Source organism: Equus asinus, chromosome 13, assembly GCF_041296235.1.
Source record: "Equus asinus isolate D_3611 breed Donkey chromosome 13, EquAss-T2T_v2, whole genome shotgun sequence".
In the NCBI taxonomy this organism is placed as follows: Eukaryota; Metazoa; Chordata; class Mammalia; order Perissodactyla; family Equidae; genus Equus; species Equus asinus.
The window spans coordinates 3,400,151-3,538,484 of record NC_091802.1 but is presented as its reverse complement, the minus strand read 5'-3'; the positions used below and the strand labels follow the sequence as shown (position 1 = coordinate 3,538,484).

The 138,334-nt window shown below is 47.7% G+C and overlaps 3 protein-coding genes and 1 long non-coding RNA gene across 10 annotated transcripts; 2 read left to right on the top strand and 2 right to left on the bottom strand.

The window, feature by feature from the left end:
- Positions 1–7,428: 7,428 nt before the first annotated feature.
- On the top strand, positions 7,429–45,736 carry LOC106838852 (aldehyde dehydrogenase, dimeric NADP-preferring). Of its 3 annotated transcripts, none has more exons than XM_070482140.1 (12): positions 7,429–7,546; positions 9,789–10,075; positions 39,042–39,208; positions 40,845–41,076; positions 41,658–41,743; positions 41,973–42,181; positions 42,823–42,940; positions 43,430–43,571; positions 44,209–44,375; positions 44,796–44,895; positions 45,316–45,446; positions 45,530–45,736. In XM_070482140.1, the coding sequence occupies exons 2-12, from the start codon at positions 9,961–9,963 to the stop codon at positions 45,542–45,544; spliced, it is 1,482 nt and encodes a 493-aa protein (XP_070338241.1). In that variant the 5' UTR covers positions 7,429–7,546; positions 9,789–9,960; the 3' UTR covers positions 45,545–45,736. The 3 variants fall into 3 exon arrangements, with proteins under 3 accessions (XP_070338241.1, XP_070338240.1, XP_014708651.2); XM_070482139.1 differs by lacking the exon at positions 7,429–7,546 and adding an exon at positions 7,661–8,038; XM_014853165.3 differs by lacking the exons at positions 7,429–7,546; positions 9,789–10,075 and adding an exon at positions 36,244–36,278.
- A 22,451-nt stretch (positions 45,737–68,187) lies between these two features.
- Positions 68,188–89,300, top strand: SLC47A2 (solute carrier family 47 member 2). 2 transcript variants are annotated; one of them, XM_014853163.3, is made up of 16 exons: positions 68,188–68,407; positions 69,380–69,481; positions 69,756–69,824; positions 70,611–70,759; positions 71,470–71,512; positions 74,167–74,211; positions 74,452–74,549; positions 75,029–75,126; positions 77,074–77,141; positions 78,118–78,226; positions 79,087–79,162; positions 79,598–79,667; positions 85,477–85,609; positions 85,687–85,781; positions 86,444–86,546; positions 87,467–89,300. In XM_014853163.3, exons 1-16 carry the CDS (start codon positions 68,285–68,287, stop codon positions 87,685–87,687), a joined length of 1,602 nt encoding a protein of 533 aa, XP_014708649.1. In that variant the 5' UTR covers positions 68,188–68,284; the 3' UTR covers positions 87,688–89,300. The 2 variants fall into 2 exon arrangements, with proteins under 2 accessions (XP_014708649.1, XP_044601728.1); XM_044745793.2 differs by having other exon boundaries at positions 68,223–68,407; positions 78,118–78,211; positions 87,467–88,055.
- A 470-nt stretch (positions 89,301–89,770) lies between these two features.
- On the bottom strand, positions 89,771–117,256 carry ALDH3A2 (aldehyde dehydrogenase 3 family member A2). 4 transcript variants are annotated; one of them, XM_070482295.1, is made up of 11 exons: positions 116,933–117,188; positions 115,287–115,518; positions 114,719–114,814; positions 114,444–114,529; positions 112,328–112,536; positions 109,665–109,782; positions 101,310–101,451; positions 99,055–99,221; positions 97,276–97,375; positions 94,241–94,476; positions 89,771–91,371 (listed from the first exon to the last, which is right to left on the bottom strand). In XM_070482295.1, the coding sequence occupies exons 4-11, from the start codon at positions 114,513–114,515 to the stop codon at positions 91,357–91,359; spliced, it is 1,059 nt and encodes a 352-aa protein (XP_070338396.1). In that variant the 5' UTR covers positions 114,516–114,529; positions 114,719–114,814; positions 115,287–115,518; positions 116,933–117,188; the 3' UTR covers positions 89,771–91,356. The 4 variants fall into 4 exon arrangements, with proteins under 4 accessions (XP_070338396.1, XP_044600775.2, XP_070338394.1 ...); XM_070482293.1 differs by lacking the exon at positions 89,771–91,371 and adding an exon at positions 93,019–93,317 and having other exon boundaries at positions 116,933–117,179; XM_044744840.2 differs by lacking the exon at positions 114,719–114,814 and having other exon boundaries at positions 116,933–117,256.
- Positions 117,257–122,396: 5,140 nt separating this feature from the next.
- On the bottom strand, positions 122,397–134,800 carry LOC139040005 (uncharacterized). The gene is made up of 2 exons (XR_011493546.1): positions 122,975–134,800; positions 122,397–122,874 (listed from the first exon to the last, which is right to left on the bottom strand). It is a non-coding gene; the product is annotated as an uncharacterized lncRNA (long non-coding RNA).
- Positions 134,801–138,334: the final 3,534 nt, after the last annotated feature.

Genomic DNA, 138,334 nt, shown 5'->3' with positions numbered 1-138,334 from the left:
TTACAGTTTCTAGTGGAAACCCAGAATATTTTGGGCATGAGTTTTTTCTTTTTAATCCCTTTTACTGTGAAGAGAAAACAGCAGTCCCACACACCTGTACCCTAGGTAGGACTTTTCTAAACCTAAATATGATGAAAAAACTTAGAAAAGAGAAGATCTGAATACATTTGAAGTGTCTATGAGATGATAAAGATGCATATCTGTGGCTGTCCCACGGGATAACATTCTCCTTCCCTGAAAAGTAGAGATTGTTGTAGGGGATGGAGGAACCTCATGTTTAACTTTATAGTCCATGATGTTGGTAGTTTTAAACGTGAGCTTAGATAATTATGTAATTTTTTAAACAAGATTTTTTAGGTATAGGAAAAAAAGCTCTAAAAGGCAAATAAGCAACTAGGAAAGGTATTTGCAATAAATAGAACATATGAAGGGAAGTTAAGGTGGGGGGAGATGTGAGGAGAAAATAAGGAAATTCCCTTTGCTTCTGACCCCCTCCCCCCCCATCACTGGTCAAAGCCTAGTGGTGAGCAGCAGAATAAATAAGCCCCCAGCATGGACGGGCCAACGGGCCCGAGAATAACCCTCTGAGTCACCCAGCTCAGGATAGAGAAGTGGATTCAAGAGGCCTTGGTGTCCCTGTCTTCCCTGGCCACATGTCCCCGTGTCACCATCCCATGTGTACTGACTTTGTGACGTGGGTAAGATGCTGAGCTTCTCCGGGCTTCACTTTCCTTGTCTGTAAAATGGAGACCGTGATTGAACTTGCCTCTCAGGTTTCTTCTGAGGATTAAATGAAACAGTCCATGGAAAGTGCTTACACAAGTTCTTGACACGTGCTGAGCCCTGAATAGACACTGGTGGTGTGACTGGTGGTCGTCATGGCGGCCATGGGGTGAGGCTGAGGTCTGAGGGACCTGGGTGCATCCTTTCTTCTCCACTGACGACAAAGACTGGTCAGAAGCGACTTCTGGTTCTTCCTTTCATCAGTCACATGCTGCGTTCTCTTTGTCGCATTTGGTTTTTGGAGATGTGAACCCGCCTTTCTGCTGAGAATGTGCAAAAATAACATTTCTTAGACAAGTTGCTCTCAAGCACATACCAACATTTATTAACTCGCTAACAAAGGAGCTAGCAGTGTGACGAAAGCATGTCAGTTCAGAAAGGATATGAAAACAAGTATATTTGGGAAACGGTGCTTATTACGTAAGCAGTTTTTTGGTAAAAATCAGTTTCCTTTCACGTGGTCACAAAAACATCATATGTTCCTCATAACATTATGTTGCAGAGAAAATCTGGGACAGGACAGTCCAAGATAGCAGGTGTTTGCAAACTTTTTCTGTTCAGGACCAAATAGTATTTTCGGACTTGAGGACCGTCTGGTCTCTGTTGCAGCTAGTCAGCTCTGCTGTTGGACAGTGAAAAGCAGCCCTGACAGCACGCAAAGGAACATGGCTGTGTTCCAATAAAACTTCATTTACAGACATTGGAATTGAGTTTCATATGATTTTCAGGTGTCACAAAATACTTTTTTACTTTTTCTATCCATTTAGAAATATAAAAACTATTGTTAATTTGTACGGCAGTTTCCCAGCCCCCGGCACAAGATTACTAGCAGAAGAGACAGGCCTCCAGAGGCAAGTGAGAATGACAGGGATGCGTCCACGGTACCCTCTTGGTGGCGGTTTTCCCTGCCTATCCATGGTGTCCAGTGGGTCCCGTCAACATGCATGTGAAGTGTCAGTGGGTCAGAAGCAGAGTACTGGGTGACAGTTCTGCTTTTAAACAATTCATTAAACTGTTAGCAAATATACATGGTGCAAAATTTGCACAATCCTTAGTTTTGGAACAATTTTGTTTTTCTGGTTCTTTGACAAGTGAGGTACTCTACTTTTTACTCTTGCTGTGTGGCCTTAGGCAAGTCACCTCACCTTCCTGAGCCTCTTTTTTTTTTCATTCATTAAGGGAAAGCAAAGTAGTACCTTCTAATTCAATTTTTTTGGGGAAAATACCCTCGGCATAATCATTGGCACTTACCAAATGTTCAATCAGTGGTGATAGTTTTGCTTTTAATACTGAAAATCTGCACTGCTCTCCTCTCTCGGGCTGGACTGGGTGCCCTGTTCTTGGAGACAGCTGCCTGGAGTTGCCCTGACTGCTACGGTGAGCATCTGTTCCAGACGCGGCCGGGAGCCTGTCCTCAGGCCCTGCCTCGTCTCAGCAGGGCCGCGTGGGTGCACTGACTTTGCAGAACGCAGCTCCAGTGCCTTGCTGTGGGGCGCATCCTCCATAAACATCTTAGCTCTATTTTCTTGATGCATTTAAAACATGAAGTAAATGTATATTTTAGCCCTGGTGTGTATGTAAATTGAAACAACAATTTCCTTTGACAGCATATGTCTCTGGATCCCCACAGCCACACACTGTCAGCAGCAGGCCACACCTCGGCAGCTTCTCAGGTCTTGGAGAAGGAGCTTGTGCCAGACCCAGACGACCTTCGCCCACTGGTCCCTACAGCAGCCCTCTGCGGGTGCCCACCTCCCCTGTCCCGGGGCTGAGAGCAGGACCAGATCCCACTGGGGGAGTCTAGTCCTCGGCTGACAGAGGGCGCCCACCCTCAGGAATGAGGCTTCCTTGGCACCCGTGGGGTCCTGGGGTGGGTCTGGCTTCCTGCACTGCCCCCCAAGAGGGGAACAAAGTCTTGGTGAGGGTGAGGGGAGCCCGGCAGGTGAAGTGGACAGTAAGGCGACGGCTTTGGTCACTGTCAGGGCCCCTTGATAGCCCAGGGAAACCTCAGAGACTGCGTGAGCCCGAGGCGCCGTGCGGGAACTGCCTTGGTGCCCGCGTCACCTGGCTCCCCAGAAGCCCAGCTCCCTTCCTAAGGGAAGTGGTGAGGTGAGGCCCCAGCGCCCCCTTCCCTCAAGGAAACTCACCCCACAGTTTCCCCCAATCTCCTCCTGGGCTGATTCCGTTGAGAAGCGGGTAGCGAGTCGGGCTGGTCCCGAAGGAGGGAACGGAGGGTCCCCCAGGGAGAGGGCTGCCCTGACATCTCCCTCTGCCTTCTGCCTCCAAGGACCTTCATCTCTTCAGTCAGGCAGGGGATGCTCTTGCGTTGAGGACAAAACAAAGCCCTGGGGGGACTTTCCTAGGGGAGAAAGGCAAGGCCTCCAGCCAACTAGGGTGTAGAAGGAGAAACCCCAAGTTGCTCTATGACTGAATTTAGAAGTGAAGGCCTAGAATTTAGGGAAGAGGGGTCTGGTGGGAGGCAGGGTCTAGGGAAGGAGTTCCTCCCCTGTGAGATGTTTCCTATGCCAGAGGCTGATGGATAAATTTCAAGGAACTGTAATGTTTGGCTTCAAATCTGGACTTTTCTCCTGCTTCATTCATGCATTTGAAACTGTTTGTTAAGCCCCTACTGGGCCGTTGATACTGTGCTAACCACTGGAGATATAGCAGTGAACAAAAGAGGATTGGCTCTCCCCTCACAGGGTGCGTACTTTAGATAAGACTGATAACATGACAATTGTGATTTATGCCACAAAAGAGAGATGGATGATGTTATTGTTATGGAAGCTTGTGTTGGGGGCTCGAGACAGTCAGGAAAAGATAAGTAGGGGTTAACCAGGTTAAGAAAGGAGGGGAGAGTGTTTTAAGAGAGGGACTAGCATGTGCAAAGGCCCTGTGGCAGGGGAAACATACAACAATGAAGATTATAAAGCTATAATAGAGTCATTCTCTATCCCAGCACTCTGGTGCTTTTTAAAGCACAGTAATCTGTTTTTGAAATTATCTTGTTTATATTTTTACTTGTTTATTATTCTACTCACCTCACTAAAATGTAAGCTCTCTAAAGCCAGGAATCTTATTAATTAGGACTAAGTCTTGTTAACTGTGTCACCAGCTCCTAGGATCGTGCCTGGTAAATACTAGGTGCTCAGTGAATATTCCAGGCCCTCACACCCAGCCCAGCACAAATAAAGCTGATGACTGCTTACATGCGTACACTGTTTCAGGCATATCTGTGCACACGTCTGTGCATGTGTGAGCAAGGAGGGGGTTCTATCCATGAGGGAATGTTGCTCTCAGGCACCACCACTGTGTGACTGAGGGTCAGAGTGGGTGGAAAGTGAGAGGGAGAGGTATGTTGAGGCAGGTCATCTTGCAGCCATTAAAAGGCTTTGAGCAGAAGGTGGAGCTGGATTAAATTGGCGGGTGGAGCTGACAGTAAGGTTGGAGTAAAGATTGGAGGGGACACACGTGGAGGCAGGGGCAGCAGCTGAAATTTACTCAAATGAGGAAAATGAATGGTTTCAAGAGAGAATGAAGAGTTAAAATCAATGTGACCTGGAGAGGAATAGGATGTGGGAGTGTATCAGATTGGGTTCTCCATTGCTAGAGGTGGTGTATGAGTTAGTTTTTGCTGTGTAACAAACCACTCCAAAATTTAATGGCTCATAATTCTGTGGTGGGGTTTGGTAGTTCTTCTGGTCTGGCTCAGTGTGGCTGGTGCTCAGTGGTCTGGGATGGCCTCATTTGTGTTTGTAGGTTTGCTTGATGTTTAGCTGGGGCGTCAAGGATGACTTGGTCACCTGTCTGTTATCATCTGGCAGGCTAGCCTAGCCTCGTTTACGTGGTGATGTTCCAGGGGATAAGAGAGCAAGCCACAGCATGCCAGCACTCTTCAAGCCCCTGCTGAGTCATATTTGCTAATGACCCATTGGCCAAATCCAGATTCAAGGAGTGGAAGAATAGATTCCATCTCTTGGTGGGAAGTGTGGCAATGATACATTGCAAAACTGTGTGCACACAGCGATGGGAGCAAGTCCTGCAGCCATTTTTGCAGTTGACCACAAATAGAAACTACTGGCTGATTTAAGCAGAAAGGAATTGGTAAAAAAATATTTGGGGGAGGCCTGGGGAACTGGGAACAAAAGCAGAGATTGGGCCACAGAACTGCCATCGGAAGGACATCATCGTGTTGCTGTACCCTGCATCCACAGCGGCTCTGGGAGTTTGATCTGTGGCAACGACTGCTGGTGCCAGTGAGGAAGACCCCTGAGGTCCCCACTTCTTTGCTTCTCCTTTAAGGTCCAGTGTGGTTCTGTGACAGGGTCACAGGTAAGACCCTGTTTGCAGGGTGGGCAGAGCTTCGAGCAGCGTGCCTGGTCATTGTCTCTGTATATAGAGAGAAGAGGTCTGAGGTAAGGGCCCGCACAGACACATGGACAGTGGTGAATGGCTTTACTGAGTGGTCAGAGGCCTTAGAAGAAGCAGGACTGGAAAACTGGAGTCAAGGAGATCTGGAGAAGGGGGATATGGATGACCCAGGAAGTGGGCGCGAAGAATTGTATTTCATGTCAGTGGCCACCAGAGGGGGCAGTAACCAAACCAGTAGAGAGTCCGGTGCAGGTCAACCAGCCTCTGTCCTTGGCCTGCCTGGTGCTTGCACCATCAGCCCATAACAAGCTGGTGGTGGTATCCATGGGCCAGCAGGCCGATTTTGCTACTGCTCAGCCTGCTAGCAGCAGGGACCACCGCTGACCTCAGTGTGCCACCACCCCTTGAGGAGGCCAGCCAGGCTGGTCCTGATGCATTTCAAGAAGAGTGGTCTTCAGATGGTCCCACAGAGACCAGCAGCCAGGATCAAGTGGTCACCAACTCAGCAACTCGTCCTTCGGTCGGCTCTCCTCCTTCCCTGACTCACTGGCCCGCCCTCCCCCTGGCATCATGGTCCGCAGTGAAGTCGCTGCCCATGAGCCTTTATCTCAGGTTCCTTTGGAGGGAGCTTCGGCCAAGACTGCTTTGAGTACCTGTCACAGATGGAGGCCCGAGGGCTGCTCGCACCCCTGTCCAGCAGGACCTGTGGGGGACCTGTGTATCTTCTGAAGCTTGGGGGACATGCTAGTGTCTGACACCTGAGCAATCAAATGGCCAGGAGTTCATAACGTGGCCAGCTGCTCTGAAATACTTCGTATGGCCAAAGGCTGCATGGGCGTGTCACGCGGAGATATGTGGGCTGTGGGCCTGATGGGAAGAGCTGGGATCCTGTCTGGGTTGGTGTAAGGGGTCCTTGGCAGATAAAATGGAGGCATTCCGTCGGAGGCTAAGGGCAGGGGGAGGAGTAGAGCCATCTGCCAGAGAGATGGAGTCTCCTCCGTCAAGGGAAAGGGGAGCAGTGGTCCCCGGGAGAGGGGGTCAGGGAGCACTCCAAATCTGCCACTTGAGAGAAAGCAAGCTTTTGACATCTGCCAGAGGAAAGCCCCTCAGACCGTGCAGACAAGAAAGCTTCTCCCTGACTCCTTGCTTGTCTTCACTCTGCAATCCTGGTGGGGCCGGAGGTCAGCAGGGTGTGGAGGAGGAGGGGAAGGAGCGAGCTGGGATGCCTGAGAAGCCCACCCGGCCCCCTTCCGCACACCAGTATCTGCGGCTGAGGTGGGCCCACGCTGTGCAAGGGAATGGCTGTCACAACCACCAACAACGGAGGGCCAACGGATTACCTGACCTGGCATTTTCCCACCCAACTGAAATGGGGTAGTCATTCATGGTCAGAGTAACCACGAACGTCACGGGACTTGCCCCAGGAAGAACCAGCTCCCCAGGGTGGTGGGGAAAGGAGAGGAGAGTCGGTTTTCAATAGCTTGAGCCCCACCGGTCCACTGTAATGAGTGAATCATCTGCTTGAAAACAAGTGTTTGTGAGAATGTGAGAAGTTGGAACCCCGAGGCGCTGCTGGTGGGGATGTGAAACAGGGCAGCCCCTGTGGGAAACAGTATGGAGGTTCCTCAAAAAGTTTAACTCAGAGCTACCATACGATCCGGCAAGTCTGGCTCTGGGGGTGTACCCCAAACAATTGAAAGTGGGGACTCGAACAGGTATTTGTACGCCCATGTTCATGGCAGCCTTATTCACAGTAGCTAAAACATGGAAGCAACCCAAGTGTCCATCAACAGATGAACAAGTAAAATGTGGTGTATGTATACACTGGAATATTATTCAGCCTTAAAAAGGAAGGAATCCTGACACATGGATGAACCTCAAGGACATTATGCTGAGTGAGTAAAGCCAGACCCAAAAGGACAAACAATGTATGATTCACTTATAGGAGGTGTTTAGAGTCGTCAATTCATAGAGACAGAAGGAAGAGGGCTGGGGGCCAGGGGCTGGCGGGGTGCGAGGGGAGTTCTCTAATGGGGACAGAGTTTCAGTCAGGGAAGGAGGAAAGAGTTCTGGAGACGGATTGGTGGTGATGGTTGGACAATGATGTGAATATACTTAACAGCACTGAACAGTACCTTTCAAATGGTTGCGATGGTAAATTTTATGTTGTGTGCTTTACCCACACAGGCACACACAGTGGGTATACATGGAAAAACAGGGTGCTTGTTTCCCAGTGTTGGTCCCTTGGCTCCAGCCTGGTCCCAGATAGGCATCATCAGTTATGAGAGAACAAAACGTATCTTTTCTTTTTATCCTAGTTTTCACAGTAAAAAGAGAAACGTTCTAAAGTAGGACTGTGATAGTGAGAGGCGAAGATGGAATGGAGGAACAGGTCAGTGCATGCAATGAAAGAACCGAGAAGCCCTAGGGTGGAGATGGAAGCCGCCACAGCGCCCAGGGGCTGGCTGGAGCCCCCGCGGTGCGCAGCCCCGGAGCCCAGACGGCCGACCCTGGGAGGAAGAGGGAGGGAAGGCTGCTGCCCAGGAGCTGGGGTTGTGAGGGAGAAGAGCACTAACCCAGGTTTGGAGCACGGGAGGAGCCAGGAGGAGGAGCCCCACCCTCCCCCGCGGCAAGGGTGCGAGGGCTGCAGGGGATGTGTTCTTTGCCTTGGGGGCAAACTGGATTTCCGGTTCAGACATGGAGCAGGGGGCCCGTGCTCTCCAGAGAGCCCAGGAGAGAGGTTTGGGCGGCTGGGCTGGGCAGGGGGCTGGCAGCGCTGAGCAGGTGGGTGCGGGTGCAGGGTAGTGGATGAGCTGGGGCTCCAAGGATACTTGGCCATGAGGAGGTGAACAGCTCAAGTGGTGTCTGAGTCCTCATTTGGACGGTAAGAGGGCCTCAGGGCAAGTGGCCCTGTGTGTGTGCTCTGTGTCTATGTGTTGTGTTGTGTGTGTGTATATTGTGGGTGTTGGTGTGTGGGTATTGGGTGTGGGTATCTGGTGTGTGTCTATGTGTGTTTGTGTGTGTCTCTGTTGTGTGTGGGCATCTGTGTGAGTGTGGGTCTGTGTGTGTGGTGTGCGAGTGAGTTTGTGCACGGGTCTGCGTGTGTGTGTTGTGTGTGTCTCTGTGTGTGGTATGTGTGTCTATGGATCTGTTTGGGTTATGTGTGTGTGTCTGTTGGTGTGTGTCTATGTGTGTATAGTGTGTATGTCTGTCTGTGTATGGTGTGTGTGGGTGTGTGTGGGTGGTGTATGAGTGTGATATGTGTGATGTGTGCATGAGTGGTCTGAGTGTGGGTGTGCATGTGTATGCATCTGTGTGTGTGTGCGTGGTGTGGGGGGGTGTGTGTGGTGTGTGCACGTCTTTGTGTGTCTACGTGTGTGGTGTGTGTGTCTTTGGGTCTGTGTGAGTGTGTGTCTGCGTGTGTGGCGTGTGTCTGGGGCGTGCTGTCTTGAGAACGGGTAGGGGAGGTCAGTGGCTGGTGTCCCCCTCGAGCCGCGGAGGAGGGAGGAGGGAAGTGCGGCGCGCGGGGCGCGGACAGGCCGAGCCGCCGGCTGGAGAGGGAGGGAGGGCAGCGCGCCCGCGGCGTCAGGCCGCCGGGTCCCCGCGCCCCCCGACGGCGCCCCAGCAGGTGTGGCCAGCGGCCTCGCCCCCGCTTCTTGCCCGGAGGTGCCCTCGTTGCCCAGGCCCCTTTCCCGCCGCCCCCAGCCCCAAGCCTCCCGGCCCCTGCGGCTCTGCGCTCGGCGTCTCCACCCCAGGCTGCCCGCGGGCCCCGCCTCGCCCGCGCCGCCCGGCCCCTCCTCCGCAGATCGCCGCTTCTTGACCGGCCTGCCCGCCTCCGTGGGGCTTGTGCAGAGCTGACCGGTCCGCTCTGCCAGGACCCGGCGCGTCGTGAGGGCCCGGGAGACGGGCGCTGGCTGGCGGGGTGCACAGCGCCGCTCCACCCCGGGCCCCCTTTCTCTCAGCGTCCCGGGAATTGACAGCGGGAACCCTCGGGGGCCTGCTTCCACCTGGAAGGCTCTCCTCCTCCCCTTTCTCCTCCTCCTCCGTTTTCCATTTCTAAGCACTTTGTGTTCCTTGCAGAAACCTTTGCAAGTACAAATAAGCAAAAAGAGAAGAAACTTCCCATAATCTCAGAGATTGTATTAACATTTTAGTTCATCTTGCCCACATTATTTTTCCCCTGTGGGAAACATTTTTACAAAAATGGCATCATAGAAAATATGCTACTTTAAAGCCTGCTTCTCTTACGAATGAACATACTGTGAACAACACCTGCCCTTTCTAAGGGTCTGAAGGCTTCGTCAGTGGCTGTATCTCATTTATTTAAGGACCCGTCCTCTCCTGCCCGAGGGCTTCTCCAGTTTTGTGTTTAGCATAAGTGATGCCCCAGCGAGGCTGCTGGTGCCTAAATGGGTCTTCTCTCACTTCCTGGGTTCCATCCGATAAATCACCGCAGGCTTGGTCTGCTGAAGGCGCTCTCCCCACGGCCTCTGTGCACCTGCCTCTGTGCACCCTCTCTGGGCTTGGTTGACCTGGCCCACCAGTAGATTTCCAGCCCGTTGACACCCCGGCCCTGGGAATTTTTCTCTCCCTGGCTTTTGTAATTCTGTTCTGTTTTCTTTTCTGGCTCTCAGGCTGCCCCACCTTGGCTTCACTCCGCAGTGCAGACCATGTCTCTGCTCTCATGCTGGGGCTCTGACTCAGCTCACACTTCAGTGACCGTGTCCGGACATTTAGACTTGGACATCCTGCACACACCTTAAAACCTCCCTTTTTCTTCTTTCGGGTGTGAAAATACTCTGTGTGATGTTTATAACGGCGGATACATGTCATTATACATTTGTCAAAACCCACAAAATGTGCACACCAAGAGCGAATGCTAATGTCAGCTACGGACTCCGGGTGATGACAGCGTGTCCAGGTGGGTTCATCAGCTGTAATAAATGCCCGGCTCTGGGGGGGATGTTGATAACGGGGGAGGCTGTGCATGCGTGGGGGCAGGAGGTACATGGGAAATCTCTATACCTTCCCCTCAATTTTGCTGTGCCTAAAACTGCTCTAAAATTAATCTTAATTATAAAACATGAAATGTTTCGGGCGTACGACTATGTATAAAAAATATTTGACAAACACCTGTGTTCCCTCCACCCAGCTTTAGAAATTAAATACATTGAAAGCCCTCTGTGCGTCCCCCTGGTCTGTTCGCTCCCTGCCCCTGAGGTTCCCACTGTCCTGGCTGTATCATTCTCCACGCGTGTCTTTGGCGAGTCCAGCCTTGCACCCTTAACGCTGGAGTTGGGTTGCACCTGGATATGTGCTGGGCCACTTCCTTGACTCTGGTGCATCTCTCCAGTCTTGGGTTTCTGTATTAGGCATGCTGGCGGTGTGGTGCTGGTCCTCCGGCCCTTCCCTGGGTGACTCTGCACTTCTTGGCACACCCACCTCTGCCTTCCCTGCTGGGTGGCACGTTCGTGAGGGCAGGGGCCACCTCTGCCCTGTTTTCCACTGTAGCTTGAGCAGCAGGCACCCAGCGGGAGCTCAGTGAATGGTGTTGACGGATTCACTGCGTTACTGGGTCCATGTGGATGGGATTAAAAAAAAATTTTTTTTTTAATTTTTATTTCACAACATAAAATTTACCATCTTAACCATTTTAACATGTGCAGTTTAGTGGCATTAAGCACAGTCATGCTGTTGTCCTACCATCGGCTCCACCTGTTCACAGAGCTCTTTTCATCTTCCCAAACCGAAATTCTATCCTCATTAAACGCCAACTCCCCATTGCCTCCCCCTGGCCCTGGCCCCCACCCTTCTACTTTCTGTCTCTGTGAATCTGACGACTCTAGGTGCCTCATATAAGCGAATCATACAGTATTTGTCCCTTTGTGACTGGCTTATTTCATTAGCAGAGTGTTCTCAAGGTTCAAATGTTGCAGCATGTGTCAGAATTTCCTTCCTTTTTAAGGCTGAGTAATATTCCGTTGTGTGTATATTGTGCGCATGGTTTGGAATGGGCCATGTGCTCTGGAGGTGTCTCAGTGGTCCCGCAAGCAGCTGCCGGCTCCTCAGACACAGGAGAAAATGGCATATGCTCCAGGCTGGGAGTCACCTGCGGGACTCACCAGCTCTCCAGCCCCAACCAAGGGTCCCAGGGCCTGCAATGCCCCATCCTCTTGGGCTCCATCCTTCCTTTATGAGCTCTGGGCCCTCTTCCCTGTGGAGACCTTTCCCAAGGGTGAGAGAGCAGGTCTGGCTCCCTCCATCTCCAGCATCTCTCTGCCGTGCAAACAGAAAACTAGACATTGGAGCGTTTGTAAGAGTTGAGGGAATCACGAGGCTAAGGGGAGGGTGCTGTGGCCTTTTTCCTTCCTCCCCAGCCCTCCCTCAACAGATGGATTTGCCACCCCTCCCGGCCAACTGAGGGGGCTCCAAGAGAGTCCCTGATAGAGATCGGGGTGCCTACAAGAAGGGGAGTGGCGTTGCATTGCCTGCTGGGATGTCTCCTCATGCAGGAGACTTGCTGAGCTCCCCTCTGTGTCTTTTAGCTAGGAAAAAAGTACCGAAGAGACATGGCTGGGCAAGGAGAGGTGCCGGCCCTTGCTGGGGCTGACTGTCCTCCTGATCCTGGGGAGCTGCTGGCCAGACGAGGGGACGCCAGTGGATGGGACTGTGAAGCGTGGAAAGCTCTCTCCCTTTCGTGGGAACTGTGCAGTGGGCAAGAGCTGCAGGGGCTCCTGCGAGCCCGGGGACGTCCACCTGCACAGGCCATCAGGAGCACCGGTGAAGTGAGAAGACTTGGCCCCTGTCCACTTTCCTCCTGCCAGCCCCGGTGGCCTGGGGGAGAGGGAGACTGGGGAGGCATGGTGTGAGGAGGGGATGTGAGACCCTGACCCCGTCCTTGGGGCCACAGGCCAGACCTAAGCTAGGTGGACGAGCATTTGCTGGGATTAGTGTTAAATTAGTCTGGACTGAGCTTTTTGATACCGGAAATTGACCAGGAAGTGATGGGAGCTGCTTGGAATATTTGAAGGGATGGAAAATAAAGATTTGATGAGGCACAGTTGGAGGCAGTAATTGAAAACAAATTTTTGAAACTCATTTTGTATTCATACTTCACTTGGTCCAAATACTCATCTAGAATTAAAAATACGAAACTCTCCAAGGGGAGATGAGAAACCAAAGGTACAGATGTGGGGTTGGGGAGCAGTAATGTCATGACCCTGGCCTGGGGTGGGGAGAGGAGGAGGCAGGGAGGGGATCCTAGAGCCCTCTCTTGGGTCGGGGGAGGCACAGGGCAGCCGAGCGGGGAAACAGTTGGTATTTTGCTTTCACGTAATTGTAGAAAAGTGAGCATCTGATTTTGAGAGCAGGACAGGGGAGGGAACCATCTGTGCCATAGGAAAGTGGAGAATAGCTTCCAAATTAACAAGGGGAACGGAAATGAGTGGTACCCATCTGAGAGAAGAGAACAATGTAAGTAGTAAAGATGAAGAAAACAGAAAGAATCGTATCAAGTATGTCAGTCATTCCACTGAAAGGGAGAGCCTGTCAGAATGGCGGATGAAACAAACCTGAGCTCTAAGCTGTTTACAAGAAATGCATGCAAAGCAGCAGGATGAAGAAAGGCTGGAAGTAATTAGGTGTGCAGACAGAAGCAAACAGAAATCAGGTGGGGCCAGTAGCGTTAACATCAGATAAGGCGGACATGTGAACATGAAAAGCAAAAGTTGTAAAGATCAGTCTAAACCTGTATGAACTAAGCAAAATGTGGTTAAACACACAAAACAAAAGTACTAGAATTGTACAGAGAGTTGGACAAAAATGTTTACAGTGAGATATTTCAATACACATTTCTCAGCATTAGACCAAGTCAATAAAAAGGAACGATATGCAGGAATGGTCACTAAATTAGATTTAATAGGTGGGGATTCTTTCCTCTATGAAGAGAAAACAGACACCCTATTCATAGGTCCCTGGACCTGCTACAAACGTTATCTGTTTGACCACAAAGAAAACCCGAACCAATACAGAAAAGTAAAGAAAAAGACCATATTTTTATCATAATCTTATAAAATTGGTAATAGATAATAAAGATGTGAATATAATATTAACTGCTTTGACATTAGGAAACATACCTCTAGAAAACACGTAGAGAGGACAGTAAGAGGGAAATTAATTGAAAACTGTTGGAAAGCAATGAAAATAAGAACGCTTCATTCCCAAACCTCTGGGATACAGCAAAACCACATTCAGTGGAAAATTAAAGACTTAAATGCCTTTGGTATTAAAACAGGACACAAATAAAAAGACCTACTTACTCAGTTTAAGTACGAAAAGAAAGTAAGGAGATGGAATTGATAAAGATAAAAACAGAAATTAATGAATTAGAAAACCAAATTCAAGTTTACATTCATCTTTCTGTTAGAAAGGCTGAGCGTGGACTGGGCTTTGCAAATGTGATAAACAGGAAAACCCGAGCTCATCGTGACTTGCACTTTTCTTGGTAAAGGGAAAACGAGATAGCGGGAGCATACAAGGTTAGCAATGAGAAGCAGACATAATTGCAGATTCAGGAGAGATTAAAAGAATTTTGAGGAAACTATTCAACGCTATGGCAACAAGTTAGAAAAGCCGGAGGAAATGGAGGAGGCAGAAGCGTTTGAGCCTCCCAAAGGGGCACGCTGAAGTCAGATGCCTTGGGTCAAACCTGGCTCTATCACCGACGAGCTGTGTGGCCTTAGGCCAATTACTTAGCCTCTCTGTGCTTCAGTTTCCTCCTCCATACCATGGAGATAATAACAGTTCCCACCTCTTGGGTGGTTGTGCGGATTAGAAGAACGAATGCCTGGAAGGTGCACGGCATGAAGGCTCAGTGAGCACTGTCCTTACTGTTGGTGGCAGTGTTTTTATTAAACAGTGTTGGCAGAACAGGTTATCCATCTAAAAGAAGATAAACGTGGATTTCCATCTTGCTTTGCATGTAAAACAATTTCTCGATGAGCTCGGAGTAAATAATAAAATGATGCAAGTCTTACCAGGCCATCTAGAGATGGGAGGAACAGCCTAGGACTGCAGAGGGCCCTCCTTGCCCAAACTAGGGTCGGAGAGTTCTGTGTGACTCTCTACAGCGCGCGGAGCCACAGACACAGTCTGGGGACAAATGACAGAGTAAGGAAAATACCAGTAACTCAGAGGGCTATAGTCCGAAGAGCTCTTAAACACTGGCGAGGACAGCACAGAGCACCCAGAGGATAGCACAGAGCACCCAGAGGATAGCACAGAGCACCCAGAGGATGCGGGCCAGCCGGGCGTCTCGGCACGAAGGCACGTGTGGGACGGCTCGGCTCGCCCAGGGCGGGGAAACCCCGGCCAGGGAACAGGGAGCACGTGGCACCCGGCGGGCTGACCGGGCCTCCGTGGGCCCTGACGGCCTTGCGGGCCCCGAAGAGGGGTGCTCTCCTGGGAGGCCATCTGGCAGCACCTGTGAAATTAAAAAGCCAATTTCCCTGTGAATCTATTACAAAGAAATAAAAACCGGTAAGCTCAAGGCAGTTGATGGAGCATTGGTGAAAAACCCGAAGCAAAGTGTTTTCCCATCAGCAGAGACTGTTACGGCCATGTGCTTATTAAACACTATTAGTACTAATATTAAACAGCCGCCAGAATGGGTGGAATGGATTCCCGCTGTCCAGCGGCCTTGGAGAGATTGTGCCCACACCACTGAACGGGAAGAGAAGGCGCAGAAGCGTGAGTTTGATCAGACTCTATTTTTGAAAAGAATGACAACCCCAATGGGTCGTATATTTTAATTTTATCATCGTACATTATAGGAGCATTGAGAAAAACTCAGGGAAAACATACTAGAATTTTACCGGGCACTGACATTGAGGAGGAGGCAGCTGAGCATGGAAAAGAAAGGCTGCTCTAAAAAACATTCATCACATTTATGCACGTTTGTAGAACTATATTTGTGCGATTATTGTGCAGAAATAAAATGGGAAGATTCTTGCCATTTTTAGAGTGAATATACTTCAAGTGTGATGGGGTCGTACTTGATAGGTTTGCTGTGAGTTGGTGTGGTTCCCAAACTCGGGGAGGGCAGGAGAGCAGTGGCCGGCGGGCCTCGGAGTGCCCTCCGCGTGCCCAGCTGTCTCCCTTCTTGGCGGTGGGGTGGTTGGCGGGGGGCTCCGCGGCTGGGTCCGGACCAGGCGGTGACTTGGGTGGGTTGCTGCCAGGCTGCCAGTGCCCAGCTCACCGTGACTTGCACTTTGCTGGTGTCCTGCCCAGCCCAGCCTCCGCCAGGAAGCCCTGGCACTGCCTCCCCAGCTGGTGCGCCAGCACCCGTGGCCCTTTGTCCTGACTCCGCCCTGGCTTCCTGGGCGCTGCCTGGGAGTGGGCATGGAAGGAAGGCCAGGGGGTCAGAGGGAGAGCTGGGACCTTTGCCGCATCCTTGGGGGAGGTTCCCTCTCACTCCCGCTGATGCCCTGGGCGGTAAACCTGCAGCTTCTCCGACCCAAGGCGCAGTGATGAGCGAGGAGCAGCAGAAGAGAGATGAAGAGACCCTGGGCATCCTTCCCCGCGTCTACCCTGGAGGGGCAGCTGCAGCTGGGGCAGGTGCTGGGACAGGGCCAGCTCTGCTCACTCTATTCCTCTCCAAGGAGAGGCTCTGTAGACAGTTGACTGACTGGGGAAAACTAGTGTCCTCTTGTGGCTCACCGTTGGGCAGTTAAGAGTTGCAGGCCAGGACCCTGCCTGCCAACTGCAGGGATTGGAGGGGACCCAGGACGGGGGTGCTCCTAGGTCAGAAATGACGTGCAGCTGGGTGAAGCCAAGTTCAGCCCACCCCAGCCCATCCCTCACCATCCTCACTCCAGCAAGCCCTGGCCGTCAGCCTGGGGCAGCAAGCCCACCACTGGTGCCTCGTCCAGAAGTTGATATGCGAAGGCCCCCCGACCAGCTGGAGGGTGCAACAGCTGGCTTCCAGTGAGGATGTGGGGAGAGCAGACTGCAGGGGAAGCCACCGCAGGTCCTGAGAGGGAAGGCTGTGTGTATGGACGGCAAGGAGGAAAGAGAAAGGCAGCCTGCCTGGAGGTGGCTGGAGGCATAGGCCCGCTGAATGTACTAACTTAGGGAAACAAGCGTGTTTTTGTAGCTCACCGAAGCTAAGCCTCTTTCAGTGGATTATTTTGGAAGGAATTTCACTTCCCAAAGTTCTTTCCTGCAGTTTGCTTCATTAGGATCCTGCAACAACTGCTTGAGATTTTGACATAACTGTTTTAACTGATGATGGGGAAATCAGGTCCAGAGGGGGTGAATATCTTTCCTAGTTCACACAGCTAGAGAGCCGTGAAGCTAGATGCTACATGCTGCCTCCAAATGAGTTTTTTAACTAAACTTTCTGCTTTAGAATTGTTTCAGATTTACAGAAAATTGCAAAGACCGTTACAGTGAGTTCCTGTGTAGCCTGCACGCGGATCCCCCTATTGTTAATATCTTTCATCAGTGTGATTCGTTTGTCACCATTACTGAACTGGTCATTATTATTAACTACAGTCCATGCTTTATTTGGATTTCTTTAGTTTTCACCTAACGTCCTGTTTCTGGCCCAGGACCCCATCCAGGAGACCACCTTATGTTTCTTGCCACGTCTCCTTAGGCTCCCCTTGGCTCAGACTTTCCTCATTTGTGATGACCGTGACAGTATTGAGGAGTACTGGGCAGGTGTCTTGTGGACTGTCCCACGATTCGGGTTTGTCTGATTTTTTCCTCCTGGTTAGACTGAGGTTGTAAGTTTGGGGAGGACCACAGAACAATGCCATCCTCCTCACGTCCCTTCCAGGGAACATGCTGCCGCCATGGCTTTCACTGATAGTGTCGACCTCGATCGCCCGGCTGAGGTCGTGTTCGTCAGGTTTCTCCTGCGTAGACTTACTCCTCTGACCTGTCCACACCGTCCTCTTTGGAATGAAGTCACTACACGCATCCCACCCTTAAGGAGATGGGCTGTGCTCTGCTTCCCTCAGGGGGCGTTATCTACGTAAACTATTTTGTAGTTTACGGAGATAGTATGTAATTTTTTATAGTAAAGTGCGTAAACTATCTATGTAAACTATTCTTCTATAAGGGAGATTCTAAAAGTACTTTCAATTTATTTTCCTATTTTCTTAGAGTGAAGAGACTGAATGTAATATAAATAGTTTAATGGCTTTATGGAGATATAATTCAACACCATATTATTCACCCATTTAAGTGCACAATTTAACGTTTTTAGTTATTTGTGCAACCATCACCACATTCTAGTCTTGAACGTTTTTGGCCCCCCTGAAAAAAACCCCATTCCCATTAGCAGTCAGTTCCCACTTCCCGCTCCAGTCCGCTGCCTCAGCCCTAGGCAGCCCCTAGTCTACTTTCCGTCTATAAATTTGCCTTTCCTGGACATTTCATATGAACGGAATCACATACAGTGTACTCGCGTGTGACTGGCTCCTTTCACCTGGCATACTGTTTACCGGATGCATCCACATTGCAGTGTGTATCGGAACTTCATTCCTTTTTACGGCTGAATACCATTCCGTTGTAAGGATGGACCGCATTTTGTTTATCTGTTCATCAGTTGATGGACATTTGGCTTGTTTCCGCTTTTTGGCTATTATGGATAATGCTGCTGTAAACACCCACACGTAAATTTTTATGTGGACATATGTTTTCACTTCTCTTGGGTACACACCTAGGAATAGGATTGCTGGGTCATACGTAACTCTATGTTTAACTCTTTTGGGAACTGCCAGGCTGTTTTCCAAACCAGCTGCAGCATTTCCCATTCCCACCAGCAATGTAGGATTCCAATTTCTCCACATCCTCAATAACATTTTTTGTCTGTCTTTTAAAAAAATATATATCTGTCCTAGTGGATGTGAAGTGGGATTTCATTGTAGTTTTATTTGTCATTTCCCTAACGACTGATGATGGCAAGCATCTTTTCATGTGTTTATGGGTTATTTGTTTATCTTCTTTGGAGAAATGTCTGTTCAAATCCTTTGCCCATTTTTAAATTGGGTTATTTGTCTTTGTGTTATTGAGTTGTAATAGTCCTTTATATATTGTGATACAAGTCCCTTATCAGGCATGTGATTTGCAAATACATTCTCCCATTCTGTGGCTTTTCTTTTCATTTTCATTTTCTTTTTTTTCCAAGTAATTTTATCAGGATTATAATGGCTTATAACATTGTGTAGTTTCGGGTGTACATTATTGTTTATCAGTTCCTAGATACACTTCATCATGCTCACCCCCAGTAGTCTATAATTTTTATCCATCACCATATGTATCTGCCCCTTTATCCCTTTCACCCATCTGCAACCCTCTTCTCCTCTGGTAACTGCTAATCTGTTCTCTTTATCCATGTGTTTATCTTCCACATAGGGGTGAAATCATGCAGTATCTGTCTTTCTCTGTCTGGCTTATTTCCCTCAACATCACACCCTCCGGTTCTATCCCAGTTGTGGATATGAGACAAATGGGACAGTTTTCTTTTGTTACGGCTGAGTAGTATTCCATTGTGTGTACACACCACGTCTTCTTTATCCATTCATCTATAGATGGGCACTTGGGTTGTTTTCACATCCTGGCTATTGTGAATAATGCTGTAATGAACATAGGGCTGCATAAATCTCTTTGGATCATTGATTTCAAGTTGTTCGGATAAATACTGAGTAGTGGGATGGCTGGGTCGTATGGTATTTCTATTTTTAATGTTTTGAGAAATCTCCATACAGTTTTCCATAGTGGCTGCACCAGTTTGCATTCCCACCAGCAGAGTATGAGGGTTCCCTTTTCTCCACATCCTCTCCAACATTTGTTGGTTTTTGTCTTGGTAATTATAGCCATTCTGACTGGTATAAGGTGATATCTCGTTGTAGTTTTCATTTGCATTTCCCTGATAATTAGTGATGTTGAGCATCTTTTCATGTGTCTGTTGCCCATCTGTATATTGTCCTTGTAAAAATGTCTGTTCACATCCTCTGCCCACTTTTTGATTCGGTTGTTTGGTTTTTCTTAGTTGAGTTGTATGAGTTCTTTATATAGTTTGGAGATCAACCCCTTGTCTGACAAATGATTTGCAAATATTTTCTCCCAGTTGGTGGGTTGTCTTTCCATTTTCTTCATGGTTTCCTTTGCTTTGCAGAAACTTTTTAGTCTGGTGTAGTCCCATTCGTTAACTTTCTCTTTTGTTTTCCTTGCCTGAGTAGACATGGTATTCAAAAAGATGTGGCTAAGACCAAAGTCAAAGAGTGTACAGCCTATATTTTCTTCTAGAAGTTTTATGGTTTCAGATCTTACATTCAAATCTTTAATCCATTTAGAGTTAATTTTTGTGTATGGTGCAAGATAATGGTCTATTTTCATTCTTTTGCCTGTAGCTGTCCAGTTTTCCCAGCACCATTTATTGAGGAGACTTTTCTCTCTCCATTGTATGTTCTTGGCTCCTTCATCAAAGGTTAACTGTCCATAGATATGTGGCTTTATTTCTGGGCTTTCAATTCTGATCCATTGACCTGTGTCTCTGTTTTTGTACCAGTACCATTTTGTTTTGATTACTGTAGCTTTGTAGTATATTTTGAAGTTGGGGATTGTGATGCCTCCAGCTTTGTTCCTTTTTCTCAGGATCGCTTTGGCTATTTGGGGTCTTTTGTTGTTCCATATACCCTTTTGGATTCTTTGTTCTATTTCTGTGAAGATTGTCATTGGGATTCTGATTGGGATTGCATTGAATCTGTAGACTAGTTTAGGAAGTATGGACATTTTAACTATGTTTGTTCTTCCAACCTATGAACGTGGAATATCTTTCCATTTCTTTGTGTCTTCTTCAATTTCTTTCAGTAATGTCTTATAGTTTTCAGTGTACAAGTCTTTCACCTCATTGGCTAAGTTTATTCCTAGGTATTTTATTCTTTTTGTTGCAATTGTAAATGGGATTGTATTCTTGATATCTCTTTCTGCTAGGTTATTGTTAGCATATAGGAATGCAATTGATTTTTTAAAATTAATTTGGACCCTGAAACTTTGCCATAGTTGTTAATTATTTCTAATGGTTTTCTGATAGTTTTATGGTGGATTCTTTAGGGTTTTCTATATATAGAATTGTATCATCTGCAAATAGCCAAAGTTTCACTTCTTCCTTTCCAATTTGGATTCCTTTTCTTTCTTTTTCTTGCCTAATCGCTCTGGCCAATACCTCCAGTACTTTGTTGAATAGGAGTGGCAAGAGTGGGCACCCTTGAGACTTGTTCCTGTTCTCAGAGGGATGCCTTTCAGTTTTTCCCCATTAAGTATGATGTTGGCTGTTGGTTTGTCATATATGGCCTTTATTATGTTGAGGCACTTTCCTTCCATACCCATCTTCTTGAGAGTTTTTATCAAGAATGGATGTTGGATCTTGTCAAATGCTTTCTCTGCAACTATGGAGATTATCATGTGGTTTTTGTTTCTCATTTTGTTAATGTGGTGTGTCACATTGATTGATTTGTAGATGTTGCACCATCCCTGTGTCCCTGGTATGAATCACCCTTGATTATGGTATATGACCCTTTTAATGTATTGCTGTATTTGGTTTGCCAATATTTTGTTGAGGATTTTTGCATTTATGTTCATCAGCGATATTGGCCTGTAATTTTCCTTCTTTGTGTCATCCTTATCTGGCTTTGGTATCAGGGTGATGTTGGCCTCGTAGAATGTGTGAGGAATATTTCCATTTTCCTCAATTTTTCAGAATAGTTTGAAAAGAATAGGCACTACATCTTTGAATGTTTGGTAGAATTCTCGAGAGAAGCCATCTGGTCCTGGACTTTTGTTTTTTGGGAGGTTTTTGATTACTGTTTCAACCTCTGTACTTGTGATTGGTCTGTTCAGATTCTCTGTTTCTTCTTGATTCAGTTTTGGGAGGTTGTATGAGTGTAGGAATTCATCTATTTCTTCCAGGTTATCAAATTTGTGGGCATATAGTTTTTCATAGTATTCTCTTATAATCCTTTGTATTTCTGTAGTATTACTTTTGATGCTTTCTTAATCCTTTCTCTATTAAGTTGTAATTGAGTCTTTCCTCCATATTCTGGTAGAGAGCTGCAGGTTTTGGATCATGTCTTTGTATTTATCTCTGCTCAGAGCTTTGTAGACCTTTGCCTTTTTGCTGCTGGTGTGATGGCGTCTTTGATTATTTCTTGTAGGGGAGGTCTAGTGGCGATGAACTCTCTCAGCTTTTGTTTATCTGGGAAAGCTTTTTTTAAAAAATTTGAGTTCATAATAGTTTACATCATTGTGAAATTTCAGTTGTACATTATTTCTTGTCTGTCACCACATAGGTGCTTCCCTTCACCCCCTGTGCCCACCCCACCCCCCTTCCCCTGGTAACCACTGAACTGTTTTCTTCATCCATGTGCTTGTTTATATTCCACATATGAATGAAATCATCTGGTGTCTGTCTTTCTCAGTCTGGCTTCTTTCTTTTTTTAAAAAAAAGATTTTATTTTTTCCCAAACCACCCCGGTACCTAGTTGTATATGTTTTAGTTGTGGGTCCTTCTAGTTGTGGCATGTGGGATGCCACTTCAGCATGGCTTGATAAGTGGTGCCATGTTCACACCCAGGATCTGAACCAGTGAAGCCCTGGGCCGCCAAAGCAGAGCACTTGAACTTAACCACTCAGCCACAGGGCTGGCCCCAACAGTCTGGCTTATTTTGCCAAGCATAATTCCCTCCGGGTCATTCCAAGTTGGTGCAAATGGGATGAATTTGTCTTTTTTTCTGACTGAGTAGTATTCCATTGTGTGTATATATATGCCACATCTTCTTTATCCAATCATCAGTCGATGGGCACTTGGATAGTTTCCATGTTTTGGCTATTGTGAATAGTGCTGCAATGAACATAGGGGTACATATGTTACTTTGGATTGTTGATTTCAAGTTGTTTGGGTAGATACCCAGTACTAGAATAGCTGGGTCATATGGTAGTTCTATTTTTAGTTTTTTGAGGAATCGCCATACTGTTTTCCATAGTGGCTGCACCAGTTTGCATTCCCACCAGCAGTGTATGAGGGTTCCCTTTTCTCCACACCCTCTCCAACATTTATTATTTTTAGTCTTAGTGATTATAGCCATTTTAACAGGTGTAAGGTGGTATCTTAGTGTAGTTTTGATTTGCATTTCCCTGATGATTAGTGATGTTGAACCTCTTTTCTTGTGTCTGTTGGCCATCTGTATATCTTCTTTGGAAAAATCTCTTCATATCCTCTGCCCATTTTTTGATTGGGCTGTTTGTTTTTTTGTTGCTCAGTTGTGTGAGTTCCTTGTATATTATGGAGATTAACCCCTTATCAGATATATGATTTGCAAAAATTTTCTCCCAATTGGTTGATTGTCTTTTGGTTTTGATCATAGTTTCTTTTGCCTTGCAGAAGCTCTTTAGTCTGATGAAGTCCCACTTGTTTATTTTTTCTTTTGTTTCCCTTGTCTGAGAAGACATGGTATTCAAAAAGATCCTTTTAAAATCAATGTCTGAGTGTACTACCTATATCATCTTCCAGGAGTTTTATGGTTTCAGGACTTATCTTTAAGCCTTTGATCCATTTTGAGTTTATTTTTATGTACGGCATGAGATAATGGTCTACTTTCACTCTTTTTTGCATGTAGCAGTCCAGTTTTCCCAACACCATTTATTGAAGAGACTGTCTTTTCTCCACTGTATGTTCTTGGCACCTTTGTCGAAGATTAGCTGTCCGTATATGTGTGGTTTTATTTCTGGGCTTTCAGTTCTGATCCATTGACCTGTGTGTCTGTTTTTGTACCAGTACCATGCTGTTTTGATCACTATGGCTTTGTAGTACATTTTGAAGTCAGGGATTGTGATGCCTCCAGCTTTGTTCTTTTTTCTCAGGATTGCTTTAGTAATTTGGGGTCTTTGGTTGCCCCATGTGAATTTTAGGATTCTTTGTTCTATTTCTCTGAAGAATGTCATTGGGATTCTGATTGGGATTGCACTGAATCTGTAGATTGCCTTGGGTAGTATGGACATTTTAACTATATTTATTCTTCCAATCCATGTGCATGGGATCTCTTTCTATCTCTTTATGTCACTATCTATTCCTTTCAATAATGTCTTATGGTTTTCATTGTATAAATCTTTTGCCTCCTTAGTTAAATTTATTCCTAGGTGCTTTATTCATTTTTTTTGCAAGTATAAATGGAATTGTATTCTTGAGTTCTCTTTCTGTAAGTTCATTAGAGTACAGAAATGCAATTGATTTTTGTAAGTTGATTTTGTACCCTGCAACTTTACTGTCGCTGTTAATTATTTCTAATAGTTTTCCAATGGACCCTTCAGGGTTTTCTATATATAAGATCATGTCGTCTGCGAACAGTGAGAGTTTCGTTTCACTTCTTCACTCCGTATTTGGATTCCTTTTATTCCTTTCTCTTGCCGAATTGCTCTGGCCAAAACCTGCAGTACTGTGTTGAATAAGAGTGGTGATGGTGGGCATCTTTGTCTTGTTCCTGTTCTCAGAGGGATGACTTTCAGTTTTTCCCTATTGAGTATGATGTTGGCTGTGGGTCTGTCATATATGGCCTCTGTTATGTTGAGGTAATATCCTTGTATACCCATTTTGTTCAGAGTTTTTATCATAAACGGATGTTGGGTCTTGTCAAACGGTTTCTCTACATCTATTGAGATGATCATATGGTTTTTATTCCTCATTTTGTTGATGTGGTGTATCACATTGATTGATTTGCGGATGTCGAACCATCCCTGTGTCCCTGGAATAAATCCCACTTGATCACAATCTATGATCCTTTTGATGTATTGCTGTGTTCGGGTTGCCAACATCTTGTTGAGGATTTTTGCATCTATGTTCATGAGTGATATTGGCGTGTAGTTTTCCTTTTTTGTGTTGTCCTTGTCAGGCTTTGGTATCAGAGTGATGTTGTCCTGTAGAAGGTGTTAGGAAGCATTCCATCTTCCCTAATTTTTTGGAATAGCTTGAGAAGGATAGGTATTAAATCCTCTCTGAAAGTTTGGTAGAATTCTCCAGGGAAGCCATCTTGTCCTGGGCTTTTATTCCTTGGGATGCTTTTGATTACCGTTTCAATCTCTTTACCTGGATTGATCTATTTAGATTCTCTATTTCTTCTTGATTCAGCTTTGGGAGGTTGTAAGAGTCTAAGAATTTATCCGTTTCTTCTGGATTGTCCATTTTGTTGGCATATAGTTTTTTGTAGTATTCGCTTATAATCTGTTATATTTCTATGGCATCCATTGTTATTTATCCTCTTTCATTTCTAATTTTACTTATCTGAGCTTTCTCTCTTTTTTTCTTTGTAAATCTGGCTAGGGGTTTGTCAATTTTATTTATCTTCTCAAAGAACCAGGTATTTGTTTCATTGATCCTTTCTACTACCTTTTTTGTTTCAATAGCATTAATTTCTGCTCTGATTTTTATTATTTCTCTCCTTCTGCTGATTTTGGGCTTTGTCTGTTCTTCTTTTTCTAATTCAATTAAGTGTAGTTTGAGATTATTTATTTGGGGTTTTTCTTGTTTGTTAAGGTGAGCCTGTATTGTGGTGAATTTCCCTCTTAATACAGCTCTTGCGGCATCCCATATGAGTTGGCATGGTATGTTTTCATTTTCATTTGTCTCCAGATATTTTTTGATTTCTCCTTTAATTTCTTCAACAATCCATTGCCTGTTCAATAGCATGTTGTTTAGTCTCCACATCTTTGTCCTTTTCTCAGCTCTTTTCTTGTGATTAATTTCCAGCTTCAATAGCATTGTGATCAGAAAAGATGCTTGTTATTATTTCAGTCTTCTTAAATTTATTGAGGCTTGCTTTGTTTGCCAACATATGGTCCATTCTTGAGAATGTTCCGTGCGCACTTGAGAAGAATGTGTGTTCTGCTGTTTTTGGATGGAGTGTTCTGTATATGTCTATTAAGTCCATCTGGTCTAGCTTTTCATTTAATTCCACTGTTTCCTTGTTGATTTTCTGTCTGGATGATCTGTCCATTGATGTATGTGGAGTGTTGAGGTCCCCTACTATTACTGTGTTATTATTAATGTCTTCTTCTGGGTTTGTTAATAGTTGCTTTATGAACTTTGGTGCTCCCGTGTTGAGTGCATAGATATTTATAAGTGTTATTTCCTCTTGATGGAATGTCCCTTTGATCATTAAATACTGCCCCTCTTTGTCTCTCTTTACTTGTCTTATCTTGAAGTCTACTTTGTCTGATATAAGTATTGCAACACTTGTTTTCGTTTGCCATTAGCTTGGAGTATCACCTTCCATCCCTTCGCTCTGAGCCTGTGTTTGTCGTTGGAGCTGAAATGTGTTTTCTGGAGGCAGCATATTGTTGGGTCTTGTTCTTTGATCCAGCTCGCCACTCTGTGTCTTTTTATTGGAGAATTCAATCCATTTACGCTTAGGGTGATTATCGATATTTGAGGGCTTAATGCTGCCATTTATCACTCGTTTTCTGGTTCTCCTGCATTTCCTTTGTTTCTCGTCCTGTGTATTTTGGTCTACCAAGCAAGTTATGTACTTTTCTATGTTGTGTTTCTTTATTTTCTCCTTATTTATTATTTGTGTCTCTGTTCTGCTTTTTTGCTTAGTGGTTACCCTGGGGTTTGTATTCACGATCTCGTGGATAAGATAGTCCCCTATCTGATGACCTCTAATTTCCTTAGACTAAACCAATTCAGTCCCCTTCCTCTTCCCCTCCTAAGTTGTTTTCTCACATCTTATTCAATCTTGTGTTATGAGTCTGTGGTTAAAATGACAAGATTGTCTTTGTTTTTGGTGTTTTCCTTCCCTTTGTCTTTAATGCTGTAGTTGAGTATTTGCTATCCTGCTCTGAGTCTGTCTACCTATTTAACTCCTTACTCCGTGTTTTGTAACCCTTTTCTCCCCCTTTTGTTTTTCAGGTATGAGGGCCTTCTTGAGGGTTTCTTGTAGTGGGGGTCTCATGGCTATTAACTCCCTTAGTTTATGCTTGTCTGGGAAAATTTTTATTTCTCCATCATATCTGAAGGACATTTTTGCTGGATAGAGAATTCTTGGCTGAATGTTTTTGTCCTTCAATGATTTGAATATGTCATTCCATTCTCTCCTAGCCTGTAAGGTTTCTGCAGAGAAATCTGCTGAAAGCCTGATGGGAGTTCCTTTGTAGGTTATTTTCCTCTGCCTTGCTGCCCTTAGTATTTTTTCATTGTCATTCAGTTTTGCCAGTTCACTACTATATGCCTTGCAGTAGGTCTTTTTACATTGACATATTTAGGAGATCTGGCAGCTTCTTCCACATGGATTTCCTTCCCTAGGTTTGGGAAGTTCTCAGCTATTATTTCTTTGAACACACTTCCTGCTCCATTCTCCTTCTCTTCTCCTTCTTGAATACCTATAATTTTTATGTTGCATTTCCTAATTGAGTTGGACATTTCTTGGAGACTTTCTTCATTTTTTTCTAGTCTTAGTTCTCTCACCTCCTCTATCTGGAGCATTTTAATACGTGTATCTTCAGTTATGCTGATATGCTCCTCTTCATCTCCTGCAAAAGCTTTTGCCTCAGTAGAGGGCTTCCCTCTAGGCTGCAAGGGTCCTAGGGAGTCCTTGATGTTCCCACAAATGAACGTCCCCTCCCCTATTCCTTCCCTCTAGGAAGCCTCCTGTGGTTGTGGATCGCAGTCTTTAGGGGAGGGAGTGAAGATTTCTCTTACCCTATTCCACCTCTGAGCGGGGCTCCAGCCTCTCCGCCCTCCGTCACATGGCTGCATGGATCTCTCCGATGATTTTTGTGTTGGGTTTGGATGTCCTCTGTTGGAGTATGGGGTTTTTTCATTGTATGTTGGAGGGGGAAGATTTATGCAAGATCTCACTCCACCATGATGCTGATGTCACCTGGGAAAGCTTTTATTTCTCCATTGTATCTGAAGGAAAGTTGTGCTGGATAGAGTATTCTTGGCTGAAAGTTTTTGTCTTTCAGTATTTTGAATATATCATTCCATTCTCTCCTAGCCTGTAGGGTTTCTGCCAAGAAATCTGCTGAAAGCCTGATAGGGGTTTCCTTTGTAGGTTATTTTCTTCTGCCTTTCTGCTCCTACTACTTTTTCGTTATCATTAACTTTGCCATCTTTACTATTATATGCCTTGGAGAAGGCCTTTTAGCATTGGTGAAATTAGACATTCTATTAGCTTCATTTATTTGTAAATCTGGAACCATCCCTAGGTTTTGGAAGTTCTCAGCAATTGTTTCTTTGAACAAGCTCTCTGCTCCTTTCTCCCGCCCTTCTCCCTCTGGAATACCTATAATCCGATGTTGCTTTTCCTAATTGAGTCAGATATTTCTTGAAGAATTCCTTCATTTAAAAAAACTTAGCTCTGTCTCCTCCTTCACGTGTAGAATTTCTACATTTTTATCCTCTAGAAAACTAATTCTTTCCTCCGTAAGATCAATTATATTTCTTAATGATTCTAGATTACATTTTATTTAATTAATTGTGTTTTTCATATCCAGAATTTCTGCTTGATTTTTTTTTTTCAGTTTCAATCTCTTTGAAGAGATCCGTTTTCTTCCTGAGCTCCTTGAATTGTCCTTCCATGTTTTCTTGTAAGTTGTCGAATTTTCTTATGACGGCTATTTTGAATTCTCTGTCTTTTAGGTTGTAAACTTCTGTGTCTTAAGGGTTGGTTCCTGAAGAATTGTCATTTTCCTTCTGGTCTGAATTGTTGCATGATGTTTGATGAGCTAATCTTTTGTGAGGGCATTTGTGGTATTCTTAGGATGCAGATTCCACCTGTCAACGCTAGGGGGAAGCAGGAGCAGAGTTTCTGGCCCCACTCCATCTGCTGGAAGTTGTCGGGGTACTAACAGGTGCTTGCCCCAGCCTGGGGTGCATTCAGGCAATTGTGTGGACCATCCTTGGCAAGCAGGCCTTTCTTTCTGATCTGAGCCAGGGACACTCTTTGGCACATCAGGGGCACTCCCCCTCCCTGCCAGGAAGGTGATCACTGGAGGCCTAAAAGCTGCCTCTGCCTCTTCCCACAGCTGCCCAGACATGTTCCCTCTTTGGGGGCTCAGCAGCACTATGAGTGCCTGTGCACGGGCCTGTGCTGTGTTTGCTCCAGTGTGTAGATCTGCTGCAGTTTCTGCTTGAGGTCCACAGGGCTGCTGTGCTTGGTGGGAGGGGCTTCCTCACTGGGACCCGAGCTAAGGCTACTCCTTGGCTGCACAGGGGCATGGTGGTCTCCCCCTCCCCACCAGGAAAGTGAACATGAGCCAGCTCAAAGCTGATGCCACCTTTCCCCACAGCTGCCCAGGACATGTTCCCTCTTTCGGGGCTCAGCAGCACTATGAGTGTTCACGCGGGCCTGGGGTGTGCTTGCCCCAGCGCATAGATCAGCTGCGTTCTCTGTTTACAGTTTGTGGGGCCACTATGCTTGGTGGGCATACCTCATTGGACCAAGCTAGGGTAGCACCTTGGAGGCACAGGGACATGGTGGGCTCCTCATCCCCCCTGGGAGAGCGATTGTGAGTGAAGGCTAAGGGTTACCACTGCCTCCTCCTACGGTCACCCTGGTGCATGTTCCCACTTTCCAGGCACCCGCACCAGGCTGGAAAGAGTTCGTGTGCATGCACAGGGCTGCGGGCAGTCAGCAGGGCTGCTCACCTAGCTCTGAGCCTTCCTGCGGTGCCAATCCATCCACCCTCAGGTGTATAGCTGCATGTGTCTCTCAGGCGTCCTGTGGTGCTATTGGGGCTTCCTCCACTGTTCAGTGAATGTCCATTTAGTTGTAGTTTAAAAGGGGGACAGACAAAGGGAACAGCTCACTCTGCCATGTTGCTGACGTCACTCTCCTTCTTTTCATTTTCTTGGTGGTATAATTTGCAGCACCAAAGCTTTTAATTTTGATGTGTCCAATTATTTATTTTCTTTTGTCATTTGTGCTTTTAGTGTTGCATCTGAGAAATCATTGCCTAATCCAAGACTGTGAAGATTTACTCCTATGTTTTCTTGTAGTAGTTTTATAGTTTTACTCTTACATTTAGGTCTATGATCCATTTTGAGTTAATTTTTGCTTACAGTGGTAAGGGTCCAACTTCATTCTTTTGCATGTGGATATCCAGTCATCTCAGCAACAATTGTTGGAAAGACTATTCTTTCCTCAGTGGATTGTCTTGGCATCCTTGTCAAAAATCAACCGACCACAACGTAGGGGTTTATTTCTGGACTCTCAGTTCTAGTCTATAGATCTTCATGTCTGCCTTTATGCCAGCATCACAATCTTGATTATATGGCTTTGTTGTAAGTATTGGAATTGAGCACTCCGGGTTTGTTCCTCTTTTTCAAGATTGTTTGGCCATTCTGGGTCCCTTACATTTACATACAAATTTTAAGATCAGCTTTTGCAATCCTGCAAAATCCCAGCTGGGATTTTAACAGGAATTGCACTGAATCTGTAAATCAATTTGGGGAGTATTGTCATTTTAACAATATCGCGTCTTGCAATCCATGGCTGTGAGGTCTCTTTCCATTTATTTAGATCTTCCTTAGTTTTTAACAATCTGTTGCAGTTTTCAGTGTACAGTCTTGCACTTCTTTTGTTAAATTTTGTTAAATTTATTTTTAAATTCATTTCTTCTTTTGGGTGCTATTGTGAGTTGGGTTGTTTCTTCTAATCAGCGTCTGTCCTTGCTGCTGTCCACCACAGTTCTCTCCCTCATCCTACCTCTTTCCATCTACATGTCTAAACAGCCCTGGCCTGAGAACCCAGATCCCCAGCTTGGTTAGAACACTCTGTGTAATGAGATTCAGGACGTTTGGGAGGGGGCTCTGCTGTGAGGAACGGCCATGGACTATGTTGCTTCCTGTTGGGTAGCTTTGGTGTGCCTTTCACTTCTCAGGGAGATGGTATCAACTGGGTGACTGAGCCTGCACTTTGGTGCCTGCCAAGCATGGGTTCAAGTCCTGGTTCTGCCACCTATGAACTGCGAGAGCCCGGACAAAAGTTCTTACAAGCCTCCATTCTCTCTTCGGTGAAATAGGTGTGATATCTTCTTTCTTGCTTAGGATTATGATGAAAGGGTCCATGCCTCCAGTTTACTCTGAGTGCTCAATAAATGGTGGCCATGATGATTAAAAGCAGCCCCAGGCATGACACGACACTTGCCATTATCTGATAACTTCATGTTTGTCCCTAAAAACATTTTATTAGCCCCTTGGAACAATTTCGTATAAGGTTTTATGCTATCAGCCTAGCTCTTTGGCTACTTGAAAAATGTGAGCTGAATTCTGTGCCACATATCAGCCTAGCTCTTTGGCTACTTGAAAAATGTGAGCTGAATTCTGTGCCACATACCAAGATAAAATCTCTTCCATTCACATCATTGCCACGAATCTTCCCAGCTTTATTGAATTACAAAATATAATTTTGTAAATATATATATTTATAATAAATATATTTATAATAAATATATATATTTATAATAAATATATTTATAACATGTAGCAGATGTTAAAGAGTAAATAACATGATTTTCTTACAGCAGTTTCTTAAAGGAATAAACACGGATCAAATGGAGCTCCTCCTAGTGAACTGCTATCAGTAACCGCTTAAATCAGTGGTTCTCCAACTTCTCCTGGAGGACTTTTTACACCACCAATTGCTGGGCCTCCTCTGAGAGTTTCTGACTTAGTTGAGTGGCCAGGGCCTGGGAATCTGCATCTCTAACGGGTTCCCAGGTGATGCTGCTGCTGCTGGTCCAGGGGCCACACTTTGAGGAACACCGACTTAGTCTTCTTGTACTTTTTAAGTAGATGATGTTGTTACTGAAATTTCTGTCTCTGAACCCGATGCCAAGCCAAATAATGGGAACAGAGTCTTGAGTGAAAAAAGAAAGGCTTTATTTTCTTTGCTGGGCAAAGGGCTCATGCCTCAAAAGTTGCTCGCTCCCCATTGAGAAATGGGTAGGGGTTTTTATCTGGGGTTTTAGGTAGGAGAAGGGGCCATGGCCTTCTTGGTCAGCATTTTCCCATCGGCCTGTGTCTGGGGCTGCTTCCAGCAGAGGAGACAAAGGATTTCTCAGATGAGTGTCATTGGCTGTTTATCTCCACGGTGGAAGGTAGACTCTGTCGTCAGGAAGCCGAGGAGCTGGGCCTGGGAAGCTTAGGTTTCTTGATATTCTCTGGACATTCGTTTCTCTGTAAAAGAACTTCAAGGTCCTGTGATCAGGCACAACTTTAGTGGGAGCCCAGTTTGAGGTCATCTGGACTTTAACCATTGGTAACTTCTATTTGGCTATAAGGCTCAGGGGGTCAGAGGTTAAAGAAACAAACACTTACATGTGAGTGTAACTAAAGACCCAGGGAACTGGGAACGTGTGCCTTTAGTTTCAACCCATATATGGGGGGTTCATTGTAGGGGAACTGATATCAGGGCTGGTATTAAGAGCCGAGCCTGTAACAATGCTAAGGCCTGGGGTTATCAGATAGGTTCCTATGAGGGGGCGTTTGTCTTAATCACTTCACTGTGGACTGGGGTCTGGTCCTCACAGCCGTGCGGGCCCAGTAATCTGCCTGAGTCAGCAGGACGAGAGCTGAATCCACCTTGTGGGGCAAGGTAGACGTTCCCTGAGCTCATAGAGATAAACGAAGAGGCCAATGCGTGTATTCACAAGTGAGACCTCGTCTACTAGATGAGTCAGCCTGACGGCCGTTCTGCCTATGTGGACAACCCACGGGGCAGCCAAATGATGATCAGAAATGACAGCTTGTCAGTTTACAATAACAAGAATAACTGCCTAGTCAACCATACCAGAACACCCTCTTCCTGTTTGCAAATGGCCGGGAGCCAGGGTTTTGGAAGCTAGATTGGTGGACACGGGATGGGAACCGAGGCCCGCTGTCAGTCTGCAGAAGCCTGGGCACCTCTCCGCCAGTGGGGGTGCCTTGCCAGGCAGCTGTCTGCTTAGCCAGTGCTCCACTCTCCTGACCCGGGCTGTGAGGGGCTCTGCCAAAGCTGGCCTCGTGTGGGCTCACAGCCCCCTCTGGTCACGTGGTCTTCCTCCAAACTAGTGCTTGATTAAGTTTCCACTTATTAGGCTCATCTGCCAGGCCTGCATTCAGAGTTCCATTTTGGCTGGAGTTCTGGGTGTTCCCGAATGTTCCATCTCTCACTCACAGACAGTCTCTGTCTCCTGACAACAGGAGTTTCCTGACAACTTGCCGTTTCAAGTTTCTGGAGGGCGCCTCAGCATCTTCTCACAGAATCTTTATTTCAAGATTCTAATTCAAGGGGCTTTTCCAATTCTCCTCAAAGTTCACTTCTGACACTTGGATGTATCGCCTCGGTGCAGCTAGGTGTCAGAACCCCCTTCTGAGAGTTTGTTCTCCTCGGTGACCTCAGCTGCATGTGGACCCTCTTGCGGCTAGCTGGCTGTCTGGCCCTGGCCCCTCAGCTCAGGAGCAAGGCCAGGGCCGTCCCCTCCACAGTCTGTGCACAAGCACTCCGGCACCCTCCGGTGTCCGAGTCTTTCCCGCCTCCCTCTGTCTAGTGAAAAGGAGAGAGAACAATCATGCAGATTCACTGCCTAATGTTTTCCCTTCTGCTGTTAAAAAGATAGTAATTTTCCTCTCCCAATAGCTATTTCTAACCTAAGTATTCCTTGAAATTTAAGCAAAGTAACTTTTAAGCCAATTTTTTCATTCATTCAAACATTGTTTGCTAGCTTTAGGTGTATTTGCTGAAAAACATATTGCTAAACGATTGATCATTTCGGTCTCAGCTTAGCCCGTGCCCAGCCCTGTCTGTGGGATGATCTGGTGCATCGGCCTGTTTCCACCACCTTCTGAGGTCAGGCGCCGTGCTACATGCTGCGGATCTGGCATTGGACAAACTTGAGATCACTGCCTTCACGGAGATTCCAGCCTGTGAGGGGACAAGGAGTGAAGAAAAACAATCAACAAATAGTCACACAAACAAATACACGTGTGCAAGTGGTGAGAGGCTCCTGGAAGTAAGGAAGGTATTATTTTGGGGGCAGAGGTCAGAGAAGCTGAGATCTGAACAGGAGTAAGAGTGACCCTGGAGCAGAGTGGAGGGGAAGTGTTCCGGGGAGAGAGTAGCATATGCAAAGCCCTAGGGTAGGAAACCACCTGGCCCATTCAAGGAATGCCAGCAGACTGGGATGCAGGGAAAATGTGGGAAAATGGTAGCAAATGCGGCTGGCGAGGCAGCCGTGAGTCAGCCCATGCAGGGCCTCAAAGGCCACGGGCAGTTTTTCCACGAGCAGCAGGAAGCCACTGAAGGATGTTAACGTGGGAGAGACATGCTCAGGTCTTCATTGCCCAAAGGCCCCTCTGGCAGCTGTTTGGAGGAGGTATTGTGGAGAAGTGAGCATGGACCCAGGGAGAGCAGGCAGGCGGCCATGACGGTGGCCTTGGAGAAAGAGCGTGGCAACTGTGGCAGCATGGGCCCCCACAAGGCGTGGGGCATGGAACATTAGGGCTGGCAAACATTAAAATCTAAAAAGCATGTACCACTTTCTATGACAACCCAAGCTTATGCTAGAACTGAAACTCTCAACCAAAAAAAAAAAAAAAGAAAATCTAAAGATTTTATCCTCCGTAGATTTAAACGAGTTTCAAGGCTCCTTGCTCTGATAGGACCAGGACTAGAGCTGTTCCTTCGAACAACGGCAGCAGCACCTAACATTCCCACAAAGCCTGCTGTATACCAGGCACTGTCCTGATCACTTTAATCGTTGTTGCCTTTGCTTGTTTTCGCCGGGTGTCTCCATGGTTCTCCTTCGGGAGGTCGACTTCATGCTGAAAGATGAGGGAGATGAGACGGAGGAAGGTGCCTTAGAAGCAATGAAACCTGCAGAGGAGCCTCCTGGAAGCGGGGGTGGGGGTGAGGCTGGGGCTGCGGTGGGGCCCAAGACCAGGGAAGCCTGGGGCTCTGGGGGCTCCTCTCCCAGCTTCTTTCCTCCGTACCCTTTTTCACATGAGGAAGCTGAAGCCTAGAGAAATTGAATAACTTGTCTAAGGACACACAGCTGGTAGTGTTCAGCGGTTGGGTGAACACTTCTGCTGAATTGAAGAGGGAGCTGAAGAGTCAGACCTGGGCAGGGTGGGGTTCAGGGCTGTCCAGGAAGCCAGCAAGAGGACGAGCAGGCTGTCTCCCCAGGAGCTGCTGCCGCGAGTCAGCTCCAGTGGCCTTGGGCCTAGCATCCTGCTTTCCACTCAAGACCCAAGTCCCTGGGTGAGTCTGGGCGGCCTTGTGGGGTCCACGCCACCCTGGCCAGGCTGCAGCAGGGCCCCTGGCTGGCGCCTCGCTGAGTTTACAAGCAGAGGGGAAGGGCCATCCCCAAAGAGGATTAGGTGCCACCACCAGAAAAGGGGGAGGGTTCCAGGTTGGCACGAGAGGCCTGGTCCTCCCCAGCTCCAAGGATGCCCTACCTTCTGCCCACACCTGGCCCAGGCATGACAGGCACCAGGTCCCACCAAGGTTCCCTTCTGCTATTTCTGGGATGTTTCCCATTCTGTCTAGTTTGGGGTCTTGTCACTGCTTGTCTGCATTCCTGGCAGCTGCCGCTTTCAGACTGGACCTCTTTAAGGCTATGCCCTATCCAGAGGGAATCTCTAAAAATGAAATTATCAGACACAGGTCTCTACGATAAGCTCCTTCATACCCCCCCACCCCCAGTCTGGCCCAGTCCACAGGCCTCCATGAGTCCCCTGCCTCGGGAGCCTCATCCACACCACTTTCTCTCCTGCCTCTGTGCTTTTGCTTTTGCTGTTCCAAGCCCCTGTGCTGTTCCTTGCCTGAACACCTCTCACTCAGTTCAGATGCCATTTCCCTTTATGGGACCCTCATCTGAGTCCCTGTAGCCTCCTGTACATATTCAGGTCACCACAGGTTTCACAGTATTTTGAAGTGTTCTGTTTATCCATCACTCAACAGGTATATATTGAGCACCTATCATGTGCCAGGCAGTGTTCTAGGTGCTGAAGGTACAGCAGTGAGCAAACCAAATCCTGGCTGGCATTGTGTGTGTGCTGTGACAGCCAGCAAATAAAATGAGCAGACAAACAGTGTGTCAGAGAGTGATAAATGCTCTGGAGAAACGGAAAGTGGAAGAAGAGGACATTCAGTGACTATGAGGGGCTGGGGCTGCGTACAGCTCATTGCACAGAGCCATGCGGGGGAAATGAGGGGGAGGGCAAGAACACATCCTCAGGGGCTCGTGGGCACCACGGGACCTCGTGTTTTCCTCCTGCAGCCTGCAGGTGGGTAAGGGTGGTGGGAGGCACCTGGCAGGAGGAGGCCAGAGTCCATGGTAGCAGGGTGGGTGTGAGGAGTGACCGGATGTGTCTTTCCTTCCCAAGAACCCCTGGTTTCCGGGGTGACCACAGGGAGGGAGGCTCCTGGTATTCTTATCGGTTCTTGCCCCTCTTCTCTGACATTCAACAGAAGGCCCCACCTGTGTCAGTGGGGCCGCGTGTGGAAAGCCCCCGGCCTGGGGCTCCCCAGGGTTGGAGATCTCTGCCTCGATGGGGCCCTGGCACCTGTGCACTTGGGGCAGCAGATGAGGGGGACAAGAATGTGCCTGTGCAGTGGCGTGTTTAAGGGGAGCTGAGTGCACACTCACTGTGACTCACCTTCCACACACTGCTGACCTTACGTAAGCCGGGAATGGAGAACAGCATCTGGCAGCTGCACTGTGGAAATGTGGGAGAGGTCCCTGCCAGGCCGGATCAGTCAGCGGCCCCCATGCCCGGGGCAAACGCATAGGTTCCCTTTGAAGATTAGATGTGAGCCCCACCCCAGCCCTCACAGACACATTCTTGCATTTCAGAAGAGAACAAAAACAGACAACCCGAGGCTGAATCCTCGAGGTGGGGCTGGCAGAGGTCTGGACTGTGCTACACCCTCATTAGAATACTGTTTTTGTTCTTCTTGCACAAACTTCCTGGGCAGGGACTCCCAGGTCCACGTGGGCGGGAAGAAACATCCTTAAATGTGTCCCCTCTAGGCTGATGCTCATTCCAGGAGCTCCAGCCACCAGGAGGGGCTGTATCAAAGGTAATCCTCTTCCCTCAGTTCTTTTTTTTTCTCCTCAGGTAGGAATGTCTGTCTGGATTCTGCACTGGGGCAGGTCCATCTCTGTGGCTGGTCCTTCCCACCCTCCAGGGCAGCTTCTCCTGAGAATCCCCAGGTTGGGTGCCCTGAGGATGCAAAGCCCCCTCTGGCAGCTCTGCCATCCCCTGGCACCGGGAGGTGGAGGCCCCAGGGCCCCGTGGAGCAGGGGCACCAAGGGGATGGTAGGTGAGAAGCCTTGATTCACTCACCCAGAAGACAGCACAGCCCAGTAGTTATGGCCGTGAGCAGCGGATAGAGACAGAAACAGTTCAAATCCTGACTTTGCCATTCGCTAACTGTGAGACCAAAGACAGAGCACTCCCTCATCCGCCAAATGGACTCCTAACTTGTCTTCTTCCTGGGCACACCCATGCTGATGCTGTGAGGATCAAAGGGGATGATGGGGGGGAGCAGGCCACGGGATGCCCGGGGGCAACATCGGCAGAGGTGCGGTGGGCGGCACACAGGGGTGCGGGAAGGCCGACTGGTCCTGGGAGAGGATTTCCAGCTGCTCCCCCCGGGGTGCCAGGCACAGTGTGAGATATTTCAGCCTCCATTAATCTTCGCAGTAACTGAGGCCGCAGCTGTCATTAACGCTGTCCTCAGAGGAGGCCCTGCAGGCTCCTTCCCAGAGGCCACGCAGTCTCAGTGCTGGGCTGGGGGCCAGCCTGCTTGGCTTCACTCACGCCAGGCTCTTCTGCCCTGAGCCGCCTGGTGTTGGTGGCTGGTGGCCAGAGGCTGCTGCCCTGGTGTGACCACACAAGGCTGAGAAGGGGAACAGGACCTTCCTGCAGGGCTGTGTGGCTGGAGTTGTGGTCAGCAGGGGCACCCAAGGGTCCCCTGGGTCCCAGTGAGGACGCTTCCTCCAGCCTCCCGCCAGACCTGGGGTGGGAATGGCACCCCTCCGCTCTGTGCAGAAAGCCTGGGGTGGGGCTCAGCACTCTGCAGAGGTGGGCAGTGGAAGGAATCAGAAACACTTACTGGAATTCAAGCAGGATTTTACATATATATATATATATGGTTATTTATTATAAAATTATATATAAAATGTATATACATATATAATATATATAAAATGTATGTATATTATATATGTATATACATATATAATATATAAAATGGATATATGTAAAATGTAAAAATGCATAAATGTATATATGTAAAACATATAAATATATATATGCAAAAAATTATACCATATATAATAATATATATACATATATACACCATATATTATATATACCATTTATATTATATCATATATACATGTATTTATATACATATATAGCATGTATATATACATATATATTATGTATGGTATGTATAATTTTTTTGCAAAATGCAAATAGCTGTGTGGTTCTTCGTGACGTTGGAGGTTCCGTGGTGCCGGAAGGTGGGGAGCGGTCTCTGGAGGGCAGTGAGGAAGCGCTGAGGGAGAAGGGAGACTGACTTTCCCCTTTTGTATCTTTAGAACATGTATTACCTATGCAAAAAGTTCGCCAACATTTTAAAAAATGCAAGCTCATGGCGAAAAAGCCAAACAGTCCAGAAGATGAAAACAAAGACCACCACTAATTCGGCCCCCAATTGTTACTGTGTTGGGGCTGTCCTTCTGGTCTTCTCTTGCGCACGCACGCATGCACACACGCAGACACGGGCACGTCTTGTGTGCCTGTTGTTCTGTAGCTTGTCTTCTTTCCTATCCCTCATGCCTGGGACGCATCTGGCTAAAAGACCAAGTTCCTCAGACTCGTCTGTCACACAGGTGCAGCGGGGCTCAGTTAAATGTCTGATGGACATTTAGGATGTCTCCAGCATTTCTGTTGTATGCAAACTTGATGAGCTTTGTTATTCATGAATGTTTAGGAATGCTGTCATTTCTATAAGCTCCTGAATGTGGACATACAATGTCACAGAGAAATATGTTTTAAAGGCTTTTGCTAGATGTAGCCAAACGGCCCCCAGAACGGCCATCCCAATTTGCCAGTATGGTTTCTTGCACTGGTAGCAGGAATCCCCTCCACACTTGTGTGCCGACATCTGACGCTCTGTGAGGCTCCGCTGGCAGTAGCTCTGTCTCTCCCAGGTGTCCTGGGCACGCAGTGCTTTGAACACCGAGCCTGGTTCTGTGTGGGAAGGAACCAGTGCTTTGAGAACAATCCCTCAGCCAGAACGGCGGGCGGTGCGGGAGTTTTGACGCTGGGTTTTCTAGGCTGAGCTGGGGTGTGGGACACAGCCTGGGTCTCGGGTCTGCTCTAAAAGGCGGCCTGCTGGGTGCGCACAGATGTTGGAGTGTTTGCCTGGGAGTGTCACCAGCTGCGCAAGCAGGTAGAGGCGGGGGTGGGACCTGAGAGAGGCCAGGCGGGCCCACCCCAGCACACTGCTAAGAAGCCACCATCAGGAATTATGTTTAGCACTGCTTGTCACCGCTTCCCGGCCCTCACTGCCGATGTTTGCCATCTGCCCAGGCGGGTATCGAGAGAGCCAGGAAGATCCAGACATCTGGCTTAGAGAGCTGAAAGGCAAAAGAAGGCCATTTTCCCAGTGCTCCCAGGCAGATCTTCCTCTTTCTATAAAATTAACGTAGCGGAAGAGCAGGAAGGGTGCTGCCCTTGAGGCCCCCAGGTCCCAGTGACAGTGCCGCAAGCCAGGACGCAGCCCCGGGCCGGCCGCGCCGGTCCTCCTTGGAGTGCTGTCTCTCCCCAGGCACCATGAGCAAAATCAGCGAGGTCGTGCAGCGGGCCAGAGCCGCCTTCAACTCGGGCAAGACTCGCCCCCTGCAGTTCCGGATCCAGCAGCTGGAGGGGCTGCGGCGCATGATCAAGGAGCGCGAGAAGGACATCGCGGGCGCGCTGACCGCCGACCTCCACAAGGTGCTCCCTCCCACCGAGGGCGGTGGCCCTCCCAGGAGGAGCCACAGCTGCCGTGGGACAGCGGGACTTCCCGGCGTCACAGCACGGGGGCAAAGATGGAACCGTAATAGGAACCATTTACTGCCTGAGTTTAGGACACCTGCTGCACACCTGGTGCTCTGTGTGCCCAGCTCTTTGCATAGCATGGCCCTTAGTCCTCAAACGCTCTGTGACTGTCAAGACCCTTTAATAGAGGGCAAAGTGCAGCCCAGGCCCATCTGCCACTGAGGCGGGTCCCACGGGCCTCTCCTTCGCCTCGTTCCAAGAGCAGAGGCTGGCACAGAGGCTGGCTGCTCCTTTTCCCCATCTGTCTGCCATTCCCTCCTGGCTTCACTTCCTTCTCCATCCGGCCTGGAGTATGAGGCTACCCATTTTAACCATCTCCTGCCGACGTGGCATCCTGAACTTCTGGTCTCCTCATTCCTCCAGCCTCAGCCCCGTGTTTTCCACTCCAGGGAACCGCATAGCTGGGCACCCCATAGGGCACCCCACTCTAATGGCGTCCTCTCTTCCTCCCGCCCCGACATGAGCTGCTTCATCCCTCAGCCTGTGCAAAATCAGACACCCCAATTCTCAAACCCTTCACCTTGCTGCCCCCCAACTCATCTGGACCTGCTTCCACCCTTCCATCTTGACTTGGAGAAGAGACGGGGGGCTTTGGTGCTGTCACCCTACATTTCAGGCCTCTGTGCTGCTGTATTTTTTTAATCTCTCAAGATTTCTCATCTTAAAACAAAAAACAAAGATGACAAGAAAACCCACTCTGTTGACTTCACAACTTCTGTTTTGTTCTTTGCAGCCAAAGTTCATGAAAGAGCTGTATATTCTGCTGTCTGCTTCTCCTCTCTCCTCACCCCTGCACACCGGCTGGCTTCCTCCCCACCACTCCAGGAGGATCCCAGCAGCCCCAGGGCCCACTGCCCGCCCCCTCCCTCCTCTGGCTGAGCTTCTCCTGCATTTTTTCCTTACTCTGTTTGGTGGCCTCTTTCCTGTGTCTTCAAGGTAGTCTTCCTAGCGCTCCATCTTGGTTCAAGTCTCATTTTAATCTGTAAGTGTTCCCAGACACTCATCAGCTTGGTCCTCCCCCCCCCACACACACACTAATGACGCTCAGACCTAAACCCACTGCCCAGGCGTGGCTCCATCATTTGCCGGCCCTCCACCCTGGGGGCCTCTCCAGTGCCTCAAACTTGACATGTCCAAACCTACCTGGGGCCCAGCACTGGCAGAAAGCAGCCCTTGCAGACTCACCACCCCCCAATGGCTGATCCTCAGCCCTGCCCCCCGTTTGCCTCCTCTGGCCCAACCCCAGGCCTGGGGAGTCCACAGTGAACAGCCCCCATAACCCTGGAGTTGACCATCCCAGGCTCTGTCCAACATGCCCACCCACAGCCCTCCGAGGTACAGATCATGCTCCTAGTTTGTAGATTGGGAGTCTGAGGTTAGGAGAGGTGAGGCAGCTCATTCAGGGTCACAAAGCTAGGGAGCAGTGAGACAGGCACCACAGCCATCCCTGGTGACTTCCCACACTCAGAGCCTGGGCCGGATGGCACTCGCTCTGAGGCCAGCGAGCTCACACACAGATCTCTCACCATAGAACGAATGGAACGCCTACTATGAGGAGGTGGTGTATGTCCTGGAGGAGATTGAGTATATGATCAAGAAGCTCCCCGAGTGGGCTGCAGACGAGCCCATGGAAAGGACTGCCCAGACCCAGCTGGATGAGTCCTACATCCACTGGGAGCCCCTGGGCGTGGTCCTCATCATCAGTGCCTGGAACAACCCCTTCAACCTCGCCATCCAGCCTATGGTGGGAGCCATAGCTGCAGGTACCGTGGGCTCCGTTCTGGGAGGGGGAGTCATGAGGGATCACCAGCCCCCACTGCAGAGCGGGGCAGGGGGGCTCAGGCCTGTGAGAAGAGGGAGCCTGGTGTCAGGTATTAGTGATGGGTCTGTCTTTCACAGGAGGCTGTGGGGCCAAACTATTTAGCCAGGCCTCCTGGAGGCCCAGCCAGGCTCAGATGTCCACATGGCCTGCCCCTCCCTGCCTGTGTGTGGACGGCTGGGCTGCTCTCGGCTAAGATGTATCAGGGCTTTCTTACCAGCCAGAGCCAGCTCTGCTCTCCAACCAGGCCCTGAGCACTTCTCTCCCCCATCCTCCCACATCTCAGCAACTGTAGAGGGGTAGGTGGTGTAGCTCCCGCGGCATGTGCCGTGTGCATGATGTGTGCACTCCTGCAGCGTATGCCAGGTGCGTGATGTGCGTGCCCCTGTGGGCTGTGCCCGCAGTTATTCTGTCCACTCTTCCAAAGACACAGAAGATGGAGGGAGGCTCTAGGCGTGTCACTGACAGGGCAGATCATTGGGGCAGGGCCATCCAGGTGTAACCCTGAGTCTGTGGGCTCTGCAGGGAATGCAGTGGTCATCAAGCCCTCGGAGCTAAGTGAGAACATGGCGAACCTGCTGGCCACCATCATCCCTCAGTACGTGGACAAGGTGAGGTTCTCTGCAGGGCTCAAGGAGAACTGTGGGGGGCCAGGACCTTGGGGGATTGACACATAGTGAATTCTTGCAGCAAGGGGCCAAGCTCTGGGTAGGGGTGGGAGCAGCTGGCCTCTCCCATTGGGGTGAACGGAGCCCCTGAGCCACTTGGCAGTGGCTGCTTGGGCAGCGTGAGGAGGGGCTGTGGTCTTTTCTGAGCCTTGCCTCTCTCCTCGCGTGGAAGGATCTGTACGCCGTCATCAATGGGGGCATCTCTGAGACCACAGAGGTGCTCAAAGAGAGATTCGACCACATCCTGTACACGGGAAGCACAGGTGTGGGGAAGATCATCATGATGGCCGCGGCCAAGCACCTGACCCCCATCACCCTGGAGCTGGGGGGAAAGAACCCCTGCTACGTGGACAAGGACTGTGATCTGGACATTGCCTGCAGGTGAGGAGGCTGGGGACTGTCTGCGCAGGAGTGGCCCTTCTGGCTGCCTCCTAACTCACGCGGACTGCAGTTCTGCTCCGAGTGGCACAGACATTGTCCTCGCCCTCACGGAGCCTGCAGCCCTGGGCAGGAGCTGGGGGGCTGGGTACCGCGTTCACAGAAGGGGTGCGGGCAGTCGGGGAAGGCTTCCTGCAGAGGAGAGGTCTAGCCAGAGCTCTCCTGCCTTCCATTTCCCACGCTCATGGCCTCTGAGGTGTGGGGGCCTGAGTAGGGGTGACATCTGGCCCTGCAGGGCCCAAGGGCGTGAATGGAGATTCACAAAGGCTGCGCAGACATCCTCCAGAAATCCCCCACCGGTCACTGATGATGTTAGGACACGTGGTGCCACAGGCCCCCATATGTATTCAGGGACACAGGTCAGCTCAGCCTGGAGTATAGACGTGAGTGGGAGGCTGAGGGAGCCCTGGGGGAGAGCTCACAGCTTCCGGCTCCTGCCGACCGCGAGCTCTCCTGCCGACAACTGCGAGCTTTCCTCCCTTGCTCGGCCCGTTGGGCCTTGGCCTCGAGTGAAGGGAGTAAGAGGCTTGCTCCCCGGGAGCTCCCCGCCTCTCGGGATGCCGTCTAATCTGGGATGTTTGCAGACGCATCGCCTGGGGGAAGTTCATGAACAGCGGCCAGACCTGCGTGGGTCCTGACTACATCCTCTGTGACCCCTCCATCCAGAACCAAATCGTGGAGAAGCTCAAGAAGTCCCTGAAAGTGAGTGTCGGCCTGGGGTGGGGGGAGTGAGAGGCTGGGTGGCAGTGAGGAGGGCATGGACTTCAGAAAATACTAAACCTTTTTTTAAAATAGTACACACTCACTGTAGATAATTTGGTAGAGGTTAAAAAGCATGAAGAAGGGGAAAAAATGCCACCCAGAATCCTGTCACCCAAACATAGTCACTGCTAGCTTGTTGGTTTTCCTTTCTGTGAATACACACGTTTTTCCTAACGTAATGTCCAGACAGCCGTGTGTATGTTCCTTCCACCCACGTGGTTCCATAGCACTTCACACGCCCACAGAGCTGGGCAGCGCCCCGGGTGTCACGGCAGCCTGGGAGTCCTTGGTGTCACAGAGCCACCGCCCACTGCACTGGCCAGGCAGTGCCCACGTGTGCTCCCAGGGCTGGGTCGCTGGCCACCCCGCAGCCTTTGGCCACGATGAGTGTCCACGTCCTTCCTGAAGCCTGCCACCTCTTCTCCACAGGAGTTCTACGGGGAGGATGCCAAGAAGTCCCGTGACTACGGAAGAATCATTAACTCCCACCACTTCCAGAGGGTGATGGGCCTGATGGAGGGCCAGAAGGTCGCCTATGGAGGCACTGGGGATGCGGCCACCAGATACATAGGTGTGTGTGCTCGCCTGTCAGAAGAGCACCGCCTGCCCATCCGAGCTGCCAGGGTCCCCGCAAGTTGGTGGCAAGTGGGCACAGATACTTGAAGAATAGATGCAACCCCGTTGTAGGTATAAATTGCTTTGGCCAGTGGGCCTGGGGCAGGTGGGGCTCTTGGCAGGCAGGGCTGCGTGCAGTCCTGGGAAGCCCCCCTCCCCACAAGGCCCAGAGAGTGGCTTCATCTCATCCCCACTCTGCAGCGTTTGCAGGGGAAGAGAACAGCAGAGGCCACAGAGCCCCGGGGTGCCGAGCTGGAGGGGCCCCCAGTGCCTAGGCTGGCGGTCACAGATGGAGCCTCTGATGTGCTGGGACACTGAAGAGCTCTGGAGGAGCTCAGGTGGCCAGCAGAGCACGGGGCCTGCCCCCTCAAGGTGTGGACCCTGGGCTCCCCCGTGCAGGCTAATCCACGTCCTGCCTGTGGTCCGCCAGCCTGCAGCCCGGGTGGGCGGGGCCTCGTCCCTGCCCTCTCTAAGTCTCTAAGCACCGCAGCCTCATCTGTAAAGGAGTCGAAGGAGGAGCTAGATGCCTGGCTGTGTGGGCGGGCGGGCGGGGGTCTCGGTGCTGGCTGACTCTGGCTTGATTCCTGCCTCAGCCCCCACCATCCTCACGGACGTGGACCCCCAGTCCCAGGTGATGCAGGAGGAGATCTTCGGGCCCATATTGCCCATCGTGTGTGTGCGCAGCCTGGAGGAGGCCATCGAGTTCATCAGCCAGCGCGAGAAGCCCCTGGCTCTCTATGTGTTCTCCCTAAATGACAAGGTGGGCCCGGGGTGCCCCTCCCAGGGTGCTGGGCTCTAGGGCACAGCACTCACGTAAACAAGATCTAGAGGGCCACAGACCTGGGTGCAAATCCAGCTGCACCTCTCACTACTTGGGCAAGTCACTTAAGCTTTCTGAGTCCCTTTCTTCTCAGCTTTGAAGTAAGGACAGTGGCGTCCACCTCAGAGCACTGAATGAGATGCTCATCAACACTGTGCCCTGAGTGCAGTCCCAGGAACTCTTTCCCCACAAAATACGTGATATGTGGGGAGGGGGGAGACCCCAACTGGGGCTCAAGGGGACCAGACCGCAGCGGGGCTCTCCCTCCACCAGCTCGCATCCTTGAGGCTCCAGGACTCGTCCAGACAGGGCGGGGAGTCCTGGGGCAGGACGCTGAGGCTGGGGCTGCTGCTGTTGCAGGTGATTAAGAAGATGATCGCAGAGACATCGAGCGGCGGGGTGACGGCCAACGACGTCTTCGTCCACGTCACCCTGCACTCTCTGCCCTACGGGGGCGTGGGTGAGTCTGGGGCTGAGCTCACTGCCTCCCTGGCCCCTGCAGGTGTCCCCTCCCACCCCTGGGCTGGGAATTCAGGAGGGAGTGGAGCAGCCCTGGGCCTCAGCCTCCCACTAAGCTCTTCCAAGAGGTCCTCTGGCTTCGGCCAGCACAGACGTCAGCCACATTTAACCTCGAAACTCTAGAGGGTCCTAAAGGTCCCCTGGTGCACGGGGCCTGCTTCTTGGAGGCCCCGAGAGGCCACACAGCCATCCAGTGGCGTACTGGGATTAAACTCTTGCTGGGCACTCTCTCTGTGTTCCCAAGTGTGGACACCCCAGGGATTGGCCACCCCTGGGAGGCTCTGAGAAGAGGCGCATGAGGGTTGTGGCAGGGTCTGGGGGTCTCGGGGCCACCTGGGCCTGAGCCGACTCCTCCCCGCAGGGAACAGCGGCATGGGATCCTACCACGGCAAGAAGAGCTTCGAGACCTTCTCCCACCGCCGTTCTTGTCTGGTGAGGCCTCTGCTGAACGATGAGTCCCTCAAAGCCAGATACCCCCCGAGCCTGGTCAAGGTGAGAGCTGCGGGTGGGCTGTCGGGGAGACTGGGCTGCCGGAAGGACAAGGGCCTCACTGCCTCCTTGTGTCCTCCTCACAGATGGCGGGTCACTGAAGCGGCTGCACTTGGTCTCCCCACACTGCGCCCTCGCCCTGCTCTCCAGCCCCTCTGAGAATTGCTCCTGGTGCCCCCCTTGCTCCTCTGTGGATCAGTGCATGCCCCCACTCCTGTTCGGGCCCTGGGCCTCACCCCCGCAGTCCTTGCCCCTTTGCTGGACACATGGAGACCAATAAAAGTTTTCCAGCCAAAGGAATGTGTGTGCGTGCTCCAGCGGCAGCCCCACAGCCCCGTCCCCTCAGTCTTCTCCGCTGTGTCCCCAGCCGCGCCCCGGGTTACCATCCCGACAAGTGGTGAAGGCCTCCCCAAAGCCTCTCCTTAGCCGCTGGCCTCAGGGCAGGGGGGTGCTGGTGTTGGCAGACATTTGTCTTCCATCTAGACTTTCGGACGTCAGCCCCATTTCTGGCTGTCCAGAGATGGGTGACAAAGGAGGCTGAGTCTTGACGACAAGTGGCTCAGAAAGCAGAGGCCAATACACTCCTCTCAATTAGATTTGGCATCTAGGGCAGGGGTCCCTGGTGAGGACACGTGGTGGTCAACACGAAACCCCTTAGGTGATTTCAGAGTGCTGCTCCTGGAGGGGGAAGGACAGGAAGCCAGGGCAGCCCAGGAGCCATGGTGCCCTCCACAGCTTTTCGTCAGGCAGCGCTGGGCCCACGGGGCTGGCCTTGGCGGCCTGAGGAACTGGGCCAGGGTCCAGCGAGGACAGTCTGAAGCCAGGCATTGGTCAGAGCAGGCGCCAAGCATCGGTCCAACCTGGCCGGCAGGCGAGTGAGGGCGGGCGGGCGGTGGGCAGGCAGGCCCTCCCTCCGGGCACGGAGCACCAGTGTGGCCTGCCCGTCTTTGGGACGAGTGTGGCCGTGCTCACAGGAGGTTCACTGTGAAAGCACAGCTGGCCCCCACTCTGCCTGCTGTCACGGGTGTCCAGGCCCTGCCCCGGGCCCTCACCCCCTGCCATCCCTCCATGACTGTGCCACGTGTCCCTGCTCCCAACACGTGTCCCCCTCCCCTCAGCCTAGGACCCCACCTCCCCCAACCGTGCCTGGCCTTCACTCTTGTGATTTCCTCTTTCTCCTCCATCATCAGTCCCCCTTTTGTGCTGGATCATTCCTAGTCTCTAGTATCTCACATCCTATCTGCCCCACACCCCCTAAAAAAACCAAATACAACCCAAAAGGCCCTTAAGCTGTTACTCATGCTTTGTCCCCTGGTAAGGGGCAGGGGAATGGGACATGGGCAAGGGTCTTGTATCACTTGGATGTTTACTGTGTGCACCTGTTACTTATTTTTCAAATATCCAAATAATTGAATGATAACAAAACCAAAACCTCATAACCCGTAGCCCCTCCAGTTACTGCCTCATTTCTCTACCCTCCTCCCACGAGGCTCATCTGGACAGTTGTCTGTTCTCAGACTGGGCCTCCTCGCTTCTGCTCACCTCAACCCACCCAGGGGAGCCTCTGTCATCTCGACTCTGCAAACCAATCTTGTCCGGGCGTCACCAACCCCCTTGTAGGCAGACCCACCCCCTGCCTGGCCCATCCCTCCTTCCAACACTCTCTCCCTCATCTCTGGGTCCCTGGGACCCCCACGCTTCAGTTCTCCTTCAACCTCACCAGCTTTTCCTCCAAAATTAAAGTCTCCAGCCCTGGCCCTGAGCTCCTGACTCCTAGAATCCAACTGCCTGCTTGACCTATGGACTTGGATTCCTAATAGAAACTGAACTCTAGCACGCTCAGAACAGAACTCTTGATTTTCCCCTCTGAGCCATTCCTTTTCAACGCTGCATCACCCTCCAGAGAACTGCTCAAACCAAAACTGAGGATGCATCCTTGACTCCCCGTTCTCCTTCAGGGCCAAGACCTCAGCAAGCCCCCCAGCGGGGCGTACCTCCAACCAGCGCTCAAACATGTCTCGCTCTGCGTTTCCGCCATCACTCCCCTGGTCTAAGCGCCATCCACAGCTTCCCGAGGGGTCTTCCGCTGCTCTTGTTCCCTTGCAGTTCGTTATTCCCTGAGCACTCGGATGATATTCCTAGAACAAAAGTCAGATCATGCCCCTGTAAGGACAAATAACTGAAAATAGGATGCTTAATGCCCCCTGTTGGAAATAAAGGAAGGGATTTCTCTCCCCTCCTTCTACTGAAAGCACTTACTTGAGAAAATTTGTCATTGTCTATTCTTTCTCTGTCTCTTTGAAACCTGTGTCAACCTTTTTAGAAGCTAAATAAGCCTCTGGCCAGCCTTATAGGGCAGGACCTGGGAGCCGCCTCTTTGAAAGGGGCACAGCCAGGGAGACGGCGCCCCCTATCTCCTAAGGGGGGAGGAGCCCTACATGCCCGTGCCTCGCTCCTGGTGCACAGCTACCTCTGGTCATAAAGACAGGAGTTTGTCCTTCCTCTGGATAATCGAGGAGCTGACACAGACAGAATCCTCGATTGCCAGGTAAGGTTAGGATGAACTGTGTGTGACAATGGCGCTCTCAAGTCCTCCTACGGGAGGACTGGTCATCTTTTATCTGAGAGCACGTGTGTCGGGGAGTGCGCCGCCCTGCTGTATAGGGGGTGGGATTCCCTTTTCTGTCTTGCATCTCTTAGCGGACTGTCTGGGATGCATGTCGCCTTCTGGTTTAATGCCCATTCATAATAAAGTGTCTTCTTTCTGTGTGCCTGGAGAGGTTTTCAGGGTTGGAAGATTTCAGTGTTAATTACCTTTCTCCAACACCACCTTCTGTTTAAAACCTTCCCAGGGCTTCCTGCTGCGCTCAGCAGAAATACTCAAGTCCCTAAATTGCCCTGCGAGGCGCTACACGCCCTGGGCCTGCCCTACTCTCCGACCTCAGCCCCCACCTCAAGCTCCTCTTCCACAAATACGGCCACAACGGCCATCGCAAGCCTCTCCTGTCCTCTCCTAGATCGTCTCGCGGCTGGTGCCTCTCATCACACCCGTATCCACTCAAGTCCTTGCTCAGCGCACTCTCTATTATCCTGCTTTCTTTCCTCCAAAAGGCTTGTTATAATCTGTCCTTATCTTGTTTATTTGTTTATCTGTTTACTGGCTGTCTCTCGCCATTCAAACGCCAAAGCTGACCCATGTTCGTTGTAGTCACTCTATATCCCTGGAGGCTGGAACAGTGACTAGTGCACAGTAGATGCTAAGTAAATATTTACACGCATGAATTTAAGTGGCATCATTGGTACTTTGTTGCTCTCAACCCCCCCTCCTTGTGCCATCTTCTCATCTGAAAACTACCTTATGTTTGATGGCTATAAGCACGCATGAGCCAATCGTGGGGTAAAACAGCCCAGAAGTTTTCAACCATATTAACAACAAAGACGACATCCTGATCAAAGACACCACGTCCCTCGTCCTCCCAGAGCTGAAGCCCCACAGGCATCGCTCTGATGAATGAGAGAGCGGAGTGCCCCCAGGCCAGGGCAGGGAGAAAGGACAAAGCCCAGGCTGGCACCCTCCTCCTCTCTTCACCGCCATCTGCTAACAGCCCTACGCAATAAGGGCTGTGAACCCACTCCCGGATTAGGAAAGTGAGGTTCAGGAAGTAGGGTCACGTGGTCTCACTGTGCCAGTCCCAGATACCGAGGCTCTGGAGCGTATGCCTTTCCTGACACCACAGAAATGTCACCCTCAGTGACATTTCGAGTGGCTCCTTAAATACCCTTCATGAAGAGCAGTCGAGAGAGCTGGCGATACTCATCTCTGAGAAGAGACGGCTCAAGGTCTCCAAGCCTTGGTCCGCCTTGTTCGAGAGGAAGGAATTAGAGCAGAGTCAGAATCGCACTCCTGTCTCTTCTCCCTTCCTCTTCCTTTTCTTCCCACCCTCCTCTGTCTTCTCTATTTACTATCGTTATTGTAACACAATTGACAATATATCCTATTTTATTCATAATGTCCCAAACCTGTCCCGTTCTGGACTAATCGTATTCCCAAACTAGATTTGAACTCAAAAGAAAACCATTGAAAAAAACTTGATCTTGCCCCACCAGTGGGATTCAATCTACTGTTTGTTTTTTTTGGATAAAAGAATGGGCTGCACAATTAGTATTCAACTCTTCCGGACAATTGCCACTGTCCGAAGGATGCATGGCCAAGAATTGTGACAACTCATGTGTTACCAAGTGAAAGCAAGTGACCTTTCTGGGTTGCCCCTCACAGTCCATATCATGCGGGACAGAGGGCACACAAGGGCACCTGTGACTTCTCAATCCACGGCCCCAGACCCACAACTTTAGAAAATCATTCTTCAGTTCCATTATCCAGTTTCTTCGAGTGTTTAGATTCTCAGATAAAACAAAACAAAACAAAATAATGTGTTGTAGTGGTAGTCTCTTCCAAATGACAAACTTCTGTTGTTGCTCTAAAACAGAAGGGATGAGTTCCTTCACTCGTTTGTTTATTCAACAAATATTTATTGAGCGGACTATGCTGGATGCTGGGGATGGGGGTGAAAGAAACAGACAAGGTCTGTGCTTTTGAGGGGCTTCCATGTGATGGAGTGTCTTAGTCAGGGGAGGCTGGGTTATGCTGTAGGAACAAGTTAACCTCAGAGTGTCTATGGCTAACGTGACAGGAGGCTGGTGGGGGCTCCACTCCGCAAAGTCACTCAGAGACTGCTGCTAACGGAGGCCCCACTGTCTCAGTGCAGGGCCTGGGGGCTCACCCTAGCAGGGGAGGGGAGACCCGGAGAGTTGCACAGCAGATCAGCTCCACTCATATCCCATTGGCCAGGACCACCAGGCCGAAAGAGAGTGGGAAGTGAGCAGCAAATGTCTCACGCGTGGACGGAGACAGACAATAAACATGTGAATAAACAGAGAGGAAAAACGCCTGAAGAAGGGTTAGTGCTGTGCAAATAATGGAGAATCTGCAGGCATTTGGAGGTGACCAGTTGAAGAGTTGACTGAGGGAAAGGTACATCACACACCCCTTGTCACAGGCCCCAGAGATCTAGCCCTGACCTGCAGTGACTCTTGTCCCCCTTCTCCCAAGCTGGGACTGCCGCCATCCCAGGCTGTGTCCCCTCCCCACACACCACTGCCAGCACTCCACTCTCAGTCTCCAGCCATCTCTCGAGGTTAAACAGTGGGCAGTTCCACCATCTCACACTCCAGATGTCTGGAGCTGGGCAGAAGCCAGTTGAGGGCTCCCATCTCCTGCTCTGCTTCTGAGGGCCTCTTGCCCCTGCCTCTTCCGGGGGCCAGCATCACCCTCAGGCCCGCAGCAGGACGGCCCCTGCTCTCACTCCCCGGCTTTCCCAGAGTTTCTCTGGAGTCGCCTTGACTGGCTTGGACTGACCATGTGGACCTTGGTGACTGTCGCAGATGCGTTGTTGCCTATGCATAGTCCATGCCCTCCCTCCTTGCTAACAGAATCCCCATGTCATTCAGACGGTCACCTCCAGGAAACATCACTTTGTCCCCAGCTCAGAGATAAATCTCAAATAGTCTAAACCAATAGTTCCTCAACCCTGGTGGCATGCTAGAATGTTACAATAATTTTAGGAACTTCTAAAAAAGACTAAAGCCTAGCATCCTCAACTTAAAAAAATTTTTAATAGAGTTTATTTTTAGAGTGGTTTTAGGTTCACAGCAAAATTGAGCAGCAAGTGCAGAGATTTCCCATACAGCCCCCACCTCCATCCACGCCGGCCTCTCTCACTACCGACGGTTCCACCAGATGGTGCATTTGACACAATGATGAACCTGCACTGACACATCATCACCATAGGTCCTGAGTTTCCTATTCTGTGTTCTGGGGTGGAGCCTGGACAGTAATATGTCTTTTTAAAGTTTTCCAGGTGATTCTAACATACTGCCAGCATTGAGACCCCCTGACGTAAGCCAACAATGAAGCGTGTTTCCCCAGCCAGTGATTGGCTAAGGATGAGCATGGGACCCGGTTGTGGGCAGTAGGGTCTGAGGGGAAGTCTACTGGGGATTCTGGGAAAGATTCCTTCCTTGATGAAAACGGAAGCACAAGGAGAGAGAACTCCTCTTCTTAGAGGATGGTGTGTCTGGATGTGACACTTGGAATAGTGCAGCCATCTTGTGATCATGAGGTCTGCCCCCCTGAGGCTAGGCAGACCTACTGAGAATGGTATGGCAGAAAGATAGAAACAACTTGGCTCCTCAGAGACATTATTGAGCTACTGGAACTGCCCTATCTTTGGAGTCTTTGTTATATGTGATAATAAATTGTCCTTTTTAAAAAAACCATCTGAATATTTCCAGTTATTCACATTTGAAAGCGTTTTAACAGATAGAGGGAATCAACCATTTTGCCCATAACAGACTCTCATTTCCTCCCCTCCCCTCAGCTGGTGTCCATCTCTCCTCCTCTTGCCTCTCAGTCCACATATTGTTCCAGTGTCCTCCAAGCAGGGCTGGCTTGTTCCCCTATCTGAGACTTCTGCTTACGCTTTCCAGCAATTCTTCCTTCCTGGTCTCCTCACCTTAGTCCCACAAGCGGGTATCAGCTGGGCCTCCTGATTTTAAACATCAGCTCCTTACTCAGGCCACAGCTGCCCCTAAACTCCGTGCTCTGGACCAGTGGGAGGGACAGCGGGGGGCGTCTGGAAGCCAGAGACCCTGGTCTTGGTCTCAGCTTCGCTTCTTGTTTGCTCTGAGACTGTATCGGCCAGGTCAGAACAGGAAACGGAAACCACTGTAGGTATTTTCAACAGAAAAAGATTCAATAAAGAGATTCAGTAAAGGGAATTAGGTTTCTACAAAAATATGGGAAGGGATGGAGGAGCAGGCTGTGGGGGGGGCCTCCGGGAATGGATCCCGGGACGCATGAGAACTGCCCACCGGGAGAATGACCCCACTGCCTTGGGAATTGGAGGCCACCTCTGGAACTCACTGCCGTGGACTGGCACCACCACTGAAACTGCCTCTTGACCCCAACCAAAGTGGTGACTGGACACGTGGTGGCTGGTGCAGAAAACCCCATGTGTCTATGCCCTTGCTCATCAACCCAAGCAACCAAATCTTGCACAAGTGCCTCTGAAGGACAGAGCTTAATTCTCACCTAGAGCCCTGGCTGCAAGGGAGTCTGGGAAATGTAGTTTTTAGCTTTCCAGCCACTGCACACAGAAAGCTGCTAGAAGGAAGCAGGGGTGGATAATGAGAGCCACTTGACCTTACATAGCACTGCAAACTTGTGGTGGATTGCACACCCTTCCAAGCCTGTTTCTTGCTCTCCACGTGGTGATAACAGCAATGCTTACCTCCTAGTTAGTGTGAGGTAAATAAGATAATGCAGGCAAAACACTTGGCACAGGGCCTTACCGGGGGCTAATTAATGTTGGTTATTATTTCTGATACTTCCTCTTCCGGCTCTGTGGCTCTCCGAGGCCCCTGACTCTGAAAGAGGTCCCAGAAGTCGCTCTCTTGGTGGAGAGTTTGCAGAAAGTTTAGAACGAATGGTCCCAGCAATGACCATGCACCACCAGAGTCCTCATTCAGCACCAGCCTCCCTGGACACGCTGCCCCCTTGGCCATGCCAGCAACTGTTGACTTTCCAGCCAGGAGTGTTATATAAGCTGTATGTTTTGTTTTGTTCATACGATATTTTGAAAATACCAACTTGGATGTGGCTTAAGCTGCTTAATTCCTGAAAGCAACAGAGATTGTTTGCGTAGGAGAGGCAGCCACATGCGAAGCAGCTGCCCCGGCTCCAAGCCAGGCCTATCCTGACAGGCAGGCCACTCCTTTCTGGGAGATCCAGAGCCCCGAGTGCCTATGGGAAGCCACACCTTCTCAGATGTGTTGCTTCCAGCCACTTTCACCACAGGACCGGGCCCTCTGCCGCTGGCTCCCTGCCCGTCACTGAACTTCTCTGCCTTGATGGCAGCCCTCCGCTCAGCCAGATACTAAGTGATTTAGGAGCTCACTCTATGCTTCTGTCAACTCTTCTGACTGACTTCAGCCTCTTAGCAAAGCACCAGGACAGGGAGGCACAGCCAGCTGGGTGTCGAGGGGGGACGGGGCTTGGTGAGAAGATGTTCTCACCTTTCTGCTTTGACTCAAGCTTCTAGATTGCAAGATGGGGAGAAAGCTCACACCCTTGGTTCCCCGACATGAGAATGGGCCACGCAGGTGCCCAGCTTCCCAAACAACTGCCTTGTCCATGCTGGGAATGCTGCCCAGGATTGCTCCCAGGGCTCTGCATTCAGAGAACATCTTCCTTTTGAGCCAGGGCCAGGCAAGAGCTCACAAGTCCTTACATGAACTTCTGGGAAACAAATGTTTGTGCTCATAGCTGTTTGGCTTGAGAAAGACAACAGCTCTTTATTCCCCAAAGCTTGTCTGCCCAGGAGAAGTGGACGGGTTGGGGAATCGTAGAAACTAGAGTAACACCTTTTTTATGTCAGGAAGGCAAAGGGGTGTGACCAGAGAAGACCTGGCCCCAGCTGGATGCCCTGGCAGGAGGGGCATTGCAACACTGAGTTCTTCTTCAGAGAACAGGCCGACAGTTGCTAGACAGACAAAGTTCTCTTCCTATTTCTGCTCCAAACCTGTGCTCAGTGTGATGTAGGTTGGAGAGGCCACTGCAGAGCACACAGGCCATCGCTCCTCTGCCCCATGCCCACGGCAGACATTACCAGTTGATCCAGCATTCTTTTCTGCTGAATTGTCTGAGGTGTACAACACAGCAATTCAAGGCAACATGCCCAATGGAGCAGAGCTGGCAGGCTGGAGAAAAGCTTTTTGGTACCCCAGATGTAGTAGAAAGAACATGTACTTTGCCTATGATACAGACCCAGCCTCATATCCTGGCTCTGCCACTTTATTTGGACAAGTGGGTTATTTTTCTGAGCTTTGGTTTCCTTGTTTGTAAAATGGAAAGAAGCGTAGCTACCTGAAAAGGTTGGTATCAGATCAAGTGGGATCATGTGTCTAACGCTGCCGGGCCAGTTAGCACATAGCAGACGTATCTCTACCCACACACTGTTACATCAGTACCACCCTCCGACACTCGCAAACGTTCGGCAGGAAGGCTGTGGGGAGGGAAATGCCAAAGCAAGCTCAAGTTTTCTCTTGAATCTTCTTCTTCTCCCCCACCTTCCTCTTCAAAAAGATTTGTTATGTGTCAAAATTTATTACGCAGATTCCTTCACCTACGTAAGAAAGGAAATCCAAGAACTCTTGCAGTGTTGGTTGACATAAGGTAAAGTCTGGGCTGTTTATAAATTGTCTCATCTAGTCCATATCTTTAAAATATCAGGAGTCAAGGACCAGAATTTAAGAAAGAAAGAAAGAAGACTCTAACGTCTATTAAATGTCTGCTACGTTCCAGGCATTTCTATATATGTTAGATCATTTACTTCTCGTATCAACACTTTCTGTGAGGTTTGAAATATTCTCTTAAATGTTTAATTGTGGTTATATACATATAACATAAAATTAGCCGTCTTAAACATTTCAAAATGTATAGTTCAGTAGTGTTAAGTATATTCACATTATTGTGCAACCAAACTCCAGAACTCTTTTCATCTTGCGAAACTGAAAATCTGTGCTCATTGAACAACAACTTGCCGTTCCCCACCCCCAGGACTTGGCAACCACCCTTCTACTTTCTGTCTCTCTGAATTGGATGACTTTATGTACTTCATAAAAGTACCTCATATCATACCTCGACAGTATTTGTCTTTTTGTGCCTGGCTTATTTCACTGAACATAATGTCCTCAATGTTCATAATGTTCATAATGTGTGTGTGTGGCACATGTCAGAATTTCCTTCCTTTTGACGGCTGAATAATATTCCATTGTATGTGTATACCACATTTTGTTTATTCACTCATCCATCAATGGACACTTGCGTTGCTTCCACCTTTTGGCTATTATGAATAATGCTGCTATGAACACGGGTGTTCAAATATCTGTTTGAGACACCGCTTTCAATCCTTTTGGTATATACCTAGAAGTGGAATTGCTGGATCATATAGTAGTTCTACGTATGTCAGCTTTTACTACAAAGGAAGGACAAGCTAAAGAGAATAAATGACTTGCGCAAGGTCAAGACAATAAGTGGCAGAATCAGTATTTAAGTCCAATTCAACTGAGTTTAATTATATATTTTCTTTGTCCTGTTAAAAGATAAACGAAGGCATATCACAAATTGTAGGAGTTTAGAGCCAGCCCTGATGGCCTAGTGGCTACAGTTCAGTGCTCACCACTTCGGTGGCCCAGGTTTGTTTCCTGGTCGCGGAACCACGCCACCTGCCTGTCAGCTGCCACGCTGTGTTGGCAGCCCATGTAGAAGAACTAGAATGACTTACAGCTAGGATATACAACTATGCACTGGCGTTTTGGGGAGAAAAAAGGTGATTTGTCATCAAGACACTTAAAAAAGATTGTAGGAGTTTATTTGAGCAAAAATCTATTCGATTTGGGGGCAATATATGAGAAGTGGTTAGGAGTGCTCCACTAACAGGAGCTGGGGCAAGGCTTTTACAGAGAGGGGCAGAAGCGAAGAAGGACATTATCTGACTGGCTGTAGCTTAAGCAATTGCCTTATGTGGAAAGGCCTAGTTGGCTGTTTGTGATGGCTTGTCCTCAGGTTTCAATTTCTCAACCTTGAGGCGTTAGGCTTCCATTTGCTTCCCTTGGCTGCTAAGGCATTAGAGCCACCTGCCTAATGGCCTCCTTATTTAAGTAATTTAACACTCCCTTGAGTAAACAGTTGAGCGCAACAAACTACCTCATGAAAGGGGTGCAGGTGTGAGGGAAAGAGAGGATGCCCTCTTTCCTCCCAGGATGGCATATGATCTGATGGGTCAGGAACGGTCTTGCTAGGTGGTCTGGAACATCCTTGGCCCTTCATGCTAGGCGGTCTACCTCCCTATCAAGACCCATGCAAAGACAGTACGGCCAGGGTTTGCTCAGTGGGGTCAGTATGAAGACACTGAGGCTTGGGGTGGGGAGAGAGCTGGAAGTGCACACTTACTGACAGACTCCCAGAGTCAGGGGTCATGAGGTTGCAAGGAACAGACTTCCACTCAGATCATCTCAAGTCAAAAATGAAGATGGAAGGATGGGGCATCATCTCATAGGGAAAAGGAACAGCCAGGCCACATAGCGACCAGAAATGGAAGGACGCTGCAAAAAATGAATGAGTGAATGAATGAATGAATGAATGATGTTGTGGTCCCTCTCCCTCAGGGGCCGCTGCGTTTCCCATCTCTGCCTCTCACTGGGTCTGCTCTTCTCCTTTCTCCTTCTAAATCAGCTGCCTCTGCTGCCTCACGCCTCCAGCCGCCCCCTTCAGTTTCGGCTTCCATACAGCTTTGCCCAGTCAGGCCTGGCATGCGCCAGGTTCCCCAAGTGCACGCAGAACTGAGATCTCCATCCCTGCCCACCCTCTTCTCACTGACCCTGTCTCCCATGTCCAACCGCAAAGTCCTGGGAGAGACAATCTGATTGGTCCAGCTTGGATGAGGTATCCAATAAACTGCTGGCGCGATGGACAGGTGGTCACCTGGCACACAGGCCCACCCCTTCCAGGTGCTGTGGGTGGAGCCTGTGTGGTCTTCAAGAACCGGAATCCACAGTGCGTGGGGTGGGTCTATGTGCTGCCCCTGCGTGTCCAGCCTCACCCCGCTGGGGACTCCAGGAGGCAGGTCTTCCCAGATGGTCACCCCCAGGCCTTGGTAATCCAGGACATCTGCACACAAGGCCAGTCTGAGTTACGGCTTGCTTTTAAATCAAGGCGTATTTATTCCCACCATGCAGCCGCCTGGAGCCAGGCTCAGGCTCCCTTGTGTGCTTGGGTGGTAACGCTCTGGCTTCGCAGGCGGGTGTGCTGGCTAGCCCTTGCTTTGACCTCAGAAAGCCCCTTGTCAGGCCAGCCGCTCCCAGCCTGCTGATGGCGGTGGGTGTGACCCTCGGGGTTAGTGCTTGGGAGGGGTCTCTCCAGCTGGATGCCCAAGCCCTTAGCACCTGCTCCCTGGATGGCACCTGCGGGTGGCTAGACAGACCCTGCCTGCCAAGGCTGAGGAAGTCCGCGAGGGCTCCCCTAGCAGCCTAAGCAGCTGCCTCCTGTCCATGAGCTCCCCCAGGATAAGGCTTCCTGGGAGCTGGCATCTGCCAGCCCACCATGTGCCTTCCAGAATCCTCCAATTGGGCAGTGGGGCTGGCCAAGTAAGGGTGTGGGGGCAGGTGTTATGAGGTCCCTGAACGTTCGCAGCCCCCAGGGTTTCTGGAGGGGCAATCTCAGGGACAAATGGGGTCAGAGGGAAGAACCAATAGTAGGCCAGGCTCAGGAGGCCCCTGCGCATGGGACAGACCTAGGAGAGGAGGAGTCGGGACATGCATCTATTAATTTAACAAGTAACCATCGAGCATGGTGCCACCAAACCCCATCGTCTTTGCCGAGACTAACTGGGGTCAGCTATGGCAGCAACATGCTGAGGCAGGTGGGCCCTTCCCGAGCCCCGGGGGGAACGTGTCCAGGCCGGTGGTTCTCAACCCCCTGCACTTGGGAAAATTACCTGGGGAGGTCTAGAAGGGTGCCTGGCAGAAGAATTCTGTGGTGCTGAAAATCAAGATGGTGGTCATCCTTGGTCGGGGAGAGTGACTGGAGGAAGACAATAGGGGGCTTAGAGGAGGGCAGCAAAGTTCTGTTTTTTGATCTGGCTGCTGGTTACTCATGCGCATTTAACTTATGAAAATTCATGGAGCTATACATCATTATATGTGTGCTTTTCTGTATGAATGCTTTACTTCAATAAGAAGTAAAAAAGGAAAGGAAATAACTGCCTGGGCCCACCCCAGACTGATTAAATCAGACATCTGGGGCAGACTCTGGGTAGTGGTTTTTATTTTTAAAGATTGGCACTTGAGCTAACAACGGTTGCCAATCTTTTTTTTTTTCCTGCTTTTTCTCCCCAAAGCCCCCCAGTACATAGTTGTATATTTTATTTGTGAGTCCTTCTAGTTGTGGCATGTGGGACGCTGCCTCAGCATGGCCTGATGAGCGGTGCCATGTCAGCGCCCAGGATCCAAACCGGTGAAACCCTGGGCTGCCGAAGCGGAGCGTGCGAACTTAACCACTTGGCCACGGGGCCAGCCCCAGTAGTATTTTTTTAAAAAGCTTCCCAGGTGTTTCTGAAGTGCAGTCAAGGGTTAGAACTGCTGTTTATCCCAAATTTGGTAATTCCATTCCTCAGAAGGGCTTAAGCACGGGTGTGTGTGATTAGAGGAAGTTGGTTGGGGGAACTTCTGGGAAAGTTGTCTTGCTCCCAAAAGGCGTCCAAGACAGAGATTTGAGTATGGGTGTTGTCACGGTGGGATGAGATGCTTGGGGCTGCTGAAGCCATCTTGTAATCATAAAGGGAAAAGCCCAGGGAGCACAGATGAGTTGACTGACCCAGGGCCCAGACATTGTTGACCTGCTAAGTTCCCAATCCTGGCTGATCATTGGGAACACCCAGCGAATGCTTCAAAAACGCATATGATCAGGCTACACCCTAGAAATTTAAAAAAGTCTCCCGAGGTGGCTCTACAGTGCCATCTGCTTTGCTGAGGTGGAATCATCCATAACCCCTGTTTAGGTCTCTGATTTCCTGCACCAGTAAGTACAAGATGTAAAGCCTGCATTTTTCATTGCATTTTTTAATGGAGGGTGTCCCTCCCACAATGCACTAAACACCACACCCCCCCCTTCCACTTCCTGCCCAGGACTCCCTTGGTGAGTGAGTCCTTGAATGGCGATGGAAAGACAGGAGGGATGGGCTGACAACATAACTTAGGCTGCCTCACAGCAGCACCTACCTGGTGGGGGCATGGCCGCCCAGATTTCTGGTCGTTACAAGCTTTGGGTTTCTGAGGAATGATGGTTTTCCTCCCCCTTTTCTAGACTGTTTTAAAATGTAGATTTAATTATTATTCAGGTAGGGCGAGGCCAATAGATCAGGAGACGACTGTCATTGAAAAGATAGTTTGTTACTCACAGTTCCCAAGAGGAGTGGGCACGCCACAGAACAGGGGGCCATGTGGGGAAGCACCAGGGTCAGTCAGGAGGGGGAAACGCGGCAAGAGCTTATTGTACTTTCCAGGGAAGGAACCAATGAAGCAGGGTAGACAAGCCTGGGATTGGCTAGTTTGAATAATTTCGGAGGCATAGGGCCATCCCTGGTCGTCTGGTACCTGGTCCTGAGTGATTAAGGTGCGGGGATCGTGGCCCAGAGTTGGAGATCCCCATAAAGCAGGTGGCAGGATGCAGACACCCTGGCCAGCTGGTTTGCAGGTGAAAGGCACAGACTTGTTTGCTGCTGTTTGCAGGCAGAGTTTGTATCTTTAGAAATTAGCCAGCTCTGGGGCGGGGAGTCCCTTTAGAGTCAGCAAGGCCCCCAATATGTCAAAGCATCAAAAATACAGAATAAAAAGACATGATTAACACACAGACTCTCTCTCTTTCGCAAAATAAGCACGAGCCATGCCATGACCTGTGGCCTGAGAGGGCTCTTAGCAGATCTCAAGCTGCTGGACGGCATGTTCCAGACTTCTTTCTGAGGGCAGCAATGCAGGCTGCGTCTGAAGAATGAGCTGGAGGGATGCCAGCCTGGGAGCAGAGAGGCCAGAGGCCCGGAGCCCTGGGTTGGGAGGCTGCTGTGGGGACAGTCGGGCAGGGGGTGGGGCGGGATTTTTCCTCGCAGGAGTAGAGCGTGCTGCCTGGGTCACAAAGAAGTGGGTAAGGGTTAGTCTTCCTCAAAGTAGAAACAAACTAAGTAAAGGGTGTTTACAACAATTCTGGGGCAGTACTTGGCCAGTGAAAATTCCCAGCAAGGTGATTGTGGCACCCTGGTGAGATTAACCTGGAAATTAGGGTGCAGAGAAGGTGAAGAGATTTGAGCGCAGAAATCTCAAGGTCAGCCGTAAGAGGACCACACTGACATCACCCTGTATCCAACCCGTGACCACAGTGCGTGGCGACTGTGAGGGTTAACTGAGGTGACCAGTGCAGGCTCCTGATGGTTCCCACGTGCACACAGGCCGTCCCAGAGGACTGCCCGAGTGCTGAGGCTGCCCCTACGTGGGGAGCCGCCCGGCCACGTGCCCCTGAGGAAGCCATCTCTGTTTCTAAGGCTAGAGTCGCTGTTTTCTAAGGTCACAGTGCGTTTTCTTTACGCGTGTTGAAATTCAGAAATCAGCAGGCCAGCTCTTCATTTTTTTTTCCCCTTAAGTTGTACTTTCTTGCAACTTACACCCTTTTTCCCCCAACACTTAGGATAAGGCTGAAGAAGATTTTGCCCTTGAAGCTAAGAGGTGAATGGTTTTCTTTGTCATCTATCTCGTGATATCGAAATCCCTAAGTTTTCTTCCAGCTGGAGTGGTGGAAGAACCCCGTGAAGCCCTGCTCCCTGCCTACAGCCCGGCCCTGCGTGCAGCCAGGTGCCCAGAAAGATGCGGCCTCAGTGCCAGCTCCTGTTCTCATCCAGAGGAAGCAAATGCTGGCAGTGCCCTCCCTCCCGTTCTGGTGCCTTGGTACATCTCCCAGGTGTGGTTGCTGGAGTCCCAACCCTGGTGGGGAGGGATGCGGTGGGGAGCGAGGGGGAGACCCAGGGGCTCCAGCGCCCAGCCCCTCACTGACAGGGAGCTGTCACCACCTCCACTACAGCTTCCTGGCTGTGCCCCTTCAAGCCCCTCAGGACACCAAAGGTCTGATGACCCTTCCCCCATCATGGAACGTGGCCTCTCCAACCTCCCAACCCGCCTCCTTCAGTACCTTGGATTGTGCCCCCAGGAAGAGGCCTTTACTACACTCAAGGCAGCTCCTGGAACAGACCCTGGCATGTAGGAACTACTCAAGAAAAAATGTGCTTGTCGATGAATGTCCCCGTGCAGGTTCACAGACCACCTCCGCCTGTCTCACAAAGGCAGGGAGGAAAAAAGAGACAACTCCCACTGGTGCCTGATTACATTCAGAGACAATGGAAGTTTCTGAACAAGGAGGACACAGGTGAGTGAGGGGCAAAGGAGAAACCTCCGTTCACACCCCCGCCACCACTGAGGTCCTAGAATATTGGGGAAGCTTCCAGGGTAATCCTGGCCTGGAGAAAGTGAAAGCCCCACTCTCCACACCCTCCCACTTTCCTGCTCTCCTCCCGGGAGCCCAGTGCCAGCCCAGGGCTGGGCTCTCCCTTCCGCCTTCTGCCTCCAAGGAGTTGAGGAGTCACCCTGACAATCAGAGGACTGCAGGCCCCTGGTTCAGGACCAGACAGTGGCACCCCCTGGCTCAGGCATTGTGCAGACGCCTGGGGCTGGTGCTCCGGTGCCGCCTGCCAGTGCAGCACCTCCCCACACCCACAAGCGGGCCGCTTACCACCTCTCCCCTCCACCCTCCAAGTGCCTGCCTCTGCCCCTTCTTGGTCCTCGGCTCCTGGCTGGCTGGCCTGGCGTGCCCCCACTTGCTTTCTCTCCAGGCTTCAGGACCTCCAGCACACCAGCTGGTCCTGGTGGCGCCAGGTGGCCCCAGGTTTGAACCAGGCTCAGCCTGGCCTCAGTGTGGAACTTCATCTGGTTCACGCAACCTCTCGGAGCCTTGGGCCCTGCACTGGGCATGGGGAGAACCATCCTCAACCCACAGGCGAGTGAGGTTGTGCCACCTCACCTGGTGGGGCTGGAACCCTCCCCCACATGGCCCTCTGTGGGTGGTGCCACAAGCTGAGACATCTGCCCAGGGAACAAGCACCAGGATTTTTCCCTGGGGTTAAAGAGCTTGCCACAACAATCTTTCCCCCTGTTTTTTAATAGCTTTATTGAGATATAATTTACATACCATATAATTCACCCTTTTCAAGTATACAAGTTCGATGACTTTTAGTATATTCACAGATACATGCGACCATCACCACGATAAATTTTAAAACACTTTTGTCACCCCCAAAAGAAGCACTATACCCCTTAGCTGTCACTCCCACTTTCCCCCACTCCCCCCAACACCTGGAAATCGCTAATCTACTTTCTACCTTTATGGATTTGCCTACTCTGGATATTTCATATAAGTGGAATCATACAATATGTGGCCTTTTGTGACTGACTTCTTCACTTAGCGTAATATTTTCAGAGTTTGCCCACATTGTAGCATCTGTCAGTACTTCGTTCCTTTTTATGGCCAAATCATGTTCCACCATTGGATATACCACATTTTATTCATCCTTTTGTCAGTTGATGGACACTGGGTTGTCTCCACTTTTTGGCTATTTGGATAACGCTACTGCTGCATTCTGAAATGGAGTGTGCAAGAGGGAGGGCATTTTCCTTAGAAACTTTAATAAATGCTACCCATTATTGTTATTTTGTCTACTATTTTTAATAGAGTTTGTTTTTTTAGAGTACTTTTAGTTTTATAGAAAACTTGTACAGGAAGTATAGAGAATTCCCATATACCCCCTTACATCCACCCCCACCAGGTTCGCCTATTAATACCTTACATTAGGATGGTACATTTGCTATAATTGATGAACCAATATTGATGCCTGTTATTAACTAAAGCCCATAGTTTACATTAGGGTTCACTCCTGTTGCTATACATTCTAGGGGTTTTGACGAATGTATAATGACACGAATCCATCATTCTAGTATCATACAGAGTATTTTCACTCCCCTAAAACAGTCCTCTGTGCCCCCACTGATTCACCCCTCCCTCCCCGCTGACCGCTGGCAACCACTGATCTTTTTACTGTCCCCATAGTTTTCTTCCAGCATGTCACATAGCTGGAATCATACAACTGGCTTCTTTCACGGAGTGCTATGCATTTGAGGTTCCTCCATGTCTTTTCATGGCTTGAGAGCTCATTTCTTTTTAGCACTGAATGACATTCATTTTTATGCTAATAAGCTTTTCCCCAGCTAGAAATGCCCACCCCCCCCCCCCCCCATCTTTTGGGCTTTGGGATCCCTCGTGCTTGGCAGGTTCCATGTGGGGGCCTCGCTGTCACTGCTGCAGCTTTGCCAGTCGCCTCTGTCCCTCCCCTCACCCCCAGGCCTGGGAGTGCCTTGACGTCCTGTCAGGACTGAGCCCCCAGCATTTCTGTGGGGAAGGTGCCCAGGGAAGCCTGGGAGGAGGAGGAGTGAGGAAAGCAGGAAGGGCTGTGGGAGGGAGAGAGTAGGTGTTGAGGCAGAGGCAGAGAGAGAAGGAAGTAGCTGCCAAAATCTAAGAGGGCAGGGTTGTATGTCAGGGGTGGCCTCAGGCATTGTGCAGATGTTGGTCTTTGCTCAGCAGGAGGCCTGGGGACAAGCAGAGGGCGGGCAGGTTGGTCCTCCCCAGCTGCCCTTTGCTCTGAAGATGGATGTGGAGCTGAGGGACCAGAAGGCCAGAGGCCCCACCCTCCGCAGTGCAGAGCTGAGTGTTTTGCAGTCAGGGGCAGAGAGGAGGGATCAGAGGGAGGACATTGGCTCCCTGGCCTGGGGGTGCAGGGCTCCAGGCAGCCACAGAGCAAATGCACAGGCTTCAGGCCTGGTGAAGTGTAACCAAGCAAGGAAAGGTTAACAGAGGTGCGGCACCAACTGTGCCTGGCAGGACTCCAGGCAATCATTCACCCGAGAGCAGGGTCCAGGCCAAGGCTCATCCCCAGGGGGACTTGTCCTCCTGGTGCTGCAGGAGTTACAGCTGGAGACAGCATCGCCTTGGCATGGCTCTGTGCTGGAGTTTGCTGCAGCTGTTCTGTGGCAAGCGGGGAACCCGAGGCCCCGCCAAGGTTGCTGGGCTCCCAATTTTCCTAGGTCAGTGGCTCCTTGCCTGGTTTTCCAGACGTGCTTGCTTACCCCATGGTTGCTGAGCCCCTCCCAGCTCGTGGCACAGTGAGGTCGCCAGGCACGGGGAATCAGCCACCTGGAGGAGACTCCCTCTGGGTTGGAAGCCACCTTAACCCCGGGGTGTGTTGGGGGGGGACTTACAATGAGTCTTTACTCCCCAACCCCCCTGATCCCACCTCCTACCCTTCCCAGGACCTTGTGGCTTTGGGTGCTTCTTCCCTGGGAGGGTCCTGGGCAGGCCTGAGCCCCCTCACCTCTGAGTCTAGGAGACTTCATTTACTCTGCCTTGGCTCAGGGCCAAGGTGTGGGAAGCGGGTTGGACAGGGCAGAGAAGACAGGAGGAGAAGAGAGAATGGAGACGGAAGAAAGGAGGGAGAGTGAGTGTGTCAGCGGTGGATCACAGACTCTGCCGATTCTCGGCACTCCTCCCATCAGGAAGCGGAAGCTGCTTCCTCTCTCGTGAAGTCTGGGCTAGCCCTGGGATTAGCTCTGGCCAACAGGCGGAAGTGACCTGTGTGACTTTCCAGGCTGGGTGTTGACATGGATGCAGCTTCCTCTTGCACTCCTAGAATGGGCCCTCTTGGGGCCAGCTCCACACTATGAGAAGCCCAAGCTACAGAGAGGTCCTGTGAAGGAAGATGCAAGTGCACCATGTGACAGCCTCGGAGTAGCCTGCTGACAGCCGGCCATTGTGACAGTCCAGCCCTGGTGAGCCTCCCGGTGACTGCCCACACAGCTCCACCAGGTGCAGACAGAGCACCAGCCTGCTGATCCCAGCAGCCCAGAGTCATGATATAAAGGGTGGATGACTTAAGACACTAAGTTTCGGGGTCATTTATTATGCCGTAATAGATAACCAAAACAGGATGTACAGGTGGTACCATTTTTTTTTTTTTAAATCTGGACAGCATCCCATCCTTTGGAGGAACCAACAAGCTCCACTCCAGGTGGTCCACAGCTCCCTCCTTTCCAACTTTCCTCCTCCATTCCCATTGTAACTGCTAGATCTTAAGTTAACATGAGGGAAGCCACCTTAGGGAAAGGAAGCAATATTCTATCTATGACCCCGACTCACTAGTCTCTGTGAATACGTTCTAGCCTGCACGCAGCCTCGGTGATTAAGCACCTCTCGCTTTTACGACATACGTGACCTGCTAGTTCTGTGACTCTTGCTTATGTAATCTCCCAGCTGTGATAAGACAACTTTGTTCTCTGAGTTCCCCAGCAACATGATGAAATTCTACATTGGTACCCATCATGAATGACAGAAGAAAGAGATAATGTGGTGCCTTGAAGTTTGTCCCCCCGGATGGTCGACATTCCTAACCCCCTCCTTCCCTGGCCATTTCCCCTATAGAACTGCCTCAAGCTTCTGTAGGATTTTAAGACCGTTCTTCAGGACACGAGTCCGCCATCTTCCCATTATGCTGGCTAATCGTGTAAATTTTCCTTTCTCAACCACCAGCTTGTTTTCAATTGATTGGCACCAGATTGCAGCAAGCAGAATAAGCCTCTTTTCGCTGGGTTGCGCCATCATGGATTGGCTCTTGCCCCAGTCTCCCAGGAATTTACCTCTGGTACTGAAGGTGCTTGGAGCTGAGTCTTCTCATACGCTTGCCCTTAAAAACCCTGAGTCCAAAGTTGCCCTGATTCTCTCCTTCTCAAGGCTGGTTGCTCAACTTTCTTCCAGGTCACCTACCAGTAATTATTCCCTCCCTCCCACCCCCTCCTGCCTTTCTTTCTTGCTCTTCTGGCATTACCTCAAGTTAGTTTCTACTGTTTCCTCCAAAGAGCCGTGGTTGACACAGAAGTTGGCACACGGGAGGAAGTGGTCGGCCACAGTGCCCCAGGGGAAGGAGGCGGCTTAGGAACAAGTTTTCCTCTGAGAATGAGGAGGCTCCCAAAGTCACGGGGATCCGTGGCCTCTGTCACCGAGCACTGAATGACTGATCTGTCTAGGGTGTAGTGTCTGAGACCACCAAGGATGCCACAGGGAGGATGGCACAGTTGCTCCCGACAGTGTAGGCCAACTTAGAGAGCGGGCAGGGGCTAAGCCCTCCGAGTTCCCACCTAGCCGCAGGCCGATGCTCAGGGACCTGTCTGCAGTGCTGCTCCGAGACTCCATGTCAGCTTCCACCGGCTGAAATCCCAGAAAAACAAACTGGGAGGCTGAGTCTGCCGATTGCTGAACCATGGCAGTGCGGGCTGAATTTGTAATGACTGCAATAAAAGTAGGGCGTTCACTGGAAAAGGTTGGAACCACAGTCATTTGAAAGTCATATCTGGGAGCATTTGGAGAACTTGGAGATCCTGAAAACCCACACCTGGAGGAAGCAGTTCCCACCGCGTCACCTCTGCCGTGCATCGCAGTGGAGAGTCAGGGATTCCCCCTCTCCCCCGACCCTTTGTTCCTAACCAGGGTCGATCCCCCCCAGGTCCCAGGGACTGACTTCCTGAAGGGAGTGTGGGAGAGAATATGCTTCACACACCAGAGGCCACAGAGGCTCAGGTCCCTGGAGTAAAGAAAGGCTTTCAGTCACCCTTTCCAAAGAGGATGCCACCCCCACGGAGAACTAGCCAAAGATGAGAAGAACGTGGAGAAGCCATTGGAGGCGTGATGTCATAACTGGCCGTGACCTTCTAACTGGAGGGTTGTGGCTTTTAATCGTATTCCTCCCTTTTTGTGTCGTATACTAATAATCATTACAATGGTAATGAAGTGCCTTCTTTTCCTCTTTGTGGGCTGTAGTTACATTTACGGTTTAGTGCACTGGTCGTAGAATATTACAATAGAAACTCAACAGAATGAGCAAAGGAATATACATCACCCAGGTAACCCAGATGCAAAAGCCAGTGGACATTCTGAAGTTCTGCACAGAGAAAGGAGTTGTGCGTATTTGGGGAGGGGTGTGTGTGCAGGACCACCATGGAGTGGGTTGTGGTGCACACCTTTGTTGGTTTTCACCTCATTCCTCTCCTTCGGGGGTCTGCTCCCTGCCCCCTCCACGCAGTTCCCACAGGTGATCCCTCCCTGCGGGCCTGAGTGTGGGAACCCAGCTGGGCATTTGAGGTGACTGGAGCCCAGGCCTCCCGTGGCCGGTTGTCCTGCCTACTCCTCCTGCTGGCCCTCCTTTTCCTGGCTGAACCCACACTCTAAAGCCCAATCCAGGACTAGGCCAAGAGAGGGGGCAGTTATGAACCGCCCCTGGTCTGCACTGCCTTGTTTGTCCTTGGTGGGTCGCAGGTCACCCCTGCAAAGAATAGAATAGACGGTAGACTGCTAGGCATGGGACAGCTTCACAGGGCAAAGTGGATGGCAGGAACTGCTTGCTCAAGGGGGTCACCTTGGCTCTCAGGGATGCTGCCAAAAGGGATGATGAGCACGGGGAGGGCTAGGGGACTCTTCCCAGGCGTCCCAGCTCCTGGCCCCAGGCCCTGCCCCCTCCCACCTCCCCCCCTCCCAGGGCAGGGCTCTGGAGGCTGCCAGCCTTGATGGAACCTCGGCTCTGCCACCCACCTCTCTGAGTCTCCATTTCTTAATCTGTGAAATGGGAGTCATCGTGGGCACGAACATGCCAAGGTGTAAGACATTCAGCACCTTGCACCCCCAGCCCGGATGCCCTGCCCTCACCCCCAGGCCCAGCACGCCTCCGCACTGCCCCAAACCTTGTGCTTCAGGGACTTTGTGCTGACTCCTCTGGGAGAGCAGACACAAGGCACCCACAGGCATCGGCCTCGGTGACTCCCAAGTGCCCAGGGCTCTGTCCTGTCCTCTCCTAGTGCCAGAGCCAGTGGGCTGGGCAGGAGGGGCACAGTGCCCAGGGAGGCAGGGCACATGCTGTGGCCCCTCCTCCCGCCCCTTACTCATTAACCAGGCTGCAAGGTGGCATGGGCTGGCTGGGCCAGGCTAGCTGTGGGAGTGCTCAGGGGCACAGGGTGGCCAGTGGCCCAGGCTTGGAATGGACAGCATCCAGAACACAGATCCCCCAGGCCGAGGGGGCCGCTGCCCTACCCTCCGCAGGCTGGTTCCCATTGGCTTTGGGGCCGAGGCATGGACGCTCTTGGTCCTTTCTGGACCCCTGGTAAGGAGGTGGGGTTGAGGGGCCAGTGAGGCTGGTGGTCAGATGCTATATAGGCATGACATGGAGGTGTGCCAGGGGCTGCTTGCACCGTTTCCCAGAAAATGCCCATGTTCACCACATCCAGGCTGCATCAGAGGCTGCCACCCAGAGCAGGTGACAGCAGGATGGCTATCCCTGGACAGTGCCCAGGGTGGTAGTGGGGCCTGACCTCACTCACCAGCAGGCAGCCCCTACTCACACGGGGTGGCTGTGTCCTCCTTCAGAAACTCACAGGAAGGCTGGATTGAAAACACCCCAATGACAAATGGGACCCATTGATGTAGGAGCCTGTAGGTCTCGCCTGTGAAGCTTTGCAGGGGGAAGAAGGGGCCCTCTGCCCATTTTATTTCCAACAGGAAAATAGATGATACATTTTTTTCTGACCATAAAGACTAATCAATATGTGCTCCCTGTAAAAATTTCAGACAAAACAAAAGGTTATAAAGAAGAAAGAAATTCATCTATAATCCTACCACCTAGACACAGCCATTACCAGGATTTTGGTGTATCTTATTCCGCTCCTTTTCTGTCTGTATGTGGCCTAACCAAATGAGTATAATATCAGTAGCAGTATTGCAGGTTTGCATCCAGCTGTCTGCGCTCCAGGCCCTGTGCTAGTTGCTTCTCATGCATTCCTGCACTTTTAGACAGGGAACCTGGAGCCTGGAGTTTAACGCAGCTGCTGAGGGCAGAAGGCGAGCAGGACTCAGGGGTCCTGACTTCCAGCCCTGGCTGCTGCGTCAGCCTTGGCCACATTGCTCGCTTCCCCAGGTGAAGGCGATTTGCTCAGTGGCCAGGAGTGTTTTTTGTGCGTCCTGGCTTGAGGCCCCCAGGACCTGAAGAGGCCTCAGTGTGGGGCTGGGCTGTGTGGGGCAGAAGCTGTGGGGTGGGCAGGGCTGAGCGGGGCCCTTGACCCTGGCCGCCGTCCTTCAGTTTCTGTTCCAGGTGCTGACTTTCATGATCTACATTGTGAGCTCGGTGTTCTGCGGGCACCTAGGCAAGGTGGAGCTGGCGTCGGTGACCCTCTCAGTGGCCGTGAGTACCGCGAGGCCGTTCTCTCCCAAGCTTCTCACCTGGGCCTCCAGGGAGCAGACACAGAGCATGAGGGCTGACAGTTGCATTCACAGCTGGGACCTGAGGGCCTCATCCAATGACACCCAGACTGGGCAGGCAGGACTGGACCAGGAGGGGGGTCTCTGGCTCAGTTGCACATCAGAGCTGCTGCTGGTCAGCCTCCCCCCAGGATGCAGGCTCTGCCCCTCGGGCCTGGTCTGACAAGCCCTGTGTTTTTTCCTGTGTGCGGTTCCAGTTTATCAATGTCTGCGGAGTTTCCATAGGATCTGGCTTGTCCATGGCATGTGACACCTTAATGTCCCAGGTGGGTGGACGTCCTGGGGCTGGGCAGGGGCAGAGCCAATTCCTCAGCTGCTGCTAAAACAGCAGGGGGTGGGAGCCCACCAAAGATCCCTCAGTGCCCCTGGATCTGGGAGCCCCTCAGACACGCCCTGGGGGCAGCTGTCCCCCATCTACCTCCAAGGACCGTGCGCTGTCAGGGAGCCAGACCCTCTCCTTTGAGATAGTCCGTGTAGACAGGCAAGAAAGCCACGGAGGGAAAAGGGTGGAGACAGTTCCCTGACCTTGGGTGTCAAATGCTGGGGGTGCACAGATGGGACCCTTTTGCCCTCAGGGGCCCACAGCCCAGTGGGGTTCAGCTCCCCACCAAGGGTTCTGTGCTCATGGGGGACCTGGGGACCTGGGTGTGGTCCTGGCTGCCACTGACCAGCAGGGAGACTTGGCAAAGGGTCTCGGGGCCTCCCTTGCCTTAGCTGTGATGTGGGGGAGGAACACCTTCCCTGTGAGGCACATTTGAAGACCTGAGGACAACAGGTGGACAGAGGCGGTGCAGCTCCTGGCGCAGAGCTGGTGCTGTCAACAGCTGCCCTTAGATCTCTGAGTGGCTGAGGCCCTGGGGAGGGAGCCGCCCAGGCTGTGATCGAGGGGGCCGGATGCCTGCTATTGAAGTGCTGACGGGTGCCCACATGTGCTGGGTGCCCTCACAGCACCGGCACCACCAGCAGGTCGAGGCCTTGGCCGGGCTCAGCGGAGGACAGAGGACAGTGCTGAGGGCGTGGGTGGTCTGAGCCCGGGCGCGGCTGTTTTGCAGAGCTTTGGTAGCCCCAACAAGAAGCACGTGGGGGTCATCCTGCAGAGGGGCGTGCTGGTGCTCCTCCTCTGCTGCTTCCCCTGCTGGGCGCTCTTCCTCAACACCCAGCAGATCCTGCTGCTCTTCAGGCAGGACCCGGATGTGTCCAGGTACTGCTTGGCTCCTGCCGGGAAGCTGGGGAGGGAACCCCCAGAGAAGCCCACCCCTCAGGCCCCCTGCTTCTCTGGGTCACAAGTGCAGCCCCTCTGGGGACGGTTCCAGGGTTTGGTTTTGGGATTCTCTCTCTCCAGCTGTGACCACAGGGGGCAGACAAATGGCCAGTTTTAATTTAGGAGGAAAGGAGAAAATAAGAGATTTGCACATTATTGGCATTTGTGTCTCAGCACATACATAGTTGGAGATTCACAGATGCTTTTGAAGAAATCAAGCATGCACTACCCCATATTCCAAAAAAGGAGAAAGAGGACAAACCAGTTTCTGATAAATTATAGTTTATTATTAATTTTGGAAATGTCCCCTCTAATGGGAACACTTTGCTCATTTTATATTATGTGCATTTCATTTGGTTATTCCTTGGTAAGATATAACCTTTTTTTTGCCCTTACAAACCAGATGTCCCTCCAAAGTTAATTTCCTTGGTCAGGAGGGCCCATGGTTGTGTCCTTGGGCTCCTTCTCCAGGCTCCTTCCCAGCATGTGGGAGCAGCACCCCTTGACTGCCGCTTGTCTTGGCCGAGATGTGTGGGGGCTGGCAAGGCCTGTCCTCAAACCTGCGCTGCCAGGATGCCCCTGGGGCAGCGCCTGCCCCCGTCTCAGAGGGCAGGGCCTGGTTGGCTCCGGAGTTTCTGGTTCTCTTGCAGGCTGACCCACGAGTATGTGCTGATTTTCGTCCCAGCACTGCCGGTGAGTGCCACTGTCTGCCGGGCTGGGAGGAGGCTGGCCTTATCCTCCCCTCAATTCTGGCTTTGGGCCTTTCCACCTGGTCTGCTGGGGAGAACCATCAGCCGGCAGCGACTTCCCACTGTGCCGTGACGTTGGCTGACAGGGCAGGAGAAAAGTTCCCATTCCAGTCGGGGTAGATTGAACTTTTAAAAAGTAATGACTTTTTTTTCTGATTAGAAAACCCTGTATCGGAGAAATTGTGGAGAGCACAGGGAAGAAACATTTCAAATCACCTATAATCAAACCACCCAGTGAGAACAGAGGCTAATATCTCTTTTCAGGATCATTTCTATTCACGGGTATGTGTGTTCAAACACACACACACGTATAGTTTGAAATGGGGCCAATGTGTGTATATTGTATTATAACCTGCTTTTTCCTTTTCAAATATGTCATTAGTCTCTCGATATGATTAAGCAGCTGTGTACAACATCTGCTTCAAAGTCTCCAGAGTACCCCACAGCGCTGTAGTTTATTAACCAATCCCTCTTTCTTAGGTATTTAGGTTGTTCCCAGTAGTTGCTATTATAAACAAGATTGTGATAAACATTCTTGTAGGAGAATCTTTGTGAACATGTGTAGTGATTTCCTTCAGATGTCTTGTTAAAATTAGAGTTGCTCTGTCAGTGGCTTTTGATACCAATTTGTACAAATTCTACCCCCATTAGCAACACTCTCATCAGCACAGAGTATTATTAGTAAACATTTTTTCCAATTAGAAATAAGTTGTTTTAATATGCATTTTATTGCTAATGCAGTTGAACATTTTTTCATATATGTATTGATCATTTGTTTTTCTTCTGTGAACTGTCCATACTCTTCGCTTATTTTAGTGGATTAATCTTTTTCTAATCATTTAACTCATGTTAAATAATCATTTAACTTGTGCTGGAAAACATCTTAACCCTTTGTCATACAAGTCACAAGCATTTTTCAGTTTGTCGTTTGCCTTTTAATTTTTTTGATATTTTTGACTTGAAGAATTTTTAATGTATATATAACAGATCCATAAATCCTATCCTTTATTGTGTCTGTCTTTCATGAGTTTAAAAACACTTAACCCATTGCAAGATTATATAAACATTTGCCATATTTTCTTTGAACCCTTTTACGGTTCTATTTTTACATTTAAGACTTTATCTAACAAACTTTTCCAAATACTAATTATTGAATAGTCTCGCCTTTCTCCATTAATTTATTAAATACGAAGTAAGCAGTGTATCTACTCAGGTCAGTTTCTGAGATTTCTAACCTGACCCAGTGGTCTGTGCATCTGCTCGAGTCCACGGCTGCACTGTTGGCTCTGCTGTAGCTTGGTGAGACACGTCACGCCTGGCAGCACGTCAGGGACGGCTGTGCAGCCAGAGTTTGTCTTCTGTCTCTGGAACCGCAGGACCCCCCATTCTCCACGGCAGCAGGGCTGAAGTTCTGAGGAGGGAGCTGGGAAGGGGTGGGTCAGGGTGAATGCAGGGCCTGGCAGGGTCTACCCCAGCCTCACCCACCTGTCCGCAAGGCCAGTACCATAACCTCTTAGGGCCCAGTCAGCTCCAGATTTCTTCTGTATCATGGGAACCACCTGAAAAGGCTGATCTTTCTCCTCCAAGTCCCCCTAGCAACCATGCTCAGGCACTTCAGACCAAGGGAGTAGTATCTTGTCAGATAGGGCTCTTTGGGGCTGGGCCAGGGAAAACAGCTTAGAAAGATCGCTGTGGCAACTCCTTTATCAAATAGAGCAAGTCCCTCCCAGAAAATGCTGCTGCAAAATTTAACTGCTGATCAAATAGTAATAATAATGACTAATAATACTAACCTAACACTTGGAATGCTTAAGTATGACAAATACTGTTTTATAAGCACTTTGCAATATTAACTTTGCATATATGTGTAAAGATTAAGTATACACACATTACTATACACGCACACACACTATTATCCCCATTATGGATGAGGAAACTGAGACCCAGTGAAGTTAAGTAACTGGCGTAAGATCACACAGCTCCTGAGAGGCAGAGCCAGTATTTGAACCCGGGCAGTCTAGTTCCAGCCCTGCACTCTTAGTCACTGTTGCCACTGAAGAGAGCAGAGGGCTAAGGGACGGGATGGGGTAGGAAGGCGCAGGCCTTGGGCCAGGCTTTGACAGAAGACAGACAGACCGGGTGTAGTGCTCCCGACACACACACTGACACACATGGCCCTCTGTCCTCCAGACAGGGAAGGGCCCACCTCGCCTGTGGGGTCTTAAACCCACGCAGCAGAGGCTGCTGGGGGCCAGCACTGCTCTGTTCCCACCGCTCCCTCAGTCTAAGGCCATTCCCTGCAGATCTTTGTCACTGGCAGCCAGAGCCGGGACAGCCAGCATTCCCCGCCTGCCTGCTTCTCTCCCCCTGGGGCAGAGCGGGAGCCCTGAGGGGTCTTGTCCCCCATGGGCAGGGCCAGGGCACACATCAGGTGGCTGCACAGGCTTCAGCCCACCTGCAGGGTCCCAGACACGACATACTTTGGCGAAGTAACTGAATTCAGGTATCCAAGAAATATCTGTTAATGTTGATCTGGTGGTTTTTTTTTGGTAGTTTTTTGTTGGTTATTTGTGTGTGTGTTTGTTTTATTTTATACAGGCGAGTTTTCTTTATGGCCTGCTGGCAAAATATTTGCAAAATCAGGTACAGGTCCCGGGCTAGAGGGGGGGCCCCATCCCCCAGCACACTGCCCTCTCCCACACTGGGGCTTTCTCCCTCTCTGCACCACCTGTGAACCTCCCGAGATGTGTCCTGGCCTCTGGCACAGGCACCGGTGAGGAGCCGCGTGTCCCCAGCCTCTCTCCAACCCCCAGCCTGCCCGGGCTTACACACATCCCCTCGTTCCTGCCGCCACTTAGCAAGGCCAGATTTCGTTTGTTTCAGGGGATCATCTGGCCCCAAGTCCTCAGTGGTGTTGTGGGTAACTGCATCAACTGCTTGGCCAACTACGTCCTGGTTTCCCTGTTGAGCCTGGGGGTAAGGTGAGCACTGGGGCTGGTGGGCTTCAGGGGCCCGGTTGGGAAGCCCTGCCCACTGAGCACCCCACCCCTGACCAGGGCAGGTCAGTCACCTTCCCTGCCTCACCTGTGACAAGGACTGTGGAGGCTGGCTGTGTCACCCAGAAGTGGGAGGTCATGGGGAATTAGAGGAGCCTGCTGGTCCTTTGGGTTCTGGGGGATGCCCCACCAAGGACAGAGAGGGGAGCCACTCCCCACCCCTGCCCCAGCCCACGAGGAGAGGCTGAAAGTGGGGACCTGGCAGGGTGGGCCTCAGGACACTGTAGTAATGGTGCCAGCGGCACCCATGGCTCCTGGGTGAGGCCGATCCCAGGGTTGCGGTGCTGGCCAAGCCATGCGTGTGCCCCCTTCCTCCCCATGCTGGCTTAAGCAGGCGAGCTGCTCTCTGCCCGCCAGGGCCAGAGTCAGCCATCGGCCCCAGTCCTGCTCTCCCTCCTTCCCAGGGGCTCTGCTTACGCCAACACCATCTCCCAGTTCGTGCAGACCATCTTCCTCTTCCTCTACATTGTGCAGAAGAAGCTGCACCTGGAGACGTGGGCAGGTGTGGAGGGCTGTCCTGGCCTTGGGGGCTGAGCAGATGAGCACCGGGCGGGCCCCTAACATGGACCCAGGGCGTTCCTTTGGCAGGCAGAGGGCCCAGTTTGAGTCCTTTTGGGGGAACCCTGTTTCAGGTCCCCCTCTCCTTTGCTCCACCCCTCAGCACCTGCATCCCAAAGGCCCGGGGTTCCCCCATCTAACGTGTCACGGTGCAGAGTCCTGCTGGAGATAGGCCCAGGGACTTTCTGGTTGCTCCTGGCTCCCTGATCTCAGGATAGGGATTAGAGTGATAACATGGAGAAAATCCTAGGGGTCAGCAGTGGGCCGAGTGCCTGGCATTCCCAACCTCAATTAGACTTCACAACACCTTATTATCCCCATTTTATGTATATGGAGGATATCGAGACGGAGACGGGTTAAGTAATTTGCCCAAAATGCCAGTGGTGGTACATGGTGGGGCCTGCACTTGGACCCGTGCTTGTTTACTCCCGGGCCTCAGGTTCCGAGCCTTTCTGCCTCCTGAAACTCAACTCTGTAGACTGTGGGCTCCTCTTTCAGGTGTTGCTGGAACAGCTCTCAGGGCCCTGGGGCCTCATTCGGGGGAGGGGGAGTCCCACGTGATCCTACCCCTCTGCAAGTCTGCATAGCCCTGTTTACCTTAGGATGAATCCTTTTGGCGTCGTTGATCTCATGCCATCCTCCCAACAACCCTTTCAGGCAGGAGAGCAAAGATAAGGACTGAAATTTTCAGTTAAGGAAATAGAGCCCAGAAAGGCAGGGTTAGTTGCCCAAGATCCTGTGGTGTCTGGCGCAGAGTGGAGACCCCCACCAGTGCCCGAGGCTCCCATCCTGAGCCGCCCTGTGCGGCGGGCCAGGTGAGCTGGTGCTCTGTCCCTGCATCCCCCTCCCACCCTACCAGCACTGGACCAGCTGGCATGCCCTGTGCAAAATGCCAAGTGCCTGGAGCTGTGAGCTGAGCCCAGGGGTGGACACGCCCGGGGGGCTGCTGCTCAGCTCTTGGGGCTTCCGTTCCCAGGCTGGTCCAGCCGGTGCCTGCAGGACTGGGGCCCCTTCCTTTCTCTGGCTGTCCCCAGCATGCTCATGATATGCCTTGAGTGGTGGGCCTACTAGATCGGGAGCTTCCTCATGGGTATGTGGAAGAGTGCGGGTGGGGAACTGTGTGGGGGGCTCACCCAGCTCAGAAGCCCCCTCCCCAGGATGGGTAGTTCACCAGCCCAGCCCCTGGTGGGTCTGTTGCTCCCCACCAGGCTGTGAGCTCCCTGTGAAGGCAGGCCCGTGCCTTTTGTGTCGGGATCCCAGCACGGCCCAGTGTGGGACTGGCACTGAGTGGGCACCCGGCACTGAGTGGGCACCCCAGGGGGTCAATGAGGGAGGGAGAGATTGAAATCCTGGGGCACGAGCGTGGGCGGGCTTGGCAGGTGTGGGGCTCTCACCTGGCGCAATGTGTACCCAGCAGAGCACTCACACAGAATTCAAACGGCCTGAGTGTCAGAAGGCCAGGACTGGGATGGCCCTGAGAGCCCTTGCAGTCCACCCCCTGTCCCTATTTACAGAGGAGAAAACTGAGCCCTGAGAACCAGAGGGACTGCCCAGAGCCATGCAGAGGCACGGAGTGGCAGGGCTGAGACCTGGACTGGGGTTTCCTGGTGCTGGTCCAGTTTTCTCCCTTCCTCACCATGCCACATGCCACATACGCAGAGGAGCTTGTCTTGAAGGACAGACCAGGCAGAGGAACAGCCTGCAGGAAATTCCATAGCAACTGGGCAGGATTCTCCTGGAAGTCTGAAGGCCAACTGGGAACATTTTTTGTTGCAAATCTGCCCTTCGAAATCATTTGCCCCTTGGCCTCCAAAGCAGAGGGGCATTCTGTCAGCCCAGGGTCTCTGAGCTGGCCCTAGGGCCAGGCTCTCACTGTGTGCCTCTCCCACAGGCCTGCTCAGTGTGCTGGACCTCTCTGCCCAGGCTGTCATCTACGAGGTGGCCACCGTAATCTACATGGTGAGGCTCCTCAGGGCACCTTCACCACACGCTCCGCCCTGGCACAGCTGCCTGATGGCCTGGCGGTGTCATAGGAGGAGGGGCAGGCTGTCACCCCAAAGGCCACCTCCGTCTCCTGAGGGGCCCTCCCAGACCTCCCATGCCCATGAGGTCCTGGCCCTGACAGACTCACACGCAGGTAGCCCACGGTCACTCCGCCAAGGGAATATTGAATTTACATGATGTTAGAATTTTTTTGAATTAATTTAAAGTTAAATCTCCCATTTAAAGTTGGGAGATTTCACATCACAAGTTGGATGTGATTTTCACCTTTGAATTTTCTTGAAAAATGGGAAATTGCATTGAGCAGTGAGCCCACATTCCTGCACACCCCAGCTGCTGAGCGCTGGGTGACAGCAGACCCCGTGGAGGCATTTCCTCTCCTCTCCCCACAGAGACAGGAGTTGTCCATTGTCACTCATACGCACCTGCCAGTCTTTGACGCCAGCTTTAAGCAAGGGAGTCACAGAAATCTGTACTTACAAAATTAATTTATAAGGTGATTTTTATTTTTAAAAATGGTTTCCACAGAATTTTTTTTCTTACAGGGAGCTTTTCTGGTGTCCTTAAGATCACATTCACCTCTTTAAAATGCATTCACTCCTGAGTTTTTGCCAGCACGTTGACTTTGGTGGCAAGGCTGTGTGCCTGTGACGTTTGATGGAGCAGGTGGGGGCGGATTGGTGGCTCGCTTGGAGTCTCTTCGCCCCGGCTTCCAACCTCAGAATCGCCTGCCGGCCATCAGGAGCCGTGCACACCCGTCTCCTCATGCCACCTCCCTGGGATCCATCCTGTCTGCCTGCTCTCCTCCTTCTTGGCCCAGGATGAAGGGCTGCTCCACCTCCAGCCCAGGCCTGTCCTGGCTCAGGACCCACCCCATCCCAGGGGCAGGAGGCTGGCTCCACTGATGGCACCATATTCTTATCTCTGATCTCAGATTCCCATGGGACTCAGCATGGCAGTCTGTGTCCGCGTGGGGACGGCCCTGGGAGCTGCAGATACTGTGCAAGCTAAGCGATCGGCCATCTCAGGTGTGCTCTGCACAGGTGGGCAGAGTCCTCTCCTGGGGGAACTTGGAAAGGTATAAAGTCAAGGCCTAGGCCAGGGGAGGGCCTGGCACATTGGAGGCAGGGCTGGCCGTGGGAGCCGAAGAGTTTACCTTCCAAACCTGCTATACCTGTCCTCTGGCCCAGAACAGCCCCTGCTGATGCATGGACAGCTGCCCGAGCAGCATCTCTCTTGCCTGCTGTGCCCCTTGCCCACTCCACCCCTCCTGCTGGGGGCCTCGGGCTCTCCTGAGGACAGCTTGCCAGTTTCCATCACTCACCTTTGTGTGACCCTGTGAAGGCCCTTCCTCCCCAGGCTTCTTCCTCCAGCCATCCAGGGTCCTTCTGTAGGCCTGCCCTCACAGCGTCCCCAGGAGCTTGGGCCCTGCCCATCCCACCCCTCAGAGTGACCGGTCTTGCATCCTCCATCGTGCCCCTGCTTTCTGAGGCTAACAGATTCAGATCCGCTGTCTGTGGAGAGCGGGGGTTTTCAGGCCTTAGACTGCACTGGAATGCCCTGGGGGGCTGTGTCAAAGCGCAGATCGCTGGGCCCCACCCAGTAGAGTTTCTGCTTCAGTAGGTTGGAGACGGGGGCCTGAGAATCTGCATGTCTAACAAGTTCCCAGGTGATGCTGATGCTGCTGGTCCAGGAACCCCACTTTGAGAACCACAGGAGGACAGGCATTCTCTATGTTGTCCTTCCTATGGGACTGCAAAAATGTCTCAGTCCAAATGAATGACTCTAACGCAAGGGACTTCAAGCTCCTGGGTATGGATGGCTCAGTTGACTTGCACTGACCCGAGCTAGGCTCCTCCACGGCTTGGGGTCAGCCAAATGTTGTTCCTTTTGTCTCTTCCAGTTGGCGCCTGGCTGGTTGTGGGCATCCTGTTGAGTGTTGTGAAAAATAAACTGGGGCATATTTTTACCAATGATGAGTAGGTAATCAGTTTTCTTCACTGACTTCTGGGAAATGTCAGAGTGGTTCCCAGCTGGTCCTCAGCGACTCGTCACATGCCAGGCTTGGGGCTGGATCCCAAGGAAGCGGGACTAGCTTTGACTTTGCTCTCAGTGGGAGGAAGCCAGCATCTGTGCTTGTCTACCGGGGCCGTGGACGCCACCACTTGCTTTCCCATAGACAAGATGCTAATCAAAGGGCAGTTCAAAATTGTGGGGGGTCTTCTGGGGTTTAAGATGTGGCCCATAGATGTACAGAAACTCAGGGCCAGGGGTGTCAGTTGCGTTTGTGTGGGTAAGTATCTCTATTCCGAAAATCTGGGGGAGGAGGCAGAACGGAAGGAATACAAATGGGCCTCCAAGAGTGGCCATGTCTTAGCGGTCCAAATGAACCTTCTTTCCTGTTTTCTCTGCAGAGAAGTCATTGCCCTGGTGAACGAGGTTTTGCCGATTTATATCGTCTTTCATCTATTTGAGGCCATCTGTGTGAGTACAGGCTCCAATCTGTAGCCTGACCCCCACCAAGTCCATGAGCTCTCCCTGGGGCCTCACAGGGCTGTGAGGATTAGCTCATCAATCCACGTAAAGGGCTAGCTGTAGAGTTAGTGCCCAACGTATTTGCCCACATTAGTTTCATTATTATTCAAAGCACAGACTCCCCTTCTCTTCTGCAATTCCAACAAGCCAAAGGATGAACACAGATTAGCAAAACACTGAAAAATTGCACCAGTGTAAGCTCACAAATCTTTTCCTTCCTTATTCCTCAGGATCTGGGGCCCTGGGCAGTGACCCATGCCCTCAGCCGGTCAGGAACTCAACAGCAACCATAGCCGGTTGCCAGAGCAAAGGGACATTTCCGAGGAGTGAGTCAACCCAGAATACAGAGGGTCCTGAATTTTCGGCTCCTTTGGTCACTAAAGGACAGGTCCCATTTAGAGCAGACTGGAATTGTGTGAATTGTTAAAAGCATGACATGAAAAAGCAGTGAAGTCATTTTAAAAGTAGAATTTGAAATCCTGTGTCTTCCAGTTTACATCTTGAGTTCTGTGAGTTCCTCAGGAAGGCATCCGTAGCATAGAATCCAATGGCTCTGCAGAAGGGTGAGCTGGGTCGGCGGCCTGGGCAGAAACACCTGTACGATAATTATCATCAACTCTAATAAAAAAAATAACCCATTCAGAGAAATTCTATTTATGTAGGACTTCTCCAAAAGACTCAGTGCCCTCTCTCCTGTCCACTGCATATTCCAGGATTCACCTTTGAATCTAGCTGGGCACTCAGTGTTCTTAGCCTCAGCAGAGCCGCTTTCTCTGGGCTGCGTTTCGGCATCATCTCCATAGCGTTTATCACAGAACAATAGAAGAAACTATCCCATGGGATCTGTTATTGCTTTTGTCGTAGGATATTGTTAAGGACGCTATTCCTATCTTCTCTCTAGCTCTGAGGTGAGGTCACAACTGAGAAATCCTTGCAATTAAAGGTTGGGAACAGCTTTGCATTTCTCCCTGAATTAAGCATGCCTCCCCCCCCAGTGGGCAGCCCTTCTCTGTCGAGGAAGCAAATACACAGCTAGCGATTGTGAGGTCCTTCTCGCTTGTGTGTCTGCATTCTACCATCTTTCCTCCTGGCAATATTTATATTATTCTTAATTTATGTTTCCCATGGGCATATTTTTATTTTGTATTTTTTATACCTTTATTGAGTTATAATTTACATACCATAAAATTCACAGATTTTAAGTGCACAATTCAATTATTTTAAGTAGATTTCAAGTTGTGCAACCATTGCTGCAAACCGGTTTTAGAGTATTTCCGTCACTCCCAGAATTTCCTGGAGCCTCTCTTACAGTCAATCCCTGCTCCCACGGCCAGCCGCAGGCCACCCACTGATTCGCTTTCTGTCTTTCTGAACACTGCCTTTTCTGAACATTTCATACAAATGGAATCATACAATATATAGCATTTGGGACTTGCTTTTCTCACTTAGCATAATGATTTTGAGGTTCATACATATTGTCGCATTTTTCAGGACTTCATTCCTTTTTGTGGCCAAATAATAGACCCTAGTGTGGAAATAACACATTTTGTTTATCCATTCACCAGCTGATGCACATTTGGGTTGTTGCTGGTTTGGGCTGTTATGTTACGCCTGCTGGGCGCATTCATGTACAATCCTTTGCATGGACGTGTGTCTTCATTTCTCTTGGTAGAGTCCTAGTTGTTGAATTGTTGGGTCAAATGATAAGTTTATGTTTAACTTTTTAAGAAACTGCTGAGCTGTTTTCCAAAGCAGCTGTACCATTTTACATTCCCACCAGCAGCGTATGAGAGTTCCAGTTTCTCCGCTTGCTTGACAATTCTTGGTATTGTTTGTCTTAAACAAAAACAAAAAAGATTTTATTTTTAAGAGCAGTTTTACGTTCAGAGAAAAATTGAGCAGCAAATCCAGAAAGTTCCCATAGACCCCTCTCTCCCCTCAGTTTCCCCCGTTATTTACATCTTGTATTAGTGAGGGACATTTGTTAAAGTGAGGAAAGAATATTGACACATTGTTAACTAAAGTGCGTAGCAGTTCACAGTAGGGTCCACTCCTGGTGCTGGACATTCTTTGGGTTTGGGCAAATGTCCTGTGCCTCGTATCTACCATTAAAGTATCATATGAATCATTTCATTGCCATAAAAACCCTCTGAGTGCCACCCATTCATTTCTTCCCTTCTGTCAGCACCCCCCATCCTCCAACCCCTGGAAATCACTGATCTTTCTGTTGTCTCTACAGTTTTGCCTTCTCCGGATGTCTTATGGTTGGGATTATACAATATGTAGACTTTTCAGATTGGTTTCTTTCACTCAGTAATATGCATTTAAGGTTCCTCCGTGTCTTCTCATGGCTTGCTAGCTCGTTTCTTTTCAGCACTGGTGCTTTATTGTCTAGGTATTCCAGTTTGTCCATTCATCCATTGAGGGATATCTTGGTTGCTTCCAAGTTTTGGCAATTGTGAATAAAGCCATAAACATTCTTGTGCAGGTTTTTGTGTGGACATAGTTTCCAACTCTTTCTGTAAATACCTGGGATCATGATTGTTGACTAGTATGGTGACACTCTATTTAGCTTTGTAAGAAATTGCCTAACTGTCTTCCATAGTGGCTGTACCATTTTGCATTCCCACGACCGATGAAGAAGAGTTCCTGTTGCTCCATATCCCCATCAGCGTTTGGCATTGTCAGTGTTGTGGGTTTTAGTCACTCTCATAGTCTGTAGGGTGGTATCTCACTGTTGTTTTAATTTGCAATTCCCTGAGGACATATGACGTGGAGCATCTTTTCATATGCTTATTTGCCATCAGTATATCTTCTTTGGTGAGGTGTCTGTTCAGATCTTTTGCCTAATTTAAAATTGAGGCGTTTTCTTATTCTCATATTTTAAGAATTTTTTTATATTTTGGATACCAGTCCTTTATCAGATATGTGTTTTGCAAAGATTTTCTCCAGTCTGTGGCTTGTCTTTTCATTTTCTTTCTTTCTTTTTTTCTTTTTTTTGAGGACGATTAGCCCTGAGTTAACAACTGCTGCTAATCCTCCTCTTCTTGCTGAGGAAGACTGGCCCTGAGCTCACATCTGTGCCCATCTTCCTCTACGTTATATGTGGGACGCCTGCCACAGCATGGCGTGCCAAGTGGTGCCCTGTCCACACCCAGGATCCGAACTGGCAAACCCTGGGCCGCCAAAGCGGAACATGCGCACTTAACCACTGCGCCACCAGGCCAGCCCTCATTTTCTTAACAGTGTCTTTCACAGAGCAGATGTTTTTAATTTCAATGAAGTCCAACTTAATTTTTTTCTTTCATGGATTGTGCTTTTGGTATCATATCTAAAAAGTCATCACCAAACCCAAAGTCACCTAGATTTTCTCCTATATTATCTTCTTGGAGTTTTACCATTTGGCATTTTGCACTTAGATATCTGATCCACTTTACCTTTTGTGAAAGGTGTAAGATCTATGTCTAGATTCATGTTTTTGCATGTGGATGTCCAGCTGTCCCAGCACCGTTTCTAGAAAATAACTACCCTTTCTCCGTTGAATTGCCTTTGCACCTTTGTCAAAGATCAGTTGACTATTCGTGTGGTTTGTATCCAAGCTCCCCGTCCCATTCTGCTGGTCTGTTTGTCTGTTCTCTCACCAATACCACACCGTCTTGACAACTGTAGCTTTCCAGTGAAGACGAAGTGGAGTAGTGTCAGTCCTCGGACGTTGTTCTCCTTCAGTATCGTGTTGGCTATTTGGGGTCTTTTGCCTTTCCACATAAACTTTAGAATCAGTTTACTGATATCCACAAAGTAACTTTCTGGGATTGTTTCTCATTTTTATGACAGCCATCTTAGTGGGCCTATACTGGTATCTCATTGTGGTTTTAATATGCATTTCTCCAATGACTAATGTTGAGCCCCTTTTTGTGTGCTTATTATCCGTTTGTATGTCTTCTTTAGTGAGATGTCTATTCCAGTCTTTTGCTCACTTGAAATATTGAGCTGCTTGTCCTATTAGCTTGCTAAGGCTGCTGTAACAAAGCAACAAAAACTGAGCATCTTTAAATAGAAGTTCAGTGTCTCACAGTTCTGGAGACCAGAAGTCCTAAATCAAGGTGTTGGCAGGCCCAGCCTTCCTCTCAAGGCATTGGGGAAGGATCTGTGCCAGGCTTCTCCCCCAGCTTCTGGCGGCCTCAGGATTGCTCTCGGCTCATAGATGGCCATCTTCTCCCCATGTCTCTTCACATCATCTTCCCTCCGTGCGTGTCTACGTGTTCAAATTTCCCCTTTTTATGAGGAAACAAGTCATACTGGGTTAGGGCCCACCCTAACGATCTCATCTCAACTTGATCCATCTGCAAAGACCCTATTTCCAATCAAGGTCACATGCACAGGTACTGGGGGCTGGGACGGCAACACCTTTTTGGAGGATACAATTCAACCCCTAACACTTACCTTCTTATTACTGAGTTGTGAGAATTCTTTATATGTTCTACATACAAGTCCTTTTTCAGATATGTGATTTGCAAGCTCAGCCTGTGGCTTCTCTTTCATTTTCTTACTGGTATCTTTCGAGCTGCAAAAATCAGCGCTTTTAATGTAGTCTAATTCTCAATTTCTTTTCAGTTATGGCTCATGCTTTTGCTGTCATATATAGGAACTCTTTGCCTAACCCAAGGTCACAAAGATTTTCTCCTATGTTTTCTTCTAGAAGTTTTCTAGTTTTAGCCCTAAGATTTATGATTCATTTTGAATTAATTTTTGTGTATGGTATGAGGCAAGGGTCTAAGTTTACTTTTTTGCATATGGATGTCCAGTTGCCCCAGCACTATTGGTTGGTGTGTGAAAGGCTCTCTTCTCCCCAGTGAATTTTCTTGCCTGTGTCAAAAATCAATTGATCATAAATGTAGTGGTTTATTTCTGGATTCACAATTCTGTTCCATTGATTTATATGCCTACCCTATGCCCATACCACCATGTCTTAATTAGTGTAGCTTTATAGTGAGTTTTGAAATCAGTTAGTATGAATCTTCCAACTTTGTTCTCTCTCTTTTTTTTCAAAGTTGCCTTGGCTCTTCTAGATTGTTTGCATTTCCATATGTATTTTAGAATCAGAATGTAATCACAAGGGTCCTGATAAGTGAGAGAGAGGCAAGGAGTCAGAGAAGATGTGGAGACAGAAGCAGAGGTTGGAGTGATCCACTGCTCCATGGGGGCCACGAGCCAAGGAATGCAGGCAGCCTCCAGAGGCTGGAAAAGGCAAGGAAACAGATTCTCCCCTGGGGCCTCCAAAAGGACCCAGACCTGACTTTAGCTCATTGAAATCCATTTTGGACTTCTAATCTCCAGAAGTGTAAAATAATAAACACGTCTTGTTTTAAGCCACTAAGTTTGCAGTAATCTGCCACAGCAGCAGTAGGAAACCAGCACATGACATCTCCGTGCGAAGTTAGTCCAATTTCCCAGATTGGCTGGTTTTTGGTCACCAGTTTTACCTTTACTTTCTAGTGAGGCAATAACGGTGAGGAGGTAAAGATGGGCCTCTGGAGTTGTGTTCAAAGCATAGCTACTCTTGTGTGACACTGGGCAAGTGAGCTGACCTCTCTGACGCGGTCTCTTCCTGGAAGGAAGGGGCATAAGAACACTCCTCCTCGGGGTGTGGGGTTGAGTGAGGCCCTGCAGGGGGCGCTGCCGGGAGAAGTGGCTGCGGCACGAGACCCGCCCTCAGCCTCCTCCTTACTGACCGCTCACCCCCTGCCTCCCCTCCCAGTGTGTCTATGGCGGAATCCTGAGAGGAAGCGGCAAGCAGGCCTTCGGAGCCGTAGTGAATGCGATCACGAATTACATCGTCGGCCTCCCGCTGGGCATCGTTCTGACCTTTGTGGTCGGAATGAGAATCATGGGTATGTGTGTGAGGAAAAGTCGGGAGAGGCCTGGGTGGTCACGGGTCACTCTCCCCAGTGTCACTTGTCTCCTTCAGGCCTCTGGCTGGGCATGCTGGCCTGTGTCCTCCTGGCAGCTGCTGCTTTCATTGTCTACACTGCCCGCATGAACTGGAAGCTGGCTGCAGAGGAGGTGAGCCAGCAGCCCCTGGCCCGGAGCGACTGCTCCGCAGAAAGGCCCAGAGACGGCGGGCCCCAGCAGCAGGGAGCTGTGGTATAAGCTGCGCATGCGCAGTCACCGAGGGGCCACCTCGGCCTCAACAGCTACTCCTGTCATTGTCCTTGGGCCCCAGACAGTGCCGGTATAAGCAGCAGAGAAACGTACATCCAGACCTTCCTGAGCTAGCCCCACTGCTGCAAACCACACAAAAGCAAGGAGCTCAGTCAAACCAGCCTGAACCCAGACGAGCCCCCGAGAGCGCACTGTGACCCTGGCAGAGAGAACAGCATCACTCTGGCCACCATCCTCTTGGATGAAGCCTTTAAACAGGGCAGGCCAGCATCTGCTTTTCAGACACAGTAAAGGCACAGCTTAGTCTGAAGGCAGAGCGCAGAGGGGAACGTCCTGTCAAAGACCTGAATCCCAGCAGGGTATGGTTTTGTCTTTGTGTGTGGATCAAGTCCTCCTGGCATCTAAAATGGATAAATATAGATTTAAAACAGCACCACTTTAAAGCTCCTCTAAAACTGAGAATACGTTCTGCTTTGGCGTGCCACGTTTTCAAGGCAGGGCGGAGATGGAGCCAGTGGGGAACGAGAGGGCTGCAGGCTGACCTGGCGAGCTTTCTCCTTTAGGCTCAGAAACACGCGGGGCTGCAGCAGCAGAGCGCTGAGAGCACGGTGGACACTGCACGCGTGGCCCCCTGCCCCGGGCCTGAGGACGCTGCGGTCTCTTCAGGTAACGCCGTCAGGGTGCTGCTGCTGGGCACACACAGATGCCAGCGGCACGTGGCTCCTGGCTGCCGGTGTGCCTAAGCAGTTGGGAACCATGCGAGCCCCAGCTGCCTTTCTTCCTCTCAGCATGAAAATGTCCTACGTGCCGGCAACACACCACCAATATCTACTATGTAACAGGCCTGCACAAAGTACTTCACACCCTTAGCCTCGTGAGGCTGTGAGCCGTGTCCATTCTCGAATGAGGAAGCAAGGCTGAGTTGAGGTCTGGCCCTCAGCTGTCAGCCCAGGCGGGTCAGCCTGGCCTGACTAACTGGGGTGGGGTTACTTCCCCGGTCTACCTCTGTGCACCCCACGAGACAGACAGCAGCCCAGCGTTTATATCATGAGTCATGGCCCCAGCTCAGGAGCCTTCTGCCCCGGCTCGGTGCTGAGCGCCAGGCCCACCTGTACAGCACACCAGGCCCCTAGTTCTCTCAGTGGCCTCGCTGCATCCTGGGCTACGCCTGACCGGTGCTGCAGTGAGCCAGGCGACTAAAACAGTCACGAGGGAAGGCCAGGCACGGTCGACTAAGCATTTAACATGTGCTCTGAAGTCCTACTGAGTTACGTCTGATGTCATATGCCACCTCAAGGACAGGCTCAGACGGGAACATGCCTCACCTGACCTTAGGAGGACCTTTATCTATACATCAAATTCCCAGTCTAAGATGCTCTCCCACAGAGTTCCCTCCGCCGGTCCTGCTGTCGAGTAGAGCAGGCAGGCTTGTTTCGATTGTACAGGCATTTTCCGCTGTAAGGTGCAGAGGTCAATTAACCAGGCACGCAGTGTAACGAATGCAGCTGGGCCTCCTGATTCCACGGCCACAGCTCTTCCCACTCAGCCCCCAGTCCTGCTGAGTTTGCTCCTGTTTGCCTCTGCAGTGGCTATGAGTGGCTCCCCTGGCGTTACTCTGACAACGTACTCAAGGCCTGGGTGCCATTTAGACCTCTTCAGGACTCCAGAAGCAGCTCATGCCCTTTCAGCTCCTGCCAGCAGACTGTCAGTGAAACAGTTGGCCCTTCGCCGTGGGGCTGCTCTGGGGGCAGCGTCAGCCACGCTGGCCGTGGGGCTCGTCATCAGGGTCCTGGCCACCAGGCACTAGCAAAGCAGCTTGGAGACAGAAGGGAAGCCAGGAGTGGCTGTCCCACCACCCACACACGGGCCCACCCTACAAAAGCAGTGACGGGATCCAGGGCAGGTGGGCGCCTTGGACTGCTCCTCAACACCTTCAGCCAGCACCTCATGTGACATGAGGGGTCTGAATCGTGCAGACGGACAATTCTGCCGTGGGCAAATCCGCTCTCTCACCTGTGACCTGGACTGCTCCCCCGAGAAGACATCCGCTGACTGAGTGAGAATCCTGGAATGGCTACTATTATTCAATACTGTCAACAGCTTTACACTGGAGATTTCCAACCAAAATAAAACTGCAAAACCACTGTTACATTAAAAATTACATACTTCCTAAGCAGAGTCTGCTGCCGAGGTCTGTTCACAAAGCCTCTGGGAAGTTCTGCAAAGGGGCCTGGCAGGCCCTGTCTGGGCAGTCCCGTTCGCTGCGACCCCCATCTGCTCCCGGCCCCACGTGCCCCTGCAGATACAGGTGCTGTGAAACCTGGACAAGGGAGTGGTAGCTGTCCACAGACCCTTCTTCACCTCCCCTCCCACCCATCGGCATTTCCACTTGACACAGACCTTGAGAAACACTTGTTCTTAAAGGAGTGATATGCTATAAAGAAGGGCAGCAAAACCCAGATCAGTTGGCCACACAGCCTCACAAATTCGATGCTGATCCAAATGTGAGCATGCTTTGCTTTGAGGCCTGGGACTGGTGAGTGAGCATTTTCAGGCTCCATGCTGAATCAGGCCACACACCACCATCAAAAGTGGAGGGCGGGGACCGGCTCAGTAGTGTAGTGGTTAACTTTGCACGCTCTGCTTTGGTGGCCCGGGGTTCATAGGTTCGGATCCCGGGCGCAGACCTAGCACCACTTGTCAAGCCATGCTGTGGCAGCGTCCCACATGGAAAGTAGAGGAAGACTGGCACAGACGCCAGCTCAGGGCCAATCCTCCTCACCAAAAAAAAAGTGGAGGGCAGTCTGCCTCCCATTGCCACAGTCCTTTCAACACCAGTAGCTATAAATACATTGACAGACAAAATGGATGTATTGATCAAGGCCAATAGGAAAGAATAATGCACAGAATGTAAACCTGTTTTGCATGCTATTGGAATTCAGTTCCATGCTGTTTTCAGCGTCCACAGTGACATTCCAGGCTTCCCATTTACAGGAAGGGAGAAGCCTATAACCTGGTCTGTGACACAAATACCTTAGTGAGCTTCTAGCACCCAAACAAAACTAGGTACAGAGCACAGAACAGTAACGTCACCATTTCCGCAAGTGTGTCTAAGGTTAAGAGGTATTGAGGAAAAAGGCTCCATGGTAAGTGGCCTTGGGAAACACACTTGCTTCAAAGGTCCTCTATGCCTTGGATCCTTGAATATGCTGGTGTGCTTTACAAATCCCTGGTAGACACGATTGGTAGTGGGACCAATTCTTGTGTAAAATCTTCTTAGTGTTCTATGAATATGCTTACAGAAACACCTGTTTTAGATCAGCAAATGGGGATAGGAAGATGTAGTTAGAATAAACCTATTTACCAGATAGGTACTTAAAAAAAAACAAAAACCCACAAAAGACAGCAAAGTAAAGCTTGAAGAAAATCTTCTTGGCTAAGAAGTTTTTGCTTAACAATGTACAGTCTGTGTGTGTTGTTTTGTTTTGAAGATTCACACCTGAGCTCGTATCTGTTGCCAATCTTCTGTTCCTTCTTCTCCCCAAAGCCCCAGCACATAATTGCATACTCTAGTTGTGGGTCCTTCTAGTTGTGGCATGTGGGATGCCACCTCAGCGTGGCCTGATGAGCGGTGCCATGTCTGCGCCCAGGATCCGAACTGGCGAACTCCCGGGCCGCGGAAGCCAAGTGCATGAACTTAACCACTCGGCCACAGGGCCAGCCCCTTGGCTAAGAATTTAAAACGAGAAAGCATGACGTAAAGTTGACAAATGCCACCTTGGATAAGGGCGAAAAATGGATTTATAGTTGGAGAAAACTTATGAGCAAAACATTGTCTCCAATAGGGCATATCTGAGATTCCACACTAAGAATATTAAAATTCACACCAATTTTATCAAATATAATGTATTTATTTTGAAGCAGTATATACTAGTAGACAAGCCAGTAGTTTAGTTTAATTAGCAATTATAATGTACAACTTATTATACTAAACGAAAATCCCACATTGACATTTTGTCTAAGATATTTTATGATTATTCTGAGAGTGAGAGCCACAATTTAAGCAGCCTTTTCCTAAATTAGCCTAGTGATTAATTCCTGACACCACATCCTGTGCAATCACATAGACATAACATACTTCAGACAGCATTAATGGAACAAATTCATTCAACAAAGTTGATTAGATGTCCTATAAAGTGAATCCCATTCCCCCCAAGTGGGCGAGTGTTTTCAAGCCAGGGGCGCGGAAGGTGGGGGTGCGCCCCGTCCGGCAGGGAGGCTGCACTCCACGTCTTAGGACTTCCCACTTGGCGAAGTACGCAGGGTCCTGGGCACGCTCAGGAGATCCTCTTCTTACGTCCTCGGTCCCCTTCTGAGGGGTCACCTGCTGTGGCTTAGAGTCCTTCTCCAGATGTCCCACCATTGGCCCCCTGAGCTCTCAGGCTCCCAAGTCCTGAATATCCAAGGCCTCTTGTCTGTGACAGGAAATGATGTCCCCGTGTTAAGTTCTGTGGGCTGAATTTATTCAGAAAGGGATCTCTCTGAAGTTTAAAAAAGTGAAATTTACTTGCATTGTACTACAGAAATAAGAACATTAAAGATTTGTCTTTGGAGATCGACTAACTTGCAACTTTAGGGTCCTGGGAGAGGATAAGTATTGTATAAGTACTTTCATTACAGCATTTACAAAATGCCAGTTAGATTTCATAAGATGCAGAGTTCTACAACTCCTACACCGGAAGAATGACAGATGATACTTGCATGAAACTGGCAACTATCTTTCAGGAAGCCCTAGGATTTATAAGATGCTTTGAGTGAGAGTAACCACAAAAAGCATTTGTGGATAGGGACAAGAGACTGCCACAAACCAAACATAGACAGGATGGAGAATGGCTGAGAAAGGAGAAGAGCACTGCTGAGGCGTCAAGTCTGACAGGAGGGCCAACTCCTGGAGATCAGATTCTCAAGTCCCAGCGGATGAGGGTCAGGGACCGCCCCCCACGCCTCCCCCACAGTTCTAGTGCCTCAAACCTCAAGGGGAGCTGGGAAGATCCAGCCTCACCTCTCTGGACTGCTGTAACCCTGAGCAGTGCTCTTAAAGCTTCGCAGAGTGCTGGGGGCAGCCGTGGAGGTGGGTGCTGGAGGGAAGAAGTCACTAAGCGGGTTCCGAGATTCCTGGACCTCCCCAAGGAGCTCAGGTTTAGACTAATGCATTCCGCTCCCCTAGCCCAGAGCTCTAAGATCTGGGTAACACAATCTAAAATAGGTTGTCTGAGTATCCTCACTACTGGAGAACGGTGAGATTTGGCTTAAATGGCAAGTTTTAATTGTGAGTGGCAATGAATTTTAGGTTTGATTACAGTGTATTTGCATATTTTCTTGCTATTTCTGGTAGGTTTTAAAATTACTGGTTCATTAACTATTAACAGAGGAATAATTCAGTAGAGGCAACTAGGAGGTTGAACAGGATCATTCTTCAGAAGTATCCAGCCTGGAAAGAGGAGAAAGGGACCTAGGTTACACTGCTGGTTTACAAGCCCACCCAACCAGCCCTGGAATATGAACTCAGTATCAGGACTCTCGCAAACACCTCCTGTCTTAAGAGACTCTAAATGCACTGTATTAAAAGGCCCATGTCGTGCTAAGAAGTCTAAGCGTGGTTTGGGCTGAGGATAAATAATTATGCTCTCCTCCCAAAAACAACAATAACATCCGGGTGGTGACGGAGGTGGTATTCTGTCCAATATCAACGAGACAACGTCAGAATAGAGGCAGAGACTGAAAACACTCATTTACTGTCCTAGCACTGAGAACAGGAAGCTGAAGTTCTCCAGGAAATCTAAAAACTGATCAACGATTTTGTTGCTAAAATTCTGAAGTCGTACTGAGTTGAGTCCATGCCTACTGAGGCTGGAAGCGCTGCACGCCCTCAGGGTTCAAACATCAGACCTAATTTTCAAAGGCCTAATGACGGTGATTATTTTAAGCTTTTATATTTCTCAACTTTTTTAAACCCATAACCCCGACGATGCTTTCTGAAGCTCATATTAAGCTTTCTTGGAACTTTTTGTGTACGTGTGTATGTATTTTTTAAATGCAGAGAGAAACTCCTCCCCACGCTGAGATTCTGACACGCTCCTTTTAGATTGATAATCACTGCTTTCAACTTCCCTTTTAAAAATGTTCCAATTCCATTCTAATTCTAGTGAATTAATAAAATCAAACTCAAGCATATAACAAAATAACTACTAAGTGCAGAAAAGCAAGTTCAAAAAAATGTTTGCAATTACAATAAATAAGGATTCCTCAAGCAAATTACTTAAAATAAAAGGTGGTTTGATAAAAAGAAGATAAAAGCTCAGAGAGAAGAGCAGAGAAGCAGGAAAGAGGAAAAGAAAACTAAGACTTTACCTAGTCTCATCCCGAATCCAATGTGCAAACAACCTGAACAGCTGACACGCCAGCCCAGACGAACAGACCTGAGAGGCAGAGCTGAAAGTGACCTGCGCCTCACTGATGCCCGCTCCCTCATCCTACACACGAGCGGCTGAGGCCCCAGGACGAGCTCAGAAAAGGCCCTGCCCAAAGTCATAATTAAATCCATCTCAGAGCCAAGAATCAAAGCTACATGTTCTTCTTCCCAGCTAAACGTTTCTATACAGTGCTGTTTCTCTAGACCCTAATAGAGAAAGGCTTGTCTGCCAAACCCTTTTGGGAAAGAGCAAGATAGGCAGATAATGACGAGACCCAAGCACGCCTCAGGCCCCAGGCAGATGTGGAAGCGAGAACACAGAGTCCCCAAACTGTATACTATGCTTTGATTCCCTAAGTTTGCTATGATGAATTCTAAAGTCAAACTTCCCTTTGAAAGCAAAACAACTCAAAAGAAAACAAAAAATGACTTGGAGATTTTTAGAAGATTATTCTCCAATTATGGAACTTAACTGAGTTCAGTGTCTAAATGGAGAACTGGTTGGCTGGCGCTTCCTCCAGGAGAACTGAACAGGTGGGGAAGAGGAAGGAGGTACATGTGTGTCTGTCCTTTTTCTAGAAAGGACGTATGCTTCACCCGGATCCGGCTGGGCCACTACCTCTCCACATTTTCGAAGATTCCAGCAACCCAACCTCACCCTTTTAAAATTGTGGATAAGTTTTAACACTCTGATACTCTGGGCCAAAGCTCAAAAAAATGTCTGGAGACAAATACGTTAAGTATTCTTTTTACAAGAGCCCCTAAGCCTCCAACTATAGAAAAACAAACAACTAAAAGAAAACATACCGCAACTTGGCCAACTCTGTACATAGAAACAAAACAAGGAGTTCCCACCTCACTCTTAACAAAGCTGGGGCTTGAAATCTGCTGTTCATTGGACAACACAGTCTGTGAACTGCCAGAAAAATCAACAGGGCCTTTCTCCTCAGCACAGCTTGGTATTTCTGAGAAAACCCAAATGATTTCAAATGTAATTGATAGCTCCAATTCTTCTGAAGCTGTGATACTGTAAGATGAGCCAGCCCCCTTTCACATTTTAAACAAAATACAGCTATAAACACAGTTATTTCCATTAAATGCTTGAATCTTGTCTCTCCTCCAAGCCTGTCTTCACAGATAATGTCAGTGTTTTCAATGTATTTCCTCAGTTGGCTGGCAGAGAGCTCCAAGGACACAGTCACCTCCCCCGGTTCCATCTAAAGCTTCATTATCTTGGATTTTTTCCTTCACCCCTAGGACACACAAGCTGCCTTGAAAAGCCAGCTGTCACGGGGCCTCTTAGCAGGCCATGTCTATCATAACTAATCATCCAAGACAAACTTTATATAGTAGTCAGCTATGGAGGAAGAACGTTCAAGCTTCCTTCACTAAAAAGCTGCTTCACCACCACTACTGTCCACCACAGAATTCTCCGCCCCATTCCATGGCATGTTCATTTCATGCATATTAAAGAATGAAATGGAAACACCAAGAGCAAAAGGATCTGAAGGTGAGAAAGCGCAGAATTCTGCAAGCAAGTTCTGCAGTGTTTTAAACTTTTATCCCAGACGTTGGCAAATTTTTCCTGTCATAATTGAGGCTTTGTGGACCACACAGTCCCTGTGGCAGCCACGCAGGTCTGCGCCGAGGCACAAAAGCCGCCAGAAACCACAGCCGAGCCCGGGTGTGGCTGTGCCCCCACGAGACTTTACTTATAAAATAGGCAGCGATCAGGCAGGCTGTACTTCGCTGACCTTTAGATTCCAGAAGTTAATATAAGAGAGTTGATTTATAAAATTAGATGAACTCCCAAGAGAAAGAAAATGCACCCGGTAGCCACTCGGGCAGGACCAGAACGACTGGCGCCTCGTGAGTTATGGGGACTTACCTTGACCAGCACAGCCACCACAGCGCCCAGGAAAGTGAGTAACAGGAGACCGAGTTTTCCTTTGCTGAACTGTTTTAATAAGACAAATTTGGCCCACTCCACCTTTGACTGGCTGTTGGGAGGGTATCTGAGTTTGTTAACAAATTCTCTCTTAAAATTTCTTAATAAACAGGAACGTTGATGAGAAAAAGTATCAAAACTGTGTTTTCCATGATAAGCTCCCATCCCACTTGAACCTGAAATAAAGAGAACAGACAACATAGGCTCCACTGTAGGTGACACAAGCTACTTCTCTGTCTAAACACTGACAGAGGAAACCCAGAGTACTCCCTGCTGTCTGGGACGCCCCCATTTAACTTCTCGGCCAGTCAAGTGGCTCTGAATTTTCAGGAAATTCTTCCCAGTATTCCCAGCAAGGCGAATCTCCCTTTCAAACAGGACGCTTTCCAAAGTAGGGCAAAGATTCACAGGTCTCTGGGGTGGTGGTGCCAAGGACCATGCCAAGCATGGAAATCCATTCTCTAACTTAATTCTCACCACTGCTCCACTGTGTGAAGTGTCCCCACTCCCAATTCCAGAGAGGGAAGGGAGCTTAGCAGGGTCAGGCACTTGCCCAGGGTGAAAAATGCAAAGCCAGAAGGTGAGCCCAGATCGTCAGACCCTAAATGCTGTGTGCGTTCTTTTCCCACCATTCCCTGGGGCTTCATTTATCCACAGCCCTACTCACCCACTTGCCTCCTCTAAGCTCCTAGAGAGTAACAAGGACCAGGACAGCAGGGTCATGCAGCTGGGTGACCATAAGCCAGTGTAAGTCTCTGCCCTCCTCAAAAGCCATGCTCTGCGCCTTTCCCTTCCTCTCATCTACCATGTGTGCTGTGGATACACATGTAAGGCACGGGGCACAAGGCCTGGGCAACAGGGGGTCAAGGAAGCAGTGGACTGGGCCAGATGGCTGGTGTGTCATTTAGGTGACAGCTAAAGCTGAAGGAAAATTTGGCAATATGTATCAAAAGATATGTATTTTTAAAGAAAAAGCTAAACTGTATGCCAAAATATTAATAGTGTTTATGCCTGGGAGGTTACTACATTTTTCCTTTTAACTTTCTGTAGTGTTTTGTTTGCTTTTCTTTTTTTTTCCCCCAAAAGCCTATATTACTTTTAGGATGAAAAGGAAAAAGCATTTCATTTTTTAAGAAAAGTATAAGCCCTTTCAACACAGCAACTATACTTCTAGACATTTTTCCTAAGGAAATAATCAGAAACTACACAAAAATATATTAGAATCCTAATACCAACAAACTTGAAATCAAAAAAACCTATTACCAGAAACTAGTTAACCAAAGACGCTGCATTCTTATGATGGAACAGTATGCAGTTACTAAAATCATGACATGCAAGCATACTGACATGGGAAGACGTCACACTATATTGTCACATACAGGGTAGAAAACAATAGATATCGTTTTTTAATAAAATACTCATGTTATTTGTGTATATGTGTATGCATATATATGCAAAGAAAGAATTTTAAGAACGTACGCCAGAGGTTATCTTTAAATACTAGAGTTACAGGTAATTAAATTTTTACTCTTTGCACTCTTCTATCTTTCCAAAGTTTTCTTTAAAAGACTGTATTCCTTCTGCAATTAGGGGGAAAATAGTTTGTTTTGTTATAAAGGGTATGGTCAATGATGCCAAAGGATACCTAGCCAAGCAAGAAGGGACTGAACCCAAGCCACCAGGTTTGCATTCGGCAGCACTGGTGACGTCACTTTGGCTGCAGCTGTGCTGTGGGAGCCAGGATCCTGCGGGGGACTGAGGAGCCAGAGACAGCGGAGTCTAATCTAACCCTTTAACAGTTTGGGCAGCGACACTACAATACTAACTCCAGCCCAGATTCCATGAGCTACCCTTTCCTTCTTCACCATCTCTCCTCTGGCAACACATTCACAATCCTTCAGCAAATCCTGTTGCTTGACTCCCCAAAATGTCCACTCCCTTTCCACTAGCTCCTCTGCCACCATCCTAGTCCAAGCCACCACCAGCTCCGGCCTGGATCCCATGATATCCCAACCCGGCCTCCACATACGCCGGGCACGGTGCTGAGCGGTGGCTGTTATGTTACATCCTAGAAAGGGACACGTGGCAATCATGGGAAGGAGGCCAGGATTTCCTGGCCATGGAACAAGCTTGCCTTAATCAGGAATAAGTGTTCCTGCAAAACTGAGCCACTGCATTCCTACGGAGTAATTTATTTATGCTATTACAGAGGGAGAGAATAAAGCAGGAACTTTTAAGACAGTGGCTTTATTATTTGCTTTTCGCTATGAGAGTTTTTACATATTTGCTATTTTATAATATCTAACTAGATAATAGAGAAGCCTACCACCTAGGCCCTGAAGTAAAAATAAAAAGTTGGCTCAATCATCTCAGGTATAAAAGAGACAGGCAGCTCCCAGCCCAAAGGGAGCAGCAGTGCCCAGGCCATGTCCACAGAGCATCAGGGAGAGTGAGTTTCTTTCTGCCCGTCCTCTCTAGAGCACGGGGGCTCTCCAGCTCTTCTCAAGCAGTGAGACAGTTCAGAGGCCGCTCGCCGCACACAGGGCTGGGGAGCAGCACAGGCGGAAACCGAGTACTACTTAATACGACCCCGAGCAGAGAGCAAAGAGACAAGAGAAACCCTTGGGCTGCTGTCCGCTCCCGGCACCATGAACTTGTCATTCACTACCTCACTTAAAGCAAAGACAGAGGCACCTTAATCAATGAATTTGAGATGTGATTTTTCACCAAAAATATCCCCTAAATCTGGGAGAAGGACAATAAACAAATAAACCAATGAAAGGAACAAAATAATTACAGACTGTGCTAAGTGCTACTAAGGATGGGAAGTGGGTGAGAAGACACAGACCCCTCAGCAGGGCCTGGCGGGGTGGCAGGAAAACTGAGTGTCCTCTAAGGAGAGGACAATCAAATGATTCGCGAAACAATGGGGCCTTCAGAAATGTCTGCTATGAACAGGAGAGAGGAATGCTCACCCACTCCTCCAAAGGGTAACGAGTTGAGCATGAAGTGCACTACGACGTCGTTGACTGTGACAGCGCCGCTGGATGTGCCCTCAATCATCCGTTTGACGAGCTGAGGACAGAACAGAGGCTCGGTGTCAGCAGCACCCGCAAACAGGCTGTGTGCCGGAGGGATGAACGTGCCAGCTGTGTGTGTCGGCACCACCACTCGAGTCTGTGCCCAACCCACAATCTAAGTGTTTTTCAGTTTAGCAAATATGTACTCAGACGATCTAACTTCTCAGACGCACACCTAGTACTGTGAGGAGTAGCACCAGACTGGTCTGGTTCACGCAACCTCCACCTAGAGCTGGACTACACCAAATGGCAGCAAAAGCCTTTTTTTTTAGGTGAGGAAGAGTGGCCCTAAGCTAACATCTGTGCCAGTCTTCCTCTATTTTGTATGTGGGACACCACCACAGCATGGCTTGATGAGCGGTGTGTACGTCCACACCTGAGATCTCAACCTGTGAACCCCAGGCTGCTGACGTGGAGTGTGTGAACTTAACTACTATGCTACCAGGCTGGCCCAAGCCTTCCTGCCACCACCCCCACAAGGGAATTTCAGTCTATATTCCAGGTTTTAAAAATTGTTAGTATTTCTCCATCTCTGCTCTAAATTATAGCACATACTTAATAGACATTTAGTTTTTATGAAATGCAAAAAGTATTTAAGATTAGCATCCTACTTTTGAAGAAATAAATGTTGGCCTAAGACCCAAACAGGCACAATAGCACCTGACTGGTAAATGCCATTTCACCTTGCTGCCAACAAGCCCTTGAGAGTTTCTCATGGTGGGCATAACAGCGGACTGTGGTCACAGCAGGTGACCCACTGCTGGGGAGTGCTCTCCTCTGACCTCCACCCTGGCCAGTAGACTTCAGGCTTCAGGGTTCCTGTCCACCACATTACCTGTGGTCATTTAAAATGTCAGACCGTTGTTTGTTAATAACCCCTTACTTCCTGAGCCCACCTCTGGTCTCACTTCACACAGCTCTATCTCCACAGCACTACGAGCTCCAGAAGCTGCTACACGACTACCTGTAGGTGACCACCAGACGCTCTCCAGAAAACATCTAGTTTGAGAACTCCTCAGACCTCGACTGGTCCCATCTTCCCCTTCTAGTTTTCCCTTTTCATCAGAGGGCTCCTGAACCTACCTGCCCACCTACTGTCCCTTGGGAGCAGCCGGTCACCTTGAATGAACCACGCAAATGAACGAGCCACGCAGAAAGTGGCGCAGCTGCTCGTCCTGGTGTGACGGTGTGACATCCTCCCCCGGCTGGTATGGTTCCTCTGCTCTAACAGCAAAGTAATGGAACTGGAGAAACTAAGGTTCAGGATATCACAACCATTTCCATGACAGTGCCAGAGATCTGTCCACGCAGCCCCACTGAGTGGCTGCGAATGGCATCGGGGTAAGAGGGACTCTGACACAGGATGCCCTGTGGACTGATGTTGGAAAAGCTTTTGCTGGAACATACAAGTTGTCCAACTGTACAGAAGGTGTTTGTGAGTCAAAAAACTTGTGACTCTCACCCCTGAGGACTTGGCTCTACCCCCAGGGAGTAGGGGAAAGCTAACAGCAATAACCCTAGGGCCTCATTACCCAAGATGGCCATCTCTGAGTGCAGCCTCTCTCAGTGTGCTCTGCTGCTACACAAAATAAACCATCATCTGCTTTACAGCAAAGAAGGAACACAATTTATGACAGTGGCTTATGACAGTGACCTGTTCTCTGTAAAGTTTACCTTATCGTTATGAGAAAATACATAGAAAGCCAGGGGCTTTTCACGTTCATTTATGAATCTTATGGCCTCCTCTGCATTCTTTACAGACACTATTGGAAGAATTGGTCCAAAAATTTCTTCTTGCATCACCTTGCTTTCAGGATCAACATCAATAAGTACCGTTGGGGCTAAAAGGGAAATGAGCAAAATGAAAATGCTAAAGAAATCAGAAATGCAAAGCTGTCACCTTACATTTGTTCCACTGGGTCACCCATCCATCCCTTTCCTACTTCCACCCAAGCATTATCTACTGAAAAAAAAGTCCTGAGTATGTGGATGAACTGTGCAAATTAAATGTCCCCAAGTATGTGAATCAAGGTATCCTTGTGCAAACCAAGGGGAAGATACACTTGGATACATCCTACTCATATTTCACCCTGTCCACAGCCAGATTCATGTCCATACTCAGAACAGGAGGCTATATGTACGCCTTTCTGGAAGCACTGAGAGCCCTTCTGTGGATCAAATCAACACCACTTCTTAATTCAAGTGCTTCCTTACACTTATGACCTTTATTTCCACTCCATTAGGCAGATTAAGAAAACATACTTAAATGGTCAAGATTCCCTGACCCTTAGTTCAGTGTTCCATCCACTATGCGGAAGGGTCATAAGAAAAGAGGGCAATATGGACACTGAAGAAGCTACAGTGTCCCAGCAGCCATGCCAAGTAAGTCACCTGTTAGTGGTACTCAAAATGATCCTAGCAAGCTGGATTATCAACTAAAAGAGAAGACATCTGACAACAAGTTGGCTCTTTTCGTTTAGTGTCCTACTAGGTTATGCTGGCAACACGGCAGAGGATGGCTCTTTCTAGCACACCCCAGGGGTATACAAGTGCTAACCCAAATCTGCTGCCCGCTGCTTCCCTGGCTCAGAGAACTGATTGGGTTTGGGTGTCTACCCTCCTCTGCACAGCCATGTGCTCAGGTAAGGTGGCCCTGACTCCCGGTAGGTGAAAGGTCCTAACTAATTTGAACCAACCATGACAGACCTTTCCTCTTGCCACTGATGAGCCTAGAAGTGGGCAAAGTCATCATGCTGAGGCTGGAAGAACAGAAAGATGAAAGAATCAGGGATTTTTGAGGGTATTACTAAGCCACTGAATTAACAGGCTGGAAGTACCCAGGACTGCTCATTATGAGAGAAAACACTTTTCCTTATTAAGGCCTTCAAGTTTTGTTTTTTTTTAAGTTGGGTTTTTGGTGATGTGCGGCATAAAAGGGGATAAGTAAAGCTATTTGGGGCAGCCTTTTTGCCAACGAAGTGTGTAATTCTTCTGTCACCTTATATGTTATTTTAGAAAAATGTGTTTAAAATTCAAAAGTAATATATATTCATGGCAAAGAATAAAAAAGACAAAAAGAAAGTAAACGACAAGGTCAAGCACAATAGATCAAAACATTGTTTCTGGGAACAGTACTACCATCAGCTAGTTGTGGAATTGTGACTAAGCTATTTCCTTCTTGGTGCCATTTTTCCAACCATAAATTAGAAATAATTCCATAAAGTTTTATTCTGCTTCTCAGGGTTGTTAGAAAAAAAAATTAGATAAAATATGTGCAAATACAAAAAACTAGTATAATACAGGTGGGATTATTAAACGCGTGTGTGTATCTCTCTCTATATGTAAAATCATCTTTAGTTTATAGCAAAAGCAGTATATCAGAAAGCAGTATTTAATGGTTTGTTAAACACTATAGATCTATAGATGCTTCAGTAGAAACCGTACTTTGAATTTTGAATTCTGACCTTTTCCCGGGCTAGCGACATCCAGTACGACGCTCTGCCGTGATGCTGGGCAGTGGCAGCGAGACGCAGCTCCTTGTCAGCACCGCCATCACGAGGGTGACCCACCATTCTGTACCCACCGACCATTGTGTGTTTCACTTTCGGTACAGTATTCAATAAATTACATGAGATAGTCATACTTAATTATAAAATAGGCTCTGTGTTAGATGATTTTGCCCAACTGCAGGCTAATGGCAGTGTTCCGAGCATGTTAAAGGCAGACGAGGCGAAGCTATGATGCTCGGGAGGTTAGGTGTATTAAACGCATTTTCCACTTACAGATATTTTCAACTTACGATGGGTTTATCAAGACATAACTCCATTGTAAGTTGAGGAAGATCTGTAGTCATTTATTTAGTGTCAGTAAATAGTCAATAAACACTGTCAAATTGCCATCTCCCCACAAGAAGGTGGAATTTCCATTACCTACGTAGCGTGTGGCTTCATCGGTCTCTCCACCAAAAGCTATCTTTTGTCCTTCAAGCAAACTTAGTATCCTCTTAAAGTGACGAAGATTGATGATCCTTTCATAATCAGGAGATTCTTTTATATTTTCTCCATAAAATTCCTACGTAAAACAATAGTATTTAATTGTCACAAAAGATTCAAATTTCAATTTCTGTAATAAGCACAAAATCCACTCGCCCAAAAATCGATCTGGTTTTATACCACCCCTCAACCCCCAAGTACTTTCGTAGCAGTATAACAGTACTAAGTTTAAGCTTTTTGGAGCGTCAAGGGCAAGAATTAAAGCACACAGAGATCTCTCATTTTCCACGGTTTCAGGGGTTCACGCGGCTCTCTTGCAGTCTCTCTATGGGCCCTCCTGCGGGCTGAATGCGAGAGGAGGCAGAGGGGGAGGTCTTGCTCTGTGTCAGGGTCACCACCCGTTTAAGTATCAGCGGTGGCTGCTCTCCTCCTGCAGTGAATTGCTTACTGCAATGGAGACCCTATGGCCTGCAAAGCCTAAGATATTTACTATCTAATCCTTTACAGAAAAAGTTTGCTGAGCTTTTGTGCTATCTCATTGTTTTATCATCTTCTCTGGACTGGTATTCCACCAGTCATGGATAATAGGGAAACCACTCAAAGGATCAAAACACAATTTTGGTAAATTAACCAAGGTAAAAGAACCTCAAAAATCATATAATCAATAATTATTATGTAAAACATATGTATAATTAAGGAATTACAGCATCACTTCAACGTCTTGTTGAAAGCTCTTAATTGACTCTCAAATCAAAATGAGCACTGTTCATCCACTCTTCACAAACAGCCTCAGGTCTGGCTGGTAAAATCACCCAGGTGGCTTGTTGAAACGCACATTCCCGGGCCCTAACTCCAGAGTCAGCAACAGTGGTTTCCAATGCTGGGTGTACCTTAGAATCACCTGGAGATGCCAGACCAACTGACGCACAGTCTTCGGAGGGGAGGACTGGAAACTTTCCTTAAATGGCTCCCTGGTGAATCTTGGTCGAGAACCACTGTGTTAAGAGTATCAACTCCTCAAAGGCAGGCAGAGGGGCTCTTATTCCTTTGAGATAGAGTTCATCACCAACTCAGCTAAGCACAACTTTTCCAATTCCCAAGCACTGTCTGTCTCCCAGGCATCTTTAACCTCTCTCTCGGCCGTCCCATGTTCCCTGGATCTGGCCAGTTGTCCTTTCATGTTCCCCTTGTCTGGCGGCATCTTCAGTCCCATCACTAATGTCCAATTCCCACATCAGCTCCCTCAGCACCTAATGCCCAGTGACGCCCTGGAGCACCAGGCTTCCCTAGCTTCCTGGATACAACTTTCATTGTCTGATCATACACGTCATTCTTTGTTGTTCTTGATCCCTCCTTTCTGTGCTCAATTAGCACGTGTTGAGGGAACAATGATTGTTTCAGTAAGTTCCTCCACCCAGGGGGCTTAATGATCCCCTCCTACCAGTGAACTTGTAAGTGAGCAAAAGTGAAGCCATCTTGTTGGGCTAAATAGCCCCAAGTCCCTCCTGTGTGACTACTCGATGCTCAGCATGAACTTTAAAAAATTCACATGCTCTCCTGATTTACAGCCTCCGCTTACTATATCTACTTGATATCTTGATATATTGATTAATGCCTGGAGCCCATCATGCATGGAGACCAACATCCTGGATCCCCTCCCTGACTGCCCATTTTCCCTATATAACTGCCTCAAGATTCTGTAATTTTTGAAGAGGTTTTTTTTTTTTTTTATTGAATTAATGATAGGTTACAATCTTGTGAAATTTCAGTTGTACATTATTGTCTGTTAGTCGTGTTGTGGGTGCACCCCTTCACCCTTTGTGCCCACCCCCCAGCCCCCCTTTCCCCTGGTAGCCACTAATCTGTTCTCTTTGTCCCCATGTTTAAATTCCTCATATGAGGAGTCATACAGAGATCATCCTTCTCTAACTGGCTTATTTCACTTAACATAATTCCCTCAAGGTCCATCCATGTTGTTGCAAATGGGACGATTTTGTTCTTTTTTACGGCTGAGTAGTATTCCCTTGTATATATATACGTCTTCTTTATCCAGCCATCTGTTGATGGGCACTTAGGTTGCTTCCATGTCTTGGCTGTTGTAAATAATGCTGCAGTGAACATTGGGGTGCATGGGACTTTTGGAACTGCTGACTTCAACCTCTTTGGATAGATGCTCAGTAGTGGGATACCTGGGTCGTACGGTAGTTCTATTTTTAATTTTTTGAGGAATCTCCATACTGTTTTCCATAGTGGCTGCACCAGTTTGCATTCCCACCAGCAGCATATGAGGGTTCCTTTTTCTCCACAACCTCTCCACCATTTGTTACTATTAGTTTTAGTTATTTTTGTCATTCTAATGGGTGTAAGGTGATATCTTAGTGTAGTTTTGATTTGCATTTCCCTGATGATCAGCGATGATGAGCATCTTTTCATGTGCCTATTGGCCATGCGTATATCTTCTTTGGAGAAATCTCTGTTCATTTCTCCTCCCCATTCTTTGATCGGGTTGTTTAATTTTTTGTTGTTGAATTGTGTGAGTTCTTTACATATTATGGATATTAAGCCTTTGTCGGATGGATGACTTGCAAATATTTTTTCCCAGTTAGTGGGTTGTTTTTTTGTTTCAATCCCGTTTTCCTTTGCCTTGAAGAAGCTCTTTAGTCTGATGAAGTCCCATTTGTTTATTCTTTCTGTTGTTTCCATTGTCTGAGAAGGCATGGTGTCTGAAAAGATCCTTTTAATACTGATGTCAAAGAGTGTTACTGCCTACATTTTCTTCTAGAAGCCTTATGGTTTCAGGTCTCAGCTTTAGGTCTTTGAACCATTTTGAGTTTATTTTTGTGACTGGTGAAAGAGAATGGTCAATTTTCATTCTTTTACATGTGGCTTTCCAGTTTTCCCAGCACCATTTGTTGAAAAGACTTTCTTTTCTCCATTGTATGCCCTCAGTTCCTTTGTCAAAGATTAGCTGGCCATAGATGTGTGGTTTTATTTCTGGGCTTTCAATTCTGTTCCATTGATCTGTGCACCTGCTTTTGTACCAGTACCATACTGTTTTGATTACTGTAGCTTTGTAGTATGTTTTGAAGTCAGGGATTGTGATGCCTTCAACTGTGTTCTTTTTTCTCAGGATTGCTTTAGCAATTCGGGGTCTTTTGTTGCCCCATAAGAATTTTAGGATTCTTTGTTCTATTTCTGTAAAGTACGTCATTGGGATTCTGATTGGGATGGTGCTGAATCTGTAGATTGCTTTAGGTAGAATGCACATTTTAACTATGTTTATTCTTCCAATCCATCTCTTTATGTCGTCATCCATTTCTTTCAGAAAAGCCTTGTAATTTTCGTTGTATAGGTCTTTCACTTCCTTAGTTAAATTCACCCAAGGTATTTTATTCTTTTTGTTGCGATTGTGAATGGTATTGTGTTCTTCAGTTCTTTTTCTGTTAGTTCATTATTAGAGTATAGAAATGCTACTGATTTATGTACATTGATTTTATACCCTGCAACTTTGCTGTAGTTGTTGATTACTTCTAACAGTTTTCCAATGGATTCTTTGGGGTTTCCTATATATAAGATCATGTCATCTGCAAACAGCGAGAGTGTCACTTCTTCCCCTCCTATTTGGATTCGTTTTATTCCTTTTTCTTGCCTGATTGGTCTGGCCAGGACCTACAGAACTATGTTAAATAAGAGTGGTGAGAGAGGGCATCCTTGTCTCGTTCCTGTTTTCAGGGGGATGGCGTTCAGTTTTTGCCCATTGGGTATGATGTTGGCTGTGGGTTTGTCGTATATGGCCTTTATTATGTTGAGGTAGTCCCCTTCTATGCCCATTTTGTTTGGAGTTTTTATCATAAATGGCTGTTGGATCTTGTCAAATGTTTTCTCTGCATCTATTGAGATGATCATGTGGTTTTTATGCCTCAGTTTGTTGATGTGGTGTATCACGTTCACTGATTTGTGGATGTTGAACCATCCCCGTGTCCCTGGTATGAATCTCACTTGATCATGATGGATGATCCTTTTGAGGAATTGCCGTGTTCGGGTTGCCAAAATTTTGTTGAGAATCTTTGCATCTATGTTCATCAGCGATATTGGCCTGTAGTTCTCTTTTTCCGTGGTGTCCCTGTCAGGCTTTGGTATCAGCGTGATGTTAGCCTCGTAGAATGTGTTAGCCTCCCTAATTTTTTGGAATAGCTTGAAAAGGATAGGTATTAAATCCTCTCTGAAAGTTTGGTAGAATTCCCCCGGAAAGCCATCTGGTCCTGGGGTTTTATTCTTTGGGATGCTTTTGATTGTTGTTTCAATCTCTTTCCTTGTGACTGGTCTATTCAAATTGTCTGCTTCTTTTTGAGTGAGCTTTGGGAGATTGTAGGATTCCAAGAATTTATCCATTTCCTCTAGGTTATCGATTTTGCTGGCATATAGTTTTTTCATAGTATTCTCTTATCATCTGTTGTATTTCTGCAGTCTGTTGTTATTTCTCCTCTTTCATTTCTGATTTTGTTTATTTGAGCTTTCTCTCTTTTTTTCTTTGTAAGTCTGGCTAGGGGTTTGTCAATTTCATCTATCTTCTCAAAGAACCAGCTCTCTGTTTCATTGATCCTTTCTACCACCTTTTTTGTTTCAATAAAATTTACCTCTGCTCTGATTTTTATTATTTCTCTCCTTCTGCTGACTTTGGGCTTTGTTTGTTCTTCTTTCTCTAATTTGGTTAGGTGTAGTTTAAGATTGCTGATTTGGGATTTTTCTTGTCTGTTAAGATGTGCCTGAATTGCAATGAATTTTCCTCTTAATACAGCTTTCGCTGCATCCCATATGCGTTGGTATGGCACATTATCATGTTCATTTGTCTCCACATATTTTTTGATTTCGTATTTAATTTCTTCAATGATCCATTGCTTTTTCAATAGCATATTGTTTAGTCTCCACATCCTTGTGCCTTTCTCAGCTTTTTTCTTGCAATTAATTTCTAGCTTTATAGCATTATGAGTGGAGAAGATGCTTGTTATTATTTCAATTCTCTTAAATTTGTAGAGGTTTGCCTTGTTTCCCAACATATGGTCTATCCTTGAGAATGTTCCATGCGTGCTTAAGAATGTGTATTCTGCTGTTTTTGGATGGAGTGTTCTATATATGTCTATTACGTCCAACTGTTTTAGCTTTTCATTTAGCTCCACTGTTTCTTTGTTCATTTTCTGTCTGGATGATCTGTCCATTGATGTGAGTGGGGTGTTGAGGTCCCCTACTATTATTGTGTTGTTTTTGATATCTTCTTTTAGGTTTGTTAATAGTTGCTTTATGAACTTTGGTACTCCTGTGTTGGGTGCATAGATATTTATAAATGTTATTTCTTCTTGATGAAGTGTCCCTTTGATCATTATATATTAGCCCTCTATGTCTCTCTTTACCTGCCTTATCTTGAAGTCTGTTTTGTCTGATATAAGTATTGTGACACCTGCTTTCTTTTGTTTGCTATTAGCTTGGAGTACTGTCTTCCACCCCTTCACTCTGAGCCTGTGCTTGTCCTTGGAGCTGAGGTGTTTTTCCTGGAGGCAACAAATTGTTGGATCTTGCCACTCTGTGTCTTTTTATTGGTGAGCTCAATCCGTTTACATTGAGGGTGAGTATTGATGCATGAGGGCTTAATGCTGTTATTCTGTTGCTCGTTTTCCGGTTTTCCTTTGTTTCTCATCCTGTGTGTTTTAGCCTACCCACTGACTTCTGCAATTTCTTATACTGGGTTTCTTAGACTTTTCCTTATTTATGTTTTGTGTCTCTGTTCTGTTTTTTAGTTTAGTGGCTACCCTGGAGTTTGTATTCAGAATCTCACGTATAACATAGTCCATTTTCTGGTGGTCTGTTACTTCCTTAGCCTAGACTGTTTCAGTCCCTTTCCTCCTCCCCTCCTAAATTATTATTTTCATCTCTTATTCCAACTTGTGATGTGAGTTTGTGGTTAGAGTGCTAAGATTATCTATGATTTGGTGATTTCCTTCCCTTCATCCTAATGCTATAGTTGAATATTTGCTATCCTATTCAAATTCTATCTATTTGTCTCCCTACTCTGCGTTTTATGACCCCTTTCTCCCTTTCTTTCTTTTTTCAGGTATGAGAGCCTTCTTGAGGATTTCTTGTAGTGGAGGTCTTGTGACTACAAAGTCCCTTAGCTTTTGTCTGTCTGGAAAATACTTAATTTTTCCCTCATATTTGAAGGATATTTTTTCTGGATAGAGTATTCCTGGCTGAAGATTTTTATCCTTTAAAGTTTTGAATATGTCACTCCATTCTCTCCTAGCTTGTAAGGTTTCTGTGGAGAAATCTGCTGAAAGTCTGATAGGGGTTCCTTTGTAGTTATTTTCTTCTGCCTTGCTGCCCTGAGTATTCTTTCTTTGTCCTTCATTTTTGCCAGTTTTACTACTATATGCCTTGCAGTAGGTCTTTTTACATTGACAAATCTAGGAGATCTGAAAGCTTCCTCCATACACATTTCTCTCTCAATCCCTAGATTGGGAAGTTCTCTTCTATTATTTCGTTGAACACACTTTCTCCTACATTTTCCTTTTCCACACCCTCAGGAATTCTGATGATTCTTAAGTTGCATTTTCTCAGTGAGTCGGCTATTTGTCTCAGATTTTCTTCAGTTTTTTAATTCTTAGTTCTCTTCCTTCCTCTGTGTGGAGCCATTCAGCCTGTCTATCTTCAATTATGCTAATTTGCTCCTCCATGGTGTCTACATGGGCATTCAGCGAATCCATATTCTGTTTTATCAGATCCACTGTATTTTTCATCTCTAGTATTTCTAATTGATACTTATTTATAATTTCGATCTCTTTTGTGAAGTAACTCCAGAACTCGTTGACTTGTTTCTCTATATTTCCCTTTACCTCATTGAATATTTTGAGGATAGCTATGTTGAAGTCATCTTCACTTAGTTTACCCATTTCCAAGCCCTCAGGACCTACTTCTGTATTTTTATTGTTTTCCTCTTGGACTGGAGCTTTTATAAATTGCTGGATGGTAGAGGAGCGGTTTTTCAACATGATGGGATTATTCGGCTGCAATAACAGCCTGTTGCCACTAGATGGGGGTCAAGAGGCTTGTTTTCTGAGCCTCCAGCCACAATAGCAGCGGGCAGCATGGGTTGGGGAAGGAGGGGCACCCTCACTCATGCGGACCTGGATTTGGATCAGCTCTCACTTTCTGGTCTCCTGGGGCCCTGGGTTGCTGGGGTTCTTCCACACGAAAGCTTTCCCCTGTTAGAGGGTTTCTGCTGCTCGGGAGGTGGGAGTCCTGGACAATCCCGGACGCGCGGCCCCTCCCCTGCTGCTTCCCGCACCCGCGGCAGCGATCCCAGCCTCTAGAGGTGGGAGCGAACTTCTCTCCTACCCCGTTCCAGGTCCTCTGAGTGGGGCTCCAGCCTTTCCACCTTCCATCGTTTGGCTGCTGTGGGACTCTGACGATTTCTGTTATTAGGATTTTTTCTTTGGTTGGAAAGCAGTTGCTCTTTTTGGTTGTAATTTGGAGGGGAGAGTGTCCTGGGTGAGCTCACACCACCATGTTGCTGACCGAAGATGGGTTTTTTGAGACATTAGTCACTTGTCTTCCAATTAGCCTGCTAGTCTAAACTTCCTTTCCTGATCCCTAACTTGTGATTAATTGGCTCAGATCATGGCGAGCAGGGTGAGCCCAGTGCTCAGTATCACACGGAGTCATCGCATTCCTTTTGTGCAATCCACATCCTACATTTCTTCAAGGCTTAGCTTAGGACACTAGCACACAGCCTTCCTTGATTCCCCTGCTACAGATCTTTAAACACCCTAAAAGATTGATAAGCATGTCAAGAATATACAATAAACAGGTACTTAATTAACTCACTTCTCCAAACTCTTGGCCTTCCTAAACTCTCTACATACACAAGAACTGATAACCTTAATCAGCAATGGCCAATATGCCAAAGGGCCTCTGACTGAATTCAAAGGAGTGGGAACATTCTTGCAAAACCACCAAACACACTTAATTTTTTTTAAAGCATGTGCCACAACATGCTTAAAAGCATGTTTCATCAACAAATCAAGTAGACAGTCCAAGTGTGTCCAACAGCAAGCTAACATTGCTCCAGCAGACATTCTATGAAAGGTGCACAGACCATTTTTAATTAGACAATAAGTTAACTCAGTCATACCGACCACTGGAATTTTCCGGGGGAGGAGGGAACAGGGATGCTGCCTGCAAACAGTCGATTTGACTCTGTATCTCAATAAACCAAGAGAATGAGATGTGCCACACACAAACCTTCACGGTCTCCTTCACCTTCTGCACGATTTGATTCTGGAGGGATGACTCACAGAGGATGTAGTCAGGAGCAACGCAGGTTTGGCCGCAATTCATGTACTTCCCCCAGGCGATGCGTCTGAAGGGAAAAAACGCAGAAGAGCCACAGAATTCAGTCTACTATTCATTTGTTACATAATTCTGTGTTGTTTGAATGTTTTGGAACTAGCATGCATTCATAGAGTTACTTGGTAATCTTTATAAAAAAGTAAAATGTTGTGAAAACTCATCTCTAAATCAGCTGGTTGGAACTTGGAATGCATTTTCCAACTGAAGTAGAATATTCTAAGCAGCAGGGAAATTCTCAGGCCAGCTCCAGGAAAATAGTACTTTATAAGCAGTTAAGCCATTATCTGCTGCAGGAAAAGAGAGAAACAGCCTCCCGACACCCTCTTCCTCCTATCAGTCCCACCAAAAGGACATGCAGGATGAGAGGCGTTCACACAGACTCCACCTCTCCTGGTGGCTTTAGATCCTGCTGGCAGGATGTTCAGGTAACAAAGCAGGACAACGGCTGGCCTGTGAGACCAGCCTCTTCTACGTGGAGCCCCTCCCCAATTTGGAAAGCCATGCCCACGTACAGATCAAAGTCCAAGACCTGAACAGTCACAAACAGAGGGTCTTGTGTTCTGGCAGGCAGACTTTACTTATGAAGCCAAGCTGGACCCCAGCCTAGCTCCCTACACCTCCTCCTCGCCCCATCTCTGAAGAGGAGAGAAAGCCATACCACCCTGAGCTCACAGTCAGTTCTGGGTTTTGGTGCTTCCTGGTAGCTAAACTTGATTGAGCAGAGAAAACCTGAAACCTTTTGTTTTCTAGTTCCCAGAAGCAAGATTCTATTCTAAGTCAAAAGATGAATAATACTGGTTTTGTCAAAAAAGAAACTCAGTTAAGAGATCAAAATAATACCCTTTTTGGGGCCGGCCCCACAGCCGAGTGGTCAAGTTCACGCACTCTGCTTTGGCAGCCCAGGGTTTCACCAGTTCGGATCCTGTGCACAGACATGGCACCACTCATCAGGCCATGCTGAGGCGGCGGGCCACGTGCCACAACTAGAAGGACTCACAACTAAAATATACAACTATGACCATAAGGCTTTTAGAAGAAAATGTAGGCAGTAACACTCTTTGACATCAGTATTAAAAGGATCTTTTCGGACACCATGCCTTCTCAGACAAGGGAAACAACAGAAAGAATAAACAAATGGGACTTCATCAGACTAAAGAGCTTCTTCAAGGCAAAGGAAAACAGGATTGAAACAAAAAAACAACCCACTAACTGGGAAAAAATATTTGCAAGTCATCCATCCGACAAAGGCTTAATATCCATAATATATAAAGAACTCACACAACTCAACAACAAAAAATTAAACAACCCGATCAAAGAATGGGGAGGAGAAATGAACAGACATTTCTCCAAAGAAGATATACGCATGGCCAATAGGCACATGAAAAGATGCTCATCATCACTGATCATCAGGGAAATGCAAATCAAAACTACACTAAGATATCACCTTACACCCATTAGAATGACAAAAATAACTAAAACTAATAGTAACAAATGTTGGAGAGGTTGTGGAGAAAAAGGAACCCTCATATGCTGCTGGTGGGAATGCAAACTGGTGCAACCACAATGGAAAACAGTATGGAGATTCCTCAAAAAATTAAAAATAGAACTAACGTACGATCCAGCTATCCCACTACTGGGTATCTACCCAAAGAACCTGAAATCAGCAATTCCAAAAGTCCCATGCACCTCTATGTTCACTGCAGCATTATTTACAACAGCCAAGATGTGGAAGCAGCCTAAGTGCCCATCGACTGATGAATGGATAAAGAAGATGTGGTACATAGATACAACGGAATACTACTCAGCCATAAAAAAGAACAAAATCGTCCCATTTGCAACAACATGGATGGACCTTGAGGGGATTATGTTAAGTGAAATAAGCCAGTTAGAGAAGGACGATCTCTGTATGACTCCACTCACATGAGGAATTTAAACATGGGGACAAAGAGAACAGATTAGTGGCTACCAGGGGAAAGGGGGGTGGGGGGTGGGCACAAAGGGTGAAGTGGTGCACCTACAACACGACTGACAAACAATAATGTACAAATGAAATTTCACAAGATTGTAGCCTATCATTAACTCAATAAAAAATAATAAAGAAAGAAAGAAAGAAATGAAATAAAATATACAACTATGTGCTGGGGAGATTTGAGGAGAAAAAGCAACTAAAAAAAATAACAACACCCTTTCTGTTGAGCATTTAAATATTATCAGGCACATATACTATTACTCTAGATTACCTACTTCATGGATCACCTACCAGCAGAACAGTAAACTTTCTTGCCAAATTTAGAATCCTGATAACAGAAAGAAATTGTTCATAGCACCTAAGGATAATCATGTGGCGTCCAGATCTATCGCTCATCTCTTCTGGCTATGGCACCAAGAGACAGTTAAGAATCCTGTCACTCCTCAGGACGTCAACCACCAACACTTAATGGCGTCTCTCAGAGCCAGGAGGCACAGGGTTCCAGTGCAAAGACGATACACCGACCTGTTTGGAAAAGTCTCTGCTGAGCCTGGAAAACCTCTGATAACCAGAGAGCCAGTCTCACCTGCAGGCGACATCCAGGTCACAGTCTCTGTCAACGTAGCACGGACTCTTACCCCCAAGTTCAAGAGTCACAGGGGTCAGATGTTTGGCAGCAGCTTCCATGATAATTTTTCCAACCATAGTGTTTCCCGTATATAAAATGTGGTCAAATTGCTGCTTGAGAAGTTCTGTGGTCTCCTCGACGCCACCATTAACAACAACATACAGGTCCTTAAAGAAAGAAGAACATAAACACCTGCATCACCAAATTAATCCTATTGTCTAACGTGAGCAATTTCTTCAACATAAACATGTAATAGTCAGGAAAACCAGAAGACAGAGATCAGCCCTTATAGTGTCAGAAGAGGGAACTGGAGGAGGACAAGGGGAGAACAGAGTCTCAAGGCATCTGAGACCCAACGACCAACAGTGGAACTGACCAGACAGTCCAGCATTTTCCACATGAGCCCAGCAACGAAGACACAAAAGAGGGAACAAATGGTTGGATTTGACCAGCAAAATGCGCGAGATGGGGGCTGTGCAAGTTGAGGATTTTGGTCAGAAAGTGGCTGCTGTCAAGGATCACAGGACAGGCCTCGGCTGAGTATCTTAAACTGAACATTCTCTTTTTACACAACACAGTGCAGGGCTTGGTGCATGGCAGGAATCAAGCACATGTCTGCTGAAGCAATGTACGCAAAGCACAGCAGGTGAGAGCACTTGCTCGTGAAGTCAGATCTGGACTAAATCTGGGCTTTGTCACTAGCTTATGTGGCCTTTGGCAAGCTACTGAACACCTCTGAGCCTCACTTTCCTCACCTGTTACTGGGGAGAAGTCAGAGTTTTGGACGGAGCCCTTATGTACACTGCTATTATTAACAACTTTATAAAAGAGAGAGCATCTTGGATAATAACAGCATGAAAAGCAATGACAGAGAACAGACGGCAAGGAAGGAAGATAGCAGGAGATGTTCAAAAGACTCTGAGGGGTGGGAGTGAAATAAAAGCTCGCTGTGGAACTCATGTTTCCACTTGATCTCCTGTTAATTAGGAGGGCTAACTAGCTCTCATTCATTTCATAGTTCAACTGCCCACAAATGTTTCAAGTTTTACCTTGCATAAGGCTTACCTACAGGGCATATGGGATCGGTACCCCAACAAGCTAAGTGAGGCAGGGCAGGCATTATTTCCCCACCTGGACAGAGTCATAGTGAAGAATTTATCCCCAGTGAGGTGGAAAGTAAGACCTTCCACCTCTATCTTCTGGTTCCAAACACCACTCAGTCCATGACATCTCAGTAACCATGAACTGGATAACCATAGCTATTAGAACAAAATTGTTCTGTAGACTGCTGTAGCACTGAGAAGACAACAAAGGGAACAATATTATTCCAAGAGCTGGAGTTGGCCTCTGGATTATTTTAATGCATACAACTCCAGTTATGATATTGTAAAGTTGTCTTTCAACGAAAGCCAAATGAAGACTCCCCCCGAAGCAATCCTGTGTAGAACTAAGCAGTCCCGATTTCATGACGGCAATATACACTTCCTCTCTGGGGGGCACGAGAACCTCCGCTTTGAACAGAGAGGAGCCACTCTATGACTGAGGAGATCACTTTCCTGACTCAGCTTTTGACACTCGTAAATGCCAGCGCTTTAACTCCAAGAGAGGGTCCATACTCTGGTTCAGGATGCCATTTTTTTCCTGTAGTTTTAGCGCCACAAACATGCCCATTTTAAAAGCAGAAGTGTTCCCATACAGCCACACCCCATTAAGACAAAAGAGATCATCAGCACGCAGCTCGGCATCAGTCCCTCATTAAATAAGTCACTAAAAGAATACACTTAAAATCACGTTAGGGAAAATAAAGGTTAATTCAAAATGCCAAATGGCAGAAAAGGATCTGTAAATAGCCAGGGTGACAATGAAGCCATAGGCCTAAATATATTGCGTAGCCACAAGAGCTGAGTTATTCCACAGTTTGATTTGGAGCTTAACTTTTATTAAGCCAATTACTGGAGGTTTAAGGAAACTGCAAACAGACCCCCAGCCCTCAGTGACAGGCACTAGTAGGAAGATCAAATGCGTGCTCTCCACAATAAACAGACGTGTCAACGAGGGGTCCAGACATTCTTACCTGGTCTAAATACTGAGGGAGCAGCTTAGCCAAGATCTTGGCTGTATTTTCACTTACTTCAGAAGGCTTCATAATCACAGCATTTCCTAAACAAAGAAAAAAGCAAGATGGTTCTGTTGAATACCTGAGTAACTTTAATACCTACCAAAACGGTGTTCATGTGGGGAATACTGCTACTCCAATTACCTCTGCAGCTCTTAATTCTGCTCTCTCTCATAATGAGCATAAGAGCTCGTCTCACTTTCTCTCTCAAATGCCAACTCCTTAGTTCTCACCTTCAGGTCACTGGCAATAGGCTCCGCCAGCCTCCCCGACTCTTCCAGCTTTCTCTCACTTTTCTCCCACTCCACCCTTGGATTTTCCTGTTTTCCCTGCAATTATTGGCAAACAAGCTTGTCAACATAAAGCTGTTGACCTGGATCCTCCAGAAGTGAGAAATTAATCTCTTGGCATTGGCTACACACTCAAGCTTCTATTATTCCCATAGATCTTATGTGAATGAAGAAACTGGTCACACAGAATCAAATGGTTCATTCAAGGCCAGAGTCAGCTACTGAAACCACATTAGAAAATGGACGCCTGACTCCAAACCCTGGGCCTGTTGACTTATGCCTTTATAGTCCCACAGGTTCATTCCCCAGGTGCTTTGAAAAACAGCCACCATGCAAATCTCCTCTGGAGGCCATTTAAAAAGATAACATTTATAAATTCTCAACACACTAGTGGGGTATTGAGCAAACCAGCAAAGCAAATGCATTTAATTAGTCACTATCGTTAACGTACAACCAGTATGAGAAAATAAGCCCCTCTAAAAAGGTATAAAGATGTAAGCTGACATCAGACCTGCAGCAATGGCTCCTATCAGAGGTTGAATGAGGAGAACAAGGGGGTAGTTCCAAGCTCCAATAATCAGTACAACTCCCAGTGGCTCTGGCTGAATGTAGGCCTCATCCAGCATGATGAGCATGTTCTTCTTAGCTGGTGTAGCCTTAACCCATTCAGGAAGCTTCTCCAGCACAAGGTCAATCTCCCCAAGAAGAGTAAGGAATTCCTGAATGTATGCATTGAATTCACTCTGTTATAAGAAAACCACAGTTAGCCTTGCATGAGTATCATACACTTAGCCCTGAATGTCAGAAACTTCAGGCCAGGCACAGCTGCAGTGACAACGGGCGTAATCAGGCTAGTTGGTGTGCCTTTTGGGTTCCTTTTAAAAGCTTGAAGCCCTCAACAAAGACTTGTTAGTTCCCTAATATAACTTCATCCCTCTAAATCCTTCTTTAACGATCCAAGCCACTTAAACTCAGGCTCAAACATTACCTCTTTCAGGAAGACTTCCCCGATTAACGATAGCCTGCCTGATCACACTTTATAAATCATAGCAATTATGCTTTTCACCTGTACCTTAATATTTCACCCCTAATACACTCGTTTATAACAACACTCACATTTTTTTCTATGTATATTTTGTTTTCCAATCAAATTTAAAACTCTCAAGGGCAAGGAACTTACTGTACTTCTTTAGTAATACCGTATGTGCACACACTCATATACATATCTGATACTTGTAGAAGGAAGGACTCAGACTCTGAGATCTTAATTATCCCATCTTGTTTATTTGGTATCACAGCCCCTCTCCACCGGAAGTACTATAAAGGGAAGTTTATAGTTACTGTTGCTACTACTCCTCAAAATAATCTTTGATTGGGAGGAAGTGAGGGAGGCTCTCAAAGCCAGAGCAAGGCCTTGTTATCCCTGGAACGAAAATAAAAAAGTAAAAACAAAGTGATAACAACATTATTAGAAAACGCAGGGGAATATATTTAGACTGTAAACGCTACCCAAAACCTTGCAATTCAAAGCGTGCTTCCAAAACAGGCAGCAAGCTACCACCTGGGAGCTCGTCAGAAACTTCGAATCTCAGACGCCCTCCCAGACCTACTGAACTGTAATTTGCATTTTAACAAGATACCCAGGTGATTCGCCAGTTTGAAGAGCACTGACCAAAAACACTAAGTCAGGGAGGAAAATTTGAGTGCAACGACAACCAAAAAACCTGTCTACAAAAGAAACCGTTAACGAAGTTAAAAGACAGACAGGAGAAAAGTATCTCCAATACATTAAACTGACAAATTACCGAAATGAAGAACACACAAAGAATCCCTACAAATAATTAGGAAAAGGATCATAAATGCAACAGGAAAACAAGCAAGAATATAAAAGGCAATTCACAAAAGAAGAAAAACAGAGGCCAGAAGACACACACACGTCTACGTGTCTGCAGATCCGCCCAACAGGGACTGGCTCTAAGCAAGGCAGCAGGATAGGGAGGGCCAGGAAAATTTTTGCTGTATCTGAACTGCTGCAGATAATACTCGCATAGTGCTTGCGTAATCAAAAATAAATTTAACAAGCAAAAGCTCGGGCGGAGCGCGGTCTGCAGCGGGGTAGCAGGAGCGGGGGTGCAGGCTCCGCCGCCGCGCGCCTACCTTGCGCAGGTCGGCGCCGATGGCCGCCACGATGTCCTTCTCGCGCTCCTGCAACATCCTGCGCAGGGCCTCCAGCTGCTGCAGCCGGAACCTCAGCGGTCGCGACCGGCCGGACAGGAAGGCATCGCGAACCCGCTGGACTTGGTGCTCCATGGCCTTGTCCTGAGGAGCGGCGCGGCGGCGGGGGCGCGGCGGGCAGGACGGACGCGAGCTCTGCCCTCGGTGCTCCGCCGCTCGCTCCGCTCTCCCGACGTCCAAGCCCAGCACCCAGACCTCTGCCCGGCGGGGCTGGGCTCGGCCCGATCCGCGCGCCTATTGGTCGGCGCGGGCCACGTGGCCCCCGCAGGCGCTCGCCGGCCCCGCCCTCCGCGGGCTCCGACGGCAGCGCTGCGCGTGCGGGCTGTGGCCGCGTGGGCTGTGGGCGGGGGTCGTCGGGGCGCAGGACTAGGGACCAGGCGCCGGGAGAAGTGGGCCAGGGCGCGGAGGGCGAGCGGCCGAGGCGCTGACGGGAACCGGGCGCGACGCAGGAAGCGGCCCACGAGCAGGGACGCTCTCGAGGGGGTTCGGCTTCCCTCCTCCATTTTGTGGCTGTCCTGTGGCCGAACGGACGGAGGCGGGGCCTGGCGCCGCCACCCGGGCTGCCTCGAGCTGGGGGCGCCGCGGTACGTCCCCTGCATCGCCCCGCGCCCCGCGCCCCCGGCCCGCCGGAACCCGCCTGGACTTCCGGCCGCACGGACGGGGTCGGAAGTTCCCTCCAGCGCTGGTCCCCGAGGCCGGGAGGCGGGACGTCGGCTCCTGCTCGGCCAGCCAGCGGGCGTTTCCAGCAGGGGCCTGGCGTCGTCAGAGCCGGTCCTTTCAGACCGTTCTCCCCGCGATACGTGTCCCCCGCGAGCTGCACCCGTCTGTCTGCTTCCCTTTACAGCAGAATCCTCCTGAGAGGGGGCCGCTCCGCTCCGGTTTTCCTCCCTGCTTCCTAGTTGCACATGCAGTGAGGTGATCCTCGCTGCTTGTCTTACTCTCTCAGCAGCAGTCGCACAGCGGATCGTTGCCACCTTCCGGAGACACTGTCGTCGCTTGTTTTCCATCACGCTGCACTCTTCCAGTTTACTTTTTACCTCCCTGAGCCTTTCTCCAGACCTTTCTCCCCTTCCAGACCTCTTTAAGTACTCAAGCGCCCTAGGCTCAGTCTTTGGATGTCTTCTCTTTTCACGGCCACACCCCCGTCTAATCCAATGGATGGTGGTCGGACATCTCTGGTCCCACCCTTTCCTCTGAACTCCAGCGGGTGTATTCAACTACATCCTGTTCATCTCTATTTGAATTTATAATAGGCGTCTTAAAGTTAACTTTAGATAGAACTTTTGATTTATCCTCATCCACCAAACAGATACAGTGCACACCTCCTCCAGTGTTCCTTATCTTAATAAACGGTACCACCCTTTATCCCATTTACTCAGGCCAAAGTCCTTGCAATCATCCTTGACTGTTCTCATTGGCCTTATCTTCAAAAAGATATATTGAGTCCAACCACTTATCTAGTCCGAGCCTTAATCATTTTCATCTGCGCTGTTAATAGCAGTACCATCCCACTGATTTCCCTGCTTCTCCTCTTGACTGTGTAGAAGTTATTTCTCAGTTCTACAACGTGCCGTTTTTTATCCGCTGTACCCCAGGGGTCCAGAGGGTGTAAATTACTTTTCCTAGGTTCTCATGCAAGCTGACTTCTGATGAAGCTCTCCTGGCAGGAGGCGTGAGCAGGAAGTCAGAAGGCAGGGGGCAGAAAGTAACTTTCTGCTTCTGGATTCCATAGTGTGGCAGTGCTGGCCATTTCTATAGTGGAAGTGAAGTTAGGGTGATTCCTGACTCTAGCAGTTCCTTCCTTGGTCGGGTGGCACCTCTCTAGTAAATAGAGGATGACAGCGACAGCATCTCTAAATGGCAGAGCAGCTGGTACAGCTCCCATGGGTTCCAGCCAAAAGTATTTTTAGCTCTTCTAATCTTTGATATCACTCCATTCTTCCTTTTGACATCTATTACTCTTACAATTCCCTCTGCCTGAAATAACTAGAGTGGGTTTTTTTCATGGCTGGACCCTGACTGAGACACCTATTCTGCTCCTAGCTGTCAGTGATCCTTTCACAAGGTACCTTAACCATGTTACTTCCCAGTGGCTTACTATGATGTGTAGAATAAAAGCCAAAACCCACACGTGTTCTACAAGATCTGTGTTCTGGCCTCCAGCCTCATTTTGTGTGATTCTCCCATTTAGTGGGAGTGGTTTCCTTGCACTAAGCGCGCTCCCGCCTTGGGGCTTTTGTACTCTGCTGTTTCCTTTGCCAGGAGTGCTAAGCTAATTTTCTCACTTCGTTCAGTCTCTGCTTAAATGTTACCTCCCTGAAGAAGCTTTCACTGACCACCATGTCTAAAAGTAGCAGGCACTGCTACTCGCTCCCTACTGATCCCGTAAGATTAGTACCCGATAGCCTAGGCATGTAGCTATACCGTCTGGGTTTGTCTAAGTACACTCTTAAGATGTTTGCACAATGATAAAATCGCCTGATGATGCATTTCTCTATCCCTGTTGGTAAGGGACACATGACTTGTATTTGTTTATGTCTGTCTTCCCCACTGGAATGCCTTCTAAAGTCAGGGACTTTGTCTTTCATGTTCACTGTAATATCAGTACCTAGCATAGAGCCTGGCCAATAGCAAGTTCTCAATAAACGTTTATTGAATGAATGGTACACTCCCAAATACTCTAGTCTCGGTGTCTTGGCACTATCCACTATTGTGGCTTTCTCAACAGCCTGTAATTTGAGGCTTATTTAAAGAGATTCTTGGTGAAGGAAGGAAGTTGACATGACCATAAAACTCTTCTTCACCTCTACTTGGTCCTTGCCTTTTGGCAAAATGAGACAGTCCACCCGGAGATCCTGTAATTAAAGGGAGACTGCAGGTGAGTAAGCTTCTTCCAACATATACAAGACTGTATATGTTGAAAGCTGTAGCTTCCAACATACAAGACTGTAAACCAGCTCCATAACTGAGGCATGCCTGTGCCTAGCAAACCAACTGTTCCGTGTCAGTATCTAGAACGGTGTGGCCATGTTTAAATGAGCTCAGAGTTCGCCACAGAGTACACCCAATTATCTTTTTGATCTGACCTGAATGACCATTCTTAACTCTGAGCTAATAAACATGTAAGGGGCAAGGTAAAGGGAGATATGAATGATGCCACAATTTAAAAAAATGTAAATAATTAACAGAATTCCAACACAAAACTAGAACAGGAATCAGGATCATCAAAGGCAAGTTAATCTCTGAGTAGCAAAGAGCTGCTTCTCCTGGTGAGGATAAGATGTGAGAATTTCTTGAAAAGAATCTACTGTGGTTCTAATGGCACAATCACTAAGAGTTTGACCCCTTACCAATTCATGAACATTTTCTTTATTAGCTGGAGACATCAATGGATGGCATTTTGTTGGGCATATTTTAAAACCACATCCAAATGCTTTAACAGAACAAGGTCATATACTTACGGAACCTAACAGAGGACTGGGGATTCTTTTACCACATTCCCAAGTTGAAACACTCTCCCTTCCTGCTTTTGGTTTAGGTAGCTATGGGCCAGTGAAATCACCACTGCAGGATACAGGACTATGGGATGAGTGCCCACAAGCTATCTCTCTCAGGAAAGGTAGTAGATTGTGGTGGTTTTACTATGCCTGCCCTCCATATTTTCCCTAACCCTCCCTTTTTTTGTTGTTAAAGTTTCTTTCTTGTGGGTGATCCACTCTATCACCCCTCCCCATCGCAACCTCAGGGTTTCCATATGACCCACGCCTGTCTAGTCATAGTATCAGAACTTCCTAGCCACGGTGATTGATTCAGGAAATGTGCGGGTGACCCAAGCCTGACCGTTCAGCCCTTCCTGGAACTTTTGCTGGAACTATCATGAAAGAGACGTGCTTTTCCCCTTGGGATCACTAGCTACGTGGATGGTATAATCCTAGAGCCACCTGTAGCTAATTTGTTGGCACTTTGAGGGAAATGACTAGCCGAGACCAAAGCTAATACAGAGGAAGGCAGAGCTCAGAGACAGTGTCTTGGTAAGATTATTTGTAGCCAGTTAAGGCTTAAAGCTAAAAGTACATCTGTGAACTACATCTTCACAGTTCCATAAACCAATAAATTTCCAAACGTTAGGAACCCAAAGTTTGAATTGAGTTTTTGCCACTTGCTACCAAAAGAGACTTGATTATTATAGAGAGACCTGCCACATTTCACTTAATTCTGTGGCCAGGTCCTCAGGTTAATTCCACTATGGGTAAAAGGAGTTAAAAGATCTTAAAACTGTGAAAGTATATCTAAGCAATGTACTCCTTGCAGCAGAGCACAAATTGTGAGCAAATCATCCAACTTTCTAGGAAACCAAATTAGGTCAAGAAGGAAGAAAGAGGTCCTGCACACACACTCACAATCTTCGTCCCCCTGAGGTTTAGAGAATTAAGGGCGTCTATTTCGCCCTTACCTTTAAGAAAGCTCTCCCTGCTGACAACTGAGGAGATCAAATATCTAAACCTTGCATATAGGCTACTATTGTTTTTTGGTAATAAAAGTTACATTTTTATTGGATATAACATAAATACAAAACAATGCATAAATTATAAATGTATGCAATGCATTATTACAAAGTTAACCCACCTCTGGAGTTACTACCCAGGACATTACCAGCATCCCTCTTATGCCCCTACCCAATCGTTATTACAGAATTTCTGGGTGAAAGCAAATAAATACGTTTACTTCAGTAGTCAATTTTCCAACATGCTTATACCAATTTATATTTCCCATCAGTAATATATGATAGTCCGGTCGCTCCACAGCCTCTCCAATGCTTAGTAATACCAGTTTTAAAAAATTAATCATTCCAGTGGATGTGTAGTGATATCTCATTGTGATTTTAACTTGCATTTCCCTGATAACTAGTAATGTTGGGCACCTTTTCATATTTATTGGCTATTTGCATATACTTCCAAGGTAGGAAATAACAGATTTTATCAAAGGTGTTGCAAAGGGGTTTCTGCTCCCAGTTTCAACGTGTGTGGAGGGGTTCCCCCACACCTCCAACAAGCAGTTCTCAGATGCCAGCAGGGTGTCCAAGAATTCAAGTCAATCCTGACACTATCCAGATATAAAAGTAGGTTCCCCAGGGAAAGCATTCAGACCCACAAGACTGCCCTCCACTTCAGAGGCGAGTCACAAGCCCAGGTTGTTACCCTGTGCTTCTGACCAGCTGGCTACAAACTGGAGGTTCCAACAACCCCCTCCAGCTCAAGGTGCCAATTGCAAGTCCAGATTGTTACCTATACTTCTGATAGATTGGCTATAAATCAGAGGTTCCCACAACTCCCTCTTTGGGTTTGATTAATTTGCTAGAGCAGCTCAGAGAACTCAAGAAAATCCATTTACTCATTAGATTACCAATTTATTACAAAGGATATTGAAGGATATGAAATCAACAGCCAGATGAAGAGATACACAGGGCGAGGTCCTGAACAAAGGAGCCTTTGTCCTTGTGGAGCTTGGGGCCCAGCATGGTGGCATGTGGAAGTGTTCTGGGGCTCCATTGTGGAAGCGCTCTGAAAAATGTTGGCGAGCTGTCCTTTTGAGTTTTTACAGAGGCTTCATTACGTAGTCTTGATCAGCTAGGTCATTGGCCATTGACAGCTAAGTCAACCTCAAGCCCCTATCCCCTTCCCGGAAATCAGAAGGGAAGATGGGACTGAAAGGTCCAATCCTCTGATCACACGGCTGGTTCTCCTGGCATCCAGCCCCCACCCTTGGGTGCTTCCCAAAGTCACCTCATTCACATAACAAAAGACACCTTTGTCACTCTCAACACTTAGGAAATTCCAGTGGTTTTTGGACCTGTGAGGCAAGAACTGTGGATAAAAACCACATACATATAAGAAATATATATGCAGATGACCAAATATATATTTCTCATAAATAACAATATCACAGGTATTTAAGACAACAAACCTGAATTGAAGCCTCAGACTGCCTTGGATACCTGTCCTAACTCTCACCACACTCTTCTTCAGCAAATACGTGCCTGATATAGCTGTTTGTGTCCACAGATCAGTAAGGATCAGAAAAGAACAAACATATGTCAACGAAAATAATCCATAACCAATCTATAAGTGAAAATTTGGGTGAGTTTATTTTGAGCTTAAATCTTAGGATTATAACCTGGGAGAGTCTTTCCACAAAGGAACAGAGCACTCCAAAGAAGTGGGGGTATACAGGGTGGTTATATACCCTCAAAGAGTATGTTTCACATATGATTGAAATGTCCCTTTTACAATAGTCACGAGGCTGCTCTGTCAGCATAGCGATCGATGGAAATGGCAGATAGGTCTGCTGTCTCAGTGAACGCCGCGGGGTGGCAGGTGTGTTGCCTCGGGCTGGCGGGGTCACAGATGAGCGCTGCAATCGGTTCCCAGACTAAAGAAAGATGCTTAATCTTTAAGGAGATGCCAACGTTGGGAGAGGGAGAGAAGTTGCACCTTTATCTCAAGGGCCTTTGCTCTTGCCACAGGGAATCTCTAAAGCAGATATACAATGCATGCTCGACGGCCTCGGTCAGGCCCTTTTGGAAAGACAAGCTCAGGCCGAATTAGGTTTATAGCAAATGGCTTCCTCATATATTCCAATATATCCTATTACTTGCCATTTTTATTTGTCATTTCCCCCTTTTGATCTCTAATCTTTTGATAGAAAGCATTGATGATCAAAATATTGTCCCTCGGCGCCAGGGTGGTTGCTGCCTGCCCTGGGTCCCTCATGTCCCTCGGTGTTAGGCTTTTATTTCATTTATTTGCCTAGTTGTCCACGTTGGGGAAACAGTGGACAAGCATAGTTATATATATATTAACAGTGGAAGCATTTCATATGTCATGTAATTTCCAATTAATTTTAGATTGTTGCGCAAACATTGTATATGTGCTTTTCTATGACACTTCACATTTACATTGTATATGATTCTAGAACAAGTACAGTAACAATAATAACTCAGCATTTTTAAAAGGATTAGTCTGAAATGAATTCTTAGTCATGGTCCCTATCAGAAAAGGAAATTTGTCCAGGGTTATAAGACAGATCAACCATCTCAAGCCGTCGAGCAATCATTACTCTAGTTCGTATGCTACTCTTACAACACTGAGTAAAGAAAACAACAATTAGTTTGAATATTATGAACAGTACACGGATTCCAATAAATAATAGAAATAGGAATTCCAATCTGGATCAAAAAAGGGACCTGATACTGAAAAGGGTCAACCAAATAATTCAGGACTGGGAGTCGGATCACATAAGGCATCCACTTGCTTCTTCATGTGTTTTAGCAGAGATGACACATTGGAAGACTCATCAGGTATAAAAGCACAGCATCCAGTCTGAATGACTGTGTATGTACCACCTTGGGATGCAGTAAGAATATCTAAAGCCATTCTGTTTTGAAGGACAGCCCTTCTCATTAAAGGCATTTCAGTATTTAATAAGACTATTCCTGCTTGACGATCATTAAGGGCTTCTTGAGTAAATTTAGTCAGATCTTCCATATGTAATGACATCTTTTAGCCCCAAAGAAGAAACACATATAGTTGCAAATATAGCCATACCAGGGGAGAACTGAACAAGCCCATCTGGCCTTAAAGAGAGGGAGGTTGACAACAGGTTTTAATTCAGCCTGACTCCTTCCCTGCTTTTAAAGGAACTCAAGGTACAGTGTTTTAGCCATCCAGGCAGTAGCCAAGGCCAAAGATTTGTTCCACATAACCATTGAGTTCCATTAGGAGTTACTTGATAAATTCCTGGCCTTCAAGGCCACTCTGTTCCAAATTAATCACTTTAAGTATGATAGCATTTCAAACAAATGATAAAATATAGGTATACAGTTTAAGCACAACAAATGTTTAAATGAGGAGATACAAGGTTGGGAATACAGGCCTGGTCCGGAGTCTTCAGACAGCTGTCTACAATAGATGTCGACTTCTTCTCCTCCTGGTTTGGTCTTTTTCAACAGGGCTGCAAACAGTCTTATTTGATGTCTCTTTCAATAAATAAATTCTTCAGGTTGCAGTCCAAAATCCTTAACTTCTGGGAGCTCTGTGAAAGAATCAGCTACCAATCTTTCATTTTACTTTAAGTACCTCAATAAGACCGTGACAACAATGTAATATATCCCTTAAGAAAAGCTGGTTCATATATTTCTTCATCTAATTGCATAGGCTGTTTTATTATTATTTCAAAATGAGACAGCCGATGTTTACAAAAAGTATAGATCTAAGATTAAGGAGCACTAGCACAAGAGCTTTTGGCCGTGAGAGAGTAAATGCTTCTGAAAGCCTGCCAATTAAGTTCTAGTTGTGCCATTCGTTTTACCAGTCCTGAGGATCGAGGATGGTAAGCACAGTGGAAATGCTGCAATATTTGCCAAACATTACAAATAGATTTGAGTTCCCCCAGTCACTGTGTAACTCGGGAGGAATTCCTCAAACAGGAATTTATTCTTTTCAATAATAATTTGCCTAAAGCCATCACTCTTCTGCAAGGAAAAGCCTCAAAACAATGTGAGAACATGCAGATCATTACAAGACATATTTATCCTTGAGATGGTGGCATTTGGACAAAGTCCAATTGTCATACCTCAAAGGGTCCCTTAGGAAGGGAAAAGTGGCCTTGTGACCCATGGAGTGGGTTTCTTATTGGGCCCGAACCACATCTGCAGGGGGGTGTCAAAGATTCCCCCTTTTGACTGCCATATCTGTTTCTCTTGTTCCGTGGCAATTTCTTGAGCCTGTACAGGGAAATCTTTTACTGGGTTAGCGGAGTTAACAGAAAGTAGCAGGCATTCTTGAGGCTAGACAGTGTAACATCCTCACTTATCATTTAAGTAAGACTCATTTGTAAACCAAATTAAACAATAGAATGCAGTCGTGGTCTTTTCTCCCTTGTGATGTTGGAAGCAAGGTAACAAGGTTAATGGTTGGAGCAAATTATAAATTAGTTCCTGCGTCCAGGAGGCAGACAGTCAAGAAGACTTCTAGATGTCAGACTCAAAGCATCTTTAGCAGCTTGAAATGTCTCTGATGATGTCATCGGGCATTCAGGTATCTTTCTGAGTGGCTTCCAGCTTACACAGCCACAGATAGGAATCTCTTGTGAGTTTCTATCAAGTCATTCAGCTTCAGTTTGCAAGGTTTCAGGAAAAAGAGCATGATCAATTCTCAATGATTCCAAATGAAAATGAGGGAAAAATTGAAAACATTAGTTTGGAGGTTTGTAACCAGATATTTCAGTAGAAGAATTCAGGATCCAGTCCAGCTCACAGGCAGAAAAAGCCTCAAAGACCATTAACAGAACTAGGATCTAATATCTACAAATGTGCATTATAGTTTTTCACTGAAACATAATTCTTCTCTCTAAAATCATCCTCATTTTCACCAAAGATAGTCAAATTAAGACTGATTGGTTTGCAATATAAGTTTAGTTTCAAGAAACTTGAATTATTTACATAAGTGCAGCAAGAAAAGCAATTGATCATATAGGCTCTTAAATCTGCTTTTGCTGGAATTTTTTATGAGGAATCCCAGATTGAACTTTAAAGACTTCTCAAGGCCAGAAGAGCCAAGCCAAGGATTTGTGCCATCAAGCCTTGCCTGCAATACCTTAGATTTGGGTGAATTTCTCTCCTTTCTTGAGATTCCCCAGAATATTTCGAGGTTCATTGCACCTGCCAGATAAGCAAGCTTCCTTACTTACCAGGTAAGATTGCTGGAATCTCTCTCTGTAAAGCAAGGTACCAGGCCCATATTTCCAAGTGGCTTTATTTCCAGAAAGTCAACCTTATTCCTCAAAGGCAGTATTGTCATATCTGAGTCTGTATGTTTCTCTCAAACATGACATTCCAGTCAAAGTTTTGGTAAGATAACAAACGTGTCCTGTTATAAGGAGAACAGATTCTTATTGAACTTATGCAAATAACTATATTGCCACGAAATAACCATACTCACTCACAAAGAGTTTCCAAATTCTGGAGGGATCAGGTAGGGAGAAAAAGATAAATGTTTCAGTTTTGCTCACAAAGGTATAACTTCACCAAATTGCTAAGTCATAGTTAGCACAAGAGAAAAGAGAAAAAGATTTTCTCGAATCTGAGAAAACAAAGCAAAACATCAAAAACAATATTTCAAACAAAAGTCGTAAAAAGAATTATAATCATCCTCAGTCCATTCAGTCCTGTATAACCGGTTCTTGATCTTAATCTTCTGTTAGCAGTTTTATGAGGTCATCAGTTTTTCCATTAGATTTCTGTAATTTCTTACCCAGTTGAGTCCTATGATCTGAAAGTTTATCAGAAAACTGTATTCCAGAGTAAGTGTCAGAGTCCTTTTTATGAATCCCTCTGAAGATGCGACATATTTGCAAAAGCAAAAAAGCATCAGAGTAAAACAACTAACTGTAAACAACAAAAGACTTAAAAATGACAATTGACAGAGAAACTTGGTTATTTCTGTGATATACAACACCTTAAAATAATATTTAGAATTATGGCTGATAGCCAGGACAGATCAGAATTTTAGGAATGTTATATAATTTCAGAACATTTATATCAGCAACATTTACCCCCATAATACCACTTAAGAGAGATTATCATCGCTTATTTGACAATGCTTCCCATGTAATTTAACAGACCAAATAAGCCGAATTAGTTTAGAACCTTCCACCTTATAGGAAGAGAGAGCAAATTTCTCCGTGAAGTCCCAGCGGCCCTCTGAAAATCCTCAGAGAAATCCTCTTCCTTCATCCAGGTCAAAAGAAAGCCTTTATTCAGGACTTGAATATTTTTGAGGGAGAAGCTTGTCAAAGATATCAAAAGGTTTTAAAACACTTGCTCAAATAGGAAACAACACTCACTGTGAAACAATGCTCAAGTATATACTCAAAATGACAACAAATAGTCAAGGGTAAATAGCTGAAACAGTCACAATCTTAAGAGACCTCTTTCTGAAGATGGGAAATCATTTTAACAAAACAGATTTTCTGTCTTTTAGGTAGCCTTAGAGCAGGCTGAAAAGTTCAAGATACTCCTCCTTTTGAGAGAGAAAACCAAATTTTAATTTCTGCACCAGCTTGTTTTTTAACATTAAAACTCATTTGCTTAATTGGATTTACTTTAATCTTAGTCTACTTGACCAGGCATAAAACTCCTTTCAGAATTTCTCCTTCACAAACCTTCTACAACTTTCTTTTTGCCTTCAGAATTTGTCCCAAAGTCTTTCTTTTTTTCCTTTCTAGTACATTAGGACAAATTTATCTTTCTTAACCCATCAAACAAAATATTCCCATTCTTTATACCCTCTTTACTGAAAACATACATTTTTAACTTTCCTTGAATACAGAGCTGTTTTCCTTATTAATTTCCAGTAGCTTTAATTATATATGTTAATTAGAACTTTTAACCATTAACAGACCCTAGTAAACACTAAAAGGTAAGCAATTGCAAATTGTCTTTTATATCAGCATTCGAAACACTTCATAATTTCTAGAAACACACCGCACTTTACAGTAAAAGACCCAAAAGCTTTTAGCACCTCTGCAATAAAAACCAAAAGTAGATAAACGTTTAGCGACGTTTGTTCTATCCAATCCAAAAATTACCCAGATACTCAGATTTTTATCACTTAACTTAGCAGAACTCAAGATTGCTACCAAAAAGAATTTGGAAGCTGTTCCCCCCCCTTTTTTTTTTCCTTCAGATTTAGGAATTAGTGATGGGCTAGGTAGTTCCTGGAGAGGGGAGATGATAATCCTTTTTGTGATAAAGGAACTAGGTGGAATCTGAACTGCCTCTAGAGCTGTATTTCCAGTCTTGCAAGGATTTTCTAAGGACAGTTGCTCTTGATTTCCCAGAAACTGGAGTGTAACTTGAATGACGTTCTAGGTTGATTTGCCTGTCCAACTACATCATAAAGGCACAGAGAAACCCCTCAAGTTTTCGATTTTACAGAAGGTCCAGGTTCTGGTCAGGTCCAGCCTGAACTTAACCTCGACTTGGTGACAACAGAGGAGATGATGAACAAAACAGACAAAGAAAGCAAAAGAAGAGATCAGACCTCACCCTCATGGCTTCTTCCAGAGGGTTATCAAGATAAGAGTCACACAACAGTTCCCGTGCTGGGACACACTACCCTAGCACGACAGTTCACAGAATAAATCACAGGTCTCCTACCCTCATAACCGACTCAGTAGGTGACTAAAATACTCAATGAGTCAACTGTCAAGAGAGCGCACCCCACTTAGGGTTGCTGGGGTGATCGGGCCCAGAAACCCAAAGTTGGGGCTCCCAGGGGTGGAGCCTTTGACTCTTTAAAGATTTCTTTGTTTCTGGGTTGCAAAGCTCAAAAGGAGACGAAAATGGCCATTGTAACTCTAAGAGAGATGAAGACATTTGGGTTAGTTCTATTTAGAAAAACCTTTTGTAAGCGCTTACTTTAACTCAATGGAATAGAGCTCTTTAGAAAAGAAGAAGGAGATGAGCTCTGAGATTCCAAAGGCAGCTGCAGAGGAGATGGAAGGGATAAGCAGGCTGGGACGGTTTCTAACTTCTTATCCTTTTTTTCAATTCAGATACAATCTCTGCCAATTTATGGTTAGTCTCCTGTTAAGAATTCACTTTATCATTATCACGTCTTGAAGCCTCTAAATGCCAATCATAATAAGCCTCCCATTCTTTTGCTTTAGTTTTGGAGCCGGCTCTTTCTACTTGTGCAAATACAATAGCTTTGAGATGTCGAACGTTCCCCACTTTGGCCACTTAAGTCATTCTTAGTTAATCCTTCCCATTTTGTTAGATACTTGCAAGCATTGTTTCCATACAGGAAACCAGCTGGAGTTCCATTGGGAGGTTGTCCATCCGGGAGCTGGCTGGCTTTAAAAGCATGGTTTTCCCATTTTCTTTTTGCTTGTCTGTTTTTTTTTTAAATAAAGTCTGAACAACTTCTAAGGACAGTGTAGTGGGTCAGAAGTGTGCTGCTTGTGAGTGTTACTCCCTATAGAAAGGTCGTAAACACTCTCTTACGTGCCTCGGTCTTTCCCTCTGGCCGCCTAATACTGCCGTGGGAGCTCGGAGCGCTGGGGTGACCAGCCCTTATGTGTGCGTCCCCAGACGAGCCTGTAATTAATTACCGTGAATGAGAGTGGAGTTTCCTATGGGACCACTGCACGTAGTGAGGATTGATCCTCTGACACTCCCGCTGAGGTCCTTAATCACCTAAGGGCGCCTTTTGGCAAAGGCTGGGAGGAGCAAGTGTCCCTTTTCTTCAGAGCTGTACACGTTCAGTCTCTCATTTCTCTATCAAGCAGTTTGTTCAGACTTTATAAATACAATTCTTTCCAATTTAAAGCCAAATTTAAAGGACAACCAACCCAGCTCACTGCAAGCTCCTCTAAGCTTCTGTGGCTTAGGAATTCTCTCTAGGTTTTTCTCCACCTAGGAAATGTACCGGTACCCCTCAAAACCTCTAGTCTTAAGATCTTACCCAGCTCATATAAACTCTTGGACCGTCAACTTAAAATAAGGAGGTCCGGGTTTCAGGAGAACTCACCAAGGTCACCTGAAGAATGCAGTGATCCGGGGGGCTCAATGGGCCCTTATTGGTACTGAATGCCGGTTCAGTGTAGATTCCAGGTGGCCTCCAGTGGGTGGCCTCTGAAATCCTGCCATGACTAAGCCAAGAACTGTCAATGAAAATAATCCATAACCAATCTATAAATGAAAATTTGGGTGAGTTTATTTTGAGCTTAAATCTTAGGATTATAACCTGGGAGAGTCTTTCCACAAAGGAACAGAGCACTCCAAAGAAGTGGGGGTATACAGGGTGGTTATATACCCTCAAAGAGTATGTTTCACATATGATTGAAATGTCCCTTTTACAATAGTCACGAGGCTGCTCTATCAGCATAGCGATCGATGGAAATGGCAGATAGGTCTGCTGTCTCAGTGAACGCCGCGGGGTGGCAGGTGTGTTGCCTCGGGCTGGGGGGTCACAGATGAGCGCTGCAATCGGTTCCCAGACTAAAGAAAGATGCTTAATCTTTAAGGAGATGCCAACGTTGGGAGAGGGAGGGAAGTTGCACCTCTATCTCAAGGGCCTTTGCTCTTGCCACAGGGAATCTCTAAAGCAGATATACAATGCATGCTCGACGGCCTCGGTAAGGCCCTTTTGGAAAGACAAGGTCAGACCGAATTAGGTTTATAGCCAACGGCTTCCTCATATATTCCAATATATCCTTTTACTTGCCATTTTTATTTGTCACATAGGACCCATTCATAGACACTATACACGTGCATACACATAAATAACTATAAGGAAGAGGAAATAAAGACCTTATACAAAAGAAGCAGCCAGGTGTATAATTTTCACAATCTCTTGAGACGTTGAAATATAATCTTTGGGGGGGAAAAAAGCCCAAAGAAATGATGTAAGAGATTAAAGAATAGATGATAAGACAACAGGAAAGGACAAACAAGTGATTAAAACTCAGGAAAGAATGGAAAAGAAAAAGAACACTTTAACAAAGATGAAAGTCACATTGGAAAACAAAAGGTGGAGAGAACAAGAGATGTAAAAAGAGAAGTTTGACAAATGACATAAAATAAAATTGAGACAAATATTGCATGATTCCACTTGTATATGGTATCTAGAGTAGTTAAATGATAGAGACAGAAATAGAAAGGTGGTCACCAAGGGCCGCAGGGTGGTGGTGGTAATGGGGAGTTCCTATTTAATGGGTACATAGTTTCCATTTGGAATGATGCAAAGGTTCTAGAGATGAATGGTGGTAGTGAATGCACTTAATGCCAGCGAATTATATACTTTAAAATGGTAAACTTATGTGCATTTTACTACAATAAAAAAATGAAATGGGAGCGAAAAAGATGTAAAAGTGATTCAAAAAAGATGAAATTCTTCAACCTGATAAAGGCCATATTTGAAAAACTGACAGCTAACATCGTACTCAATAGTGTAAGGCATAAAGCTTTTTCTATAAGCTCAAGAATAAGACAGGGGCCAGCCCCATGGCTGAGTGGTTCAAGTCGCACTCCGCTTTGGTGGCCCGGGATTTGTGGGTTCATATCCTGGGTGCGGACCTACCTGGCTCATCAGCCAAGCCTTGGAGGCATCCAACATACAAATGTATAGGAGGGTTGGCACAGGTGTTGGCTCGGGGCTGATCTTCCTCAAGCAAAAAACAGGAGGATTGGCAACTCACAACGTTAGCTCAGGGCGAATCTTCCTCATGCGCGCGCACACACACGCACAAAGAATAAGACAGGGATGTCTACTTTCACCATTCTATTCAACATAGTCCTGGAAGTTGGGAGACAGCAATTAGGCAAGAAAAAGAAATACAAGGCATCCAAATTGGAAAGGAAGAAGTAAAATTTTCTTTCTTATTTTCTTGGTGCAAGACCTGGAGACCATCTATGTTTTCATAAAATAGCTGGTTTTCTGACACGATCAGCTTTTATGTTCAAATATCTCATGAACATTTTGGGAAATGTTAGCTTTTGCTCGGGTGCACTTTTATCATTTTCCTCATGAAGCATTTATTTATTTCTTGTTAAGTTTACGCCACGACGTCTTATCCTTTTGTTGCTGACATAGGTGAGGGCTTCCCTTTCATTATATAATTTAAGTTACAATTGTTTCTATGCAGGAGGGTTGATAATTACTGTATGTGAATTTTGCATCTTGTTACAATTCTGAATTCTTCTTATTTGCAGTAGTTTTCAGTTGATTCTCATGGATTTTCCAGTTTTACAACCATATCATCTACAAATAATTTTATATTCTCCTTTCCAGATTTTATACCACTGATTTATTTTTCCTGACTAATGCCTCTATTAGTATCATAGATTGTGTGGTATTAGTGGAAATGCTGTCTTGTTCGGGTCTCTAGAGATAAAGCTCCCAGTGTTTCTCTACTAAATAGTGTGCTGCATTTGGGGCTGACATGCACACAGACACACACACACACACATATAAATAAGTTAGTGTGAGCACGTCTTTAAAAATCATATTCAGGAAGTATCCATGGCGTCTATTTCATTAAATGTTTCCAACAAGGTTGGTAGAACGTTTTGTCAAATAACTTTTTAGTGTCTGTAGAGATGATCCTATAATTTTTCTCCTTAAATCTATTATGATAATAAATGATTAATTGATTTCCTTATATTGGACAATCTGGATTATTATGTGCTATTCTTTGACTGAGCTGCTGGATTCTGTTAAGGTTGAAGAATTTTGCAGTGATATTTATAAGTAAGGTTTGTCTGTAGTTTTATTTTTTGTGTAAGCTTCTTTAGGTTTTGATATTAATGATATTAATGTTATACTCACTTCCTCAAGAGAATTAAAAATGTTCCCTTTTTGTATGTCTGGAACAATTTAAACAGTACAGGGGGGATCTGGTTTATAAAGGTGTGCTGGAACTCTTCTGTGAAGCTGTCATGACGTGGTTTTTGGCGGAGTTTATCCTTCTTACAGCTTTCTCAACTTCTTCTCTGAAAAGCAGTATGTTTAGACTTTCTATCTTCTATTGGGACCCTTTAGCAAGCTATTATTTTTTTTAGAAAATTTCCCATTTTATCAAGATTCTAGGGGCCGGCCCTGTGGCCGAGTGGTTAAGTTGGCACGCTCCACTTCCACGGCCTGGGGTTTCGCCAGTTCAAATCTTGGGCACGGACATGGCACCGCTCATTGAGCCATGCTGAGGTGGCGTCCCACATGCCACAACTAGAAGGACCCACAACTAAAAATGCACAACTATATACCAGGGGGCTTTGGAAGAAAAAGGAAAAATAAAAAAATCTTTAAAAAAAAAGATTCTAAATGTATAGAATTATACAAAATAATCTATTCTGTGCTTCGGGGGTAAGCTGCTATATGTGTTCTGCAGATCTATCCACATCTGCATTTTCTACAGATTTCTTTCAGTAACAATAAATTCTATTGTCTTTAGAAAAAAGTCGTCTAATTAGAGGACTGACTGAATGCTGTATGTGTATTCAAATAGCTCCTTTTGTTACAGAACCAGGTTCGCTTTTGCCCGCCACCCAGAACCCAGACACCGAGACAAGATTGCAACAGAGAGAGGGTTTACTCACGAGGCAGCCACATGAGGAAGTGAGAGCATGATCCTCAAACTCACTTCTCCAACAAGAGTGACTCAGGGACATTTATGGGGTAGGGGCAAGGCGGTCTGAAACGTGGAGAGAGGTGATGGGAGGTGAGGAGAGGTGAGGTCATTGATGATCTGCGCAAGTGCAGTCAGACTCCATGCCTCTTCATAGGACCCGTGTTCACAAAATGGCAGCATTAGCATGATCTGAGGGTGGAGTTTTTAGCCTCTTGACGTCGAAAGGTCGCCTATTGGACATCTGCCTGGGCCGGTTGATGAGTTGGTGGTCTCAAAGCCCTGAAGTGGACAAGGAGTTCTAATTCCTGAAAACAGCTCACACACCCATTTCCATGGTGACCCAGGCTCCAGGGAGACATTATCTGTAGGAGCCTAGTGGGCGTCAGAGAGCATATTGCCTAAGCAGCACAGGTAACAGTGGGCGGGTTAACAGCTAAATGCCATAATCGGTAATTGTAAAACGGAAAAAACTTTAGTACCTAGATACTTAGTCATCAATGGCTAACTCTTTGCCAATTTCACTTTTGTTCTGTATCCAATCAGGACATTTTACCGTGTAAAACATTTCAACTCTCTCCCCATTTCTCTGTGAAATTTTAATCCTGCTGCTGTCGTAAGAGCCTTCCTGTGTCCACACAAACAGAGGTGCTTAGTTTCTTATCTTGACTTTTTGGAAGTGCTGTCAGTTGGTGGCTTAATGAGTAACTGTCTTCAATGTCGTTTCTCTTTTTAATGACCAGTGCACGCTGGGAGCCTGTGGGGTATTTGGTGAATGTCAAGCTGGCCTTTGTTGTTCTCTGTTTGGGGCACAGAACTGGCGAGCCTTTATCACTGTCTCGTGTCTACCAAGCACTGTCCTAGACGCTGGGGAAATTCCCTTTCACCAAGTAGCAAGAGCCCCTGCCCCTGGAGTGGCTGGGAGTTTACAATTCAGCTTTCCTTAAAAAAAGTAAAAAGGGAAAACCTCTCCCCGACTAGACTCTAAGCTCCTTTAGAATAAGGACCCGTCAGATTTCCCTCTTTGTCCGCAAAAGTGCTTCTGCTTGGTCCACAGTAGATGCTCAGCTTTGTTATACACTTTGGTGTTATACTTCAACAGTATGGAAATTTGGGGAAATGCATAAAATATACAGAAGAAATTCAATTACCTATAATTTCACTTCTCATATAAAAGTTGAGGCATTCAATGTATTTTATTCCAGTATTTTACAATTGTCTTTATTCCAGTATTTTTTCTGTCATCACAAATGTGGGATTATACTGAAAATATAGTTTCCCCCATCCCGTGTTAAAGACATGGTTTTTAGCATCTCTGTAATATTTCTTTGTGTCATTTATTTAATGCCTCTCTAATAGTGGACATTTAAATTGCTCCTCTTTATAAATAGCAATGTGATGAGCATCTGGGTATATGAATTATTGGCGACATTCTGGAATATTTCCTTCGGATGGGTTTCTGGGAGTGGAATCACTCCATGGAAGGGTGCAAGCTGTCAGTCCAACTACTTCTCAGCTGGAGAGGTGACATCTGGAGTCCAGGGGAGGACCAGCCTCAGTGGGCCTCTGCCAACGTGGGCCCCAGACATGTAAGGAAGGAGTTAGTGGACTGATTCTCAGTTTATCGCATATTCCATCTCTAACCAAAGCAGCTTGCCTTGTAGCGGAATTGTTGACGTGAGTGGATATTTTACAGCCACTTTGATATAGAATTAATATTTAAGTGATTTAAATCGTTTCTTGTCAGAACTAGAGAGGCATTGTTTAAACCCTTTTTTCATGGAGGCTGTATTGTCTGTAGTCTTTTCCACACAGCAGTGGGAGAGAGCGTTTTCAAAGTGGACTTCTGAAAACATCAGGTCTCACATATGTAAATGTGCACACTGGTCTGGAAGCTTTCAGCGGGTTCCCATTGGTCTTGGAATCAAACCTGGGTCCTTCGGGGCTCGAACGCCTGCGTGTCCTGCTTCCCTCACCCCCTTCCCTCCATCAGCCCTCCCCGCCCCCCTGCCCCATCCCCACTGGCCTTTCTGCTGCTAGGCCATGCAGGCTGGTCTCCTCTGGGCCTGGGCCTGCCCTTCCCTCTGCCTGCAGGGCCCTTCCTGGAGCTGTCACAGCTGCCTCCTGCCCATTCTGGTCTCCCCCTCAGAGAGCCGCCTGACCATCTTCTTGACTCTCAGCGGCCACAAGCCATTATTGCAGCCTCTGCCCAATGTCTCCATGGCCCTTCTCACTCTGAAAGTGACACCTTTGTTTCCTTGTTGATTGCTCGTCTCCCAGTAGAATATGAGCTCCGTGAGGGTGCTCTTCTGTCAGCCGGTGCACTTCTGTGTTTCTAGCACTTAAAACAATGCCTGGCACAAAGAAAGCCCGTAAATATTTGTTACATCAACGTGTAACGCAGCAACCAGTTTGGGGTCGTTTTTGATTGTTCGCTGATAGACTGATTGCCTCTGACAGATCGGCAGTAAGCTGGAGTCTAAGCCTGGTCCATGATTATCTACGGTTTGGGGGAGGTTAATTCAACTAAAGTTTACTCTGTGGATCCGGTAGTTCGGGAAGAGTTTTAACGTTGATGGGAACTGAACTGCAGCCAATCTAAACTCGTGATATTGATTTTGCACCCTTAGGTCTCTGGTCTGGATTGATAGTCTGTGTCTTCTTTCAAGCCATTTTCTACATGGTGTATATCTGCACTATAGACTGGAATCGAGTGGCAGAGCAGGTAACATACAGGTTGTCCTTTTAGAAATGTGTGTCAACTTGATCCCATGACACAGAAAGGGATCTTTTAGGGTCAAAAGGACAGGAATGCCATTGACGGCATGACTCACTTGGAACCATGAAATATGTCGAATATGGGAGTTGGTAGCAGAAGAAAGTCATATTTCAGCGCATTTTCCTCTCACTATTGAGCTGATTTAGTATCTATTAACCAAGGACTCAGCCTACATAAAAAAAGGATTAGCTTGGAAAGTGTTTTGCTGGTTGGTGTAACAGTCTTAGAAACACAGCAGTGTGTTTCTTATTTATATTGGTTTGTTGTCTGGTTTGTAGGTCTCTTTTAAAAAAATTTCTTTTGGTCCTTGGTTTCCTAAAAAGCAGGATGCTGAGTATCTGTGATGGGGGAAAGTACTTGCGGGCAGAACTACAACCTACGGGTAGAGGTTTGGGGTCTTGACCACATGGGCATCTCTGTGTTGAGTCGTGAGCCCTGTTCACTGCGTCAAGGCTCCGGATGAGATGGGGGGGAGGTTGGCTTGGGGGAGTTGCTGTTCATCAGCAGACGTGAGGATGAGTTTAGATGCACAAGCTGCCACTGCTTCAGTTTTGACCACGCTCTCGGTTTCAAATCTCTTGATTTTCCTAATTGTGATGTCTTATGTCTTTCCTATTTTGAGTCAGATTTATGGAGGAAATAAAGTGTCCAGGACATTCAGTTGGACCATCAACTACCTATTAGATGATAACACCATTTATCTTTAAACTTTATTCCTTTTATCAGGGTTTGGGAACACTAGTGCACAAAATACGTTAAATCTGCAACTGTAGCAGCAAGTAGCTTTCCATTGTCGAATAGCTTTAGCTGTTCCTGTTTTTTTAGCTTAAATTTTTACAAGAGTTTTCAAAGACCATGGCTAAAATAGAATTATCACCAGCCTACAAACTGGAAATGATAATTATACGCCATATATGAAGCATGGAAGCTGAGCTTATCTCGATTCTTTCTCAGCTGTGGGTGGAGAGGGTATCAGTGACGTTTTCTTGGTCATTCAGAGGATCTGCTCTATCCTATTGGACAGCAACAAAGGAGCTACAATTTTAGGTAAAATTTTCTCCCAAATGTTAACTCTATCATGGGACTTAACTCTAGAAATGTGATTTTCCCTTTTGACGTGTTCTTACTCTTTCTTATATTGAATCTTTCTTCTTCCATGGAAGCAGTTCATTTTCCTATAATATATAATTGCTGATCTGGGTTTGTTTGTCTTTCTCTGTTAATGTATTTAATCTTGTCAGTGAGTGTATATTATTTGCCTTTTCAAGCTCTATCTCAGGTAATGCCATATCAATTTTTTTTTCTCAATTTTTATCGCGGTGAAATACATGTAACATAAAATTTACCATCCTAACCGT

Excerpts from the sequence above, each read along its gene's own strand:
- LOC106838852 (XM_070482140.1), top strand. The coding sequence starts at position 9,961 with ATGTTTATAACGGCGGATACATGTCATTATACATTTGTCAAAACCCAC. Across the intron at positions 10,076-39,041 it reads GGTGATGACAGCGTGTCCAG|GCACCATGAGCAAAATCAGC; the intron begins GTGGGTTCATCA and ends GTCTCTCCCCAG. Across the intron at positions 42,941-43,429 it reads AGCTCAAGAAGTCCCTGAAA|GAGTTCTACGGGGAGGATGC; the intron begins GTGAGTGTCGGC and ends TCTTCTCCACAG.
- ALDH3A2 (XM_070482292.1), bottom strand. The coding sequence starts at position 117,085 with ATGGAGCACCAAGTCCAGCGGGTTCGCGATGCCTTCCTGTCCGGCCGG. Across the intron at positions 94,477-97,275 it reads GTTACCCTTTGGAGGAGTGG|GTTCAAGTGGGATGGGAGCT; the intron begins GTGAGCATTCCT and ends TCTTTATTTCAG. Across the intron at positions 93,318-94,240 it reads TGGTGGCTGTGCTGGTCAAG|AAATACCAAGCTGTGCTGAG; the intron begins GTAAGTCCCCAT and ends GGGTTTTCTCAG.
- SLC47A2 (XM_014853163.3), top strand. The coding sequence starts at position 68,285 with ATGGACAGCATCCAGAACACAGATCCCCCAGGCCGAGGGGGCCGCTGC. Across the intron at positions 70,760-71,469 it reads CAGGACCCGGATGTGTCCAG|GCTGACCCACGAGTATGTGC; the intron begins GTACTGCTTGGC and ends GTTCTCTTGCAG. Across the intron at positions 75,127-77,073 it reads GCACCTGGAGACGTGGGCAG|GCCTGCTCAGTGTGCTGGAC; the intron begins GTGTGGAGGGCT and ends CCTCTCCCACAG.